Source organism: Alligator mississippiensis, chromosome 5 (assembly GCF_030867095.1).
Source record: "Alligator mississippiensis isolate rAllMis1 chromosome 5, rAllMis1, whole genome shotgun sequence".
Lineage (NCBI taxonomy): Eukaryota > Metazoa > Chordata > Crocodylia > Alligatoridae > Alligator > Alligator mississippiensis.
Window position 1 is genome coordinate 193349299 of NC_081828.1, and position 144179 is coordinate 193493477.

At 43.9% G+C, this 144179-nt stretch overlaps 1 protein-coding gene across 1 annotated transcript; it reads right to left on the reverse strand.

Moving 5' to 3' along the window:
- Window positions 1–3904: 3904 nt before the first annotated feature.
- ITGB1 (integrin subunit beta 1) lies at window positions 3905–75355 on the reverse strand. Its single transcript, XM_014609030.3, has 16 exons — window positions 75245–75355; window positions 39269–39338; window positions 38885–38970; window positions 35553–35775; window positions 31068–31238; window positions 30495–30733; window positions 26435–26590; window positions 22180–22275; window positions 19879–19968; window positions 19418–19558; window positions 19025–19227; window positions 13708–13946; window positions 12202–12424; window positions 11622–11854; window positions 9414–9580; window positions 3905–5139 (listed from the first exon to the last, which is right to left on the reverse strand). Exons 1-16 carry the CDS (start codon window positions 75251–75253, stop codon window positions 5074–5076), a joined length of 2412 nt encoding a protein of 803 aa, XP_014464516.1. The 5' UTR covers window positions 75254–75355; the 3' UTR covers window positions 3905–5073.
- Between the last annotated feature and the right edge of the window lie 68824 nt (window positions 75356–144179).

Consider the following 144179-nt stretch of genomic DNA (forward strand, 5'->3'; position numbering starts at 1 on the left):
TGGAGGGAGATGTTTGTTTTCCTTAATTGGTTTGACTTGCTGTAGAGTTGCTGCCTTGCAATGAAAGGCTGGAGGAGCAATGTGTGACAGCACGGGCAGCCAAGATGGTGGGGCTGACTAGAGGGTTCCAGTGATGCACATTGCAGAATTCAGTTGGATGTCAACAAGTCAAGTGTGACTGCTTCTGGTCCATACTGGTGCATAGTACTCAGCTATGGAGTATGCAAGGGCCCTGATGCCTGTACTACTGATGCAGATGCTCCCAAGATCATACTTGCTAATTTCTGGACCAAATTGACCCTTACCTTCATTTTATCAGCTACCTTCTTCAGGTGATTATGGAAGTTAATGTGCGGTCCAGCCCCACTCCAAGATAAGACAGGAGTGGAAAGGTCCTCCTTGGAAAGGTCAAATGAAGATGTGCTTCATTACATGGAAATTTTTAAGCCACTATTGGTGATCTCCAACTGATACATTCCCATCACGTTACGTGAGTTCCTGTGTTCTAGAAATGCCAGTGTAGTCGGAGATAGGGCAGCAACTACAGTATTCACTGTTCATTTGTTGTATGTTTTCAAATCCAAATTTGTTTGTTCCAAATCCAAACATCCATGTTGTATGTTTCCAAATCCAAACTTCCTCACTCTGTCTTCTCTGATCTGATGTCTCTAAATCACAAAAGATTTGCTTGTTTCACAAAAGTGAGTGGCATGCTAGGCTGACAAAAAGCCCATGCAGTGGTGGGCTGCAATAACTTCCACTCTTGAAGTGATTAAAGAAAGAAAAGTACTGCTACAGTGCACCACACACCAGACTAGATGGACTCCACTGTGTGGTGTTAAGGAACTTGGATACAACCTCACAGATGCCAATACTGGATGTGAGTTTGGCTTTTGCCACGTAAAAAAAAAAAAAGATTATGAACGGTACACCATCATCCTTGGACGAGAGGATGGAATATTGATGAATTCTGAGGTCAAAGAAAGAGGGGAAACTCCAAGATTGGGAGGAGAAACCACAAAAAAATACCAAATTATATTCTAAAAAGTGAACATCTAAAACATTCATTAATTTGATTTCAAAAAATATTTTTATACTGATTTACATGTGTTTGTGTAGTGTACACAGAGGTGATTGAACATAATAGCTTAAAATTAAGTCTTTTGTATATTGGGGGTAGGTATAGGTTTGTGGGAAGCTGTGGGTGTGTGGATGTGGGGTAGGGTGTGGGTGTGTCTGTGAAGGGTGGGAGGGTGGGGTGAGGGAGCATGTGGGTGTGGATATGTGGGGTGTGGGTGGCTAGGGTTTGTGGGGAAGAGAGCTGGGGTGTGTGAGGTGGTGGGGTGTGGGGGCCTATGTGTCTGGTAGTACAAGGGGGTGTGTGGGTGAATGTGTATGGTGGTGTGTATGTGTGGGACTCACCTTATGAACACTCACACACAGTCCTTCCCTAAACACACACACACACACACACACACAGTCCCTTCCTACATGCACATGCACCCCTCCCCCTCCCTGGGTACTGGTGGGCCCCGTGCTCCCCGGTCCAGCAATGCAGGCAGGAGCCACATAGTGCTGGAACAGTGTGGGGCAGGGAAATGGCTGGGGGTGGGGCGGGGATGTATTGCTGCATCCTACTGAAGGCTCCCCCTGGGTCCTACTGCCCCTGTCTCTTGTCATCTTTGACAGGCAGCCAGGAGCAGATAAATATTTTCTCAATTTTAAGGGGCCCCACAGGCCAGATAGAATGGCTTGGCAGGCCAGATGTGGTCCACGGGTCATATTTTGCCTACCCCTGCTTTAGGGGATACTGACTTGACCTGACAGAATGCTTCCAGGTGGTGTGGAGATTGAGACAAGAAGATGTGTGCAGGTAAGTTTATTTTGTCTGGATCTGTATATTTCTTGTGGTAGCTAATGCAAAGAACTTTCAATTATGACATATCTTTGAACAGCGAACAGAACCCAATGGCTCTACAAAAGGGTTTATGGGACAACCAGCAAGGGCCTGCAGTACTAGGGCAACTGGACCAGGTTGTTCCATTTCTGTGAACAGAGAACATATGCCCTAGAAACACGCTAGAGTCCATGGAACTGATAGTTTTACAACTAGCCTGGAAGTTTACAATGAGCCTAGCATGTTAGGACCCTAAAACTTCAGCCCAATGAGGGTTTTGTGAGGGGTTTGAATGTAGGGCTGTGATGGATGGTGACAGCATTTGGGATCAGCATGATAGGCATTTCAGAAAGGCTTTATTTAAGTGAAAGCCTGATAGCAAGCATGAATTATGAACAGCTCAAGATCAGCTGCTAAACATGTGTGCATGATGTGCTGTGCCTGCCATTCATCAGGAAAAAAAATGGACCTGGTGGCCATCTTGCACTTGTGATTTGAGGCAGGATGGGGCACCTACTCCAAATGGAGCAATCAGAAGGATCCCTTTCTCTTCCTGGAGGTGACCAAGGAGACGGTGCTACAGCGGTTGCTACAAGTTTGGGTATGAAAGTTAAAATTCCAGAAAAGCAGAATTTTGTATGTTGTATGTGTAGCTTTTTGCTATAAATCAGAATTTCTGAACAGCTCCTTCCTCTGCTAATTAACTAGTCAGCCTCTGTGCTGCCAGACATAATGGTGACAGATCAAGATGCAGGCTGTAACCACAATTCTGAGATTGTCAGATGGAGCAGGCAATAGAGCTTCCTTGATAGGTTTATTAGATCCAAATACCAGAGTTGTCTAGCCTGTTCTGTGACTAGACCAGACAACTTCCTTGCAGGCTACTTTGGTTGCCCTAAGTCTTTGGAGGAGGAGTGCAAGATCATGGCACAGGAATTAATTCTGGGATGTCCTGTGTGCCTATATTATAGAGCCAGTTAGAATAAATGACAATAACCATCCCTTCTGGCTTTATAATATACTTACTCTTCTTTTCCCACTTCTGCAATTGCCTGTTGGTCTGAGACTGCAGAAACAGCTCAGGGATGATTGGGTCCACTCTGCCCTGAGATGGAAAAGAGATGCCAGAACTTCCCAAACACACCTAACTCCAATAGGTGCTGCTTATCAAAAGGATCTGATCTCGCGTGCAAGAGGCACATCAGAAGTGGTATTTCTGTCAACAATGCATAAAGAAAAGTAAGTTATACACTACCTTGTGCATGAACAAAATTTATTACTTTTTCAGATGCCACACTTGAATAAACAAACAGGAAAAAATGCATGAAGGTTCCAGGTTCCAAAGGAAGCTTGCAGTACTAGCAGCCAAGAAAAATATGGCTTGTATATAGATCTAGCCTTTACATTATGGGCATTTATACATGTACCTTTTGTTTTCCAAGACATGCTGGAGATCCACCACTTTGGAGCAGACTCGATTAATGAATCTACTTCGCACGTGAGCTGATGTGTACTGTGCTGCGCCACATGCAGTTGTATAAGTGGCGAAATGTGCATAAGTGTGCAGAAACTAGCATTTTGCTGCTTATATAATTGCATGTGTCACAGCATTGTGGCACTTGCACATGTAAAAAAGCCCTATAATACTAAATACAAAGATTTTGAGTTTTTAAATAGATATTAATTAAATATTTTTACGTATAATACTCTTGATATTGGTTTTCTCAGTATATTTTTAGTGTAATTCTTTTTATCCCCCATTATCAACTGTGTGTGTTGTGCCACAGTGCCAGTTCAAAGGGAGCATAATTAAAATAAACAGTCAACATGAACTAGAATAGACTTTTCAGAACTAATTTAATACATTAACAAAATGAATAAACCAAAAGACTTCTCACACTTTTCATTAGAAAATTATACTATCAAAACTGCTGTTAGCCCCTAACATAACCCTTGTGAGTATACTGTATGGTTGCTTGAACACAGTGCATTAGAAGATGACACAAGTTTGAGGTGTTTTTAGGTATTTTATTTAATAAATAACTTCAGTAACAGCACTGTAAAAAGTGAACATCTGTTAAAATAAAAAAGGCACTTAAAACAAGAACATGACTAATCTGGAACAGATGCAATCTGAATGGTCAAAGGCAAATATACATGGCACATGTCAAAACTGAGATGTGACAGACATGTCACACTACAAGCTATGCAATCTCAGCTACAGGGTAAAGGCAAATTTACAGCCAAGACTGAGAAAGAAATAAAGTTTGTGTCAAGAAAAACAATCTTACAAAAGTTGCAACTAAATACATTAAAATATTAGGAAGGGTGACAAAGCACCAGGCTTTAAATCAAAACGTTACAAAAAAAAGACATGATATGAATTAAGGCCCTTATGTATTTTGAGGATGTCTTGGCTGAGTACCTCAAGGTACTGCAAGCCAGGGCTTGAATTTACAAAGAAAAGTCAGTCACTAGGCAGCAACTTTGTGAAAAATGACACGTTTTAAAGCTTTTTTTTATCCTTTCCTAAATTTCGCAACACCTTCAATTCTTCCATAAGCGGTTACTTGGCAATTTAAAAATAGTTATGCACATACTTTCCACAATCCTTTACATCATTCATTTCCAACTTATTCAACTTACTGTAGATCTAATCAGATACATCCACCAAACAGACCACCAGTTATTCACCAACTTGAAAAATACAAAGTGAGATTAAAAGAAGCTATTTATTTTACATTTTAACTGTGTCTGCAAACTCAAGTCCTGATGTCCCTGTAAAGCTAAAACTTTATTTTAATACTCCATGGCTAGGCAGAGACTTCATACTGATTGTTTTAACCATTTCCCTCTCAGTCATGATATAGCAGTATCTATGCATCCTACAGAAGCCTACATTTTAACAGCACAGGAGGGGAAAGGTCAAAAAGGCACCATGTGACCTTAGCTGACTAGGCTATGCAGTCTCAAGTATTTTGTCAGTCCCCTGGCACTGATTATTTTTTTTATTTGCAAAATAAATTTCATATTATACATTTTCAAAACCTGCACAGGAAACAAACCTATATGTAATGAGTTAGTAAAATCACTGCAGTATTGCCCTATATCTACCTAACTGTGACTACAAAAATTGCTATGTTGCATACAGTGTTGTGAAGTTATACAAGCAGTGTTCATTTTCCCTCATATTTAGGATTTACCACAGTTGTCACTGCACTCTTGTAAATAGGATTTTCACCCTAAAAAAGAGAAAGATTAATATTAATTGAAAGGTACACAAAGTACTGCATTTGTGGAAAATGTAAAAATTATTTTAAGAAGCTATCATTTATTTATCTGCATTGTTTCCATACACGACAACTTTAGCTCAAATAAAATGCATGCTCGGCTAATAAAAGCAAAGGGTTAGAGCACAATTTTTTATTATAGGTAAATGTCACATGGTTTCCTCCATATCTGGGAACCACACATGCTTATTTGAAGGCTGAACAGTCACCTGAAATCTTTACAGTTCATAACACTTTTTGTAAAGGGAGGAGGAAAGCATTTTGTGCAACATTTTTTTCCAGAACCATGGCCTACAGTCACAGGAAGTACAGTACTCGAATGCGTATGTAAATAGCCTACTTTGCTTTATAAGAAGTAATTATCAGAGACTGCAGCGCTGGAAGTAATATAAACATTTCTTAAACATTTAAAAAGCTGTAAAAACAAGCAACTCTGGGTCTAAGGTGGCCTAAATATCAGCGAATCAGTGGCGATGGACAAGGTTGCATGATGGATAGCCCTCTCAACCGATCAGTGGTGAGAGATGGGGCCACTGATGGACAGCCCTCTACACCAGCCATTGATGGGGGAAAGAGAGTACTGGAGGGAGGGAGAGTCCCTCAGCCAATCAGAGGTGTGGGGAGCTGGGAGAGGGGGAAGGGGAGGCGCCATGATAAAGCCTGTGAAAACAGCCAGCCCTGTGTTCTGTCCGTGAAATTGGCTGCTGCCTCCTCGAGTTGGGCAGAACCCTATTCGTGAGCAACAACTCACTTCTTCAGCTGCTATAAAGAACTGAGGAAGGGAAGTTTGTCTCTGGAACCTTGACTCGCTTCATTCCCAACTATGCAGCCAGTCCAATAAAAGATATAACCCCCAAAAATCCTTTCTTCACGCATATTCCATAGATCATTCTGGCCACAACAACACTCCTGCCCTACTAAAACGTTAAGAGTTATCCCTTACTAACCATTTAACTGTGGAGTTCCACAGATGAGCTTGTCTTCTGAGACAAATGTTTGTTTTAAAAAATGTATTTAAAAAGACATTTATTAGATGGTAAAAATTCAAACAAACACATGTTTATCATGCAAAATTAGCAGATACACCATCTCTACCACATGCCCTCCTAAATTAAAACACCATGCACAGTTTCACAAAAAGAAATAAAAATATTTTAGCTTTTCATACAGCATGTCTATAGTAGAAATTAATTACGTTGTCCCTTTGAATCAAGAATTATCGTGCTTTGATACTAACTTGTGAAGTGCATCAGCAGGCCTTTGTGAAACCCTCTTGGCTTTCAGTAGGACTGGATGCAGGTTTTGGGGGTTTGATCATGTGGTTTTCAACACTGGATTAAGGCCTAGTTTTACTTTCCTGTTTAATAGCCACTCTACCAAATAAAAAGCTAAAGGTATATCTATTAGCTCAATAATGTATTTTTTCTTAAAAAGATTAACAGAATTCCATATTTTTTGCTTTCTGAGTTATATATATTCTAACAGAAAAATGCAACTAATTTACATTCATATCTGGCCCACTGTTTGTATTTGAAGATCCTATAATTTGCTATTAAGCAATTATTAAAAATCTTCCAGTTTTAAACTTCCCTAGCTTGGCTCCCACAAATGTTCTGGCTGATTGGGTATGATAGAACATGCCACCAGATAATGGAGTTCAGTAATACATTAAATCACGAACTTTTTGCTTCATAGCTACAGAAGTATTTTTTTACATTTATGGCCTTCACATTTCACTGGTTTGTAGTTCATACAATTAAAAGACGCGTACTGCTACTCGGTTATCACAAGTATACTTGTAAAGGACGGCCAGTATACATGGCTAAGGTTCCTGCAGTCTAGAACACAGAACAAGAGGCTACTGAAGCACTGGATCAGTGTTTAGCTTGTGCACAAAGCAGAGGGCAGAGATGTAGCAGAACAAAAGGAAAAGCATCTGCTTTATGTAAAGCCTTATGGTGGAAGAAAAGGAAGCTTATTTCATTCAGAAAATATAAAAACACTTAAGGAGGGTTTGGAAATGGAATTAGATGTGGTCAGAGTGACAAGCAAATCACTTTCACAGCTCGCTTTCAAACAGACTGAAAAAATATGGTGAGGGGAATATCTTTTAAGGTGCGTACTCAGGAAGACATAGGTTGCAATATTAGAGGAGAAATAATCAGGGATTGGGAAAGGTCTCTGTAGTGAAAATGGATAGATTTTGGAGACCTTGCAAAGCAAAAATCTTCCTATGACACTACCTCATCACTATAATCATTCTTCCCAAGAATAACACAAAGTTATGAGCCTGAGAGCCCAGGGATTATGCTGATGATGATAGCGATAAAAATTAGAATGAGAATAAATACTATACTTAATTCATAAGGAATGTAATATATTTTATACAGGGTTTTAATTTTAGTCGTTAACTTTTATTGTTTTTATTGTCAGTTATCCTGTAAAGACTAATCAGGATGCTCCCCCAAAACTATTCAAGTGAAGCCACCAAATATCTGTATCCTGGAAAAACTTATGAAGGGTGCTCAGACCAGCCATTACCAATAAGTTAACCTCTGGTTAACTGGCAATCAGTTGACTCAAGGTAAAAATCTCTAGTGTAGAGAAGACCACAGAGATTCTATTTTATCCACCAATTCAAAGCATATACTTATATATAAAGTAAATAATATCCTTCTTTACATGTAAACTGAGTTTTTCAAAAAAGTTGATATTAGTAAAGAAGCCAATTCTGACATTCCAGAATTGAAGCAGCCATGGATAAACTGAGTAAGACTCAAACTGTGATTAATGGACAGTGACACACAGTGAGTTTGAAGAGAATTAAGTTGCATGCAAAAGAAAAAAGGAAGAAAATGAAAGAAAATACAAACTGAGACTTAGAGACCAGCTTTACGTCCATAGTTTGGATTCTTGAAATTATTAATAGGACTCTTGTATATTGGATTTTCTTGCTGAAGTAAAAGAAATGGTCAATGTCGAATAATTCAACAGGAGAAAGAGAGAAACATTCTCAACTAGCACACAAAAAAGGAAAGGTCATGCTGATGTGTAAAGGAAAGTTATGTTAGTAATTCCCTCTCAGAATTCTTTGACACTGCAAAACAAATACGTAAAAATCTTAAAACCCTTCGTGTTCAAAAATAAAAATAAAGGCCTCCTAAATTATTCTAAGAGAGTGACCAAACCATAAATTTGCTTTTCAAATGCACATGGCTGTCTGTTCCTGTAAGAGTTCATTGTAAATATTTTGAGATTGTACAATTATTGCCTTCTCCCCCAAAATGTTACTATACATGACATTAAAGATCTCCTTGCAAAACAGGATGGCATTTTACTTTTCCACATGCAACTCCCTACAACTTTTAATGAAAGTTATCTGGATATTTGGTTCTTAGATGATGCGATATTCTGACATGCTGTATTTTTTACACCAAAGCTAGCTGTGGAAAATTGGGGTGAGCAGGCTGGGACAGCATAGGGGGCTGGACCCAACATGTGGCTCCAGAGCCAGTGCATGGCCCTGGACTTGATGAGTGGCTTTGGTGCCAGTGAGCAGGGCAGGACCCAGCATGCAGCCCCAGCGCCAGCATGCTGAATTGGGCCTTGCCACATGAAAATCACATCACTGACATGCTAAATCAGACTCCACTGTGCAGCATGACCCCAACAGCTGGTGTGCTGGATTGGGCCCCAGCACACAGTCTCCAGCTCTTGCACATGGGCCTCAACCCCCGGTCCTGGCATGTGGCCTTCACCCCTGGAAAAACCCCAGACCTATGTATTCCATGGTACGACTTTTTCCCCTTCTTGAGGTCTTCTACAAATAGGTGTGTTTATATTCAGTGGTGTGTTATATGCAAGAAAATATGGCAATTGCAACCATATTGCACTGTTCTAGCATTATTACTGCAGTTTGTTTCCTTTTCTATAACACTACAACAAAATAATTAATTATTTAGAACTCTGACCTGAATTTTTGAGCAAATGCTGCTTTATATAGCTAGGTAACATTTTTGCAAGTAGAGATACTCCTTTGTAATTAATTGTCATAGATAACACATATAGGACATGTTCAAGACAAACTATAAATAAGGGTTTTTTTGTATTCCTATTTTTTCCTTTCTAGGAGCATCTTGAGATATCTGGGACACACAAGAAAAAATGTTGTACTTCCCATAACCACCACAGTAGTTTTCTAGAATTTAAAAGTTCCATTGACTCACCGTGTCCCATTTTGCATTCATCTTCTCCTTTTCAAACTTAGCAAATTCTCTTCTGTCATGAATGATCATAAGTAGTTTCCAAATCAGTAATAAAGCAAGACCAATTAGAACAATTCCTGCAACCACACCAGCTACAATGGGAATGATGTCAGGACCAGTGGGGCATTCTGAAAAATAGAATAATTGCTGTACAGTCTGCACAATGTAAGTCAACACGAGTGGAACTATTTAATTGCACAGTGTACTGAAAAGAATATTCTGAGCCTCAAATTTGTGAAAAGAAATGCTAATAATTTCTCCCATCCTAGTAGTTATCCAAAACAGAGGTTCTATAACATTATCTCCCATCTTATTTTTAAGTTTTGAGACCCCAAAATCAATGAAAAGCATGTTTGAATTTAAGGTTCTACTGACCAATTTCACACATAACTAAGAATTTTATACTGATTGAAGCAATTAGATTATCTTTTCAGGCTATACCTGATTGTTTAAAACTGTATTTTAAATAATCAAGAGACATAAGAATAAAGTGGGAGTATGAGAATCTGTATGTAAGATTCCAAATAGGTATTTTTTATAAAACAGTTTCAGTTTCAGATCCTACCTGGTTCAGTTTCCACTCCAGATTGGCAAAATGCAAAAATATTGCTAATTGTAACATCATGATACCCTGACATAAAAGGCTCAGCATATTTATGAGACTTCTTCAATCTGATCATCAGCCTTGTTAAACTAGATGATGTTTTCATGTAAAACTATAAATAACTGCATACAAAAATTGCAAAAGAAACTTTATGAAGTATACAGTGCTTAGAACTACAGGACAGTGACACATTAGGAAACATACTATCCCAAGTCAGAATAGCAAAGGAAAAATTGAATGTGAAGGCGTTACCCAAATATGCAATAATTTCTCATAGTAGAGGAACATTTAGAAAGCCAGGTTAAGAAAACAATGTGCATAATTTAGGGAATAAACAGGTGAGGTAAGGAAGGGTTTTTTTTTTAAACTGCAGCATTGTATGCATTTTATGGGGATTAACATATTTATGATGGTGGTAGCCACTGGATTAGCTAGAATACTGATCTTGTCTAATTGATCAACTTGAGTTCTGTTGGATGAGACATGGCTCTATGCTTCTTACATAAAATTAATAAAAATTATACTTGATTATAGGCTACTACCTCAAGTCAGGAGATTACTACTACATATGAAAGTTGGCCTTTTTTGCAGACATTAGCTTTATTAAACACTGAGCCATCTATTCAGTAATCTAAACTAGACAATTTCCTGGTAACAGGTAAAAAGTTAATCAAACCATAGTTAATGCAGTTTGTCTTCTGCTAGTTAATCTTTCCAGGAAGAACCTCAAGGAGATTTGAATATTTTGGATTCATTCAATAAATGGCCACCCTTGAATATAACTGGGCTGAGTACAGCATGAGCTGGTATGAAATAAATAAGACTATTTGAGTAGAAGCAGACGTCACCAAACCACAGCTGATCCACTATACTGGGCAACACATATGTCTCCCCTTGTCCAGTGTGCAACAAGGGGTAACATGTTCCCCTTGCTCAGGGACTCCCCGGGTCCTCTGCTGCCCCATGTCAGGTCCTGTGCTGATCTTTGCATCACGTAGAGGTGCAGGTCCCACTGAGTGGCAGTGCAGGAGCTAGGGAATCCCTAGGACTCCATGCTCCCATATGGGGACCTGCTGCTCCGTGCTGGATTTTGCACTGACTCATGCCTCTGCCTGAAGCATGCATCAACATGGATCGTGGCAAGGAGAGACAAGGCAGTGCAACTTCACAGCTCACAAGTCCAGGGAGGATCACTTAGTCTAACCTGCGTGCTTTTTGAGGTAACCTGTAACAGAGCATTTTTTAACATGAACCACACTAGAAGGATCTGTACTAAAATATACAAGACTTGATTTAAGGGTATTATGTCAATAAGGGGGGGAAAAACCTAACATGTAGGCAAATGTTGTGTGTGATTTTGGAGCAAATCTGTTTCAGCCAGACTAAGAGCCTGCAGACAAACTCAAGTACTTCTCAGGCATCCCCAGTTTCCGGTCAGAGAGCCAAAACCCATGCCTGGATATAGTCTGAATCTTCAAACAAGCTGAATCAATGCAACTTTGAGCACCAAAGAGACTCAGTTGACAACAAAGGTGAAAGAAGCATCTACAATAAGGGGTTTGTACCTGGTGTCTCCACTACGTGGACAATGGGTTCGTTGTTTGAGTTGACAGAATATGTGAAGTAGAACCAACAGTCATCAACATCTTTCTCTTTACAGTGAGATAGTGGATCGGGCTGGTTAGGCTGTGGCAATTTGTCTCGACTTTCAACCAATGTCATGTTGAAATATCCACACTCCTGAGAACATGTTTCTTTCTTTTCCCCCTTTTGGAAAGCTCTGCATTGAACACAGTCCCTGTTGAAACACAGATTAGAAACACTACTTGTAAACATGTTCATAAGGGAAATGTTTAGTATTTCCATGGTGACATGGAGTGGGGACGAGTCTGAAAGATCTCTGGGTCCCCCATCCCCCTGCTTGTGTAACAAGAACTGAAATACTTAAAGAGAGTGCCACATTTCAAGAGGTACTATTTTGGAGCACTTCAACTGCTTTTGGAATACGACAGCGGGCGTATACATCTATACAGCCAGATCTCTGAAATGTTTCAAAGGCTTTTAAAATGTTTCAATTATTACTTCTGTCCAAACCCACATACCACATCTCTAAAATATTAATATTTTTGTTGTATAAACACTTACTTATGCTCTGCACAGACACCAAGACAGGTCTGACACATCTCACATGTGGGACCTTGAAATTTGGGATCTGTGCAATTACAGGTTCCGCATTCACAAGTTCCTCTTCCATTGCAGATTTGCCCATTGGAAGCCATACACGTGGTTGTATCCAAAGAACAGTCGCAAGCACTGCCAGTGTAGTTGGGGTAACACTCGCACACTCTACATTTGCAGATGCCATTTCCTACATGTTAAAAAGGTATTTTAGTAATGTGAAGTTCAGTAAAAAGTGCATGCTTTGTTGGATACTGAGAAACATTAACTAATGCTTGTCAACAGTATATAAGAAATACAAGCCAGGAAAAAATAAAGATGAAGAAAGGAAATATAGAATATAATTTTAATACTTTTGAGGGAGTTCTGTTTAAATAATGTCTTTTTGCCCAAGTCCTTCCATCTGAATTTCTTTTCAAAATGTAAAAGGCTGGTGAAAGTTCCCTGATAGAAATATAAACAAAGGGCTCTCCACAACAGATAACAGCATACAACTAGCCCAACAGATAACAGCATACAACTAGCCCATCAATGTCAGTGCAAACTTTGCTATTATCATAATTTAACACTTACATTTTGGAAGTCCTTAGAATGCTCTAACAGATTTGGGCCCCTTTGTGTTAGATGCTATTACAAACACACAGGCCACGTCTGCATGAGATGCTGACTGGGCAGTCGTTACTGCACAGTCATTTAAGCATTTGTATAAACAAGTACTAAATGACTGTGATAACTCGAGTTCCTGTGCAGTAGCGTTGCGTCAGTTTCTGCCATGCAACACCACTGCTCGGTAGTCTCAGACTACTGCAGATTCAGTGTCTCATGTAGAAGTGGCCACAGTAAATAACATAGCTCCCTCTTCAAACTTGCCATTTGTGCTCAACCTCAGGACAGGAGTCGGTTGGTCTTTGTGTCTGAATTCAAACACAAAGTCTGAGTCCATGGCAGGATACCAAGAAGTTACCAACTGTAATTGTAATTTGTGTGGCATGAACAGTGATCTCTAGTAAGTAGGCTAAAATTCCTAATTCCTTTTATGTACAGAAGGTTATCCTGCTATTGTCGTTGTTCAGTTTTAAGACATACAATGTCTGGTGACTTACTGTAGGTATTGTCAGACATGTAGGATGTACAATAATTTTTTTATTCTTTTTTAAAAGGCAAAAGTACTCTATATGAAATTCTCATAATGCTTGTCAAATTCATTTTGTTATAGACTAGAACTGTGGTGGCAGGAAAGGTATTTATCTGAAATGTTATTAAATGTTATCAATGGATAACATACACCCTTGGGTTAGAAGAAAAGGACCATTAGGTTGCACCTGCATTCACTATCCCACTATCAACCTGGACAGATTCTATAGTTCTGTATCTCTTTATCATATCCTTTAAGCCACTGTTTTATTAAACCAGTCAGTTTCACTCTGCAGTGTGGTAGCCAGTTTTTTGTAGAACTATCAACTAATCTCTCACCTCCACAAATCAAGCCATTTGATCTATCACAGTTGAAGTTATCACATTCGCAATATTTTCCAGAATAGACTTCATTGGTATTTTCCCTTTTCTTGCACACACACTGTCCACAAATGCATTCTCCATTATTGCTGCATATTTCTGTACTGTTCTCTCTTCTACAGTAAGCATCCATATCTTCACTATTTACTTCATCTGTGCTGCATTCACAAAGTCTTCCAATACGTCCTTCGTTACATCTGTAAGATTAAAAAATATGCTAAAGATTTTAGATTGAATAAAACACAGGTAACTGAAAATGTTTACATATAATAATACATAAGATAAAGAGATTCATTAAGCTAAGAGGCAGCATTCACAGCTTTGATTCCTAGAAGAAATGCTGTAGATCAAGTTTTGAACTAGATACTAGCTGATACTTGCATAAGAATTATTGGGACTTACTGGATTTAATCATACCACAAAGCAATTTGTACACTCTTTGCTTTCTCCAGGTGAAAAGCTGGGGGTTGTGATCTCTAACAACATGACTCCATAGCCACTGTCACTCGAACAACCTGATTATTTTTAGAATTCCAGCAGCTATTTGCTGTGGCAACCGTTGTCTGTCTGTCTTACTGAATCTTTCTGCCAAGTAAAAATTCTCTCAAAGCCACCAGCTGAGCATGGGGGAGCATGAATTTTCAGAATTGTGGAACCTCTGCATTTCTGCAAATCAGAGCAAAAAGCTTAATGAAAAAGGGGCTTCTTGGGATTATCAGAACTGACAGACTTAAATTAGAGAAGAAAAATTAAAACTGTTAATAGAAATCATTGAAGTGTGGTAAAAAAGCAGGAAAATATTCTTAACTGATTGAAGAAGCCATAGAAATGGCAGATATGATGCATAAGAACAGGCTTAGCTTTCTTTACTCAAAAAGAATGGAGAAATGCTTGGAAAATGACATGATTTATCCAATAATTGGACTAACAACTAACTTCTTCCTTTCTGAATGGTTAGCAGTTGAAGAGGCATACCCCAGTTCTGCAATCACTCAGTGCAATCATCCACCATAAATAGAATTCATATGCTAGCAAAATTAAGTCCTACATTTAATATGATCATTAAATCTTTCTACAGATCAGTATGTCCTACTGCTTTTAACTGTAACTAATAATGATATGTTAAGAAGCTAGGTAGGAAGAAAAAACAACTTTGCAATTTGTTTCAACTTGTACAGATTGCTCCTAGCCCCTTCCGTTTACCCTTTCACACCCTAGGAGTGAAGGAAATAACAGCTTCTCAATTTCTTTACAACCTCAAATTTTAAAGCCTCCAATGATGAAAAGAAACTGCTGGGGGAGGTTGAATGTGGACAACCTCTTGAAGAACTCCATTACTGGTACGTAACTTCCTTTTTTCCTTCAAATTGTTGTTCTCACACATATTTCCACATATTGGTGACTCCAAAACAACCCACAATATCTGGAGGTGGGACTCTGAATCTCTTCCAAGAATGACTGGAGTATTGCTCTCTTCATATTCAAAGTGTGAAGCATGGCTTCAAATCCTGAATTGTGCAGCTTTGGGAAAAAATCTGGTGATGAAATATGGCTCCTGAGATGGAACTCATAAACAAACTTGGACAGGAATTTGGAACGTGGAGGTAAAGGACTGCTTTGTCTGGACAGAGGGCCATAAATAGAGGATATGCCAATTATGGCTTTTATCTTACTAACTTACCTGGCTGAGATGATCACTGCCAGCAGGCAGCCTTCAAATACAGATGTGGGAGACAGCAGAATGACATTGGCTCAAATGGTGGGTGCATTAGTACCGTGTAATGACCAGATTCAAGTCCTACTGAAGGACTGGGTCATTGACACAAGGGAAGACCTTTGCCAACCCTTTCAGTAACTTCAATGAGATAGTGGGAGAAAAGCGGTCACCCTTCAACTGGTGATGTATGTGGTGGGAGATGGGAGGAGGCAAAAACTGCTGCAAAATGGATCTTAACTAAACTGAGGATAGATCTGGGCTCCTCAGTTCCAATTAGTAGCCTAAAATATTTGGGATTGAGAACAGTATTGGAGAAATTCCATTTTTGGGACCGCATGGTAAATCTGAGCTATTACACAAGGTAAGTGTACCTCTTGGAAACTTCCCAGATGTTTATAAAGGGAGGTAAAACAGATTCTTCTAGCTTGAAAAACCATCTGGTACCTGGGCAGTAAGGCAGAACAAATGCAGGTCTGGGTAGTGTACTCTGCCACTGCCCTGGGAAGCAGAGGCAGGGAAACACTCCGACACCAATAAATGCAACTGATAAGTGTGGGAGGTCCTGAAATCAGGGCTGCCTTGGGCTAATCTGATGCTAACCCCATGTCTTGGTTTTGGTTTTGCTGTAGCTTCATGATGAGTGGCAAAATTTGGCATCTGTCATTACAAAGGTACAGGAGGACAGTATGTGTCTAAGGACTGAGAAGCACCATCCTTAGTTACTTGGCTGCTCTTCTAGCTCAAGGATCTTTTTCTTAATGGCACAGAAATGCTATTGTGGGAGGAATGCCATGTCCTAATATTGTGTCCTAATACCCCCTGACCTATTGACAGAACAGAGATTAGGATCAATTTTCTGCTGAATAAGAAGAGATCCATAGTTGTTCGTAGTTTGGTTGATAAGCATTCTGCTGTCGGGCCTTTTATCACCCAATTGGTTGTGCAGGTAAGGAGACTGCTGTCCCTACTTTTGTGAGGCGCATGACCACTACTGCAGAACTTTCATAAAGAACTGGGGCAACAGGAGTATAAGGCCCAGGACCTTATTGTTCTGAGCCATAACAGGGCATAGGTATTGCCCACATGAAATGTAGACACTAATATAAAAATAAACATCCTGTAGGTTGCCAGTTTCCCTTATCACAGAGACAGAATTATGGTTGCTACTGTGACCATCTTGAGCTTGCAGAGTATTCTCATTTAGGTTTCTTAAGTCCACGTTCAGTCTCCATTCTCCTATCCTTTCCAAAAATAGAAAAGTATAGGCTATATAGTCTGTTTTCCTCTCAGGTGGGCTAGAGCATATTCTACACCCCCCGAGAGGTGACAGGTGGGATCTGGAGACAAAAGAATAGCTAATTCAATGGTGCATCCATTTATGACTATGTCTGTGATCCATCTATCTGTAATACTGGTCCATACTTACAGGAAAGCAGTCAAGCCATTGTGAAAGAGGACATAGCAGGGCCAGGGAACGAACATCTCTTATGACCAGTGTCAGAGCCCTTGCTTTCTTAAGTGCTCACAGCAGGAGACAGGATGGAGAGGATTGGTGCTACCCATGGAGTCTCCACCTATTTTTGGAAGGCCTATAGTAGTGAGAGGAGGCAGATGCTAGGGTGAGTGATAGGTCCATTGGAGGGCACTTGTGGGTCTGGAACTGGTGGAAATGGGGCTTGGGTCTTGAAGAGGTTGGGTTATACACTCAAGAGAGTGTAACATAGCCCTAAGATCCTTCAATCTTCATCTGTATAGCTCAGTGCTGCCTTCCACTGAGGTGTGAGCCTCCTTAAAAAGCCCAGAGCCCACGAGTTGTGATGGCCTGCTTGTGCTGACCACTGCTCACCACAGAACACAATACCACTGCATCCAAGGGAATTTGCAGAGCCATTTTTCCTTCTGATATGACTGAAAGGAAGGAGTCTCTGAAAGCAGAGGACAGCATGTCTGCAAAAGTAGCTATACAGTTATGTAATTTAAAGATACATCTGGCCAGTAAGACTTGATAGTTTATGATGTGAAACTGTAAGGTTGCTTAGTAGACCCTTTTGCTAGAGAGGTCTAGGTGCCTAGGTTTCTTCTCTCTTGGTGGCATCCAGAAAAATCTCAATTTTTCACTGACTCCTACCACTACCCCAATGATGAAAGAGCTGAATTTAAGTAGAAAAACTTTGTGTCTTTTGGTGGAACTCTATATTTCTTGTCTGTAAAAAAGCATAATGACAAGACTGATGTTGGAGAGTTCCAAAGTTTGTGGACTGACTGTAGTATAGCCTCACTGATTGGAAGAATTACTTTCTAAGGGCCAGATTATTGTTAAATGTCCCTTACTGAATGCCGTGGTGTTTTGACAAAACTCTTCTGTGAAGAGTTTGAGATCCTACTGAGGAGACCTGGGAAATTCCAAATTCCTCTGCTGAAGGAATGGATAGAGGCAGGGGACCAGGGGAATTAGACAATTCACTTGCTTCATTTTGCAGAGACGAATGACCCCCAGGGTCAGAGCACCCCATGGAAGTGGAAGCAGAAAGGATCAGTAAATCTCTGGAACATGTCTTTAAGCAATTAGAACACTGGATTGGTTCTGTGGACAGTTGTGGGCCTCAAGCCACAAAGGCAAGAGTGGATATTGAGCCAATTCTAGAATGTACTGGATAGATACTGGCACAATGGTACATGTTGGGTACAGTTGTTTCCATGAAGACTTTAATGACAGGACTCTTGGCAACAGGAACAGCAAGATCTCTGGTGCTACAGAGAGCTGCAGTGGACGCTGTGTCAATGAGCAGTGCCAAAAGGCCTGGTGGTAGAGTCTGATGCCAACAAGGATAGAGAAAGCAGTACTGGTACTTAGTGCCAGAAAACTGTGATGCATGGCAAGACCAACTAGGGTACAAGCAGCGGCTGCACTGTGGATTGCTGTGTGTGAATGATAGGCTTGGTGACATGGTCCTGGCCTGTGCCAGACACCAAAAATGTGGACTTTTCTTCCTCTAGTTATGGAAGCTCTCTTCTGGTGCCAAGGGACTTGGATCAGCAGACCTTAATGGGCCCAGGTATTTGATATGCTCTGGTCTGTGAGATCCTATTGCTAACTTTTCCATATGGAACTTTTTGGAGCTACAAGGGGACAGCAGGGCATTTGGCCCTGGTGTTCTACAAACCTTCTCCAGGTCTTAGGCAACCAGGAGATCTCAGAGCTTGCTTTTTTGGTGCCTCTTCATCCTTGCTGTATTTTCATATTAAAAGGATCTTTAAATTTAAAAAAAACAAAACAGGAAAAACAGTAAAATGTCCAAATCCTATGAAAGACTGGTGTGCTAAAAACCAGATTCTAATACTTGAACTCATGCTTAGCAGTACGTTACTAATAGTTCTACTATTTCCATGTGACTTTCTGAAGGCAAGATAGGGTATCATAACACTACAACAGAGAATGACTGCAGTGTTAATTCCTGGTAAGTTGTCCACCATAAAAAAAAAAAGCCTGGCTGAAAAAAGAAACACCTCACTTACATTTCTCCTTTGCCAAAAAAGACCATTCATTTACCCATTTACCTGCAAGCACCACACTCAAATGTCCCGTTTCCTTCATGGCAGTCAGGACTATTAGCTTCTCCCTCATTTTGACACTGACATTCACAGATGAATTGAAGATTTATTTCCACTTCTTCAGTAAAACCCAGTGGTTTAATTTTAATAGTTTCATTTTGCCCTTTCTTTGGACACTCATTAGCTGTTACACTTATCTCAAATTTAACCTGTAAGCAAAATAAACCAATTCCCACATTAGTTCTAAAAGGAGCTCTGTCTTAAATTACTAAAAAAAATAAAATATCTGACACATTTTCAAAGCAGAAGTTCTCATATCTTTCATCAGATATTAACAATGTACATTAAGTCAGATGGATAGTTAAATGTCTTCCATACTCCAAATGTATATATATTTACCTCATCTCCAATTGAAATATTAGAACACTTCCTTCCATTTTCTCCTGTGCCATTTACTCCATTCTTGCAATAAGATTTATAATTGATTGTTACTCCTTTTGGTAGTTTGCTGTTTTCCAAGATAACCTCAGAAGACAAGGACTAAACCAAGAGTTAATTATTAGTTCAGTAATAATTACAATCTTTCTTGATAAGATTCTAACAAATACAGTAGAACTGTCTATTTTTCTCATTTTACATTTGTTTTATACATTTTAACAGAGACAGCACTTGTATTTATCACTGGAAACCAGTATTGTAACTGTGCATGTTTCATTACAACGTGAGAGACTTGCATATTATTCTAAGCATAACTGCAAGTTAAAAGATGGAGTATATGTCTAAAACATCATGCCATGAGTTTGAGAGGAATATGCAGATGTAATGAAAGGAATATGTATATGTAAATAAAACAAACTTACATTGTATGCATCAATAATCAGTTGAATGACATTGCTGGAGTTGGCAGACAGGGTTCCTACAGCTGACTTTGGGATCAGATTTTTCAGTTCCTTTTAATATTAAAAGTGGATAGAGTAAGTTCCAATTGCACAAACAAAACAGAACTTGAGCTACAAAAGGCACTGTTTTTATTTAAAACTACATTTAATGGAATGTAAAGTAAGTTTTCAGGACTAAGATTAAATTGTTGGCAGTTTTCTGTAACTTGTGAGAAGATAAACTACTCACTAAATTATGGGAAATGCAGTAAAAGCTTTGTTATCCTGCACGAATGGGGTAAGGAGGAGTGCCGGTTATATAAAAATTCTGGTTACCTGAGGGCAGGGGGTTTTCAGCCAGATGTAGAGCGGGAGGAAATGTGGCAGCGGCCATACACGGAGCAGGGGGGAATGCACAGTGGTGGTGAGCTCCCCCCCACGTCCCTTAATAGAGTGCTCTGGTTACTTAAAGGCCAGTTCACACAGCTTTTACTGTAACAAAGTTCTGCACTCTTTCTACATTTTTTCAGGTATTTTTTATTCCTATAGCAATTATTAAAAATTTATACTTTTCACATTAATTATGTAGTGTTTAAATTTTCCCCTATAACTGTGAATGATTCTTAAACAATGATCCGGTAATATTGAATTGATGTTGCTGTGATGGTCCAGGAACGTGAGGGGCAAGAATTCTTGTGGGTGATAGCTTTTACTGGACCATTTCCAAGCATTTTTCTACCTGCTACTTAGCTCTGCTGTCTGCTTTTCTCCCAGAGGCCTAAGGAAAGGCAGTGTGATGCCCAAAAGTTTGCCTATGTCTATGCCAACTACACAGTTGGTCCAATAAAAGCTATCACCCACAAGAATTCTTAAGTCTTTCTGAAACAATGAGGGATCCTTGCTTCTATGACATCAGAAACAGAGAAAGAAAGATCAACCATCACTAACTAAAGGTACAAACAAAGGGGAAAAAACTTAACAGCCTGAACAGAACCAAAAGGAAGATAAACAATCTAGTTATTTTAATATGAAAATACCTTATGGATATGACAATATTTTATATAGGTGTTAAGCCAAGAAACTCAAGTCCTCTGGGCAATTATTAATCACAATCATTTCTAATTCTATTGCATCATGGCAAGACCTAGAGACATCAGTGCAATTTACCTACTTTCAAAATATTTGAGAGCTGGTACACAGCGCACTATATACCACCTATTAACATTTTTTTGCCTATATCACACTAATGATTAAATCCACCCCTCTAATGAAAATGCTTAAAAATGATCAAAGTTCTGCTGGTAGAACTATAAAATATGAGTAACAGCAAAATCTTACTTCCAGGAGGTATTTATAGGAGTGGTATTAACATCCATTTCAGAGTTGCATGATTTTCAAACACACTCTACCCTTAATCTTAGTTCTTTCCCTCTTCACAGTTTCCTTTGACTTTGTTTCCTGTCCCCCTCAAGTATTTTGAAGTGAACTTTCAGAAAAGGCAATACTAAAGCTCAGCTATCCACACCCTCACCCAACCCCAGCCTTATAAAAATAGGATCTTCACTAGTATTTCTAACTATTCAAGCTCCCTTTTTGGGGCAGTCATCCATGCCAACCCCAGTGCTTCATACTCAAACAAGGGAGCTTGAATGGCAAAAACCACTTTCCTGCTCACCTATATTTATCCACAATTTAATTTCAAATCAGTTTTGATGGTTGCAGACTGGATCATTAAAATCAACCTCTTATGTTTGGAAAATGTGGGCACATCTACATGAGACATTTACTGCAGTTGCCTAATTAGCTCTGCAGTAAACATCTTGATGTCTACTTGTGTTGCCCTATTAGGTTGCAAAGAACTAATAAATGCCACACCAGGGTAGTACTTGTAAATACAAGTATTACCCTGCTGCAGAGTTGTTTCATGTGCAGCAAAGCATGTGTAGAAGCTAACAGGTCTGGCTGGGGCACAAGGGTGTTTCAGTGTGGGGGCTGCCTGCCAGCTAGCCCCACACTGGAGCATACTCATGCCCCAAACAGAGCCTCCGCGGCACACTGAGCTGGATCAGAGCAGCCCCAGCCTGGCAGGCTGATCCTTGGGGGCCCCCTGCCAGCTAGGGCTGCTCCAGCCTGGCTCAATGTGCTGCAGTCGCAGGCACATGTTCAAGTGTCACACCCAGGAACAATAAACGCTGGTGTGGTAAGCAGTTTATTGCTCCGGATTAACTGCACATATAGATGTGCCCTGTAAGAAACAGAAGCTTAATCTCACTTTATTCTTACCTTGTAAACTGCCTGAAACTCCTCAGTCACGGCAAAAATTGTCTGAATATTATTTTCACTAAGTTTCTGTACCAGGTGAGCAATTGAGGGGTAATCCTGCAAAATTAAACATAGTGCTTAATTCAAACTTGGAATCTAAACATTATCCTTTATATCTTTTGGCGGATCTAGTTACCAAAGATGCACAAAAAATACCTGCTAACCACATTGTTATCTTAAACACATTCCATGTCATCTATCAGCAGGCACCAAAGTCATAAAAGATCTGTCTGAGAAGTACTCTGGCCACTGATGCTCTTTTAAAATAAATCATGGAATACTGAAAATATTCATGAGTGCTAATGCTATGTCAGAAAGGGAAAGTAGGATGATCCAAGTATTAATAAGCTAGTTGTCCTGACATGAATTCTAGGCAAAAAATGGAAAAAAAAAAATCACATGAGATTAGAATAATAAAAAATAACCTCAATTATCTGCACACAATGCTGGGTTCTGAAATAGCTGTTTTGACTCAAGAAAGAGACCCTGCAGTCATTATGGATTGTTTCATAGATGTTAGGGGTTGCAAGGGACCTTACAGGTCATTGGGTCCAGCTCTAAAAACATCAGCTCAACCAAAGAAATCAGTTAAATGTTGGATGTCATTAAGAAAGCAAAAAAGTGTGTCTACACATGCAATTAATCTGAAGCAATAAACTCCAGAGCAGTTTAAGCTGGAGTAAACTACTCCTGGGCACCGTAGTCTACATGTGCTCCTGAGACATCAATCTTAGCAAGAGCAGAACAGTGACAGGCTGGCAAGGGCGACAGGGAGTCAGCCCTGGGCTCTGGCATCAGGCAGCAGAAGGATTGCCTGGAGCATGAAGGTGCTGAAAGTGCAGAGCTGTGTGGCTAGGTGGCAGGCAGGTGTCTGGCCCCATGCTAACCAGGCACAATTTATGCCCATGGTCAGTATCTACACATGCATTTAATTGCAGTAAATTATGCCACCATAACATAGTATATCTTACTCCAGCATAAATTAGTTTACTGCAGCCTAATACTGTTGCACGTGTAGACAGTGATGCTTTACTCTGAAGTTAATAATCTACTCTACAGTAAAGCGCATGCATAGATGTAGCCACTGAAAATATCATCCTGCCATTACACTAATCCATGCTGTGCCCACAACTTGAATTCTGTGTACAATTCTGGTCTGAATCTCAACAGGGCTGTAGTGAAAATGGAAAAGGAACAGAGAAGGGCAAACAAGATGATCAGCTGCCATACCCGGCAAGACTAAAAAGGCACAAACTCATTCAGTTTGTAAACGAGAAGGCTGAAGGGGGATATGACAGAAATCTATAAAATCATAAAGGGTGCGAACAAAGAGAAGGAACTGTTATTCACTAAATTCTAAAATATCAGAACTAGAGGAAACCCACTGAGATTAGCAAGAGACCGGTTTAAAAGAAACAAGAGAAAGTACTTTTTTATGCAGCACGTACCATATTTCATGGTGTATAAATCTAGGTTTGAAGCCCAAATACTGACCCTTAAATTTCCACCCTGACTTGTATACCATATCCAGGGCCTGGCCTGGCCAGCATGCAGCTTCTGGGCAGGCCTGCGGCTGTCACTGCTGTAGTTGCCAGGGTACTCAGCTTCCCAAGTGTCCAGCAGCTCCTTGTCTCTCTGCTGCAGCGCTTGGGGCATCAGGTAGGGAAGTGGTGGGGATGGAGGAGCTGCAGTGCAGAGCGGGGGTGCTGAGGCTGGCAGAAGTGTGAAGCCTGTGTTCAGGGGGCGGCGGGAGCATGGAGCTCAGGTGAGCAGGGTGTGGGTGTGGAGGAGGGTGTGGGTGTGTGGGGTATGAGGGAAGGTGAGGGATGTGGGGACACCCTACACACTCCCCCCCCCCCCCCGCTCCCTCAATGGTGTACAGCACGCCCGTGCGGGTGTTGCCGCCTTGCAATGCAATTCTGCCAGCACTTGTGCATCACAAGGAGAAGCTGCACGCACTGGAACTGGCTGCCTTCCCTGCCTCCTGCCTGTATACGGTGGCAAAGAGTGCAGCTGGCCCAGCTCACCTCTACTGCACCACTCGGAGGGGCTGGGCTCAGAACTTGGCTGGTGTGACCCAGGCACCGCTGGCCCTGGCCCTGGCCCCTGCAAGCAGCACTGCCTGTGCTGCGCCAGCCAAGTGCCAAGCCTGGCCGCTGTGAGCGGCACAATAGAATCAGGCTGCGCTCCTCACCATCATGCGGGGAGGGCAGCCAGCTCCAGCACTGGCTTACAGGGAATGAGGTTGGGCTTGATGCTCGGCAGCGCCACTCGCTGGGGACGGGGACGGATAGGGCTGGGCTCAGCACTCAGCTGGTGTGGCCCAGGCAGCGGTGCTTGCAGGGGATGGGGCCACACCAGCTGAGTGCAGAGCCCAGCCCTGATTTATTGATTTATACAGCATGCCTATCCTAATCCTAATTTTCTGTACTGAAAAACTAGGGTCAACCTATATACTGTGAAATATGGTGGTTAAGTTCTGGACCTCATTGCCACAGGAAACGGTAAAGGCAGATAGTATAGCCAGGTTCAAAAGGGAACTAGACAAAGTAACTGCACAGATGTTATATATTTAGCCATAATTGAGTATTCAATTAGTTCAGCTCATCAAGAAGAGGACTGAGAGGTGACTTGATTACAGTGAAGAAGTACCTTCAGCATGAGGCAATACCAAGTGTACTGAAGGACTCATCTATCTAGCCTACAAAGGCCTAACCAAAACTGTCCCCAAGCTGAAGACATAGAAAGTTAAATGAGAAATTAGGCACAAATACTTTAACAGTGAGCTTGACTATTAGAACAAACTACAAAAGAAAGCAGCAAACTCTTCATATCTTAAGGGTTTCAACTCAAGACCTGATGCCTCTTTGGAAGATTTGTTTTAGTTAAGCATAAGTTAGTGGGTGAAATTTAGCAGTGTTTGGTATTCAGAGGCCCGATTAGATGGTCTAAAGCAGGGGTATCCAACCTTTATGAATGTGGGGCCAGATCATGAACTTTTTATCACCCAGTGGGCCGGCGAGCCATATTCAAAGACATCACAGGAAGTGATATAACAAGAAGTGATGTCACGTGACCTTTGACACCAATGAAGTTGCAGGGGTTGACATGGTGCTGGCTGATATGGCATGCATGCCCGGGTTGACATGGTGCTGCAGAAGCTACTTGGCTACAACCGGGTTGACCTGGTGCTGAGAAGCCATGGGGCCAGGCTGAGGTTAACCTGGGTCCTGCCCGGCCTGCCAGTGCCATGCCTGGGTTGACATGGTGCTGCAGGACCCGCCTGGGCAGAACCAGGCCGGCACCGGCCAGGAAAAGCAGCATGCAGCTGAAGCCGGCTTCCCATGTGCTGCTGGGGATGGGACGAGGCCGGCCAGGTCTGCACTGGCCAGCAGAAGCGGAGGCGGAGCTGTGTGCCGCTCGGGACTGACTGGTGTAGGCTTGTCCTGTCCCGAGTGGCACACGGCTCCGCTGCTGCTTCTGCTGGCCGGTGCAGACCTAGCCGGGCTCCTCCTCCCGTCCCCAGCAGCACACGAGAAGCGACCCCCTTGGGGCCTCATGCGTGGGCAACTGGACCCGGAGAGCTGCAGTGCCCGGGGGGAGACTGGCCAGGGAAGCAGGCGCTGCTTTGCTGTGGGGCCGGGCAGGGCAGGACAGCAGGGCTGGCTTGAAGCAGGCAGGTGACAAGGCAGGTGCAGGCCAGAAGTGCCAGCGGCCGCTGCTTGGCCTCCTGCATGGGGCCGCTCCCACGGGTGTAAGCAGCTCCCCTCCCCTCCCTGCCGGCTGGGGCCCGCGGGCCAGCCCTGCCTGCCTCACTGCGGCCCTGCCCTGCCTGCCTTGCCGTGGCCCCACCGCCGCTACCGCAGCTCTGCGCACCACTGCTGCAGCCCTGCCACTGCCACCACTGCGGCTCCACACTCTGCACCACTGTGGCTCCGCACTTGGCACCACCGCCGCCTCTGCGGCTCTGCACCCCTGCGCTCCGCGATGGCGGCTCCACACTCCGCGCCGCAGCAGCTCTGCACTCCGTGCCACTGCGGCCTCTGCGGCCCTGCCGCCGAGGCTCTGCGCCACCGCAGCCTCCGATAAAATGGCCTGGCAGGCACATGGCCCGCGGGCCGTATGTTGGACAAGCCTGGTCTAAAGATTTTTTTCAACCTTAGCCTCTTTGAATTTATTAATCCAGTCTGGTTTACGTTGACGTACTAAGACTTACATAGTAATGGCTCATTGCGTACAAATTATTTTCCAGATGACACCTCCCATCATTCGGCAAAACAATTCCACCAAGTTTTCCATCTCCAGCAAAGTGGAATCCAGCATCCGTGGAAAAAACCAACAGTCGTGTAACATTTCTCCATCCAATTTGTTTCTTAAGGGAAAGATAAAATATTAAATTATGCTGATGTTTTTAATGCAATGCAATAGATGCTTAAAAGTTAAGTTTAAGAAATGTAATGATAAGAGCCAGTACATCTCAGAATCATAACCTTTACAATTCGTGTTTTTTTGTTGTTCAATGTCCTGTAATGTTGATGTTTACATAGTGGTTTTCCTCATAGAATACTATCACACTTTCTGGGTTAGGTTGGTCTGCTCAGCTATTTTTTTGTCACTTATTCAGCACAAAATATGCAGAAGTTTCCCATCTTACTCATGCCCACACAAGCAGTGTCTATGTTAGTACACTGCACATCCAATTTAGGGGCATAGACAATGTACTTTGGCAATCTCGAACTAGCACATGGTCTTTTGGAGATCATGCCTCGCTGAAGGACTGCAGTCAAACCTAGACTGTGGGCTGGGTCCACAGCAATCATAGGACTTGACACAAAATCAGAAGATCCATAACTAGCTCCCTAACAGCTCTCCTCCTGGCTCCATCAAGTGAAACGAAAGCACTGAGTAAGTTCTCAGACTACAAATGCAGGGTCCAAATCTATAAACATTGCATAACATCTAAAGTTCTTGTAGAAAAGGAGCACTAATTTAAGGGGGGGATGGAAGTCAGAGGATTTATAGATAAGACTGCGCTTCTTTTTAAAATATTCTGATTCTCCCTCATACAAATGTAACAATTTTATCTTTCAGTCAGTCATCAAACAGTATGGCTGCTTGTTGAGGTTTAAAAAACAATGCTTTACTTTAAACTACACAGGTGCGTCCAGACGAGTGTGCGCGTGCCTCTTGCCTCATCTCAAGCCTCTTTGAGATGGGGTGAGAGGCACGTGTGGGAATGCAAAAATGTTCCCCGTGCTGCAAGAAAATTAGATCCCTGGATATCCAGGTGTCTAAAAAAACCGAAGTTAAAAAAAGCGGGGCATGGCACGGTCCTGGACCGTGCCCTGAGGCAACCAGAGGCTGAGTGCTCCACAGAGACGCTCTGGCTGCCAGAGCGTCTCTGTGGTTGGCCCCTCGCCCTGGTGCTGAAGCAGCTGCTTCAGCACCAGGGCTCCAGTGCTGTATGTGCGGGGGGCGGGGGCTGGAGGAGGGAGAGGGGACTATGGAGGAGATCCCTGCCCCCCCCAAGGCCCCCGATCCTGGCGGTGCCCGGCACCACCCCCTGCCTGCCCCCCCACCCCTGCCCTGCCTGGCTCCATCCCCCCCATGGCCCCCGATCCCTGCCCCCCCATCCTAGCATCCCAAACAGAACCCTCCCCCAACCCCCCCAGCACTTACCGGCACTTCAGCTGCTGTCTCTATCACTGGGGCCCCGCCCACACAGCATGGGGCAGAGGGACAGCCCCAGCCCGGGCCCTCCTGCCCTGTGCTGCCAGGAGGCCCCAGAGCCCCCCCTGCTTCTAAGTTAAGTAGAGGCTTTTTTTTTTGTTTTGTTTTTTTCTTTTTAAAGTGATGGTGCCTGGGGTTGGGGGGGCAACCATAGGGGCCTGGGAGTGCAAGTGGGGGATGGGCCTGGATGGGGCAGCCATTGGGGGGTCTGGGAGAGCAGGGGGTGGGGCTGGGTGGGGCAGCACCAGCTGGCAGGGGACGGGGCCAGATGGGGCAGCAATCAGGGGGCTGGGGTGGAGCATGTGGGCCTTGCGGGGGGGTGGTAGACTGTGAGGGGGCCATTTGGCCCTTGTTGGGGAGCCGCAGCCCCTGTGAGGGGGCAGCAAAATATATATTCATGTATTCATGAAACATGTATTTAGAGTTCACTTTATTATTATGATAGAGACACTGGTAGGCTTCCACATTGCTTTAACACTGTAGATATATCAATAAAACATTGTCCAACTGATAGCTGTCTCTGTCTCTCTCTCTTTATAGTGGTCTTTTGTTTTAATTGTGGAGGAACATGGATTTTGGGGTATTTTACAGAGTGACTTTGGGATTTTTTTATCAGCGATTTTTCAGTTTTCAAATAGGGAACACCAGAATTCCTGCTAGGAAGGCAAGTGGCAGGACCCTGCCTACTCAGAGCTGGCACCTTGGAGCCAGCTGGCTGTGGCTGACCTGGCCAAATGGGGCCAGGAGGACATGCTTTGACGATTCAGAACAGGCCACCACACTGGGAACATCTGGGCGATAGCTGCTCAGATGGCAGGGCAGGGACACACGTGGCAGTTGTGCCACACAGGTCAACTCTGCAGCAACAGCCCACTGGCAGCTGGCCCAAAGGGGCAGATGCATCTACTGGCTGTGCAGTCCCCATCCGGGTCTGGCATGTGCGCAGCAGGTCACAGCCAGGCAGCAGCCCCCACTGCCAGACTGCTGCAGTGGGTAGAGGGTGCAGGGAACTCTCAGGACTGCTGCAGCAGTCCAGCTGGCACAAGGGACAGTGACCCCAGGTACCAATTGGCTGGGCCCCAGAAGCTCCTGAGAGCAAGTAGCTCTGAGTTACGGGCCAGAGCAGCTTTTTGTACTGATGGGGCCAGGATGGGGCAGCTTTTTACACTGCTGGAGCCAACACAGGTGCTGGCCCTGGGCTCTAGCTCCACCTGGCTGCAGATCTGGGAGGAACCAGGCAGGGTTATTTTGCCCCAAGAGGCACAATTTGCTCCACACCAACATGCATGTCCGAACATATGCACTGAAGCAAAAAGCCCTGGCTCAAATTTGCGCCACTTTTATTTGAGCTGATGCAAGCACACGTGCTTGCATGTGCGGACATACCCCATGTGTCCTCCTCCTGCATCAAGACCAGCGCATGCCCAGAAGAGGCATCGCGTTAGTTGGACCTGGCTTGCCCAATGTCTGTATAGATTGGACACTTTAGTGGGGACTTTTTGGCATTTTTAATAGTTGATTGAATCATCTCTAGATAAAAGTGCCAAAAAGCCCTGCTGAAGTGCCCGATCTATAAAGATGCGCTGGAGCTGGGTCAAATTAACAGCTGCTTCTTTCCATAAAGCACTTTTGTTGGGTTTTTTTAAACATCTGTAAGCAGCCTATGATACTATAACAAAGGATTAACTCACGTTTCTGGAAGGTGCATATATTTTTTAAAAGACACCAGCCAAACTGTTTTGGAATGAGAAGAACAAATGCTTCAAGCTTCAGACAAACTTAACTTTTAACCATTTCAAAAGGGAACCTGTTGTTCACAAGTGTGTAGCAGCAACAATGTAACCAATGTCTACATGTTCCTAGCAACATAGGTTAGCTAAACTGCTGAAACATTAGCCCTGAATGAAAAAGGTTTAATGTCCAGCCAAATGCGGCATTTGAAGCCTTGGAATCCAGCCCACGGGGCTCCCTGTGGGTCAGGAAATTTGGCAGTAGGGGTGCAGTGGCATTTAATACTGACACCCATCCCCACTGTCCAACTTCCCTGCCACTGGGGGCATCATCCTTGGCCTCATGAGCAGTTCCAGCAGTGCATGCCTCCTTCCTTCCACCAGCAGTCCCCTACCACATGGCTGGGAGAGTGGTGGCTGAACGGGCCTACAGGCCACAAGTAGCTGGTGGGTTGCCAGTTGGACATCCCTGCCTTAAATAGTAAAGATTTAATCATTTTGATTCTCATTCTACAGAAACTACTAGGAAAGAATATCCTGGGATCATGTTCATCTTCTGAGAACAAAATTTATAATCAGCACTTCAAGTTATCTATTAGGGACCTTCAAAAAGCAGAATGTCTATATTGTGGAACAAATTCACGGTTCCAAATATGTTTATCCCATCTCTACTTTCTACCATGGAGATGTCTCAAAGTGTTTGGTGTTGAAATGAAATATTGAAAACTTTCTTTTAAACTCCAGACCTATTATGCAAATGACTCCATTAAAACATTTTGATGTAATACAACAGTAAAGAAAATGGTATCTACTCACTCCACAAACTGCAACCTGCATTATTGCATCAAATCCGCCTTCAGGAGAATCCAAATTTCCAGAGATTTGCTGTGCACCTACAAGTTCATTGAACCGATTTCCTTCGCTGGTAAGGTTAAGCACATTTCTGTAGCTAAAAGGTGTTGTACAGTTTTGGTCACCTGTACAAGGGTTCCTGAGTTTGGCTGGTGTAGTACTTATATAGGGCATCACAGTTTTCTCCACAAAAGAACCAAAGCCTAAGATAGAACAATAAACCCCTATAAATTGCAGTGTGGGACTGTACTAGATAAAATGATACAGTGGTATGTACAACTCACTATAATTTGTACTGATTTTAAAAATATTTTTCACACTTTTATTTCAATTTTACTCACGTACATATTAAGCATTTTTGTGCTCATCTAAACACTTTCTAAAAAAAATAAGAATAAGCAATCTTTGTATTGTTGCTAATTTCCTTTAAAATATTTGTCAGATTTAACATATCAGTAATTTAACCTAGCTTTTATAAAAATCTACAAGTAGGAATTTCCTTTTCTGCACTGCTACATACAAGGCACTCTTTCTTACCAATTCGGAAGTCTGAAGTTATTTTCTCCATTTCTGTCATTAGAGCAGTACCAAGACTTTTCACATTCTCCAAATCATCTTTCATGGAATAGGAAAGATCCATAAGATAATAAAGATCAATGGGGTAATCTTCAGCTCTCTTAAATTTTAATGAAAATGTCTGTGGCTCCCCTATTTCAAAGATTAAACAACAAAACAGAAACCTATTAAAATTTTCAGAGTACTTCAGCTGAAGAAAAATATATGCTTTACGGAAAGTTTTTTTATCAGTGTGCCCAAAAATATTTGAAAATAATCATGAATCAGGTTATCTTTCTTAATATGTCACCAAAGTTCCAACAAAAATCCCCTTAAAATGAAAAAAAAACTTCTGGCATAACTCAGACTTCCCCATTCCAGTATTTTCTTTTCCTGAATCACCAAAGAGTACTGTTGATTTTGAGTCTCACAATCCATTGCCAACACTGGCCATAGAGAAACTGGTTTTCAGACTGCTATAGGTAGCAATTCATACCCCAGCCAGCTTCTCTGGATAAGCGTCATTAAGTTCCTGTATCCCAAGACTATGACATCCTGTTAGGCGTCTCCCTGGAAGTTGAGCAACTGACAACTACAATTTACGGCTACTCTCAGAACCGTAATAACGTGCTTAATTCCTTAAAAGGATTCCACCCTACGAAGTTATAGAAAGTTTTGGAAAACCTGTATATAATGTAGAATATAATTTAGTTCCTCTTCATGCTTCATTCAAGCCTGCTTTAGAGTTTCTTTTTAACTACTTTAAGATATTACCACAGGCCTTTGGGGCTGTGACTTTCACAGAAAAACAGGAACCTGTGACCCTGAACCTGATCTTGTACTTCCTGAAAGGTATCTCCATTGTGGAGCCTCAATACCACAGAAGAGGGTAAGAAATTTTAGATTTATCAGGATCTGTAAAACTACCTTTCAGATTTCTCTACAGAGCTTCTTTTTTTCCTCTACCTGATGCTTAGAGCCAGATCCAAATCACTCAGTTGGCACTAAAATGGGATGTAGACAGAATTCAGGTTAGGGATATGAAAGGTTAAATGAGTAATCATTTAAATGATTACATTAGCTTACTGGCTATCATTTAGCTCAAGGCAAGCACACTCTGGCAGGGAAGAGGGGGAAGAGAAGCTGTGTGGTGCCCCAGCAGGAACCAGAAGGTGGCAGTGCAGGTAGGAGGAAGGGAGAGGAGCAGAAGGAGGGGGGAGAGGAGGGAGGAGGACTAGTATTTATAGCCTAAGACAGGTTGTCAACCAGGGGTACACATACCCCTAGGGGTACTTAGGAAGGCCAAGGGGGTACGTGCGGGCAGGAATGGTGGGCAGGGAAGGAAATGTGCCCCCGAGGCACGGCGGTGGTGCCTCCCCAGGCATGTTCCCATACTTTGCTTCTTATCTGGGGGAGAGGCGTGCTGGGCACCACCAGCCCCATGCAGTACACTGCAGTGCCTCCCTGCCCCCCACTCAGCTCGCTGTTTGTGCTTGGTCCCAGGAGCAGGGCAGTGGGGGAGGAGAGGGCAGTGGTGCCCCTCTGTGGGCCGCACATGCGCTGGATGGATGGATGGTGGGGAGGGGTTCACACACAGCGGCTGCCACCGCCACCATCACTGCCCCATGCTACCGCTGGTGACAGGCGGTGCACAACTGGCTGCCCCAGTCCAGCCATCTGGGCGGCATGTGTGGAGCCCGCAGGGGGCATTGCTGCCCTCATCCCCCCCCAGCCCTGCTCCTGGGAGCAGGCACAGAAATACCCCCCTTCCCCCCACTATTCTCAATCTCCCCCCCCGCCCCTCCCCCCCCACTTATCTGCTGGGAGGGAGTGTCTGCGTGTATTTCTGCATCTCCATGTGTGCACGTGTCTGTCTGCATGTGTGTGTGTGTCTGCATCTGCTTGTGTGTCAGTCTGCATTTGCATGTGTACGTTTGTCTGTGTCTGCATCTGTATGTGTGTGGCTGCATGTATCTCTCTGCATCTGCGTGTCTGTGTTTGCGTGTGACTGTGTGTGTGTCTGTGTTTGCGTGTGTCTGTGCAGGTCTGCATCTGCGTGTCTGTCTGCATCTGCATGGGTGCCTTTGTGTGTGTGTGTGTGTCCCCTGCCCACCTGGTGGCAGCAGGCAAATGGCGTTGTGTGGCTCTTGGGGCAGTGGCAGTGGGGTGCAGAGTCCAGCCTGCAGCAACAGCTGCCTCCACCCCTCACACAGATCTGGGGGGCACATTCCCTCTGGCCAGGGGTGTGCGCAGTGGCAGGAGCTGCACCCCCCTCCCCATGCCCCCTGGACGAACCGCTGTTGTGGCTCCATCTTGCACTCCACCCCTGCTGTGCTGTGCATACCCCTGCCCCTGCCTCATTCCCTCTCTCAACACAGGGGCCTTCATCTGCCCCCCCACTGCCCTTTAAAAACAAGAGTAAAATATAAAGGGGTATATGAGCTGAAACTCTGAGGCAGAAGGGATACACTTGTTAAAAAAGGTTGAAAGCCTCTGGCCTAAGAGCAAAACAGCAAGGGGCTTGGCACTGCTTCCCCTCACCCCTCAAGGGCCCCAGGAGTGGCCCCCACAGCAGCTGTGTTAGAGCTGCTGTGTTATTGGTTAACCGTTTAACCAATATAAATTACAGGTTAAACAAATAATTTTTAAAACAATATTTACATCCCTAATTTAGATATGTAGGTCACCTGATCCAGAGTCACCTTGCCGCAATGGCTGAAAAATGCCTTAGGTACCTAAAATCATTAGGCACTTCTGAAAAGATCTATAGGCACACAGATTAAGATACTTCACATGCCCAGAATACAATTTGACCCACAAGGTACTAATGCCTGACTAAGTTCTGCCAGATTGCAGCCCTGAGGCAGTGACCCAAGTCCTGGAAAGGGTTGCCTACTGGCAAGCTGTTGCCACCTCCCTACTAATGCCTAAACATTCTCCATCACATTACAGAGACACATAGCCCTGTTGATCTGGATTCCCTTTTGGCACAAAATGCCTGCTTTTCAGATGTTCTGTGCCTAAGTGGAGGTGACTACAAGATCGATTTGGATCTGGCCCGTAGTCTCATTTTGGTTGTTGTTACCTTGTCTTGAAGAGTCTCACAGTTTGCAGCTCTTTCAGATCAGAACCTTAACTTCTTTTCTATCCAGACAAGTACTAATTAAAGGAGCCCTAAAACAATTTGACATTGTATCTTAAACTTAGTAATACTGTGTTTTCATTGGCTGCGTCTACACAAGACGCTGACTAAAAACTCATTGAGAGCCTTAGATTTGGGGGACGTGGTCGTGTCTACACGAGATGCTGACTGCAGTAGCAGTCGCAGTGATGCTGGCTGCGCAGTAGCTCATTACTACTGTGCAGTAGCATCACATGGCACAGGGTGTGACACAACACTACTGCACAGTAGTAATCAGCTACTGCGCAGCCAGCATCACTGCGACTGCTACTGCAGTCAGCATCTCGTGTAGACATGACCACGTCCCCCAAATCTAAGGCTCTCAATGAGTTTTTATAGCTCTCTCTGGATCTCTGGACAACTATTAACATTTTCTGTCATAAGAACTCCTTTTTACTGATCAATTTTCTCCTACGTAAAAGGAGCTAAATTCAGGAGTTTATAAAAGCAAAAGAATATGCAAGCTACCTTGTTTTTTATATTCAGTGATCTATTTCTGTATCTTCTTTTTTGGCCTTCTAAAACCAAACATTTTACACATAAGCTTGCAATTTTGGATCCTTTGGGCTTCTGCTCCCGTAGTCATCAGACCGAATAAGGTTTACCTTCCAGTTCTTGGCCAGAACAGCCTTTGAACACAGCAGACAATAATGCTCAGAACTTTTTCATTATCTTTTCCCTCTGCATAGGCCATGGGACAGGGTTGGCCATCCAGGGCATGGCGCGACCAACTTTTAGCTAGCTATGCAGTTAAAAAAATACCTATACAGTTTTAACCAGAATGACAATTGCGCATTTGTAGGTTATATAAATTAACGTGCTAAAAGTTGGTTGGGCCATGGCCTGGGTGGCCCACCCAGTTTCGTAGCCTATGCTCTGCACTTCCTTATTCTAACTACATTTCTATTTAATATGCCAGAGGCCACAATCCAGAACTGCCAAATGCAAATCACTTGTAAATAAGACTATCTTTCATGTAAACCTACTGTCTCAGAACAATCCAAATCCATTACATATCCTTCATGATATTTTTTAAATCATAAAAGTTATAATTCTTTGTAATTTGCTCCCTATTTAAACTTTTGCATCTCAGACATCAGGGTACGTGAACCCTGGGAATTACTTAGATAGGCTTGTTCTTCCTTAGAACTCAATGTGCTCCTAAGTAAGATTAATTGTTTCTGAAGCAAATTATATATGTTGCATTACAGTCAAGAAATAACACAGATAACAACACAGGTAAAAGCTTGGAAAATATATGAAGTCCAAATTTAATACTTCCATACCTGTTCGCAGTTTCAGTACTAATTGCTGTGGCTGTATCTGGGTAATGTCTTCTGGGTCGAGCTTCTCAGCAGTGCCTTTCCTACGATTTGTTACTTCTTTATTTTTATTCACTGCTTGGCTACCTCTGGGATTTTCTATATCATCTGGAGGGCAACCTTTACTCTTTAGTGCGGCCAAGTCGTCACATCGAGCAGAAGTTGGTTCTCCTTCTTGTAAAAAGTCCTAGGAAGTATGGGGGTGGGGTGGGGATATATAGTATAGATATAGATTCTGCATCTTTTTGAGGTCATGGTGAGCCACTATACTGAATACATTTCAACTTCCTTTCTACTCCCACAGATGACCTGTACCTTTCATAGAATCATAGAAAATTAGGATTGGAAGGGACCTCAGGAGGTCATCTAGTCCAACCCTCCTGCTCAAAGCAAGACCGTCCCCAACTAGATCATCCAAGCCAAGGCTTTGTCTAGACAGGTCTTAAAAACCTCCAAGGATGGAGATTCCACAACCCTTCTGGGGAGCCTGTTTCAGTGCTTTACTACCCTCCTAGTGAGAAGGTTTTTCCTCGCATCTAACCTAAACTTCCCTTGCTGCAACTTGAGGCCTTTGTTCCTTGTTTTGTCATCTGCTACCACTAAGAACAGTCTAGCTCCATCCTCTTTGAAATCACCCTTCAGGTAGCTATTACAAAGGAAAGCTGCTATTAAATCTCCCCTCAGTCTTCTCTTCTCTAGACTAAATAAGATCAGCTCCTTCAGCCCCTCCTCAGAAGCTGTGCCCCAGCTCCCTAACCAATTTTCATTGCCCTCCACTGGACTCTCCAATTTGTCCACATTCCTTCTGTAGTGGGGGGCTCAAAACTGCACACAGTACTAACCAGTCTTAAATGTCTGGCAAACATCGCTGAATGAAGCCCCAAACAGCTTACCCAGAATCCCTCTATTGCTCCCTCTCTCAGCCTGTCACATATGATGAGTGTGGCCCCACCTCCATGAGGTGGTGTCAGACCAGGCTGCCCTGCACCTCATTTGCTTATACATTTTTTGGAGTATTCCAGGACTGATTACAAGAACACCTGGTTCTACTCATGAGTGGTGGTCTAATTAGCACATGGAGCCTTTGTGGGGGGTATCTGGAGTACACACACATACTGCTTAAAAGTGTGTTAATGAAATACCTTTGCTAAAACCTGCGGCAGTTTCAAAAGCGAGAAACTGCATCCATCTGGAATGAATTAAATCTATGGGTACCTGCACTAACTTCCCTGTATGCACATTGTTATAGGTATGTTTGTTTCTAGGTTAGTGTTTTCAAATTTGCTTCTCACTTCCATGTGCTCAAGGAGAGCAGGGTCTAACAGTCAGGAAGGGGTTATAGGAGGAAGAAGGGTGGGGGGGGAACGGGATGGGACAGAGGGCAAGGGGGCCAGTTTTATTTTTTATGGACCCCCCCCCGGGATTTATTTTCCCTGATGGAGCAGTGGGAGGAGACAAATTCTAGGCAAACTGCCAATAATTAGAGCCTATACCTGGAAATTATAACAAATTTTTTGAGTTTCTATATTATAGAATTTAATTATTGGGTGGGGGTCATCTTATAATCAGGGTTGCCTTATACTGAAGTAAATACAGTATTTGAATAATCTCTGCTGCAACTAACCTTCCATTTTACCTTTTTTTGGAAACCTTTTTACTTTTTTTTGGAAAGGTAATAAAAGGCTGGATCACAATATTTATATAGACCATACCAACAGAATTGCAGGGTAGTAACAAGACAGTGAAAAGGCAGACAAGTTCTGCCATATTTTGAGAAAGCTGAATCAGGGAAAGAAGGGAGAATATGCTTCTGAACTGAAAAATATCTGGAAAGCTTTGTCCTCAACAAAAAACATCATTTTCTCAAATCCACAGAAAATTATTTTGACCTCTGAAAACAATATAAATGCATACACTCATATGGCATTTTCAACTGTAACTGGAGGAAACAGGATTTTTTTTCAATATATGGGAAAAAATAAAGATTTGTTCATTTGTATGCTTGGATCTTAAAGTGTTTCAGAAGCTGGTGTTCCCTCAGTTCTTAGGGTGAAACTAGAACAAAGCAAATCTGACAACTAAAGGACAAATTTGATTTTACTACGTTTACTGACTTTATGCAAATGTTCATTAGCTTGTTTTGTTTTGTTGTGGTTTTTTTTTAGGAGGGAACAAGCAGACAAGGCATATTTACTTTATTAAAAAAACAGACACAAGAAACTTACATTATAACCTTCATTTGGCAACAGTCACTCTTTTTAAGGCTGTAAAACATTTTCACTTGTTTGTAGGTTGCTGAAATAGTTATACTGCCCTCAACATTTGGCAGGTGAAGAGAAAATGCTAAGGGGCAGACCTTAGGTTTTCTCCAGTCATCCAGAACACAGACATACAAGATTTTCTATATCTGATCTCTGTTCAAAGTTATTATTTTCTTGTTGATCAAACATAGTTCAGTGTGGGTGCATCTACAGATGTGCTTTACTGCAGAGTAGATTAGCTCTGCAGTAAAGCATCACCATCCACACGTGCACTGGTTATTAGGGCGCAGTAAATTAACCTCGCCATAAGATAGTACTTCTGGGGACAGTATTATTTTACAGCATAGTAATTGACTATGCTCACATGCATGTGTGGACGCTGACCACAGGCGTAAATTGCACTGTCAGCCCAGCCAGCTGGTGACTGGTTCTGTCCCAGCTCAAATTGCTGCTGTCCTGAGCATACATGCAGATGCCCATGCCCAGGAGCAGGTTCCTCCAGCTCAAATGGCTCTGGAATTTCTTACATTGCATTAATTGCACATACACCATGTGTGTAGCTAAAATGGCAGAATGAATTGTATAATATTGTACTAAATTATTTGAAAAAGAAAAATGTAGCCCATATAGTCAGTCCTTAAAATTTCATATTTTAAGCTAGTTTTAAAACCATTTCTAAAACCTTTAACCTAACGCCTATCTAAAATTACCACTCTTTAAATGTCACTGGGAGAATATAATTAACATGTCCAAAGAGACTCCACACTGGAATGATTTTAAATAACTATGACATGTATACCCTTAACATTTAGCAGGAGAGGAATAAACATTCTGATAGGCAGATCTATCAGTTCTATACGTCATCTAGTTATTCAGAGCTTCAGGTACCTGAATCGTTATTTCACTGTTATTTACACAGTGTAGACACTAAGCCAATGGGTGCTATCGAAAACCCTGAAACAGTAATGAATAGGTATCTTAACCATAAACATAAGGCAATACACATCATAAAAAGCATTTTGCAATACTACATACTGTTTTCTTGCACCAACCACAGTTTGGTCCTGCTTGTATACATTCCCCACATGATTTTGCATTTTTCTTTATACAGTCACTTCCACCTATCAGGAAATACAGACAGACTTTTTAAAAAGAAATAATGTGAGTAATGGCAGAATATTAGATTTTTTAGTGTTAGCCCTGGAAATCAACCTTAATTAAGTACAAACACGCCCCCAAGCACTATGGGAGCTACTTTACTATCATTATTACACTTTCATTTTTAACAAGGTTTTACAATATTTGATTTTTAATAATAATAAAATATTTATTTGCATACTATTTAAATAAAGTGGTAATGTTTCAAAATTATTTAAATTAATATGAAATGTTTCAGATTTTCACAACCCTTGGACATACCTTGCTGGGCAAATCCACACAAGAGCAAGCAACTCAACAGTCCAGCCCAGATGAGCAATTTTAAATCTGTCTGAAAAATAAAATATAAGTAGATGAGCTAATTGTACAGTTTATTAGCACTACATAACAAAAATATTAGGCAGCATGTCAAGTACTGACATGCAAAGGTAAGATGCAATGGTCAAATAAACATATACACTAATATAATTTATGCAGGTTTTATATACCAGTGTAAATTGTACCAGAATCAGAAAGGGAGAAACCTGAAGCTGAAGGAGTTCATACAGAAGGCAGATATTACTTTACTTTGCTGCCCTATGGCAGGGAAGGAGATAATACTCTTTTTGCATTTAGTAAATGGTTACCCAAAGATAAATGTGCACAGATGAAACTTAAACCATGGTAACTTACACTGGTAAAATGTTACTCCTGATTCTTTCAGGGGTAATTCTCCACTAGACTGGGAAGTTATCCCAGTTTAAGGGTTTGCATCATCATCTTTTTTTCTTTTACACTTTTGCAATGCTGATTACACCGATGTAAACTGGTCCAGGGCCCCAAACATGATTGAGACGGTTGTGGTGACATGCCCCAGCTGGTCTTTTCATAAGTAAGGTAGATGAATGTTTTGCATGTTTAGTGGAAAAATGTTACTTTAAATTAGAAAGGATCCACAAAGTCAGTTTCTTTTCAAGCTGTTTTTCAAAGCACCTTCAGATAAAATAAATTTGAAGAACCGAGACACCTAAACCCTCTGCTGCCTGCCTCCACCCCTTTATTTATGCTATAAATACTGCTGATGAAGTACTTTAAAAAAATCACATAAATCACTGAATTGTAGGACTGGACAAGCTCTCAAAAGATCATGCAGTCCAGTCCCCTGCTTTGAGGTAGGATTTAGTACATCTATCTAACACAATCCAGGGGTATCAAGTGCATCAGGTTCCCCGTAAAGCCATGGATGGCAGCACCAGGCATGGGGCTTTTCCAGCCTGCTGCAGCCAGTGGCATATGCTGGGAGGGAAAGAGCCTACAACATGGGTTGGGGGCGGGTTTAAACTGTAAGTAGCCTGTTATTTCCCTCCAGCCAGCTTCCTGGCACCTGTGAATCAGGAGCTAAATGCTTAATTGACAAGTCATTAGGCCATCGACCGTTTTCCACTTTAACCTCATAGGTTATGGGTATTAGCTGTCCCCGCCCCCCCCGCCCCTCTCCCCTTCCCTCCTCCTCCTCCTGCTTGCCCTGCCGCCTTCCTGTTCCTGAGGTACTATGCCGCTTCCCTTTTCTACCGGACCGTGCCCAGTACTAAACATTAACCAGTAATAAATATACTTATCATTTAAATGTTTAAACATTGAACCTTTCACATCCCTTCTTTCAATGAGACTTTTTTTTTCTGGAAGCAAGACCACTTCATATTTAAGCACTCCCAGAACTCGTGGGGTGTGGCCAGTTGAGCATGCATGTTTCCCTGGGGACAAAGAGCAGCGGCACATAGCTGTGCTGCTGCTACGTGTCCCTGGGGAACATCCATGCACATGTGCTATGGTGCGCGGCAAGTTGCTCCAGATGGGGCAGGGGAGGCTGGGGCCAGCACTTGGGCTGGCCCCACCAGCCTCACCTGGAGTCCCAGGGACCTCCTGGGACTCCAGCAGCAGCGATCTGGCAGCCAGTGTGTGGCTCCCGCCAGCCAGGCTCCTATTTCAGGCAGTGCATGCTACTGCCACATGCGACACCCCACTTTTATAGCGCAGGTTTTTTGACACCAGGATCTCCCACTGTCAACCCCCACACCCCCAACGCTACAAATAAGCTTGTCCGGATGTGCCCTTATTCCTGCACCACTTCTTCCAAAACTATTAAACTTTGATACTACCACATTTTTCTTGCCAGAAGACAGCATGCTTGCTAATACATCCAATGGTATGAATGGAGCAAAGAAGTAATTTAGCTCTTCAGAAAGACACTCATTTTCTTTAATTTTCCCCATACTCCTAACAATCCAGCAGATTTATCAATCCAGTCTAAGTATCAGGAATATGACATAATTTTGTGATCTGTTAAACTAGTCTCCCTAGGGAATTTGGGGAAGCATGGTCTTTCAGTTTTTTTAAATGAGATTGGACAAAGAAACTATATAAATACATTAGAGAGGACAAGCCTGTTTTTTGTCTCAGTCCTTAACTTGTAGTCAGCAGCTATTTTAAGAAGCCAGCACACAGTGGCTAAGACACATTTTTTTATGTTATTTCATTTCTCCCAGTGGCCATAAAACAATTAAACAGATATCCCATTTTCAAATTAAGTTAGTCTATCTGATCTCTAAATAAAGCCTGTAATAATCAAGCAGAGATAGAAGCTGTGTACACACATTCAAATCCTCCAGGACTGCTCTCCCAGGTTTGTTTTTCTAAGAAAAAATGTATCTGTACACAAGTTCAGACAGAAGCAAAGAACCTCCAGCGCGGATGGATGCTGGGCTGCCGGGGGTCCCTACAGCACACAGCCCCGGACAGCTTTGCAGGTTATTTTTTTAAGTGAATGTAGGCAGGGAACATCAGCGAAGGTGGGGGCAGGGTCTGTGCCACGCACAAAAGAGTCTTCCCTCTCCCCAGTGCTGTGTGGGAGCCCAGGTAAGGCTGAGCAGGGCTTATGCTTTATAGGCTCATGGACCCAAAGGAACAGACTTCCATCTTCAGCTTCCTCTGGGCAATGATGAAGTTTATTTCCTACCTATGGGGACTTTTTACCATACAGGCAGTCCTCGGACTTGCACAACACAATTTGTTCCTGAAAACCATGTCTTAAGTCGAAACACTGTAACTTGGAACCAATTTTCTCATAAGAAACAATGTTATAAATGGGGGATTGGTTCCTGAACCAAGGCCTGATACTTTATTTTCACCAAAAATATCCCAGAATTTTGTACTCAATCAATTATAGATGAGTAATATAGCTACATGAATGTATTTATATTGTAAATACCAATCATATTGTTTTGAAAGGACTTCTTTGAGGTGACTTTGCTGGACTTTTTCAAAGGCTCTTGGTTGGACTTTTTGAAGGGCTCTTGGCTGGACTCTTCTCAGGAGTCTTGGCTGCAGGTTCTTCTGGAGTCTTCTCTGCTTTCTTAAAGAAACTGTCCAAGGAAGTTTGGACAGATGTTCTCCAGAGAGATAAGCGATGCAGTGAACTTGTTCGCTGGCATGGCATGGCATTGGATCAAGCGTTGTAAAGTCGAAACTGATGTCATATAGTTGAAACAGGGTGTCAATTTATAAACACTGTAAGTACGAAATGTTGTAACTCGAAATGTAAGTCGAGGACTGCCTGTATTTAATTTTCCCTGAGCCTGAGGAAGGGCGTGTGCACCTGAAAGCTTGCAGAAAAAGATAACTTTTTTGTGCTTTCTTACTTGCTCTAATAAAAGGTATCATCTCCGAACCACGAGTTCTAGAGTTTTGCATTTCTTACATGCTTCCCTGCATCTAAGTGCTGCAGTGCGATTCCAGCATGGAATAAGCCAGGAGCAGAATGTACCCCCAAGTTCTGGGCTTTCCCAGCCCACAGCACAGAGGGCATGTTCTGCTGCCTGCTTGGCTGGGACTGACACAGCTCTCCCTCCCCCTGCAGGAGGGAGAGGAAGAAGCAGCAAAGCACAGTGGCTGCCTGTACTGAAGTTCCTTCTCCTGAGAGAGACTCTCTGCTTAGCCACTTCACTCAGGTTGTTCAGTTATTTTTCACTGAGGTTTCACTCAGTCATTTTTCTCCCAGAGTGGCCACTTTTACTCTGGGAGAAAAATTATGAATTTCTGCATGTTCGTAGTTTCTCCTGAGAGAGCAGGGATATCCCTGAAGAAAATGAAAGTCTGCCCAATCCTATAGTCTCAAACTAGAGGATAGATTATAGTTGGAAATATACATAACCACTTCTAAGTCTGTTGGAATATAAATAGGTACTCAGTGTTTTGAGTTCAGTGGTTTCATACCACAGACCACTACTGAAAGCTATTTTAGATATCATGAAATGACAAAATTAGAATTCAATAAATTCAGGAAGAAAAATATTGAATTTAGGAGGATATTTTAATACTAGCCAATTGCCTGTCAAGAATGAGGCGGGGGGCGAGGAGGACGGAGGGGCCTGGGATAGAGTGCTGCCACCTAATGTCCCATGCTGCTGCTGTTTTGCCTCCTGCAGGGAGTGAGGTGGGGGAGCTGCGGCCAGCGCCAGCCTCGACTCCCCCATCTTCGGCATGGCTTTGGAATAATGGTGATGTTCCCCCATGCTTGGAGCACTCTGACTGGCTGTTTCCATCAGCCAATCAGAGCGTGTTACAGACAGACAGACTTAGGCTTTCATAATATTAGAATATATGTGTCAGTTCAGATTCACTGCTGGAATTTTCTCAAGAAACAAAAAGTATTTTAAATGTTTGTGTGACATTAATGTCTCAAAAAATGTCTGTAAAATGACCATAAAATACATTTGAAGATGTCAAGTCCCAAAAAGCAAAACATGGATAAAATATTCTGTTCACAATACAAATGCTAAGGTTTGCCAAAAATACAAATAAACTACATAATGCACTGATCATACTACATGAGAACAGAGTTTGAACTCTTATAAGCCACCACTGTACAAAAGACATAAATGGACTATTAGTACAGACACTTTCATTAGCAACTCTGTAATCAGGACTGCATTCTAAAATGAATTTTAAATGGACCAAAAATTCCTACTTTTCTCTGAAGACTGGTATCTAATCAGTTGGGATCCTAGTTTTCTCTGATAAAAAAATCCCCAATTTTAGGATTAAAAAAAGTAACTCATAATCCACATTTTTCCAAGATAGAAAAATGTGGCTTTTGGGTTACTTTTTTAAATCCAAAAATTGGGGATGTTTTTTATCAGAAAAAAACAGGATCCCTGCTAATCAGTGTAAAGTTGCACAGTTTATGCAGTTTAAAATTATATGTACACTTTTTGTTTCTCATCGTGCTTTTTAATTGGAACTCCTGAAATTGGACTCTGGCTGAAAATTCTTTAGTAGTCCTAAATTTCAGTACTATTTAGGGTCACTCTAGACACCCTGACAGATCCAAAATCCACTTATGCATTTTTATATACATCCTCTCTGAGGTGAAGCTTTTCAGGTAGTAGCAGCAGCCACCTATGTTTTTCTCTTAAGTGCTCCACGATAATTTCCTAAGAAGCTATTGGGCTCCAAATGTTTTTGGCCTCTGGTCATCAACTCTTGCATCCCAGAATCTAGAATTTACTGACTCAGGTGACAGACAAATACACATCATCTCATAAGCACTATGTAAAACAAATGTAGTCTCTATACAAGATTTCAGTGACTCACTGTACATCTATACCAGTGGTTTTCAACCTGTTGTCCCTGAATCCTGGAGTCCACAGACTGTGTAAGGGGTCCAAGAAAGATGACTATGATCAATCAAAAGTATGTGAATACCCACACTTATAATGCAAAGGAATCTGAACCTCTATTCAAAATTTCCAAAGGGGTCCATACCTTTATTCGAAATTTTTTAGAGGTTCGCAAATGAAAAAAAGATTGAAAACCACTGATTGATACAGTCCTTTCTCTGCCAGAGCAAGGTATGGTACCTCCAACTGGCTAAATAAATGAGAAGGGAGTAGATTTGTATTTCCATAATTTTTATCTTCTGTAGCAAACACAACTGTCTTCCTCATTTACTACTTAAATGCTAGTGCTATTTTAATAAAAAAATAATAGTTTCTTTAGAAAAAATTCCAAGATGCTTCAGGCTTTTGGGGGAAGAAACTTGGCACCTAAATACTATAACAATAGTCACATTACAAATATGAAGATATTTGATTCTCAGTTTAAAAATATTCACATTACAGAGTAGTCTTCATCATTTTTGTTGCTGATGTAAAGGAACAAGCCTCTTCAGTGATTCCAAACAAATAGCGCAGAACTTTTTTCACTGTGGATTTGATTAATTAGAGTCACAGAGAAGCAGAACATGAAGGGACTTCCAGGGATACCTTCTGAATAAATACAAAAAAGCTAAGACAGTTGGCAAGGGAATTCAGAAAGGAATGATTCCAAAGGCCCAAAACTATATCCATATCTGTTTTTGTAAAATGTGTGACACACTGAAAGAGGTTTCAGTACTTGGTTTATATCAGGAGTGGGCAAAATACAGCCTGCAGGCCAAATACGGCCCACGAGACCATTCTATCTGGCCTGCGGGGCCCCTAAACATTTAGAAAATTAATATTTATCTGTCTTTGATTCCTGTCAAAAATGACAGGACCCAGGGGAAGTCCCGGCGAGCTCCTGCAACAGCAAGGCCCGCCTGGCTCTGCGCCCCTCGTCCAGAAGCCCCAGCAGGGGCTTCTGGCCTGGGACCATGTGGTGGCATCAGCGCTGGAAACTCAGGTAAGGGGGCAGGGAAGGACCCCAGGCATGGAAGGAGCTGGTGCTGAGTACAGGGAAAAGAGGCCCCTCCCCTGTCCTGTGCCCCGTACTGCAGTCACTCGTAGCCCGTGCGGGACTGTCCTGAGCAGGCACAGGCAGCCCCACATGGGCTACGAGCGGCTGCAGAGCAGGGCGCCAGCCACAGGGCGGGCGAAGGGCTGCTTTTCCCACACTCAGCACTAGCTTGTAACCTGCCCGCACTGCCAGCTTGTGCTCCGTGTGAGCCCCAGGTGGGTGGCGGCGGCGGCAGCAGCAGCAGCAAACACTGCCCGGCGCAGCAAGTGGAGGGGCACTTTCCTCCACGATGAGCAGCTGCTCCTGCCACAGCGTAGCCTGACGGGCAAGCCCAGAGCCACCACAGGCCCAGGCTGGCAGCGGGGGCAGGTTACAAGCTGGTGCTGAGCCCAGGGAAAAGTGGCCCCTCTCCTGCCCTGTGGCTGGCGCCCTGCACTGCAGCCACTCGCAGCCCACGTGGGTCTGCCTGTGCCTGCTCTGGACAGCCCCACGCAGGCTGCAAGTGGCTGCAGCAGGGAGTGCGGCCCACAGGGCAGGTGAGGGGCCACTTTTCCCCATGCTCAGCACCAGCTCCTTCCCTGCCCGTGAGCAGGGGGTCAGGGCTGCATGCTGGTCCCCGCCTGTACTGCGGGGCTGAGGGGGGGCACTGGGAGTGAGGGGGTGTGGGAGTCAGTGGGAGCATGGGACCTGCACCAGTGTCCCAGGGCCAGCGCCAGTGGGGCCCAGAGCAGGGTGCAGGAGTACAGGGTCCCGGCCGGCAGTGGCTCTATGAAGCCGGGCCAGCTTCCCCCTCTCCCTGCTGGTGCAGCCCAGCCCGGCTCCACAGACCCCTGCCAGCCTGCACCCTGCTTTGGGTCCTGCCGGCGCTAACCCTAAGACGCTGGTCTCAAGACATTAGGACATTGGTCCCAAGACGGTGACCAGGGGGCGGGGCACCTGTCAAGGGGTAGTGCTACCCATGCAGCCCTCAACAGCTTGCCAAAACTGGGTAAGCGGCCCTCCGCCTGAAATAATTGCCTGACCCTGGTTTATATTCTTTTAAAACTTAAGGCTGTTAGTTAAAGAGAAAATTGTAGTAGCATTAAAAAATTTAGAAAAGGGTGGAGATTAAATTTAAGATTCCTAAAAAACTTAATTTAATTTCCTGGCACAATCATTTATATTCTGATATACTGCTGTGTATAATAATGTGAAATACTTGAAGTCTGATGTTCCTTATTATTTTACTACAAATTGAGAGCCCCAGGATTGGATCCAAAATTGGCAGAGATGCAGATCTTTGGTGAAAAGTTTAATAAAACAGCAACATATGGAAAAACTGTTAAGCAGTAGAGTTAAAGGAAGTAAGCTAGTGTGTTTAAGACCAACAGACTACTTGTTTCAGCAGAGGCATTGGTCTATCCATATATGGAAAGAGATATTTCAGTTGTTAACTTTATGCAGAACCTATGCCCAGAACTACATTCATCATACCACTACATTTCCAAAGGAACGTCTCTGTTCCAAGTTGTCTTAGTCATAGCTTTAACACTGTGTCACATCTTTGCAGACTTATTTATATAATCTGCATGTATCGGCTGTTCATCCACTGTTAGCCTGCCCTAAAAAGGTGAACTGTTTATAATTTCTGATCTCTGGTAACATATAAGGCTATGTTAAACTAACAGTAGTTCTGGTGAAACAGAACTAGTGTATCTGAATCTTTACATATAGACAATAAAATATCCTACTTCTAAATTTGATTTTTTTTCTAAATTCTGTGACTTCTAATTTCGACATTTTCAGTTTGTCTTTTCTGTTTTTATTTAGCCATTACCAAAATCCCAGTCGGATAGGCCAGGTATATGTAAAGCCCCTTTGTTGTGCAGCGAGCTTGACTTAAACTCTGCTACCAGAACTAAGCAATCTGTAGGAATTCTGGGGATTCTGCAGCAGCTTCAAAACTTCAAATAATTAAAAATAATCAGTGTTTCATTGAACCAAACATAAAGCTTAACAATACAATTGCTAAAGTAGTTCTTTTAATTCAATGTTAAGCTCCCTTCATTTTAACAGGCTTCTAAATTATTAACTTCCAATGGCTTTATTCACAGATTAAATGAAGCCAGTGGACTCTTCTGGTTTTAAACTGTGCCTGCATGGCAAGGCTGTTGCTGCTTTAACTACAGCAGTAGTGCAAAGGTAGATGGGCATGGGCAGGAGTTTTCTATCTCCAGAGCTACATGAGTTAAAATGACAGAAGCTCTGCCAACAGATCCTTCTATTCAGGGGTGAGCAAAGTACCACCCATGGGCCAAATCTGGCCCATGGTGGGTCTTTGTCCAAGGTCCCTCAGTCCTGCCTGGCCCAGGCACCATCCAGCTGTGGTGCATCCTGCCACCCCCTGAGCATGTAGCAGGACTGAGGCAGTTTCACGGCTAGACTGCTTTCTAGGCAGCTCAGGTGGCCAGCTCCTTCTGGCTGCCACTGCCACTGGCCTAAGCCCCACGGTACTGGTGGGGACCCGCACTACACAGCCCTGACCCAGCCCACCCTATGCCTGCTTCAGGCTTGCTCACCTAGGCTCAGCAGCAGCGGCGTGAGACAGAAGCGGGAAGAGGAGAGGCTGCTTTTCCTTCGCACTGAACAACAGCTTCTATCCCACATCACTGCTGCTGAGCTTGGATGGGCCAGCCCAGAGCAGGCACAGGGCACGTGGGGTTGGGGCTGTGCAGCGCAGGTCCCCACCAGTACCGTGGGGATGGGGCCAGCAGTGGCGGCAGCCAGAAGGAGACTCTGCCACCTGGGCTACCTAGAAAAGCAGTCAAGCTGTGGAGCTGCCCCAGCCCCACTGCATGTGCAGGGGGCAGCAGGATGCTATGGGAGGCAGTGTGGAGCAGTCATGGGGTGGGCCGCGTCAGAGCTGTGCTCAGGTTCCAGCTGATCCACTCCAGCAGGGGTGAGTCCAGAGTGAGCACGAGGCGGGGCTGGGGCTGCCTGCTGTTGGTGGTGGTATGGAGGCACTGCAGGGCGCATGGGCTCCAGGCTGTGGGGTGAGCGGTGACTGGCTCAGGGGGGTGCACACAAGGGGCTTCCATTCTCATCCCACCATATCTACAAACCCTCCCCTGCAAACCCCACCCTCCCCCACACACAATCACAGACCCCACAAACACTGCACCCACCCACACCTTCCCCCCAGAAACCCCACACATCTTGCCATACACCCACACTACACACACCTGTGTGCCTTTGGGGGAAGCCCCGCTCATTGCTACATGCAAACCCCCCCAACACACACCCACCCACACCGCCTATGTACACCCCACACACCCCCAGCCACCCTCCCCCTCGACACATCCCACAGCCCCTCAACCCCATACTCACCCACACACCCACACATCCCCACAAACACCCCCCCAAGTCCTCCTTACCCACCCACACATATCCACCCCCCCACACCTCATACATACACATCGATGCACACATACCCACAGCCCACCACAAACCCCTCCACACTATACAAGAGTAAAACTTCATGTTGAGTTATTATGCAAATACATCTATATACACTACACAAACACACACAAATCAGGACAAAACATTTTTTTAAATAAAATTAAAATATGCTATTGTCAATTTTTGATTTTTAGTATATAATTTGTTTTTTTCCAGTTCCTAGATGGCAAACTCCCTTCCCAAAAGGAGTATTTCTGGGGACAAGGGGAGGGACTTCCGGTGGCAAAGACCAGAGGTTAGGGGGCGGGACTTCCAGTCCTAAGATAGCAACCAGGGGCAGGGCACCTGTTAAGGGGTGGGACTACCCTTGTGGCCCTTGACAGCTTACCAAAGCTCGTTCAGCAGCCGAAATAAATGCCCACCCCTGGGTTGAGGGAACTGGGCTTATTTAGTCTAAAGAAGAGAAGGCTCTGGGGAGATTTAATAACAGCCTTCAACTACCTGAAGGGCAGCTCCAAAGAAGACAAAGCAAGACTGTTCTCAGTGGTTGTAGATGACAGAACAAGGAGCAATGGTCTCAAGTTGCAGCGAGGTTAGGTGTTAGGAAAACCTTTCTCACTAGAAGGGTAGTAAAACACTGGAACAGGCTATGCAGAGGGGTGGTAGAATCTCCATCCTTGGAGTTTTTTTAAGACCCAAGTTGACAAAGGCTTGGCTGGGATGATCTGGTTGGGGATGGTCCTGCTCTGAGCAGGGGTTAGACTTGATAACCTCCTGAGAGTCCTTCCAACCCTAATTTTCTACGATTCTATGATAATATAGAAAATTTACTACATGAAGTATTGCAGGCTTCTGGAGCACAGACTCAAAACACAAGGGGTTGTTAAGCTACAATACAACTGCTGTATTCTAGAGCTAGAAGATTCAGCAACATTCCTTATCGCTTCTACTTCTCCTATTATTTGCTATAAGTTAACAGAAATGGTATTATGGGTCAGCTTGATAAAGTAATAGTTTAATTAAATGGTTCTTTCCTAGCAGATCTGTGTATATTCATTGTAATCCCACCATACTTCCTTCACATCTCGCCCCAAAAACAGATATAAATTTCAATCTACATGAAAAGTCAAAGAAAGAGTTAAAATGAATAGGAAACTATAATTTCCTGTTCAGCTGAGGGAGAGAGATTCTACTAGTCTTACTATATTTGGCAGCACAATTACAGTTTCCTATTGGTTGGCTTCAAAAACCATCTGTAGAATAAGAGGCAGGGAAAAAATTAGGAATTGTAACTTTTGTCTTCCATGCCTAGAGTTTCTTGCTAGCGAAACATTATGAGAGCAACTGAGCATTCAACAACAGCACAATAAATATAAATAATAATTTGTATTTCTGATGCTTTCTTAGTCCTGTTCTATCATGTATTGTTATATTAAAAATATTCATGTTTGAGCACATCATCATCCAGATCAAATGGGATCTAATAATGTTGACTTGGAGAAAGTCATAACAGTGGTCCCAATCTTGAGTTATAGGCAAGAGACCCTCTCCAGTGCTGCTCACAGCCAAAGGGAATTAAAAACTTTAAAATAAGGTTGACAGGGAGAGCAAAGTACAATGCTGCCTGCAGCTTGTTACTTGCTCAGTATTCTTGTGCATGGGCCAAAGGTTGTGGATCACTACTCCAGAATAACTGTTTTTTTTGTTCAGGACACAGCTGCTTCAAAACAGGCATTCGCAGGTCCTGATCGTATTGCCCTTGTTATAAAGAACTTGCTGGCTTTCTATCATTGATTTAAAAATATTTATAACTATGTTCAAGGCTGTGAATTGACTAGCACCAGTCTTGTCAGTAGAGTACTTTAGTCAGAAAAATAAGCTTGTTCTGCTCAAGTTCGAATCTTGACTTCAGGGCATTTTCCTATTCTGTATATTCTTCCACCTGAGGAATTCACTGATTATTTCAATTGTAAAGACCAAACTTGTGTAACTCAAGGCAAGTCATATTAAGTTATACGACACTCTAAACAGTTGTGAAGGGCATACACATATACTTATTTTGGCATGACTCTTGGTGAAGCTGTCAAACAGAAATCACACATTAAAAGCTAAATCATAATGCATGCTGTGGCATACTTCATGCTAGAAATGTTGGAAGAAAAAGATCTGCTTGCTGATTTCACATGACAAGGAGGGGTACAGATGGAGGAAGAAGCTGGGAAGATGGAGTGCAGAGGGAGTGGAAAGGAAGCGGAAAGGGATCTTGGAGTCCTAGTGGACTCAAGATGAACATGAGTCGGCAGTGTGACGAAGTCATCAAAAAAGCCAATGGCACTTTATCGTGCATCAGCAGATGCATGACGAATAGATCCAAGGAGGTGATACTTCCCCTCTATCGGGGGCTGGTCAGACCGCAGTTGGAGTACTGCGTGCAATTCTGGGCGCCGCACTTCAAGAGGGATGTGGATAACCTGGAGAGGGTCCAGAGAAGGGCCACTTGTATGGTTAAGGGCTTGCAGGCCAAGCCCTACGAGGAGAGACTAGAGAACCTGGACCTTTTTAGCCTCCGCAAGAGAAGGTTAAGAGGCGACCTTGCGGCTGCCTATAAGTTCATCACAGGGGCACAGAAGGGAATTGGTGAGGTTTTATTCACCAAGGCGCCCCCGGGGGTTACAAGAAATAATGGCCACAAGCTAGCAGAGAGCAGATTTAGGTTGGACATTAGGAAGAACTTCTTCACAGTTAGAATGGCCAAGGTCTGGAACGGGCTCCCAAGGGAGGTGGTGCTCTCCCCTACCCTGGGGGTCTTCAAGAGGAGGTTGGATAGGCATCTAGCTGGGGTCATATAGACCCAGCACTCTTTCCTGCCTATGCAGGGGGTCGGACTCGATCTATTGAGGTCCCTTCCGACCCTAACATCTATGAATCTATGAATCTAGGGGGACACAAAAGTTTGCAAATATAACCAGCATAATATGGAAAGACCAGAGAAAAACTTGTGGAACAAGAATAGAGGAGGACAGAAATGGAAGGAACAGATGAAAGAAAAACATCAAATGGGGCCCAGAAACAAGCTGAGAGGGCCAGACCTCTAAAGAAAAGTTTGAGGACAGGACCACAGGAGACAAGTTGGTGATGCTGCAACAGACATTTGCCATGATCCTGGTAAATCCTAGGTATAGCTCTGAAGTTACCCCATCATTCAGTGATCAGCAAAAGGCATTAACAACCTTTTGGAAGAAATACTGCAAATTAGACTGCACAGTCTTTGAGGCAGAGCCTGCTTGCTTGCTTGTAAAGTGCAAAATACAATGGGATTTTGGTCCTGAATGCTGGTCCATGCATATTAATTATAATATTCTAAATGAATATGCTTACACAGTTTAGTTTTATTTACTATATTAAACTATTTTGTACATTTAACTAGGAATTTGCCAAGTAGCTTCATCCTAATCCAGATAGGACCTTATTTATACTATACTTTCTTTATGCATTGTTAAAACATATTTACAAGCCAAGATTTCCAGGCAAGAAATTATATAAAGGTCTTTCTTGCTTATCTAAATGAATAATACATGAACACCACATGAAGGAAATACTTTGTTAGGAGTGAATTGAGACTTATGACATAATTCTTTTCATCTTATTCTTATTGAGACACCGTAATAAGGGGGTTAGCAATGTGCTACAGTTATAAGTTCTATTCCATTTCTCCTTTGTCAAGCTAGATCAAACACAGACTATTGAAATTTGAACCTGCCAATTCTTAAAGTGGAATTTTATGTTCTTTATATATAAAGTATCAAGAGAAATAAAGATACCCTCTGCATTTTGAAGCAGAGCATCTATATCTAATTATGATCAATACTGATTATTTTTCCTATGGGTTATGCATGCCTAGTTTAAATCACACTGTATATGTCTTTGCTGAGAAGCTGCTTTGTAACGCCATCAGTGGAAAGTGCTTGCTATTTTCCATATCTCAAATGTTTTTTCTAGCCAATGAATGAGAAAACAAGAAAAAGCTCACTGCTACCACCTTCATTTAGTGTGTCCTGTTCTGTCTATTACAATGCAACTTCCTGAAGCTGCAATTGTTAGATGCACATTGTCAGAGTTTAAAAATTAATGCATTAAAAAACCCCCCCAAATATGTTTATGCTTCTTACACTAACACGTAGACCATTGTTCCTTGTGTCATAAAACAGTTACCATCAAGGGTATAACAATTTTCTGCACTGATGCTCCTGCTATTAAATGCACTTCATAAAGTTGCCACTTAAATTACATGTATATAAATATATATAAAATTATGCTTATGAGGTAAGACCTTCCTGAAGATATGATCCTTTTTGTAGTTCTAATGCTGATTCTTTTTCCTTAAAACCTCATCTGCCAAAATACCTATTAAATCATCTAGTCCAGCTCCTTGCCAATGGAAAATTGTTTCAAACAGTTCAAGTGCTTTCTCCACTACAGTTTTAATGGCTCAAAGCATGGAGTTTCCATCACTTTACAACAGTTCCCAAAGCTGCTGAATGTTTTTGGTAGAAATTGTTTAAGCCTGAACTGAGTGCAATTAAAATTTTCTTTCTGTTAATACAAGTTAAACCTGTTCACACAACTCTGAAATTAATGTCTTTCCATGTCTGCCAGATGTGTGCAGACCCCTCTGCTTCTCTGCCATAATATTTTAATCTTTCTGTTAGCTCCTTAGCCATACATGCTAGTGATTCAAGCCAATGTCTAGACAGGGCTTTTCAACCTTGTTAGACTCAAGGTACCCCTCAGCTAGCTCTTAACTTCCATTATCTTTTTCATTACAGAAAAATATAGAACAATTCTTCTACTGCAATGAACTCAAAGACCACACACCAGGCATGCTTTTGACACTATGGATTCCTATTTGAAATTTCTGAGTTTATTTTGTGAATCATGTGTACACCGTACACCTAAAACTGTTAATATTGTGCATTCTCCTGAAAAGGATCTCATCAGAGCACCTGCTTGAGCATCACTGGTCTACCAGGAAATTTGCTGTGTGAAACTTAAATCCAGCTTCTCCAATAGAATGAAACCATTCTCTCTATTTAAGTGGCTGCAGAATAGAGAATTGAATTCTTTCTTACAACTTGACACTTATACTTTTGGGGAATTCATTAATATGGTATATAAAGTCCAAACATCTGTACCAGTTTAACATTCCACTCCACAGAAGCTAGGAATCACACATAATAATCTGTCTCTCAGAAGAATGTGCATCTCTTGTGCCAATATCAAATAAGCTCCATCTCCTATTAAAAGGCTATTTTGTTTTGTGTAATTTAAAGCCCATATTTGTCTACACACTTGAAAAAAGTTTAATTCAAAATATACAGTTCTTAACCAGTAGATCGCAAATGGTGCTCATGGCTGAGTACTGCCTTTGTAGCACACTGGGTGCATCTACACGAGACGTTTACTGGAGAGCTGACTAATCAGCTTCGCAGTAAAGTCTCCATGTCTACAGGTGTGGCCCTATTAGGTTGTAGTAAACAAATAAATGCTGCCATAGGTTAGTACTTGTAAATATAAGTATTATCCTGTGGCAATGTTATTTACTGTGCAGCAACGCCTCCCCCCCTCCCATGGCACTTTAAATTCTGTGCATTCCTGTGTTGAGCCCAGCTCATGTCCAGAAGAAGCAGTGTGTTAGTTAGATCTGGCTCGCCCAACATTTGTATGGATCGGGTAATTTAGTGGGCCTTTTTTCATGCTTTTATTTAATAACTGATGGAATCAGCTTTAGCAAAAAATGCCAAAAAGCCCTGCTGAAGTGCCTGATGTATACAGACGCTGAGAAGTTGGGTCAAAGTAATGCACTGCTTCTTCCAGTAAAGTGCATTTTGCGTGGAGGGAGGGGGGACGTTTAACATCTGCAAGCAGCTACTGTGATCTTTACAAGGCTGGCTGTGCGCTTTAATTCAAAGCAGGGCTCAACAACCAGTGGCCCGTGGGTCACATGCGCCCCTTAACTAATTAACCTGTGGCCCACAGGCACCCAGTCCAGGTGCTGCTCCCCCCATTGCTCCACTTGCTACTACTACCAGTTTCCAGATTCTCCTTCCCTCCTCCAGCTTCTGCTGCCTTCCCTCATCCTTGGAGACAGAGCAGTGCAGTCTACGAGACTGAGGGAGCCTGTGACAGCAGAGATGTGGGGCAGAAAATTTTCTAGTGCTTTATTTTTCTGTAGGAAATTTTCCATTTCTAAAAATTGTTTCATAAAATTCATTAGTAACAATGAATGGATGCCAATACAATATTAGGCAAGCTTGGCAGTTTCAAAGTTGTAATTAATGTTTTTCAGGTGATTAATCCTAGGAAGTGTGAGAGAGAATACATATATGTTTTATTGATTTGTAAACAGGAAGGTAAATACACTTGCATAATAATCCAAACCAAAAATCAAGTTATGAATTCACCTAATTGGCGGTGCAGGTCAAATCAAAACCAGAGCATGGCATATCATGCACAGTTCTTTGGGTGTGCTAAAATTAGTGTCTCAACAGTTTTCAGTGCCTTTTTTCCCTTAAATTTAAACAAACAATGTAAGGGAAGTACTTGCTATTGTGTACTGTCTTTACATTTTTACAAGTATTTCAATAAAAATCATTTCTTTCCACATAAAGCTTTGAATTTGTTTGAATATAACATTTAAACCACATTAAATGTGCTTAATTATAAATATAAATTAAGTGTACTTAATTGTTTTTTCTTATCAAATATTTCAATTCAAATAATTGTGGCTTTTGGGACATAAAATTAACATGGGGGTACTTTTTTAGTTTGTTTTACTAAATATAAGTCAAATAAACATGCTAAATCAGATCATGCTCTATTTAGGGTATTGTAACATTTTCCGGAAAATTTTCCAATTCAAAATTTTTTGGAAAACTCACATCTCTGACCTCAAGTCACATTTGTCTCTGAGTGGGATAATAGGCCTGCACAAAGCAGCTAGTATTTGCTTTGGATTTGGCCGATTTGGGGGACAGTGATTCGACTCAGTGATTTGAATCACCGTCCCTAATCGATTCAGCAGAATCTGATTCGTAGATTTGGTTGCTGCTGAATCACACAGGCCACACCCCCTGCCAACTCCCCCAGCCCTCCCCCACTTGGCTGCCCTGCCCGCCCCAGTTCCCGGCTCTTTGGAAAAAAAAGCCCCCACTTGCTGATTGCTGCCCAGTGGGGGGGTGATCCCTGCTGCCTGCCACTGCCCCATGCTGCATGGGGGACTCTGCCATGAGCCCCACAACCCCTGGCTGCTCTCCCAGCCCCTCCCCCCCTCCCCCCCAGGCTGCCGCACCTGCCCTTTAGAAAAACAAAACACAATAAAAAATACCCTTGGCTCACTGGCTGCTGTCCAGTGGGGGGGCGATTCCCGCTGCCCCCCACTGCCCCATGGGGGTGCCCTGAATGAGCCTCCCAGAAGCCCCCAAGGGTGCTGCAGCTGCCGGTGAGGCCACTGCAGCAGCTGGTGAGCCGGGGGGGGTGTTTTTTTCTCTTAAAGGGCCAGAGCTAGGGCAGGTGGGGCAGCCATGGGAGGGGCTGGGACAGTGGGCGGGGGCTGGGGGGTCTCATAGTAGAGCCCCTCATGTAGCATGGGGCAGTGGGGATTGCCCCCCTGCCAGGCAGCAGCCAGTGAGTGGGGTTTTTTTTTTTAAGCAACTGGGAGCTGGGGTGGGCGGGGCAGCCAAGGGGTAGGGGCTGCGGGAGCGGGTCGGGAGGGGCAGGCAGGGGATGGGGCTTGACAGGGGTCCCCCCATGGCTCCCTCCCCACTCCTCCAGCCCCCCTTCTCCCGCCACCTACTTACCAGCATGAAGTCCAGGTCCAGCTCCTTGCTGCAGCGAGCAGGGACTGCCTGAATTGCCGAAGCTCTCCGAATCTTTTTTGAATCAATTTGGAGAGCTTTGAATTGATTCAGACCTTTTAACTAGTCCCCTGATTCGATTCGGATTCGGAGATTTGGCCACTGAATCGAGCCGAATCTCCTCTGAATTAGCACCTGAAGCCCGGCACAGCCCTGTAGGATAAATAACCCCATTCCTGCATGCCACCTGTTGACCCACTGGGTCTTGACTCTTCCCTCTGCCTGCAGGGAGGCATTTGGTGATGTCTGTGTATTTTGATGTCCTCAACAAGTGCATCAAGTCATGTGTGCACATTTCTAATCACATAACAAAGCATCCACGCCAGAAGACAGGCGGGTGATCCAGGCTGACCTGGACAGGCTCAGCAAGTGGGCGGATGAGAATCTGATGGTGTTCAACGCCGATAAATGCAAGGTTCTCCACCTTGGGAAGAAAAACCCGCAGCATCCTTATAGGCTCGGCAGTGCTATGTTGGTTAGCACTATGGAAGAAAGAGACTTGGGGGTCATCATTGACCACAAGATGAACATGAGCCTGCAATGCGATGCTGCGGCTAGTAAAGCGACCAAAACGCTGGCTTGCATCCATAGATGCTTCTCAAGCAAATCCCGGGACGTCATTCTCCCCCTGTACTCGGCCTTAGTGAGGCCGCAGCTAGAGTACTGCGTCCAGTTTTGGGCTCCACAATTCAAAAAGTATGTGGAGAAGCTTGAGAGAGTTCAGAGAAGAGCCACGTGCATGATCAGGGGTCAGGGAAGCAGACCCTACGATGACAGGCTGAGAGCCCTGGGGCTCTTTAGCCTGGAAAAGCGCAGGCTCAGGGGTGATCTGATGGCCACCTACAAGTTTATCAGGGGTGATCACCAGTATCTAGGGGAACGTTTGTTCACCAGAGCGCCCCAAGGGATGACGAGGACGAATGGTCACAAACTACTACAAGATCGTTTCAGGCTGGACATAAGGAAGAATTTCTTTACTGTCCGAGCCCCCAAGGTCTGGAACAGCCTGCCGCCGGAGGTTGTTCAAGCGCCTTCATTGAACACCTTCAAGATGAAACTGGATGCTTATCTTGCTGGGATCCTATGACCCCAGCTGACGTCCTGCCCTTTGGGCGGGGGGCTGGACTCGATGATCTTCCGAGGTCCCTTCCAGCCCTAATGTCTATGAAATCTATGAAACTACTGGCTTTCCTTTGCAGCTAGGAGAACCCACATCATAGTACACCATTGCTAGTGCTAATGCAGCTGCTCTATTGTTGTATGTATTTTTATACAGCATCTAACATAGGGACTGGCAACGTTTTTGGGCAGAGTGCCAAAAACACCCACAAGCTTGACTTGTAAGATGTTGGCATGCCAGGGGCGGGGGGTGGGGGAGCCGTGAGGGGCCTGATCCTTACTGTAGTAGCAGAGCCCTGTCTCCTTCCCTGCTGTCTGCCCCAAGAAGTCCATGCCTACCCCTGATCTAATGCAATGGGCCCTGAACCTATTTGGGGCTTGAGGTCCTATTGTAATACACAAAATTTCCTCTTGATGTCTTTCCACTAAATTTAACTACAAGTTAATCTTTGACACCTGACTGACAGCCAGACTAGGTTGCCAAAAGCTCCAGTGAAATGTTCTAGTTCAGAGATTACAAAACAATGCTGGTTATTTATTCCCAGTTCTTTATTCAGGATTTCAATTATCCATTCATAGCATAAAGTTAGGTACTCATTTCCTGGACTGTAACTGCAAATTTTAAATAATTTACTATTGATAAAGGATTTAGACCTGTATTCTCAGGACTGTGTTCAGACTAGTCCTTCCCTCTTCTAACAAGTATACAACCAGTGAGTAAATAATCAGCAATCTGAGCATGAGCAAAAGAAAAAATTGACTCTCAGGTCACTACATCCCACTGCATAAATACATAATTTTAGAAGATTCTGGCCAGTCAACGACAGTTTGCTTCATGAATATAAGATGTTATATGGGTTGTAATACTCCAAGAGTGAATGTCTCACATGTGCACATTCTAATCTCACTTTGTTATTCATAAAGAACATTAATTAAATGATGGAGATAGCTGCAAGGATATCACAATGGATTCCTACAAATACATACTCCTAACAACTACTGTGTAAGTGCTTTCAAATGTAATCCAGGGGTGTAGGTTGTATTGTGTTGGTCTAAGGCAGGGGTGTCCAACCTTTTTGAATGTGGGGCCGGATCATGAACTTCTTATCACTCAGTGGGCCGGCGAGCCATATTCATATTTTATCACCCCACGGGCTGTATGTTTCATAGTTGGGAGGGTCGGAAGGAACCTGAGATCATCTAGTCCGACCCCTGCCATGGCAGGAAAGAGTACTGGGTTCAAACGACCCCAGCCAGATGTTCGTCCAGCCTTTTTTTAAAGACCGCCAGGGTAGGAGCCAGCACCACTTCTTTTGGAAGTTGGTTCCAGGTCCTAGCCACCCTGACAGTGAAATAGCGCCTCCTAATGTCTAGCCTGAAACTACCCTCCACTAGCTTGTGTCCGTTGTTTCTTGTAACTCCCGGGAGTGCTCGGGGGAACAGGGACTCTCCCAATGCCTGCTGGTCCCCCTTGACTAATTTGTAGACTGCCACTAGATCCCCTCTCAGCCTTCTCTTTCAGAGGCTGAACAGGTTCAGGTCCCTCAGCCTCTCCTCATAGGGCCTGCCCTGCTGACCACTGATCATACGGGTGGCCCTCCTTTGGACCCTCTCCATATTGGCCACATCCCTCCTGAAGTGCAGTGCCCAGAACTGGACGCGGTACTCCAGCTGCGGCCTGACCAGTGTCGCATAGAGGGGGAGGATCACCTCCTTGGACCTGCTTGAGATGCATCTGTGGATGCACGACAAGGTATGGTTGGCCTTCCTGACCACATCCCCACTCTGTCGGCCCATGTTCATTGTGGCATCAATGATGACTCCAAGATCCTTTTCTGTCTCAACACTGGCAAGAAGGGAGTTCCCCAGCCTGTTGGTGTGCTGCTGGTTCTTCCTTCCCAGGTGCATTACCCTGCACTTGTCAGTGTTGAAACCCATCCTGTTCTCATCTACCCACCCCTGTAACCTGTCTAGATCCGCTTGCAGCCTGTTCCTTCCTACTAGCGTACCCACTTCACCCCACATCTTAGTGTCATCTGCTTTCTACCCCCCTCGCCCAAGTCACTGATGAAGATGTTGAATAGTGCGTGCCCAAGGACCGAACCCTGGGGAACCCCGCTGCCCACATCTCTCCAGGTCGAATAAGACCCATCCACCACCACCCTCTGGGTACGGCCCACCAGCCAGTTAGCGACCCATCTGACCGTGTAGGCATCAACACCACTGTCTCCTAGTTTCTTACTGAGAATGGGGTGAGAGACCGTGTCAAAGGCCTTCCTGAAGTCCAGAAAGACTGTATCCACTGCGACACCTGCATCCAAGGACTTGGTGATCTGGTCATAGAAGGCCACCAGGTTGGTTTGACAAGACCTGCCCCTAATGAACCCATGCTGGTTGCCCCTGAGCATAACCTCCCCTGCTGGCCCTTCCTGGACATGTGCCAGGATAATTCTTTCAAAAAGCTTCCCCAGGACCGAGGTAAGACTCATGGGCCTATAGTTTCCTGGGTCCTCCATCCTCCCTTTTTTGAAGATGGGGACCACATTGGCCCTTTTCCAGTCCTCCGGCACATCGCCCGAGTGCCATGAGTGCTCGTAGAGCTGTGCCAGAGGTCCCGCAATGATCCCTGCTAGTTCCTTCAGCACTCTGGGGTGGAGATGATCAGGATCTGCAGATTTAAATACATCTAGTCCCTCCAGAAGTTCCCTGACAAGGTCCTCATTAACCCTAGGCCTGGGTGTGCCACCCACAGGGCCCTCGGGGGTGCCAGTGGGGGAGATATCCGGGTCCCTCCTCAGAAATACGGACGCAAAGAAATTGTTGAATATGTCAGTTTTACCGTCAGATGAGATGACCAGATTTCCTAGTGTGTCCTGCAGAGGCCCCACGTTACCTGGCACATTCTTTTGCCCTCCTATGTATTTGAAAAAGGACTTCTTGTTGTCCTTGATCTGGGTCGCTAGTCCCAGCTCCATTTCCACCTTGGCCTTCCTGACCGCCCCCCTACATTCCCGAGCTACCGAGGTATAGCCCTCTCTTGTGATGGCCCCTCCCTTCCCACGGGTGTACGCCTCCTTTTTGTTGGACAAGCCTGAAATAAGGCAAAACTGGCATAAACCCCCACCTGTACTCAGCTAGTGACAAACTACAGCAAATGATGTCCTGGACTAGCCATCCCAAAAGCTGGGGCCCCCCTTCTGCCTACTATGACCACCATTTGAAGGTAGCCCCAGAAGATATTTGACAGCCATGTTAAAATATGTGACCAAACCGATGTAGCCAGTGCTCTCACGCAGGCCAAGGGGCCGTCTATGCCACTGCTTCCCCAGGCCTTGCCCACACCAGCAATACCACTGCCCAAAGTCTTGGCAGTGCTTGGGCAGGCATGGCTGGGGCCCAGCCAACATGTGAGATAGGGACGGTGGAACTGCAGGAGCAAAGCCAGTTCCCAGCCTGGCAGGGTCTCAGGCCTGGTCTGCCCAGGGCGGCTTCTGGCAGGGGAAGGTTTCGGGGGAACAAGGGCCGCTCCGCTCCTCCACGCTTCCCTGCAGTGAAGGCAAATGGCCCCCAGGAGGGCGCAGGCAGCCGCCGCGGCAGGAGAGCATCGCCCAGCCCAGCCACAGGGAGTAACAATCCTCCCTCCCCCCTGGGCTACCCCCAAGCAGCGCAGCCCCACGAGCTGGTGCTGCCCGAAGGGGGCCAGAGCGAGATGGCCGCTGCACCGCAGCCCCTCACTCGCCTGTCCACATGGCCTTGCTCACCATGGTGCCTGGCCGCCCGTGCATGCAGCCCCGGTGGCCTCAGCACTGCGAGCCTGGAGCGCGGGGCCTGGCAGACACCAGCTCCCGCCGCCTCGCCCCGCAGAGGTCACGCCAGGACCCTGCTTGCCAAGGCCCTCCTGGGGCTGCCCTGCCAACTGCTTGTGCTGGGCGCTGTTCCCCATTCCCGCCCCACGGTTGCCAAGCCCAGCGGGTCCTGGGAGGTGGGCAGGATGCTGGAAGCAAGGGGCCGAGCCAGAGACAACTAAAAGCGGGTGCTGTCTTCAGCTCATCCCACCAGGCGCAGCCCCTCGCTGCGCAGCCCTTGAGGCGGTGGCGGGACCCGGCTCACGTGACATGGGAGGTCACGTGAGCCCGGCCCAGTGGGGGTGAGCAGCTCCCCTCCCCTCCTCCACCCGCCTGTCCCGAGCAAGGGACCTCAAGCCACAGAAGATGGCCTGGTGGGCCACATGGCGGCCCGTGGGCTGTATGTTGGACAAGCCTCGTCTAAGGACATAGGCAGATAAGGTTCTTTGGGTGATATCTTTTATTAAACCAACTTAAATAGTTGGAAAAAATTTTCGTAGCAAGCAAGGATTCAAAAGGAAAATACTGAATATACAGGAAAATAAACATCACCTGTTGAATACGTTATCTATTATTTGTAGATATATCCTTTATAACATACTCCTATCCTTTATAGCATTTTAAATTACAGTTCCTGCCCGTCAAAATTTGAGACTTCAGCTTGTGGCTTAAGCATAGAGTTTAAGGCCTTTAATGAATACTATTTCAAAAAAACTCTGATTGATTTAATCCAGTGATTCTCAAGCTGGGTGCTGGGGAACCCTAAGGTGCACCATCAAAATGAGGTCTGAGGAGATGAGTAGGCTCAAGCTCCAGATGTAAGGAGATAAGCAGATAAGGGCAGACTCTCCCTATCTGGCTGCTCCTCTGAAAAGAGGTAAATACTGTAATAAATAACGTTTTTGAAATGGTGTGCCACTCAATTCACAAACGTTATGGAGGGTGCCTTGAGTTTAAGAAGGGTTACCTTCAGTCTAAAAAGGTTGAGAACCACTGGTTTAATTTACATTAGCCAGCCAAACTGTTACAACTGTACTCAACCATAACCAAGTGTTAACCATGTTTATAATCGCGTTACTCATTTGAAGCCCCTATGCAGTGAAGACCTCAAAAGATGCATTAGCAATTAACTGAACCTAAGCAGTCTTTGAAATTAAAAAGTGCTGCAAGGAACCATTCACCTAAATAGGGTTTTATTTAAGTGCCTAAGGCAAATGCCAGAACATGTGCTTCTCAAACAAGTAAAGCCTTGGCATTATTGGAAATTAATTTAATTTTCATTAAGGAAACTGCAATGTTATTGCTAGCAATGAGTGCCAATGTGGTCCATGTTATCACTACCTAAACCAGCTCTAAGTAGTATGAGAACAGTGGTAAAACTGACAACAGGTGTACCAAATGCTTTCTAATATTAATGTGATGGAGTTTTTCACACAAATTACTCTAGTTAACAAAATGACTGGTGCTGTCACTTCTGAAAGACTACTCAAGTAACTGACCACAACTTCTGCAGCAGAGAAAAAATTGTAACTGAACTGTCATTGCTCTGTTTACAAAGTATACCACTCAAAAATGAAGTTTAAACACTCTGCCTCAAATATATGTTTTCACCAGAATGAAGAAGCGTGGCATTTCCTTTTTTTACAGTTTTGCCTCCACCCAAGAACAATTAACATTGAAATTGCTCAATACTTGGGTGCAGACAGAAGTGGTAATTTTTGCCCCATCTGGCTGGCCATAGAAAGTGGTCTATAGCTGTGATCAAACACCAAGTGTACAGCTGCAGACCACTTAAAAATGGCTGACTGGAAAATCTGAACCATCATTGTAAGAGGGTTCTGATTCAGCCATGTCAGAACACAGCGTCTTCTGTAACTTGTGTCTGTGCTGTCTCCTAGTCTGTCATTGTTTTCAGAATGAGAGGGGAAAAGGGAGTGGAGGATATTCAGGCTGGGGTTTTTTCAGCTCCCACTGGAGGGTGGGGCGGCTGTATTGGAGGCCCCCTGCCCCCCAAGGTAGGGCGGGGGCTACAATATACGCACCCCACTCTCCAGTGGCAGCTGGGGAACCTGTAGAACCCTCTGCTCCCTTTCCCCACTCCCATTCTGAAAACAGCACTGGCTGGGACAGAGCAGGGGCTGTTGCTAGGGGAAATCGACTGCAGGCTCCCAGACAGCAGCTAGATTCCCGTCCCCTGGAACTGAAAGTGAACTTCTGTTTGGTCCGGGGGATCATTGTAACTCAGAACACTTCCTGCAAAGTGCTCTGAGTTACAACAGGAAGCTGCACATCTGTCTGCACCCTTATTATTTTTCACGTGGTAGCAGATTTGCCTTTATGCAATTAACTAGTATGTTTTATCAATCCAGTGAGGATTACTTTTTAAAAGTGACTAGCTGTCCATGGCTAAACTGTGAAGTCAAACACCAATTATCCCCAAAACTGCTGTGCTTAAGATATCCTGCATTTGCTGACACACTGCAACTACATTTAAGTCATATCTACATACAGTTGGGATATGGATTTTTAATACAGTTTTAATGAACCAAAAATGTAGATTTCCTTTTTGAGAACAGAACTTGCCTTTACTAATGACTGTTATAACTTAATTAGCACATCAACTACTTTGAAAAACCATGAAACAACCCTGGGACTTAGGCACCTCAATTTGCACCAAACCAAATAAATTTTGTGTGAATAAACAGACTCCATTCAATTTCTCTCTTGTGTCCTAAAGCAGTTATGACTTATGCCCACATAAAAAGTAATTACGAGATTATTTTGATTATATCCTTTGGCTATGTCAATCAGCAGTAATTTACTGCAGTCCTGAAAAACAGCAAAATATTACTCCAAGGATGGAAAAAGGGCTTCTCTATTCTATGAGCAGCAGATAATATGCTTTTCTGGGGAACAGATGAAGTATCAGACTAGGAGACTTTCTTGCAGCCTCACCAACAGAAGAACATTTGAGTTCATTCTCAGTGGGTGTGTCTACTCAAGCATTTTAATGTACATTAGCCTATTTTAATCTGCATTTAAGAGTCACAAAAACCCCATGCATTTAGCTAATACGCATTAAAATAGGCTAATGAGCCTTTTTCTAGTACCTCACTATGGAGGTACTAAATTTAATGAGCATTAGCAAAAGTGCATTAATGAACGTGTAGATGACTATGCTAGTATCTACTGGGCAGCTATCACATTTTCAGTCATCTGAACATCATGCAATTCTGCAAAGGCCTGGTTAATATACCACTGAAGAGAACCTGTCCTGATGTGGAAGGTTAATTTAAAACTTACTGAGTTAACAGATGTATCACCTATCAGTACTACAGGACACTCAGCTTATTTTTGGGAGGTTGCTCCTATTTGCTACCCATACATAAAATACTTCAGACTGAATTTAGTAGTGTTTTAAGGCCGACTTGGCTAGCTGACAGTGCTAGGGGGGTACTGGCTAGAGCAGGAGTGGGCAAAATGGCCGATTCGGCCAGCAGCTGTACTCCATTTCCCAGCAGCCCCTGCTTCCATGGCTGGGGCCAGCCATAGCTGCGTGTGAAGACTCAATGGCTGGGGTTGCCATGGAAAACAGTCCCAGATGCAAGATGCACTGGCAGGGTGGGTGGCAGAGCAGGGCAGGGTGCTGTTTCAGAGCCACTGGGATCTTGTGATGGGGGGCAGGGCAGAGCCATGATCTGTAGCCTGAATGCTCTGAGCAGGGGTACACAGGCAGGAGATCACTGTTCCTGCTCTGGACCAGGCTGTCACCGCTGCAAGGACCTGGGGCAGAGTCGCAATCCCTTGCCTGCATGCTCCTGCCCTCCCTCACTGCTGGGGCTTCGATCTGCCCTCCACCCCTTCCTTCACAACAAGACTTACCAGCCAGATGTGGCTGCTCTCCATGCTGCCAGGCTGCTTTCCTGGCCACCTGCATACTGCACTGCAGCTGCATGCATACATGGGGCATTTATCGGCCATATTACTGGCCACATCAGCCAAAAAAAGCTGGTTGCCAATGCTGTCAATTGTCCTTATATTGGTGCTGATCCAATATGGGACCGATGTATCAGTGCACCTCTAGTTCAGACTGGTGAGAACACAGTAACAGCTTTGCAGTAGGGCTGTCTATACCTAAACTAGGCTATCCTAGGTACAAATCACTCAGATTAAAGGTGTCTTCACCTGAGTTAATCACAGCTACACAGAAGTAACCCAGTGAACTGCAGACTAGGATTCTCCTTTCATCGTTCATTTCCTAACAAAAAGTTGTCCCGTATCCTCCTCTAAAAATGTTATCTAAAGTAATGTACTTTTATTAAAACAAGACACATTCATTTCCCCAATTTTCTTTAAAAAAACCCAAAACAACCCCCCAAAAAACAGCTTCTTATCAAGGGACAAAACAGGGTCTAATTCAATTCCATAATATTAAGAGAGCCCCTGAAAATTCAGGTATATACTGGGTAAGGTGCAAGTCCAGGACTGAAGAGACTAGCTTCTATGCCCAGCTCAGCTGTAAGCACACTTTGGGCGCATCTACATGTTACCCTATGGCATACTATGGTGACATAGCAATCACATATGTCTACATGCGATCGCCAGCTACGTCGCTGTAGCAGCGTGCTCCCCAGGTACAGCGTGCCACTACAGTGATGTAGCAATGAAATCTACCTATGCGACGTGTGTCCAGCATAGTAACCACCCATATAGTGCGCTCTGCTTTAAGCATGGCACTGTAGCAACAGTGCCATATGGAGATGTGTAGACGCACCCTTTGTGACCTTAGGCAAAACACTTTCCCTCACTGTGCCTCTGTTTCCCCTTTTATAAAATGGGGATATTGATATTGACCTATTTTGGGAAGTTCTTCACTATCTACCAAAAAAGCACTATAAAAGAGTTATCAATTTGTACTGACATAGCATGCAGGGTTTGGAGCCAAAATTTATTGTGATACAACAGCTATGAAAGATTTAAAGATCTTGTTTCTACTTAGGGTCTAAAACAGATTCAATTACAGACTGAAATACATTATCCTTAACTGGAGTGTCAGTACCTGACCATCATAAGGCACTGTCCACTACAGGTGATGTAGAATTGATAGCTCGTCTTTCTCAGGTCTCCAAACTGAAAAATATGTGGGGCTGTTGCTATCATTCTTTCACACAAATCTAGCACTACTTTCTCTTAATTTAACATACCTTCTGCTTCCTTTGGAAGGACATCCATTTTCCAGCTAGACTTTCTCAATCCATGTTTGTAGCAGTTATACTGCCAGGTAAAACCCTACAAGCTCAGTTGTGCTCTAAGCCTCCTATTTTAAATAAAAATAAGACAAAGCACTACTGGAAGAGCCATAGTTGCTAGTAAGTGGTCATTACTGGTGATGAATAATTTTTCCAGGTTGGAGAGATCAAAACTACAACTTTTACAAACTGTTTTAACACTTTTGAAAAAAAACATTTTGACTTAGTTTCCAAGTTACATTTTTACTTTAAAATAGACATACATTTTTCTAAAAAGGTTAAATACTGTAATCCAAAACCAAAAAGAAACATTTTGTTTCAGGTCGCATACAAGTTTCATTTTAACTCAAAATGAATTACTGATACTGGTACTTGCGTTATATGACACTTAAAAAGTCAACATAGGGTGAACACATGCCTGCACTTCCTGTTTTTCTCAAGACTGGGCACATCTACATGAGACACTATGGTGACATAGCTCATTGCTACAGCAATGTAGCATCAGCGGGCACAAACCGTGATGCCGACATTACTGTGCAGTAGCACAGTAGAGTCAGAAGTGACCCATGTGTTACTGGGACTGCACAGTAACAGCAGTTGCTGTGCAGTAACAGCTGTGCAGTTGGGCACACGTAGATGGCACACCAGGACTGTGCCTACTGGGTAAGTAAAATCAGTTAAGTCTGTCAAGAACAGAAGTTTAAACTACTAATTTAAAGTCAAACTATGTTAGCCACAGGGCATCATGAGCAGAGCATGGATCATAAATAAACTGAAACTGAACTGAAAACAGTCTCCTGGTTTTTCCTTCCTATTTACTTTATGGAAAGTACTGACACCACAGCAAGAACATGATTTAGTTTATGAAAGACAGAGCACTTCAAAAGGAAAGAGCAGAACTAGCCTAGCAGTTAAATACTATGGCAAGACTCAGAACATTTTAAGGGAGGGATGTCAAATTCACCTTGTGCCCCTGGCCAAATCAAGACCATGGGTTTTCTTGAGGGCTGGATCCAGCCCTGGGCACAAGGCTGCAGCACAAGGAGGCCACGTGCACATGACAGCAGCTTCAGTCTCCACTGTGTGCCCCGCACCAGTGCTGCTGCGGCTGCCTGCCCCATGCTGTTGCAGTAGCAGTTCCCGGTCCAGTTCAAGCAAGGGGAACACAGATACTGGCGGCAGCACAGACAGGCAGAGTTACCAGATTCTGTGGCAAGCCACTCCCTCCCTGCCACACTGGTAGTTTAGGTGGCCAGACAGCAGCTCCAGAGGCTGGATCCGGCCTGCAGGTTATGTGCTTGACACTGCTGTATTAAGGGAACCAAAGTTACCAGGACAACTTTGTTGCTGACAGGGATTAAAAACTGTATATGCTTAACTGGAACAAACAGATCACTTGCCTTTGTAAGAGGGAAAGGGGTGGCTAAGATACCTATTTCTACAAATTTAAACAGAATACAAACTGATGGGTTCATATTTTCTTTAGCTTGTAGTTCCAGTGATTCCATTGCTATTTCCATTGCTTTTTAAAGCAACACCAGAGCAAAATGCTGGCCAGTTTCATATTTCCTTTTCAAACCTATCAGCCTAAGTCACAAGAATACTATCAGTACCCTGCTGCTGCCCCGCCCGGATGCTGAGGCACAACAAAACACAAAACACCAAATGCAGCTCTTTTTGAGAGACACTATGTGAAACAGTACTTGAAGTAACAAATTTTCCATCTTTTTCCACCTGACAGGAGGCTGTGGAGGAGAGCCATGAGTATCTGACCACCCTTAAATACTCAGGAGGTTAAAGCTCAGGAAAGAATTTACTCCTTTCTCCAGAAAATGAGTCCACTGTAGTTGCAGAGGTATTGAACACCTGGTAGGAATCCCATCACCTTTCCTAGCTGGTGGTGATAGGGCTGGACTCTCACCAAGGCTTTGCTTAACACAGGCTGGTGTTTTGTGTTACTTTTGCAGCTAATATCTATCTGCTGTTTTCAAACATCTTTATTCTACAGTGGGAAAACAGTATAAGACATTCAAACAGCAACTCTAATTAATGTACGGATAGCAGTTAAAGAAACTGCTATTACAAATACAGCATGTTAAATGTAATGGTCTCCCAACTGGGGAATGTAACATACAGCATGGAAAGTAGGAAAAATATAAAAAGAACTGCATTATCAAGTAATGCATGGAAAGACTATTGAAGCTTCCTTTCTCCGTCGCAGAATTCACTATTTTCATATTCCCTGCATGACACTAGCTCTACAAAAGGAAAACTGGAAATGTTGTGCCCAGTCAGGTAATCATGGAATCTTTTGACAAAGATTTAGCTACAGCATGCAACATTTCACAGAGCAGACATATGTATTACTTATCTCTTTATTGGTCCATCCTTGCCTTTCTATCTGCTTGGTGCCCTGATTATAGAATATGACCCCTTTCTCCATCATTTAAATTTAACATAATCTGTAGTTTCACTGCCTCAAGTCAGCTCAGGAATAGACCAATGGGGAGAATCAGAAAAGAAAAGTGGAATTAGGAGGCATTCTTCCTGCCCCATGCCTTTGAATACACAAGAAAAGTGCCTTTTAAGCCTTATCATTATCTGCACAACCCTGGCATTTAAGGCCCATACTCATGGATCAAGACTGATTTGTGTTCAGCACCAGACATAGGAAAACACAGCTCTTTTCCCAAAGAGCTTACATTCTAAATAGTAAAATAACAGAAGGATACAGAGACAGACAGAGGAGTGCAGTGAAACACGACAACATTAGTCCATGTGATAAGCAATAGAATTAGGACACAGATTATAAATTACTGTCAAGTAATTTGCCTTGAAGGGCTTTCTACATTGGCCCTGGTAGCAGCAAGGACCAGGAGCCCAGAAGACTGCTCTACAAACTTTTCTGCAAAAGTCTAAGGAATCTTTAAATAAAAACAACCCCAAAAACCTCTCTCCAGCATTGGTAGCATAACAAATAAACCTATTTTACATTCTAAGTTTAATCTTCTTATGAATGTATATACCCATCACAGACATAGCCATGTGACAGCAGCCTGGAAATGGTCAATGAAAGGTCTAATTACCTCTACAGCTGTGATCAATCAGAAAGCAGCTCCTATAAAAGACAGCAGCCCAGGTACATTAGGGACAGTTAGTAAAAAGATATTGTAGCTATAGACTGGAAGAAACTGGAGAGGAAAAATACCAACCAGAGATAAAGTCTACTATGCAAGCAAGCAATAAAGGTAAGAAAAAACTGTCCTACACAGCTTAACTCAGGTTCCTTGGAACCAAAGGAGAGAGAGTGTCTGGATCCCTTTACTCCCTCTCTTACAGGAAGGAAAGTGATAGTCCTGGGGTAGAAAGAGAATTAGTAGTCCTAAACCTGAGGAGAGGCCCAAGGTTGGGCATGTAAGTGTCTGCACTTTGGAGGGTATCTTTGAAGTTTTTATTAACCTCAAGGGGAACTGGCCCTAAAGATTAAAAAAAGGAAATGGAGATGATAAAACTATGCCAGATCTACTATAGGGTGCTATACACATTAAAGCTAGGGACAGAAGTTGCACATAAATTGGCTTAAGTGATCAGAAACCAATTTCTACATAACAGAGTAGAAGTTCAGTACAAACTAACTAGTTTCAGCCATTTTGAAAGCTGTTTAACTACTCCTGGTTAAATGTTAAACTACTCCAGGGGTCCGGGTGAGGGTGATCCCCTGCCCTCCATTAATGCTGACTTTGTGAAGGAACATCTTGAGAAGCTGGATACCTTCAAGTCAGCCGGCCCTGACAATCTTCACCCCAGGGTACTCAAGGAGCTGGCGAGCATCATAGCCCAGCCTCTAGCGCGGATCTTTGAAAACTCTTGGCGCTCTGGTGTAGTGCCCGAAGACTGGAAGAAGGCCAATGTGGTGCCTATCTTCAAGAAAGGGAGGAAAGTGGATCCGGCTAACTATAGGTCCATCAGCCTGACTTCTATCCCGGGGAAGATCTTAGAAAAGTTTATTAAGGAGGCCATCCTTAATGGACTGGCCGACGCCAACATCTTAAGGGATAGCCAGCACGGGTTTGTTGCGGGTAGGTCTTGCTTGACCAATCTCATTTCCTTCTACGACCAGGTGACCTATCACCTGGACAAGGGAGATGAGATTGATGTCATATATCTTGACTTCAAAAAAGCCTTCGATCTGGTGTCCCATGATCGTCTCTTGGAGAAACTGGCCAATTGTCGCCTTGGGTCCCCCACGATCCACTGGCTGGAAAATTGGCTCCGGGGTCAGACCCAGAAGGTAGTAATTGATGGAAGTCACTCATCGTGGTGTCCTGTGACCAGTGGGGTCCCCCAGGGCTCTGTCCTTGGACCCATACTGTTCAACATCTTCATTAATGATGTGGACACTGGAGTCAGAAGCGGACTGGCCAAGTTCGCCGATGACACCAAACTTTGGGGCAAAGCATCCACGCCAGAAGACAGGTGGGTGATCCAGGCTGACCTGGACAGGCTCAGCAAGTGGGCAGACGAGAATCTGATGGTGTTCAACGCCGATAAATGCAAGGTTCTCCACCTTGGGGGAAAAAAAACCCGCAGCATCCTTATAGGCTCGGCAGTGCTATGTTGGCTAGCACTGTGGAAGAAAGAGACTTGGGGGTCATCATTGACCACAAGATGAACATGAGCCTGCAATGCGATGCTGCGGCTAGTAAAGCGACCAAAACGCTGGCTTGCATCCATAGATGCTTCTCAAGCAAATCCCGGGATGTCATTCTCCCCCTGTACTCGGCCTTAGTGAGGCCGCAGCTGGAGTACTGCGTACAGTTTTGGGCTCCACAATTCAAAAAGGATGTGGAGAAGCTTGAGAGAGTTCAGAGAAGAGCCACGTGCATGATCAGAGGTCAGGGAAGCAGACCCTACGATGACAGGCTGAGAGCCCTGGGGCTCTTTAGCCTGGAAAAGCGCAGGCTCAGGGGTGATCTGATGGCCACCTACAAGTTTATCAGGGGTGAACACCAGTATCTGGGGGAACGTGTGTTCACCAGAGCGCCCCAAGGGATGACAAGGTCGAATGGTCACAAACTACTACAAGATCGTTTCAGGCTGGACATAAGGAAGAATTTCTTTACTGTCCGAGCCCCCAAGGTCTGGAACAGCCTGCCGCCGGAGGTTGTTCAAGCGCCTTCATTGAACACCTTCAAGATGAAACTGGATGCTTATCTTGCTGGGATCCTATGACCCCAGCTGACGTCCTGCCCTTTGGGCGGGGGGCTGGACTCGATGATCTTCCGAGGTCCCTTCCAGCCGTAATGTCTATGAAATCTATGAAATGTACTATCAGACTTGAGTCAAAATAGTTTATCGAACTTCTGTCTCGAACCAAATGGAGTCTTCTGATGCTGTCTCCTAAGGAAAAGCTGAAATTAAACTCTGACTAATGCTTAAAACAAAGTCTGTGAAAGCACATCCTAAAGTAGTAATGTTCCTAGAAACTGGGTGTATTTGATTGAAAAATTCTCCACCTGAGCTCCATCACCAGATCCAGCCAAACCACAGTGCAGTCTGCTACCTGGATCTTGGGGGTGCTAAAAATGACAGGGCTTCTTCAGTCTAGGCCTGTTGGGTTGGTCAGCTAGACTGTGTTGGCTATTGCCTTATTTGCTCCAAAGCATAAGGAGTCCATATAACTTCATTCAATCCAGGGAATGAGAGAAATTGAAACCATCTGTGTCAAGCCCAGGCTCTATGGCTCTGCTGGACTGTTCCAAACTTAATTTACTGAACCTATTGTCCCTTCTGGTACCATGTGCCTGGAACTGCATATGAGTTAATCGACTTGATGACTAATATTAAATAATGATAGCTTGATGACTAGTGTGGTTTGTTTTGGGGTTTTTTTCTCTTCTTCCCCCCCCCCCCCCCCCCCGCGCCAACAGTCTAATGGGCGAGACTGCCTCCTTGTACTGATTCTTCTTTTTGTTGCAAATTCTGAATTTATCATTCAAAGGAACTTCTCCTCTGAGTGGACCTCAGTCCTGCCTGCTAAAGTTCCTGGTACAACTACACCTGGCACTTCCCTCACTTATTTATAGTAACCTGGCATCTTAAAAATTAAATAAAATTGACAACTAGAGACTTCAGAAAATAGTAACAAGACCAACTTCTCATGAAGATGTTAAAGCTAAATAAGTACCACAACTCTACTAAACCATGACAGGGAGTGAAGGGAAAGGTGATGCCTATTTTACAAATAACAGGTTATTCATACCAAAAGTAACAAAGGCATTTAGTGTGGTGCAGAGAAGCATAGTCATCTACACTTCAGTATAGTGTAGCAGACCTATCCTAGGACTACAGAGGAGAATTCTGAGGCATTATGGGATGAAATCATGAACAAAGAAACTTGTACTAAACATCCAGGAAAGCTCTGGGTGGGGGATGGTACTCAGTCCTCCAGCTGACTACATATACAAGGGAAATATCAGATGACCAATCACTTGGGATACTTCAAACTGGATTGGATAAAAGATTAACAATCATGAAAAAGCATGAATACTTCAAGCTATTGTCTGAATTTTTCTAATTGGATTACAAAGTGCTTATCAATGATGGATCCAATTGACATTTCTTTTTCTTCATGTTAGTTTAATGCTCATGTGGAGAGAGAGAGTGACTTTGGTCAGGGTCACATAGTAAATTGGGCGGGCAGGCAGGCAAATGACTTCAGCTCTCACACGTATTAACCCCATGATCAAACCACTAAGCCACAGACAGTGTACTGAAGTATTTTCTAGCAGTAATTTCTTTCCCTGTGAAGATGGGTTCCTGCTTGACAGCCCTGCAGGCTAGAACCCTGTCACTGTTTAAATACTTCAAAAAAGACAGAAACTAAGACTAAAACGCCCTTTAAACTTGCCATGTCTTGACTGCGTGTTGCTTATTGCTCACTGCTTCAACAAGCCTTACAAGTTAGCTTCAGGCAGTCTTGCAAAATGCCAATTACCCATTTGCCCTGGGGTAAGTAATATTTTTGTGACCAGAAAATGAATCATTGGTTTCATCATCATGAGTGTAGAAGTTTAGACTGTGCCTCTGCTGATTGCTATTATGACTGCTAAAGTCCTACTGCAGGGGATATTTCCTAACTTACTTACTAGTGGTATTTAGTCAGAATATTAAAAAATCCTACCTCTAATTGAGTATCTCCTCTCTGCATAAAGAAATAACTGTGGTGTCTGTGCGCATGCTGTGTGATAGCCTCCTTCTCTGGGACTTCTACTTTCCCAGAAACAGGGATAGTCTGAATTAGATCTTGCTGGGGTAACAAAACAGATATAGCCCAGGACACAGGCCAGCAACTAAACGGGTCGGCTGTGTCTGCTTTGACACGCTGAAGGCAGGCCCAGCAAAAGTGCAAACAAGCCCTGCTGGACGGCTTGAGTCGGCAGCCAGACGTGCCCCACCAAACCAGAACCGGGGCAGCCTGCTCAGGATCCAGCCTGACTGGGCCCACACCTTGGTCTGGCACCCAGCTCCCTGCGGGGGGCCCAGGGATCCTCCCCGGCCGCCCTGCGCCGAAGCAGGCGGGAGTCGCGCACCCCCCCCCCCTCAGTGGGCGCGGAGAGCGGGGAAGAGCCCCCCTTACCCGCTCGGCAGCAGGGGGAGCGGGCCCGAGGCAACCTCTTCCCAGCCCACACAAAGGGCCGGGCCGGGCCGGGGAGCGCCCGCTCGCGCTCCTTTCCCCGCTGTCCCGGCCATGACGGCGCCGCGGAGGCCGCGCTGTCCCCGCCCGGGGCCTCCCCGCACAAGGGGCCGCCTGCCCCGGACACCGCAACAAGCGGCCCCGGCCCTTTCCGCAAGTGCCCGGGGCCGCCGCCGCAGAGGCCCGGCCCGGCCCAGCCCAGCCCAGCCCGGCCCAGCCCCTACCTTGGCCATGGCCGTGGCGGCCCCTCGCGGCGCAGGCTCGTGTCGTGGCGCTGTCCCGCCGCCTCGTGCCGGTGCTGCCGCGCCGCGCCGGGGGAGGGCCGGGCCGGGACGGGGCTGGGGCCGGGGACGGGCCGGGCCGGGCGCCCCGCGCGCTGTTTCCGGGGCGGGGGCGGGCGCGGGCGCATTCCTGCCCGCTGGCGTCAGGCGGAGCCGCTTCTCCGGCCTCGGGCTCGGGCTGTGGGGGGCGCTGGGGCCGGGGCAGCGCCTGAGGCGGCGGGCCCGGGCCGGGGCCGGGGCCGGGGCCGGGGGCGGGTGGAGGAGCTGGGGTCGGGGCGCGGAGGCTGAGAACAGCACGGACCGCGTTTCCCCTCGGTGATACGGGAAGGAGATGCGGGGGAAGAGGCCCGGGCCTAGGGCTGGACTGTTCCCTTGAAGACGGCAGCAAAACCAAATCCAGCTTCTGGCAAGGAGGGGAAAACCACCCGCCGGGTGGAGAAATGGGCACTTGTTCCCAGGAGCAGCAGTGTGGCAGAGCAGAGGCCAGCTTCAGGGACTGCGTAAAAAGAAGAGAAGGAAGAGTTGAGAAGGGATCCAGTAGATTGTAATGAGCCATGAAGTCAAACGGCCTCCTCCGCCCTGCCTGGTTAGAAAGGCTGCTGTCGCTGCCAGGCGGCTGGTTGTAACCTTTGGGGGGGAGTGCAAGTGCACCCCTCTGCCCCTGCCTGTATCCCTGCAGTAAACCCCATCCTGGTGTGCCTGCTCCTTCCTCAGCACAGCTGTGGGTTGGAGACAAAGTTTAGAGCTGCTTCCCATGAGGGAGATGAGCTGTACCAAGAAAAGTTGGGTTTTTTCCTGGTATAACTATGTCTACACTACTGATTTCTGCTTGTATCCCTGACTAGCGCTGGTGCTGAGAGAAGTCTCATAGTGCAGTGGTTCTGGGTCGTATCCAAGTCAGGGCAGCCCCCTGCAGCTTGCCGGCATCCCTGGTTCAGAGCCACTGTTTGCTGCCTCTCCTTATTCTCGTTTGCCACCAGTGTGTCGCCACGTGCTCCAGTCTGTGTTGGGGTTTTCTGATAAACCTAAAACAAGCAGGAGTAGAGGCATTAACTAATGAGTTTTTTGCACCCTGGACAAAACTCCCCTGTGCCTCTGGGGCAGGGGGTGGAGCAGGGAGAAAGAAGGGTGGTCTTGCCCTGCTTGTCCCTGCACCCAGCTCCTCTGGGTGGTCTGGAGCATATGCTACATGCAGTGCTTAGGTCCAGTCAGAGAACCACGGGCAGCACCTCAGGCTGAATGATAGGGCTCCATGGGCAGTATCTTTGACATCCCTCTTCTACATGCTAGTTATCTTGCACTGAAATCTGAACTGATCTTACCGTGACATACACAATAAAGGCCTTTTCTGGTAGATGCTACTGTTGGTTTCTAGTGGTTAAAACTTGAGGAATAAAGTACTAACTTGTCTGCTTTCTGTATTCTGCTTGGCAGATACAAATTACTGTGACTCCCCTGCCCTTGGCACTTTTTTACCAGGGCAGCATTAGAGCTACTAGCAGTGTGATGTACTTCTGCCCCCTACTTCGTCCCCAAACTAGGGACTACCAGCAGGGTAGTGATGTTGGGGCCGGAAACAGGGCTTAGGAACCTCTTCCTAGCTCTTTTTCTGCCCCTGCTGGGTTACCCTTGCTGCCTGCGCTACCCAGTGGGGGCTGGGAAAGGTCTCCCTGGGGTAGTGGGCAATGCTCCTTGTGCTTCGCCAGGCCAGTGACTTCCTGGCTGCCTGACCAGTCTACAGGAGGGAAGTGGAACAGTAGGGAAGGACTCCACCTGTTCCCCAGACCTGCGTGTCTGGTCTGTGGAAGTAAAGGAGCCTTTCTGCACTGCTCCACCCCCTCCCCCCCCGAATGGGATGGGAGAAGTGGAGCAGTCACCGCACCCTAGGCCAGGATCACCCTAATCTTGAGAAGGGGAGAGGGTGGTGGCAGGCTGAGTGCCTGTATGATCACTCAGAAACTTCCACTGGTAGAAGCAGAAGTGAATGCCTGTTCATGGCCACTCACTATTATCAGCTATAGTTGACACTGATAAGAGCTTTGGACACAACTTACTGATTCTTTGTCTTTCACTAAGCACTCTGATACTAATTCACTGTACAAACAAATTGGCATAGGGAAAAACAGTGAATTAACTGAAGTGCAATCTCTCACTGCTGGTAGAATTGGATGAGGAAAGATGCACTACCTACATTGAGCAGGTAATCAGATTTAGGTCTCTTTTCTTGGTTGCATGTGGGCGGGATGACTACAGCACATAATCTGCTCATTCCATTTCCTGGCATTGTTCATAGCCCATGCAACCCCAAAGTCTACCGTTGGTTGTAGTATACTGTGGCATGGAGATAAGTCATGACTGTGCTGCTCAACAGTGTGCCAACTAAACACAGTAAACAAAGAGAAAAACCACTGTGTAAAGTCAGGACTGATTTCACTGGGTTACTAAATTTTAAATTAAATGTGTTTGTAAGAATTTTGTAGTATTGTTGGAAATTATTATTTTTTACAATAAATCTGTATTCAGTTATAAAGGTAGTAATCTGATCAGAGTTTGCTTACAAGGTGATATATGCTAAATTTGAATGTTAATGGGTGGATTTAAATTATTGAATTAAATTAATAATATAGTTCTATGCTATTTCACACATTTACTTGGATTACTCTTGCACAGCAGCAAAGACATATAATTAGTAATTTGTGCTCAAAGTAAAAGGCATTGTGTATATTCTTTTGCTGTGAATATTGTAAGGAATACATGCTCATGCTGTAAAATGTACATTCCTACTAGCAATACCAGCAAAGTGGTACATTTTCTAGGATGCAATAGAAATGCATCCGTTAGATACTGGATAAGAACATGCATAAAAATGAAAAAGTAACTGTATTTGTGTAAAAATTTAGAATTCCTGTGCATAGATGATGAAGTTGGCAGGAACAGCTTTATGAATTCTAGTATCTTAGATACAGTTTTCCAAATATTTACAGTATGTTTTGTGTATAGAGTTGCTTAGTGGGCACATCTGGTTTAGTTAGGTGGTGTCATCTTGCTCCAATATTCATGATTACCCTGCCACTGATTCTGACCCAACTTGGGGGTTCTCAATGACTTTCATGTGTGGACTGTATTTTACTACAGGGACTGTTTCATGGACCACCAGTGTGCACACATGACTCTCCCATGTGTGACTGTAATAGCTCTGTGGTAAGTACAGTAATTGACTGCATGTAGGAGTCATTTTAGAAAAATGTCTAATTTTTTTTTTTTTTCATTTTTCTAATGTATTTGATATCAGGCAATAAACTTGATAAGCTCACCAGTAATAAATACTCTCCAAAGCACCGATGGTCCATGAACCACAGTCTGAGAACCTCTTCCCTAAGCGTTGTTGTCTCATTTTCCTTATCTGTAAAATGGGATAATTAATATAATCTGAGGCAGACAAATATGAGTAATAACTAGCCAGTATTTGCAAACTTTTTCAAAGATAGAGTGCTATAAAAGAATACTTAGTTTTACAGAAGTGCCTAGAGGTTCCAGCTGAAATCTAAACACCGCATGTTGGGTACTGCGTGTGGCAGGTGATGGCTCCTTCCCTAGAGAAACTGCAGTTCATATAAGCAAGACAGAGAAAGGGAAGAACAGGTCAGTGTCAGAAATAGAACCCAAGTCCCTTGAAACCAAGTCCAGCGCTCTGTCCACTGAAGCACATTAGCACTTTTATACTAGTTTTTTTTTCCAGTTCCGTCCCTGAAAACAGGTCTGTACAGTCCTCCTGTGTTTGCCCCAGTTAATGTATGCCTGCCTACATGTTCTATATGCTTTTGGAAGGAATACATTGAGAATCTTTAGACGGCCTTGCTGATAGTTTTTCAGAATATGGGTATGTGCCTGCAATGGTACAAGAATGAAGAAGTTGCTAAACGTAAAGACTAGCTTAACACTGAATTTATTATTAGAAAATAGGGTCACTTAATACAAGAGCTGATGGTGCTGAAAGGTGGTGGTCATTACTTTTGATAACAACAGCCGTTATTTGTCCGTCTTTTCACTAATGATAAGTAGCACTTCTCTAGGAGTAGTAAGTGGATTTCAACTGGCAGCTTGTCAGCAGCACACAATGCGGCCATTATAGAGTCCCACATTTACATCGGAATTAGGGTATGTAACCACAGAGAAGAGACTGCATGGACTGAGTCATCATGTACTTGCTGCCTAGTAGGAGAACTGGAGTTGACAATCTGTTTACTGTGCTTTACTTGCTAGAATTCTCATCTTGCAAGGTGCAAAGCAAATTCCTTTTAATGTGCTAGGTATTTTCAGCTCCCATTGGCTTTATGTTTACAGCTGTGGCATTCAGCATATAGCATGTTAAATCAGGATTTAGCCTGGAAATTGCAACTCTGTTAAGCCCACACACTTGCACAAGAGCTTCGAAAGATGTATAAAGTACCGGGAAATTAGGATCTTGCACTTTATAACCTTGATTTTTTCCATACCATGAATAAGTTTGACTTTCTAACGAGATGATTTAGTAAGCAGAATCATGTCAGGGTTTGATCCTATGTTGTATTCAACTGTTGAGGATGGAGTAAAGGGCAGATTAAAAAAAATTCAGTTTTTAAAAAAAACTGCCTCACTTTACCTGCATGCAACCTCTAGCTTGTAGCATTCAGGTTAGACCAACAATTGTCTTACAACTTGAGCCAGCAACAGAGCTTGGAGCTAACTCAGCCTGGATATTTTGTATTTCATTTCCATTAATCTAATTAAAAAAATTTGGAGACTCAAAAAAAAAGAATTTTTAAGATTCTTACTGGGCATTAGCCTGAATCCCTGATTTTTTCCAGTTGGGCTCTTTGTATTGTTGGTTATGGAGCAGAGGACAATATTTATGCAAATAATTCCTTCCGAGTGTTGCAAAAGGAGGAAGCGTATACTGGAAAAGTGATCATAAGCAAGAAGGTAGGGCAGGGAGAGTGTGAAGGAAAGATATTGCATCCGCTTACTCATTACAGACAAAAAGTACTGCCTCCAGTAATATAGGTTAGGGTGTGTGGAATTAACAAAAGTGTTTGGGAAAGACCAAGATCAGAAAATAGCAAGAGAAAGGTAGAAGGGAGCAGGGCATAACCATTAGTTTTAGAATGTTCACTCTGGGTTTTTCATTTAAGTTTGTCCCACTATGGCATAGTTCTGGAATATTCTCCCCAGTTTGTTGTTGGCTTGCTACCTTCTTTCTTGTATACCCATACTAGGTCTCTAGACTCTGTTTCTAAAAGTCTCTTCTCTCTGTTCAGGAGCAGAGAGAGAGATGGTCACAAAGAAACCTTTTGGCCGAAGTGCTTATACTGAGAGCTGATTGGACTAGGATTCCAGTGATTCACAGCCAACCTCTTTCTCCCACGTTCAAAGGTCTCAGAGGTTTTTTCCACCCACAAACAAAAGTCTCATAAGCCTTTCTTGTTTTCAGAAGGCTAAAGCCTGAAGTTATCAGCAGTTTTAGTTGAGCATTAATTTATTCCATTATCTTTTCATCACAAGAACCCTGTACAATTGCTCTGAATACATTCCCTGCTTTTCAGTTAGTGTTTCTTTTTCTCTTCACAACTCTGCCAGCAGTTAGTTGTTTAATAGCTGGTTTCTCTTTTAGTTTTGCAGCAGTACATGCATAGCAGACGAGACCACCCAAAAACACTCTGCTTCTTGGTCTGTGAGAGCAATCTTTTTCTGAAAAAACAAAATTTGTTTTACACTTTGGACATAAAGCCTCAATTTGTATTGGTATATTTTATCTTCATAAAAATCCAATCCAAAATTCTATTTCTTTTCTATCTAAAGTGGAATGAACAGAGCAGGGGACAATATGTTTAAAGTTAACAGAACAGAAATCATTGGCAGTAAAGTAATAATAGTTAAACATTCACTAATAGTTCTTATAATAGCTCTGAATTTGATCGAGGTTGATTTTTTTTTTTCTTTTTCATTACAAAGGTTCAAAGTATGAAGTTATCCAATTAGTCATTTGTTAGAAAATGTAACAAAATACTTGTATTCCAAGCCACCTGAGAAATACAGCTATCTAGTTAGTATTGCTGTTCTTAAAATGTATTTTTACTCAAAGTGCTTGGCTTTCAGCCTTCTGCCTTGGAGTATACTTAACCTATGCATATTTTGTGTAACCACACACTTCTTGAAAGCAGTGCCACAAGTTCTAGCTGAGGTTTAGCTAAAATTAGCTCCATATTCTGTTCTCAGATAAGTACACATTGAAGTAAATGAAAGCTTTGTCTCCTCATTCTTTCCCATTTTTGTCTGCCATGGTAGCTGCTTAACCAATTGGTCTGAAGCTGCCCTTCCCTCTACCTTATATCGTTTTCTGCCCTAATCCCAGTTCAAGTATGCCCCACCTTCACTTCCAGTTCTCGTCTCCCTCCGTGGCTTCCCTGACCTAGTTTACTTTCTTTGCCCTTCTCAACCCTAGGCCTTAGCAATTTGTTTCTTTTGGTCCATTTTTTTTCTCCATCATGCTGTTTGAACCTCAGCAGTGGGAGCACAGAGGATCACTGCAGCCCCTATAAGAGGGGAACACTAATTAAGTGGGATTTTCCCTATAATTCCTATTCTTCAGCTCTAGAGCATATTGAGTGCAGAAGGAATCATTAAAAAATTGTGACGGGCTGAATGACAGTGACTTAGCTCAGGGGTTTTGAAAGGGCAAAAGATGATTGGAGGACTTGGGATTCCCTTTCCTCACCAATCTGGTAATGATTTGGCCCAGGGGTTTTGAAGAGGTAAAAGATGATTGGAAGATTTGGGATTCCCTTTCCTTACCAATTAGGCCTCAGAGACTCACCCTCAGTGTCTCTTGATTGGCCCCTTGGGTCACCTGGAGGGGGATAAAAGGGGCAGCATGGCTGACTCAAAAGAGACCATCGAGGGACCACAAGGAAGGAGCTTCAAAGAGCTGGCAAGAGCTGGGCCAGTGGGGTGGGAGCAGTTGCCTCAGAAGCACCTGAAGGAGTGGGACCTGTAGGTAGCAGTTGGACCCTCAGCAGTGTAGCATGCGGCCGGCAGGAGAGGCTCCCCAGCTCCAGCAAGGATCTGAGCAGTGACTTGAGAGATTCCCAGCTCTGCTTCCAGCTCCTCCAATAAGAGGCCAGGCAGCTTGATGTGAGGCTGGGGCTCCTGGAAGGTCAGGACCCCTAGCAGCTTGGCACAACATCAGCACTACTGGCTGTGTGGTAGAGTTTCTGCCTACCATGCGGGAGATCCAAGTTCAAGTTTCCCCTTTTCTCCCCCTCCAGGTACCTCTTGGAGTACCGCCTGTGTTACAGAATTTTCTAGTCGGATACTGGATGTGTGTGACTAAATGTGTTGGGTTTTTTTTTTCCTTCCAAAGACTTTTGTTGATGAAATGTGGAGGGTTTTCACAAAAATGGCAAAAAGTAATCCCTGACTCAAAGGCCACCCCTTTGCCTAACTTGAAGTCCCTGTCCCAGAGCTTGTAGTTGAAACATTTGTAAGGGTTTTTTGTTTTTTTTTTTTTGGGGGGGGGGGGGTGTTTGTGTGGGGGTTTGCTAATGTTACAGAACAGAATTTATCTAATGTTCTTGAAGATGGGAGAACCACTTCTGGCTACGCTTTCCAAAAAACCAGGGGATCTTCAGGTGGATACCTAAGGGTGCATCCACACATGCAGGCACGTGCACTTGCAGAAGCTCAAATATGGGGCAAGTTTGAGCCAGGGCTTCTTACCACAGTGTATGTGCCCGGACAGGCACTTTGTTGTGGGGCAAATTGTGCTATCTGGGGCAAAATAACCCTGCCTGCCGCCTCCTGGATCTGCAGCCAGGCAGAGCTAGAGCCCAGAGTGAGCACCTGTGCTGTCCCCAGCAGTATAAAAAGCTGCCCCGTCCTGGCCCCATCAGTACAAAAAGCTGCCCTGGTGAGTAGCTCAGGGCTACTCACTCTCAGGAGCTTCTGGGGCTCAGCCAATTGGTACATGGGGACACTACCCCTTGTGCCAGCTGGACTGCTGCAGCAGTCCTGAGAGTTCCCTGCACCTTTTACCCACTGCAGCAGTCTGGCAGTGGGGGCTGCTGCCTGGCTGTGACCTGTTGCCACCTGCCAGACCCGGATAGGGACTGCACAGCCAGTAGATGCATCTGCCCCTTTGGGCCAGCTGCCAGTAGGCTGTTGCTGCAGAATTGGCCTGTGGCACTACTGCCATGTGTCTGGCAGGTAGCAGCAGGTCACAGCCAGTAGAGGCATCCCCTGCCGGCTCCTGCAAGCCCCTCAATGGCTGCCCCACCATTGAGTGGGTGGGGGGGTGGGGCAGCAGGACTCAGGCTGGGGCTGCTATGGTTATCACCAGGTTCCACGCTGTGCGGGGGGGGGGCAGTGACCTTGACGGCAGCTGCTACTGCTGGTGGGTGCTGGGTGGAGGGGGAGGTTTATTTTCTTTTTTAATTGCCGGGATGCTGGGGCCTGGAGGGGCACTGATGGGAGACTGGGGGGGGCAGGCAGGTGATGGGGCTGGGCAGGGCAGCAATCTGGGGGGCTGGGGGAGTGGGCGGGGCCAGTGGGGGTCCCCACATGGTCCCCTCCTCCCACCTCCTACTTACCGGCACTGGAGCCCAGGTCCAGCTCCCTGCAGCTGGCACGCTGCCTGCCCAGCATGGGCAGGTAGTGTGCTGCAGCACCATGGCAAGGGCCAGCCATAGAGATGCTCTGGCTGCTACCAGAGTGTCTCTGTGGAGGACCCAGCCTCCTGTTGCTTGCCCTGCCCCGCTTTTTTCCACTTTTTTTTTTTATGGATGGGGTCTAATTTTGCCCCTGCACTGCAAATTTGCAGCTCCAGGAATGTTTTCTCGTTCCCACACGTGCCTCTTGCAGCTTCTCAAAGCTCTTTGAGATGCTGCAAGACACACATGCATGCTCATCTGGACGCACCCTAGAAGCCTTTTGAACAGCTTTACCCAGACCAGTCATTGGTTTGATAGAGAGAAACCACAAAAACCAGATGATTACACCTAGAAATGTTTACTATGTTAACTATAAGCAGCAACAGCTTTGTTGCCTACTCTGTAGTTTGGTGGGTTTAAGGTGATAAACTTTTCTGTAGTTGATACTCCAAAGTTTTGATTTTTTTTCTACTTGTTGACTTCCCCCCAAGAATATTTAAAAAGAGAGGATGTGGACAGATTGGAAAGCATTCAGCACAAAGCGACAAAAATTATAGGAACCCGGGAAGTAAGACTAATGAGGAAAGGCTGAAAGAACTAGGGTTATTTAGAGAAGAGAAGACTGAAGAGGAATTTGATAACAATCTTCAAATATCTGAATGGTAATTATAGATAAGACAGATATGGGCTTTTCTCTGTGGCCACATAGGCCATTGCTCCTAGCACTATCCCCAAGCTGCAGTTGAGGAAATTAAGTTGGAGATTAGGAGGATCTTTCTGGCTATGAGGATGGTCAAGCACTGGAAAAGACTACCCAGAGAAATTGTGGAATCTCCATCCTTGCAAATGGGTGGGACAGACACTTAGGGATGATCCTGCCTTAAGCAGGGGCTGGGCTTGATGACCTTGCAAGGTTCCTTCCAGCCCTATTTTCCTATGATCTTTTAAAAAAATAAGTTTTTATTTCATGTAAATATTTCTTTGCTTTATGAGATTCCCATGGGCTAATGCCTGGGAACAAAATGTTGAAATTCACAGAAGGTGTTTTTAATTTAAGGAAGTTAAGTGCTCTGTGAATGGTAGGAAAGAATTCTAGCTTTAAAATGTTTTTCAGATTTTTTCAATCTAAGCTGCTATTGGTAGCCATTTTTAAAAGAGATGTTAGTGGTGGTCTTCATTTAATGATGTCCCTTCCAATTAAAAATTTTTTTTTTTATATAAATCACAATGGCTATTACTTTAAAATGGTATCTTACTATTTTGTTATTTCCTTTACTTAACACAGAATATTGCTGAAGTGGTTATACAACTGCTACATTTTGTCAGTGGTCATGGTTTTTGTGCTTTAAAAAATAATAACTACTTGCCTGCGTGGGTTCCTCATCAGAAGATCCCTGTGTAGGCTTGGGGACCATAGAATGTAAACTCCTTGATTTTTGGGAATGGGGAGATGGTTAGGTAGTGTTAATTGCTAACTGGAGCTATGACAGTTTATGTTAGCCGAGGATCTGCCCCCATTAATATCTCTTGTATGCAGATAGTGCATTGTTTGTACTCCATAACCATTAACAATAAACAAGTTTCAATAGGCATTAATTATTACTAAGCAGTCTGCTGTTCAGTGGAAGAAATGAGAATAGTTCTAATTAAAGCTGCCTCAGGAAGTGCTATGTGATATCACTTGTAAAATCAATCAGGACTTGGCCAGTGGTGCCTTGACTAAATTCTTACTCAGATCTTATACAGCCAACCTTCTCAGTGAGGTATTTGCACACAGTGTTCTAGCTGTTCATAAAGGATGACAAATCAGAAACATTCCTGGAATGTGAATCAGTCTTATCATGCTTTAATACAAATAAAACCTATATTAACCAGACGTTAGGCATACTGTGGGAGACAGGGAAGTTAAAAACATTCTATATTCTTCTTCATGGTTTTATTACTATATAATTTCCACTGTGCTTATTGACATAATTTTGAGAACAGTTTAGTTTGCTAACAGTTCTGGAATCCTTTTATTCTAACAGAGGGTAATTTGCACACAATCTTATTTCTGGACTTCACTTGTGCTAAAAATAGGTTAAACAAAATGACAAAGATACTGATATTTTACTAGCTATATTAATTTAATTGCAAACTGTGGTAAGAGTGCTACCAAAATGTTCAGTCTATTTTTTTTTTTTTTTTTTGGACTTCCTTTCCAATGCATGGCTGTAATCGTACCATGAAAGTAAACTGGAATGACTCAAGCTGAGTCATATTTAGGTCCTTACAGTTCAGCTGGATCTAGATATAATCAGGATGTTTATACAAGAAAATGAAAGCTTTGTAACTGCTAGTTCATATGCCTTTACTGAAAAGTTTTCATTTTCATGAGGCACTCCTAAACATGTCTGTAATTATTTAATCTCTTTAACTTTTTTTTCTTTTTTTAAATGGAAGTAATCCAATTGAAATTGCTATAGAGAGGCAGGATTATGATTTCCCAAAGGAAATTATGAGTTAGGGATGTGCATTTTGTATACCATTAGCTGAGAAGAACTAGCTGCAGGATGCCTAGGTCAGATCAACTGCAGATCAATAATAATGCTGACAGTTTTAGCATTAGGTATAACTTTGACATCAAAGTACAGAACAGGACATTGATTCACCTGAGGAAAGAATTCAGGGCTCATTTATGAGATCTCTTTTATACAGTTAGAGGTGAATAATAGTGTGTCCTTTGTTCTTTTCTACCTGTTTATGAAGTGTCACTGAATCTTTTGCTTCACCTCCCCCTCTCCTTCTGTAAGGAAAAAAAACAAAACTAAACTAAAAAATATATATTAAAGTAACCAACTCTTTTGGCTGCTTTATTTTGGTTTTTTTTTTCCATGTTATAATTCTTTAATAATATATATTTTTAGGAAAAGGCTTCACACTGACATAATTGTATGTGTTTTAGTTTGGCGCACAGAAAACTGATTGTCATTCACTGTAAGCAGACTCCACTGTACTGTCCTTGGGAATTTGGTTTAATCTTCTGAATACTGAAAGAAGCTGTTGCCATGCATATAATACTCCCCTTAGTGAACGCTGTGAAAGCTGTATAAGTTCAGTTCTCAAACGTACATTGCTTCATTTGAAGCTGTTGCAGTTTTGCTCTGAATTAATATAAATTATTTTTTGTGATAATTTATTAATGAGAGCTGTTGGTGTCTTCACAGGCGACACTATAACTTGTTTTCAACTATATAGCTAAATTTGATTCTCTCTCTGTGCTAAAGATGAATAAATTCATTTAAAAACATGGATATGTCAAGACTTTGGGGGGGCCCTATTTTGGGCTAATCAGATATAGCAAATCAAATTTAAAGGGGATAAGTAAATTGGTGGAAGTGTGACTTTTTCCTTTCTTCCCACCCTTGTTCAGAAGTTCCAAGAAACTTTGATGTTTTCTTATGTTACAAGGAGTCTTAATTTACCAGATCACAGATTATACAACTATTGAGCTCCTTGCAAAATTCTTTTGACTAGATTTCTTCGTCTATGGTATTTAAGGCTCCCTAACTTTCTGTGTTGCTGATAGAGGGAGTGTCATGAATGTCAGGCATCTTTCTCCCTGTTGGAGAATGAAATAACCACCCCACCTATATTCCAGTGCCTACTTATCCTCTAGCATCAGTCCCCCGTACATTTCCTGTGTCGTACCTGGACAGTCTCATGGTTCTTTCCAAGAGCACTGATACATATATTATTCTGTTTTTATATTTTTTTAAATGAAATTTTGCAGTGACAAAAGTGATTTTCATATCAGCAGAATGCTGCATTTCAGACCTTTGCTGTGTGTTAATATATCTAAAATGATATATATATTTAAATCACAGAAGGTATTATATACCTTTATTCCCTCCTCCTCTCCTGCCCCCTTAGGCATTTGCAAGTAATCCCTTTTTCATTTACCTGTATATATTCAAAACTTGTAATCATGTTAAATCACAGTGGTAACAATCTGCTATTTCTAACTTTACTGTGGGCTCAGGACATGAAATGCCTCTTTCAACTGAGGATATTCCCTGTTATCTTCTGGAGTCTTCACCCAGGTTACCTATTCTGGTGACTCCTGTAGCAGTGCCTTCTGGATCAGAACTAGTCATATGTGCTATACATTTTAAAAAATAATAGAAATGTTAGAGACATGAAACAGGAAGGGAAAACATATGACTATATGCCAGGTAAACATCTTAATATATAAGGCATAAAATAAATGTCACCCTTAAATGCAGGGGTTTTAAAGCTTGCTTTTTACCTATACATGGTTATTACCTCAGCCACCATAGCTCAGGGTTCTTTAATCTGTTGTACATGTAGAGAGGTCCACTTGCCTATGTCTTGTCAATATTATGTTTTGTTTTCCTTCTGTACGCAGGATTCCTGCTAATGCTTAGGGACATTTTTATCAGAAGGACAATTTTGTTTGCAGTTTAGGTAGAGATTAGAGAAGGAAATGTAACATTTCTGTGTTCAACTGTTCACCTTCCTTGTTTTCAAATGTTCCCATCTGAGACCACTATAAAAGGAAAACATAAAATCTAAACCACTGAAACAACAAATAATCATTGCTACATAGAGTTGTATTAAACATAAGGCCTAGTGTTGTGGGGTTCTGGAGGATTCAGTTTCCCTCTTCCATCAATCCCTGATCCATTCTTATGTTTTCTTGTTAACCCACGGTGCATTATTTCTAGCTCCAAAGAGTGCCATTGCGTTTAACAGCTGTCTGTAACAGTGGGGTGTACCAGGGTAGGCAGGATTTCTGCAGCAAGAATGGTTTAAAGCTGACATGAATATGATGATTCCACTGTTTTCTGTTATGCTTTTAAGTTCATGGTCCTTTTAGTCTATCTGCTACTTACTATATAGCTATCACTTTAGTTATACCTAAGTTTTCTTCATTTGCATTGAGAGAATATATTTGCGCTCAAAATCTTAGGAGCATGTTAATACAAAATTATTTCAGTAACAGGGACCTATCAACAAATGATGCATTTTGAATTGTCTACTTAAGAAATCCACATTCCTTTTACCAAAATGTGGGTAAGACAGCAGACTAAATGTAAAAAAAAAAAATATTTCATAATGACTTTGTGGAATTGAAATACATTTTGATTTCTTAACATGATATTCAGTGTAAGAGCTGTATGTGTAATCCTCGGATGCTTATCTTGCTGGGGTGATCTGACCCCAGCTGACTTCTTGCCCCTTGGGCAGGGGGCTGGACCCGATGGTCTCGCAAGGTCCCTTCCAGTCGTAATGTCTATGAAATCTATACATTGAGATATACAACTTGTTTATTGCTGAATGCCACTAGCTGCAATTCTTGACTTCTAGGGGAAAGTGTTCAGGGCAACTGGCATAGAAAGGATAATTTTGGATCACAGAAGAAAATGTCATGTTCTGTTTCAGTGTGATACTACCCAGTCTCAAATTATTATTAAGACATCTTGTTTGAATGATAGAATAAAAAACTAGCTCCCTTTTCTCTAAAGATTGTTCCCAAATTACTTTTGTGTGGCATCTCTTTTTATGATAATGTTTCAAGTTACACTAACTTGCTTTGAAATGCAGAGAATTTTACTGATAATATGAACTCTCCTCTGACTTACTGCATGGACCTTCTCTCCCAAGGTATCAGAGTTTCTTTAACAGTTACTCAACAAGCCCCAAACCACTTCTTTTAAAGCATTCTGAAATAATTGCTTTTAAAGTGCATATATTTGTCTCTTGTATTTTTTTAGTCTTGTTGGAACTATTAAAGTGTTTTACAAGCTATTTTCATCTCTTAGGTTTTAAAAAGAGGTGTAAGTAGAGGCCGAAAATCACCATACTTCCTCCGTACCTGAATACAAAGATTTGTGTGGGGAATCTTACAAGAGGGAACTGATGGTTCCAGTTCCAAATCAAACAATGGCTATTGCCCCTCAGCAGAGAAATTTTGAGCCATTGGTGTCATTAAAATATAAATCTAGTGAATTCCTTCCCAATGTATCTTCAAATCTTTCCTCTGTACTTCTGCCATGCAGAGGGGCTTGCTCAGGCCTACTAGAGACAACTTTTCAGCAGTTGTAACTGATGTAGGAATAATGGGTGAAATATTATGGTCTGTGTTACAGAGGTCAGAGAAGGTGATCTGTTGTGGCCTCATAAGCTGTGAATTCATGGCAATTTGTATGACTTGCTAATTTCTGGTTTAGAATTGGTCAAAATTAAGGGTGTCTTTGTTCTTTTTAAAATGTCACTAAAGCTATTTTTCAAAAGCAGTCTGGTTTAATTCTGTTCTGGAAACCATTTAATCTAGAGACTTTTGGTTCTTCTCCCAGCTCCCAAAGATGACTTGTATGGTAACTGTTTCAGTTTGGACTTGTTTTTAATTAAACAGAAAAAAAAAATTTGAAAAACTGAAAACAAAAATGCTTAAAACATATGGCAAGGGTATTGCAGAGAACAACAGTGATATTAATTTAATAGTTTGTGTATTAAGTATTCTTTTTCTTTTCTTTTAATGTTAAGCTTTTATTTGCATTGACTGTAAAAGAAAACTGCCCTGAAGGCAGTGGCTCAAGCTTCCTTAAAATATAGGTTGTATACTAGGTGTGGTATGACTACTCTCTCTAATACTTTTACAAGGCAGGGGAGAGTTTCTGAATGTGGGGTTGTCTCCCTACAGCCAAATGAGTAGCTAGGCCCTGAATTTTTGTTTCCTATTAAGTGTTGCCAGAAGGATTTTAAAACTGTACAAAGACTTGTTCCCCAGCACATGCATTAACAAGAACAAGAGAACCAGAAGCTGGTAGGAGAGAGACCCAGGGTACTGGGTTCACTGAGGGAGAAGCAGACTGCTTGTGGTGGCAGGATTCTTTCCTCCACAGTCTGTGGTGATTTTGACCAAGAAGAAAAAGAAGAGATTCCTGTTATGGCATCCCAGATTAAGGCTCAACAATAAACAAACTTTCATAGAAATAAAAAATTAGGACCTGATCCTGTGAAATAACAAGTGCCCTGAAACACGGATGTACTCGCTCATCAAACTGGGTTGCTTTGCTTAAGAGTAGCCCAGTGTAGCAGGATTTCTTAGGTATGTTCAAGGGATTTTTTTTAATATAGCACATTAGCATTTTATTTTTATTTTCACTGTAATGGGGCGGCACATTCAGCCAATTATTCATTCTTGTGTGTCAGCATCCTGCTTCTAACCGTAGTAGCAGGGTGAGGTTGTCCTAGAAAACAGACTAATGACTTGGCCTTGCCCTTCACCTTAGACACTGGGATCTCAGGTCCATTTGACTTTCACAGAATTCTCTAAATGGGGTTTGCAATAGTCTGGCTTGTTTTAAATGAAACATTTTAAATCTGAGTTTTAACTGCAGGATTTGCTGGGCTTTAGTAGAATATTCCAAACTTGTAAGTTTCGTAATGGAAAAGATCCAAAATTCAAAGTGCCCTCCAGCAGTTGTTTGACTTGCAGCTTATACACTTAAATATGATAAGACATATATACTTATTTGTTTCTTTTTTCTTTTCAGATTAAAGGCTGAAATATAATAGTAGCCCTGCAATCAACCTGAGGGAGTGCTTGTTAAACTAGTGACTTTTCAAAAACAAATAATCAGGCCAAGCTACCAGATGTTTCCAAAAGTCCATGTTTTCTGATCATATCTTTTCTCCCGAAGAGAAAAGGTAGTTTATCACTTGTACAAGCTAATTGCACACTCCAGAGATAAAGTTAGTCAGGCCAACAAGTCTGTTCTAGTAAGAAGTAAGAATGTCTGAACATTTAGTAATCTTTGTACAGAACGCTTTCCTGATTAGGATTCTTAGGGACTGTAAACCATGGACCCTTCCTCCCAATACTGGGAGTTGTAGGAGATGAGAGAGAAGATCTGACACCTCTTTACATAAAGGAGGTAGACACCCGAAGCAAAATTCTGGGGCCTTAGAGGCGTTTTGCCATTAAATTTAGTTGGGTCAGGATGTCTTGAATAACATTGTCTCAGTAAACTAAAAAATTCTGTGTGATCTACTGCTTAGCACGTCATAACTTTCTGGCTAAATACTTGTTGAATTATTTAAATTGCCTATCGTTAAAATGATCTTAATTTAGACCTTAATCGCACCACTGGATCTATGTAGGCTTTGTCTTGCTCCATTCATCTCAATGTACTTCTCTAATTTCATAGGATTCCATCAATGTGGATATGATTTCAGGATCAAGCCTTGGAATAGGATCTCTTCTATGCAAAGAGAGTGCTTTTCTTTTCTTTTCTGGCCTGTAAAGTACCACACACACTTTATTAGGCTGTATAAATAGCAGATTGCAATCATAATTTAGCACTTTTGAGTCATGACTATTAGGTCATCTTTCCCATTCCTCTGCCTATACTGACTTGTTTCATATGGAATACTCCGGAGAACCCTTTGAATAACTCAAATAATTCATTTTAATTACTTGAGTCTCTCTTCTAGTGTAGTAAATCTAAGGCATTTCCCTTGATTCTAGTCAATATGTCCCTTAGCTCCATTTTATCCTAAAGAATTCTTTTTGCCTCCTTAATGTGGGAAGTCTCCAAGTACTTGATTTAACCAAACTAAACATACTTGGTTCTTTTAATCTTGCCTCATAGCTCTTTAATCTCTTTAGTGACTGCTGTTCTGAAAACCAGCTAGAACTGTACACAGTACTTTAGTTGTGGCCTCCTTAGAGAGGTATAGAGAGGGATTATAATCTCCTTCCTTTAAGGTATCTCTGCAATCTCAAAACAATTTTGGTTTTTTCCACACTATATAACAGTGCTAGATCATAGTAGATTTTCAGTAGATGCTTTGTAAGCATCTCCACCAATATCTGTTTCAAATTATTTTTTCTCAGAAGGGCCTTTCAGTTGAACCTCATTTTGTTGTTCCTGTTTCTAATTTTTCTTGTTTTCTATTTTAATAATAGAATTTAAAAAAATAGACATATCATAGAAAAGTAGGGCTAGAAGGGACCTTGGAAGGTTATCTAGTTCAGACCTCTGCTCAAGTCAGGATCATGCCTGACTAAACCATCCCACCCAAGTGTCTGTCTAACCTGCTTTTGAAAGTTTCCAAGCATGGAAGTCCCACAACTTCTCTAGGTAGCCTATTCCAATGCCTCTGATCACTCTCATAGTCAGGGAGTTTCTCTTAACTTCCTGCCAAAATTTCCCTTGTTGCAACTTGAGGGCATTTCTCCTAGTCCCATCCCCTACAGACACAGAGAAAAGCCATCTCCATCTTCTCTATAATTGCCCTTCAGGCATTTGAAGACTGTTTTCAAATCCCCTCTGTTGTCTCTTCTCCAGACTTCTTTCAGCCTTTCCTCTTAAGTCTTGCCTCTGAGGCCCTTAATCACTTTGTTGTCCTGTGCTGGATTCTTTCCAAACTGTCCACATCCTTCTTGAAGTGTGAGGCCCAAAACTGGACATAGAATGCTAGGTGAGGCCTCACCAGTGTTTAATAGAGAAGAAGAATCACTTCCCTTGACTTACAAGTGATACTCCTGTTAAAACAACACAGGATGCTGTTGGCTGTTTTGGGGGTTTTTTTTGCAACAAGAGCACACTGTTGGTTTATATTCAGCTTATGATCTACTATAATCTCCAGGTCCTTTTCTGCAGTGCTGCAACCTAGCCAGTCACTCCTCAGTCTATATTTGTGCATGCAGTTATCCTGTCCCCAGGACTTGTCCTTGTTGCACTTGTCCTTGTTGAATTTCATCTCATGGAGGATTGTGGACAACTCCTCCGGTTTGTCTACATCATTCCGGATCCTAGCCCTGCCTTGCAGAGTGTCTGCAATTCCACCCAAGTTGGTGTCATCTGCAGATCTACTAAGCATGCACTCAAACCCATCACCCAAATCATTAATGAAGATATTACTGGACCCAGGACGAACCACTGGGGAACCCTACTTGATACTTCAATTGAACCGTCGAGGACCACTTGCCGAGTACAATGATCCAATCAGTTTTGTATCCACCCTGTAGTACTTTTTGTCTAGTCTTTCTTTCCTTAGCTTGTTCTGAAGGATGGAGTGGGAGATGGTGTCACAAGCCATGGTAAATTCAAGACATGCCATATTGACTGATCTCCACAGTCTGTCACTATTTCAAGTTGGAGGAAAGCCGGTTCATCAGGCATGATTTGCTCTTGGTGAATCCATGCTGCTTGTTCCTGATTACCTTGTTCTCTCACAAAGCACTTTGGGGGGGAAAAATGATATATTGATTTTGGATCATCTCTTTTGCAGAAGGAAAAAATGTAATTCATTGTGGTTGTGACTCGCCCTAAATAGAGACAGGGTGAGTGGTAGGATTGAGAGTAGAACACAAGGTGTCTGATATCCGATTCAGGTTTCTAACTGCTCAACATACTATCGAAAGAACTTAGACATTGCTAGCACTACCTGCTTAACTATACCGAGTTTAAACCTGTGCAAATTATTATTTGTTTACATTGTACTTCAAAGGGCATATTAATGAGAGCAGAAAAAGTCACTTTTTACATTTCGCCTTCAGCCAAAATGTTTGTAAATATTATGTGATGTTTTTTCTGGAAGCTTTATTTGTGCTTGGTGTAGATGAAAGTGTTTTATTCTTTGCCTGTAGTGTTTTACCTATTAACTCCTCCACAGTATATGAAATAATAGAAAAACATAAGGGGTGCAAGAAGAATAGGCAATAGATTAATTTTCAGCCTACTCACACTTAGCTTCCTCATGTTGTGCAATCTCTTCTCCCTCCTTCCTCCCCTGCTGCTTCCCCAGCAGTTGGTCCTGTGTGTAATACTTTTGAAGGCTTTTAAATTGCTCCCTGAAGGCAGATATACCCATATCAAACCTAACACTTGCAAGCAGAAATAATAATGGAGAGATTTGTATACCTTCAAAAGGCAATCTGAAGTGCCCGTGTGTACACGGGGAACATTCTTGGAGCAAGCCAACAGGAAATGCTTTACCTTCTTGGCTTCCTGAGTCAAAATAACAAGGGAGGCACCTTTCCTCTGGACCTGTCTCTGCCTACATTCACATAGACAATACCATTCAGTTCAGCTTCACTATAACTTTAATTTTTTTGATACAGTTAGCGGCATCCATCTTCTCCCTCCCCCCTAGATGAGCTATCCATGGCTCTGTCTCACTCCCCGGGGCCTGGGCCCCAGGGCTGCATATGGCCCTGGGACTGGGTAGCAGTCCCAGCCCTGCCCAACTCCTTCCCTTTCCTCCCTCCCTCCATATGGGGGCCACAGTTTCCTCCCCCACTCCAGACTTATCTGCGGGAGCTGCTCTCCAGGCTGCCTGGCAGCCATGTACATGCACATGGTGCTCCCTGTCTGACCGTTCTCCCCCAGCCCCTTGCAAGTTAGAGCTCTGCCAGCCTACATAGAGCTATTTGTAAAAGTGGAAAATCCACATTTTTTCTTAGTTTAAATGAAATTCTGCAGTTTTTTCTGTGGGCAATAGAAAACCTGGATCCCTGGAGATGAACAAGACAAACAAGCTTATATCAGATTGAGCTGGCCCAAGAATCATGTCTGACATTCCTATTCTTGAAGGAAGTAACCTTGGCCCTTAAGTCCTATAGCTCTGTTTATTTACTTGGATGTTGCTTGAGTTTGTTTTTATAAAAATAAAACTAGCCAATTACCCATAAAGAATGAGTAGGTAGGAATGGAGCCCCAGTCCCCACGCCTCCGGGCCTGCTGCCGCTTCCCTCCTGTTGCTTGGGGTCCAGGCCCGCTCCCTGCCACAGTGGTGGGGGGAATGGAAGAGTGGGCCTGGGCCCAACGTGGGGGAGGACAAGGTCCGAGGGCGAGTTGAAACTGGGCTACTGTGGAAGGGGGTGGGGGGGAGCAGCGGGCCCAAGCCAACCTGGTGGCGGTAGGGGAATGGGAGGAGTGGGCTTGGGGCTGACGTGGGGGTGGGGGAGGAGGCTCGCTCCTACCCATCCCCCGTAACTGCTGTGTTGGGCTGGGCTGGGCCCACTGTCCCCCTCCCCATTGCTGTGCAAGGCCGGCTTTTCCCTTGGTTTGGGTTCTCTCCTTCCCCTGCATCAGTCCTGGGCCCAGTCCTCCCTTGGCCCCACCATCACTGCCGACGCCACGGCATGCCTGCTCCCCCCCACCACGTTGGGTCCACTCGGGGCCGATGCAGGGAAAGGTGAGGAGTGGGCCTGGGTCTGAGGGGGGGAGGAGGCCCGCTCCTTCCCTCTCCCAGCTGTGGCCACGTTGGGCCGGGCCTGCCCTGCGTTACCCTGCTCCATCCCCTGTTTCCCCACCATCATGGCGGTGAGCTGCTTTCTGTCAGAATGCTTCTTCACTCTCTGATTGACTGTTTGTCAGCCAATCAGAGTGCGAATAAGACATTATGGGCAGATAGACAGACTTAGGCTTTTATAATATTAGAACTGGGAAGGCAACTATATCTGCCTGAGATGTCTGTAATATCAGAGAAAAATAACTGTTGTGTGACAGAGTTGTTGTGTCATCAATGATGTATTTATTAGATAATGTGCACTAGACCTCTACAGTACTTTCCAAAGGTAAGGTTCACTGATGTGCCATTTATCTTTATTCAGATCATTACATACATACGCACCCACGCACGCCTATGTCTAATACTGACCCCTTCAGTTCCCCATTGGACAATTCCTCGCCCTTTCTCCCAACTTAATATGTAACTATTTATAATTGCTGGCTAACTGTTCATCTATCACTGCTGTAACTTGAAGTTCACGTAGATAGAGGTAAGCCAGCTTTTAGAGTGCAGGCAGAAGTGCAGCTTCCTGCTCTAAGTGAGTGCTCTGCAGGAAATGTTCTGAGTTGCAAGGATCCCTCGCACCAAACAGAAGTTCACTGTTGGTTGCAGGGGAAATGGGGAATCTAGCTGCCAGCTGTGCCTGCAGCTGATTTTCTCTGTAGCAATGGCCCCTCTTCTCTCCCAGCCTATTCCTGTTTCAGAATGGTGGTGGCGGGGAAGGGAGCAGGTGACTCATTCTAGGGGTTTCCCAACTAGCTCTGCATGGTGGAGTGGGTGAATTGAAACCCCCCACCTCAGGACAGGGGGCTCCAATACACCTGCCCCACCCTCCAGCAGGGACTGGAAACCCCCAGACCAAACTCCCTCCGCTCCCTTTCCTCCCTCCCATTCTGAAAGCAGCGACAGGTGGCAGGCAGCACAGACAAGTTACAGAAACCGCTCTGTTTTGAAACATCTTCATCTGACCTCGATGAACGAGGGGCAACGAGGGGTCAGATTTTCACCTGATTGGCCTTTTTTATAGCTGTCTGCAGCCGTGCACTTTTTGATCATGGCTATAAATTGCTTTATGTGGCTAGATTGGGTAAAAATTGTCACTTCTCTGTGTTCCACTTGTAAGCTTGGATATAGATAAGTGTGAAGATGACAGCAAAGATCTGTGGGCTGCAGAAACTTTCATAACATACACTCGGGCTCTTAACTAGCCCTGAGTACTGTGCTGTCTTAGCTACGCTGCTCTGGTATCTGAGTGCTATCATTTCAAGTAAGATGGAGTAAACCACAAGCTGCAGTGACTGCAGCATAGACATATACTCTCTGTGACACCACTTATTCAAGCCTATTTGGATTGTTTTTTCAACATGTAACATTACCTGCCGTCACAATGCTTTTCTATAATCACATTGTTGTACGTCTACTTCTCTCCTTTTGCTTTGTAAGCTAATAAATAAAATAGCTTTAGCTTGTCAGATGTGATTTATTCTTTATACGCCTATATACTTCTTGATCATGGCTGTAGTTCTCTAGATGTTAGCATGTTTGCTTTTTCCCAGCAGGTGCATTGTTTTGATAGAGATTTAAGTTGGATTTCACAGGTGGTTATTTGGCCAGAGTCCTCTTATCTTTTTTAAAAGATCAAGTTCATGTTGGCTTTTTGAGATGCAAAGAATCTTTTATGCTAAAATGGAAAGTCAAATTTGATTTTACTTGATCTGTATAGTAAATGATAATGATTACATTAAATGACTAAGAGCAAAAACCTGTTCCATATACACGTCTTTTTCTTTGAAGAACGTTATATGCTTGCAGTAGCATAGTATCACATTTAAAGGAGTACATACAATGTCAGGAAAAGTGATTTGTACATGGTATTGGAACAAATTAATTGTAACTCTTTATTTGACACTGTTGTGTCCAAACTGACTTTAGATAGAGTAGTGAAGTCCTTTCATGTACTTATTATCCTTTGCATTCTGAAAGAGCATTTAAGGGAGCAGAAGTCTCTTACACAACTCATTAATTGTAGCAGTCCCACTGGCATCATGCTGGGTACAAAGTAGCAGCAATACTGAAACAGCTGGGTGAAATAAAGAGTCTTTCATTAGATAGTAAGTTTAGAAGAGAGCCTTGTGATCATCTAGTTTGACCTCTTGCATAACACAGTCCCTAAATTGGTTCCTGTTTGAACCAGAGCTTATCTTTTAGAAAAAACATCCAATCTTGGTTTAAACATTCCTAGGGGTGGTAATCTCGCCACAACCCTTCATATGTTGTTCTAATGGTTAATAACCCTTACTGGCAAAAGTATGAGCCACGTTTAGAGTCTCTAAATCTAGCTAGTTTCAGTTTCCAGCTACTGGATTTTGTTTTACTTTCTGATTAGACTGAGGAGTCTGCTTTTCAAATTTCTGTTCTCTGTGTAGGTACTAGGATTATCATTAAATTGCCCTTAACCTCCTCCTTTAGAGGAGCTTTACTTTTTATCACATAGAGGATGTTCAGTTGAACAATGATATTTCAGTTCTGTATAGATGTGTATATTGCTGGCTTATTAATTCAAAATCATTTCCGTGATTTGGTCATTTTAAGTAATTCTCTTAACAGATTTTTTTCTCACTGTAATTTGTTACATTCAAAAAACAAAAGGTAACAGTGCAATAAAAAGATACTTTAAAATATATTGTTCACTTAGTGCAGAAGATTACAATCTGTCTTCTCATTTATACAGCACAGCACTTATCATTTTGGTGATGTACTACGTCATGAGTTTCTTGTTTATAACTTTGATCAAAATTGAGATCATGAACTGAGAACATGTGTGCCTGTGTATATATACATGTATTTATGTATATGCATGCATATACATAAACACATGCACACCTTTCAATATTTCCTTTTTCTGTTCTTTGGAAGATCCAGAAAAATATTTTCCTAAAGAAAAGGTTTTCAAAGGTGCCTATATGTTTTAGGGTCCTAAGTTCCATTTTCAAAAGTGACTTCAAAACTAGTTTGTTTTTGAAGCATTTAGGTGCCTAAAGATTGCACATACTTCCTTAGTGAGACTTTCAAATGTGTTTAGATTTTTAGACGACCAGTGACAAAGTCCTTTAAAAATTGGACTCTAGCTCTTAGTTTGAAGAAAATATCTAGAAAGACACCTTTTGATGCCCAAAATAAGACTTTAGTCGCCTTAGGACAGGGGCAGGCAAAATATGGGCTGGATCCGGCCCACCAGGCAGTTCCACGGGGCCCCCCTGTAAGCAGTAGTCTTCACTGACCCTGCGTGCTGCCAGGGACTTGGGTGGGAGCGCTATGGGGCCAGGCTAGGCTGGACCTGCACGCTGCTGTTATTTTCAGCCAGGAACTCAAGCAGGAGTGCAGGAGCTGCATGCTATGTAGCAAGGGGGTGCTGACCCTGCCACCATGTATGGCTGGTGACTTTTGCAGGAGCACTATCGGGCTAGGCAGGGCTGGCCCTGCATGCTGCCACCACGTGCAGCCAGTGACTTGGGCGGGAGCTGCGTGTTACAGGGCTGGGTGGGGCTGGCCCTGCCTGCTGCAGCCACCTGTGGCTGGGGACGGGTGGGAGTGGAGGGTGCTGCATGCTATGGGGCTAGGTAGGGCTGGTCCCACTTGCTGCCACCATATGCAGCTCCAGGGACTTGCACACTTCGGGGACTCTGAGAACCCCTCCCCCTACACAACCTGCAAAGAGGAAAGGTGGCAGAAGGGCTGGCAAGCATTCCTGGCTTAATAGGGACATTGTAGTCCTCTTAAAACAGAAAAAAGAGGTGTACACACAGTGGAAGCTAGGGATGGTCCTCAAGGAGGACTATACAACAGTGGCCAGCACTTGTAGGGAAATGATCAGGAAAGCCAAGGCGGTGACTGAGTTTAGGTTAGCCACGGGAGTGGAGGACAATAAGAAGTCCTTTAGGTATATAGGCAGTAGAAGGAAAACAAATGGAAGTGTGCGGCACCTGCTTAACACCTCAGAACAGCTGGTAACCGACGTTCAGGAAAAAACTGAACTCCGGAATGCCCACTTTCCCCTTGGTCCGGTGAAATACCAAGGCAAAGTCAAGTGAGATGAGGCTCATAGGGGACATTCCGGGAATGACAGCCTCCCCACTGTGAATGTTGAGTGGGTGTAATATCAACTAGAAAAGCTAGACATTTATAAGTCAGGAGGACTGGATGGACTTCATCTGAGAGGGCTGATGGAGCTGGCTGAGGTCATCGCGGAACCCCTGGCAAAGCTCTTTCAGAATTCATGGCATGCAGGGGAAATCCCTGAGGATTGGAAGAGGGCCAACGTTGTGCCCATCTTCAAGAAAGGGCAGGAGGACCCGGGCAACTGTAGGCCAAACAGCCTAACCTCCATCCCAGGGAAAATCCTGGAAAAGCTCATTAAGGAATCTGTGTGATACACGCTCGGAAGGTCAGGTTCTGAATGACAGCAAGCATGGCTTTGTCGCAGACAGGTCTTCTCTTACCAACCTCAACTCCTATGACCAGGTCTTTCACCACCTGGACATGGGAGATGAGGTAGACGTTGTATATCTAGACTTCTAAAAAGCTTTTGATCTAGTATCCCATTATATCCTTGCGGGAAAACTGTAAGATTGTGGGCTCAGCTGCTTGACGATTTGGTGAGTGGGAAACTGGCTACAGGGTGAGACCCAGAGAGTTCTCCTGAACGGATGTATGTTGTCCTGGTGCAAAGTCAGTGGTGTCCCTCAGGGGTCTGTGCTTGGACTGGTGCTTTTCAACATCTTTATCAATGATTTAGATGGGGGAGTGAAAAGTTTGCGGATGACACCAAGTTATGGGGCAGTGTGGTCACGTCAGAAGATAGGTTGCAGATACAGGTAGACGAGGGCAAGCTCAAGAGTTGAGCAGACTGGAACCGGATGAAGTTTAACATTTCCAAGTGTATGGTGCTCCATCTGTGAGCAAACAACCCTCAACATACATACAGGCTCAGTGGTGACAGCTTGACTTGCACCACAGTCAAAAGGGACCTAGGGATAATGATTGACCATTGCATGAATATAAGCTGTCAGCACAAGGCAGTGGTCACCAGGGCAAACACACTGGCATGCATCAATGATGCATCATGTCAATCTTAGGAAGTGAGACCACATTTGGAGTACTGCATCCAGTTCTAGTCGCCATACTTCAGTAAGGACATGGAAAAACTTGAGAGGGTCCAGAAAAGGCCCACCCGTATGATCGGGGACTTGCAAGGCAAGCCATACGAGGAAAGGCTGAGGGAACTGGGCCTCTTTAGCCTAAAGAAGAGAAGGTTGAGAGGAGACTTGATGTCTGCTTACTGCTATATCAGAGGAGTGCATCAGGAGCTCAGTGAACAACTGTTCACTAGGGCACCCCTGGGGAAGACCAGGAGCAATGGATACAAACTCCTGGAAGGCTGCTTCAGGCTTAATACCAGGAAAAACTCCATTACAGTCAGGGCGTCCAGACTGTGGAATAAACTTCCTCCAGATGTGGTGCAGTCACCTACCCTGGAAGTTTTCAAGAGGAGACTGGACAGTCACTTCGCTGGGGTCACCTAACCCCAGTTGTCTTCCTGCCTCGAGTGTGGGGGGCTGGACCCGATGATCTGCAAGGTCCCTTCCAGCCCCTAACAATCTATGAAGCCCACACCACCCTGCATCCAGAGACAATCTAAGCAGGGTGCGGCCCCCCCGCCCCATCCCATGGTACCCTTATGTTAGGGAGTGAAAGTTCTGGCACATCGGACATGGCAGGACGGGTGGTGGCTGGAACTTGCGGCCAGAACATGCAAAGAGCCATCCAATCTGCTGACTGGGTGGGCGGGCTAAACTGCAGCTGCGGCCTCTCTGCCCGGCTCTGTGGACCCCCACCAAAGCATAGGGTCTGGGGTGATTGCCCCGATTTGCACCCCCCTAGGGACAGCTCTGCCTGCACCCACCCAAATTCCTGCACCCTCCTATCCTCAGAACTCCACCGGACCCTCCCACATCCTCCCACTCCCCAATCATACACTGCACCTACCCTGTACCCTCTCCCACATACCCCCCACAACCCTCACACACAACATACAAGAGTAAGACTGTATTTTGAGCTATAATAGAATCGGCTCTAGATGCACTATGCAAACACACAAAACAAGGCAAAAATATTTTTTTAAATAAAATTGAGTTATAGTAGATTGTTTGTTTGTTTGTTGTTTATTTTAAGTATCTGATTTTGTGTTTTTTCTGTTTTCAAGATGGCAACCCCGCTACCCCCTAAAGAGTACTTCCAGGGCAGGGGAAGGGACTGCTGGTGGCAAAGGCCAGGGATTAGGAGTGGAACTTCCAGTCCCAAGATGGCAACTAGAAGATGGGGCAGCTGTCGAGGGGTAGAGCTACTTTTGTGGCCCTTGACAGCTCACCAAAACTCATTAAGTGGCCCTCCTGACAAAATAATTACCCGCCTCTACGTTAGGAGGTACTAAATTCCCCAAAAGTGATCCTGAAAATTGTCTTTGGCCATAGCCTACTCGGTGTTTACGTTTTTGGTCCTGAATGTTCCCTTGGTGCCTCAACTTTAGACTTTTATGCATGTACAGAAATGCCCTGTTCTCAAACGTTGTGTTTCTAGGTTCCAGCTAAGGTCTGTTGCAATCCAAAAAAACAAGACAAAGCAGCATCTAGGCTCCTATGTCCCTGGACAAACTTAATCTGGTACTTATATCTAATGCATACCAACATAACTAAGTCTACTGGAAAGCAGAACACCAATGGACACTTTTATTTAAAAATGAAGCTGGAAAATAAAGTGATGATGGTACCAGTCTTTTGCTTAATAGTTTAGTGGTTAGAACATTCTCTGAGAGAGAGAGAGATCTGAGTTCAGCCTGACTGTGCTTGAATTCCCATCTCCCATCTACAAAGCAAGTGTCCTAGCTACAAGGTTATGGAAGGTCATCTTTTCTGTAGCATTTACATGAGACACTGCTGAAGGCACTCTCCATTACTTCAATTTGTTGCAGTCACTCGTGGCTTCCCAACCTCTGGCACACCTGGTCAAGGCATGGGTGGAGGTTTGGAAGATGGCTACTGTGGTGTGTGTGTTGTATTTTGTGGGGGTTCCCCCCCCTTCCTTTTCTCTCTTTCCTTTTCCTGTCCAATAGATGTGATCACAGGGTAGGGATGTAAGGATGTTGTAATGGATGGTCCATAAAGTATATTGAGTTATTTCAGCCTAATGAAGGAAGGAGGCATTATAGAACAAGTGAGGTGTGAGAGCAGTGGGGCAGGAATGCTGGGAGAGGCAGGCAAGCTGGAAGAGCGAGAGAGGATGGGAGACGGTGTGGGCAGAGCTAAGAGTGGGCAAATATCCAGGCAGAAGAAGCTTTGCAGAGCCAAAGAAAAATGGAAAACTTAATGCTAACTATGAGGACCTGCTCTGTGGCTGGCTTCCTGTCAGTCAGTAGCAGCAGTGTTGAAGCGGGGGGGAGGGGGAAGAGCAGGAGTGGGGTACCAACTATAATTCAGAATAGCAAGGAACTAAAAGGGCTGATCTGTTTTCAGTAGGGATTATGAATAGAATAGAGCAATACTTAGCAATTTCACTTATCAGGGTCCTTGTATAAACATTTGCTGACTTGCGGTTCCAGTTCAGGCCTCCTGAATTTTGGATGCAGCTCATGGGCCTCACCCTTGCCAACCTGTTGCAATCCAAAATTATAAATCCAATAAAAATAACATTTATTTTAAATGCTAAATGTGTAAGAAACTAATAACCAGAATTAAAAGGAACCTAAAAGCTGCTCATTTGAGAAATAGCAACCCCTAGCGCACATGCCAGAGCATGGCATACGAGGCCATTCTTTGGCATACCACAGCTGGCCCAGGCTCTGGGTAGCTGCTGCTGGCCACAGAGCATGGGCTGCTTCCCTCAAGTCACCAGGAGGCTGCAAGCCCTGCTACAAGTGGCCCGGGCTCTGTGGCTGGCAGCAGCTGCCCAGAGCCTGGGCCGGTTGCAGTGGGGAGGCTGCAAACAGCTGCACCAGACTCCGCAGCTCCAGCACTGGCTCCTGCATGCACGCCTCAGGGCAGATGGTGCAGGAGGGGCCAGGGTCACATTGTCACAGCCCCCTTCTGAGCTTTATGCCTGGAGGTGTGTGCTCAGGCTCTGGGCAGCTGCAGCAGGTGATGAGCATGTGTACTTCATGGCACATAGAGGGGCAGGTGCCAAGGCAGGACAACCCTGGCCCCTACCCCATAGTTCACTTGGAGGTGCCTGTGCAGCCATCACTAGCAATGAGGATTGGGCCCCACGTGGCTTCCCAACCTTTACCACACCTAGTCGAGGCATGGATGGAGGTCTGGTGTCTTTGACACCTCAGCCAAAAATGTTTCTGACTCCTGTGCTAACTCTTTACTAAGGCCATTTAGGAAAGCCATGTACGTATACTTGAGTTATGTAAATAATTAATTAACTTACAGATTTTGTGAGTAGACTGTTGCCATATGTTCCCCTTTGGAGTAAGTAATTTTTAAAATGCAGTGGCTGTGCTTGGGAGAGAGAGTGAGCAACCTAAAATGTGGCAGTGTTTGTCTTTCAGCAGTTTTCCAACCACAACTCCCTTGAGTCCGATATTCCCTACCTCTACTCACTGGAGGGTCTGATGGGAAAGAAATTACTTGAATATTTTTTTTATTGGTTACTGGAAGTAGTGCAGTACATGGGTCACTCATTAGGTGCCTTTCTAAGGAAGCTGAGAGTTTGAAGTTGTTAATGGAGGCCAGGTACAGAAGTTACACTTATTGCATGGTAAGCATGCAGAAAGCACTCTACAGCCATAACCAAACAGATGGTCAGTGCACATAGAGTGCTGTAACAATTGCAGATCCTGCTTTAAGATACCCCTGGATGGATGTGGTATCAGACTTTAGTGCTGTAAGATGGAACACTGTCATGAACATCTTGGAGTCCTAGTGGACTCCAAGATGAACATGAGCCGGCAGTGTGACGAAGCCATCAAAAAAGCCGATGGCACTTTATCATGCATCAGCAGATGCATGACGAATAGGTCCAAGGAGGTGATACTTCCCCTCTATTGGGCGCTGGTCAGACCGCAGTTGGAGTACTGCGTGCAATTCTGGGCGCCGCACTTCAAGAGGGATGTGGATAACCTGGAGAGAGTCCAGAGAAGGGCCACTCCTATGGTTAAGGGCCTGCAGACCAAGCCCTACGAGGCGAGACTAGAGAAACTGGATCTTTTCAGCCTCCGCAAGAGAAGGTTGAGAGGCGACCTTGTGGCTGCCTATAAGTTCATCACGGGGGCACAGAAGGGAATTGGTGAGTATTTATTCACCAAGGCACCCCTGGGGGTTACAAGAAATAATGGCCACAAGCTAGCAGAGAGCAGATTTAGATTGGACATTAGGAAGAACTTCTTCACAGTTCGAGTGGCCAGGGTCTGGAATGGGCTCCCAGGGGAGGTGGTGCTCTCCCCTACCCTGGGGGTCTTCAAGAGGAGGTTAGATGAGCATCTAGCTGGGGTCACCTAGACCCAGCACTCTTTCCTGCTCGTGCAGGGGGTCGGACTCGATGATCTATTGAGGTCCCTTCCGACCCTAGCATCTTTGAATCTATGAATCTGTACCAGATCCCATTGCGATTCACATTAGGTCACATTCCCATGCAACCCATGGTGTTTTGCAGCACCCTACTAACCCATCTCTCCTAGGATGGCGCTTTTGCCTCAGCCAGTGCTCATGTGATCTGCTTGAGTGTTGGGCAGGCCCTGCTCCAAGGCTGTCAGTGACCTGAGGCAGTGAAGCCCCTATTTCCAACCTCCCTCCCTCCTGGCTGGTTTCCTCTGGCCATCTGAGATACTGTCTAGTATTATCACTTAGTATGCAGATTCCATCTACCCCATGTGAGCATTTGGAAAGATTGTAGCTTTTGATCAAGTGTTGTGCTGTATGATGGACACAATTTTCACACAGAGGGGAGGGGGGGCTGTCCAAGATGTTCACCTTGTACAGTGTTGTTTTGAAGTATCTGTATCCAGATCTCAGCCTGTTCAGTTTGACCCATGTCTCTGTCAAGCTTGTGCCCAATGCTCATTTGGTGTTGGTATAAAACACAGTAGGAATAGATTTTATATTGGATTACTCTGAATGATCATTTCATTTCCACTCATCCCACCCTTTATCTAAATTATCTCTCAGCTGTATGAAGCTGAGAGAGTTGCAATGCCAGGATAAGGAGTTTTATGCACAGAGTCAAAAACCAATTTGCCTCCAGCTATGCCACCCCTAAGTGGCATCAGTGCCACCTCCCATGGTGAGACTGGTGCCCTCCTGGGCAAGAGTCATGGGATGGTTGCCCTTCCTCCAGCATGGAGAGCTCCAGGGACTCCTTCCTGGGGCAACATGCCTGAGAATCCCGCAGGGGGAGTCCTGGATGGCAGCTGTGCAGGAACACTCCACACCATGCATAGATTAAGAGATGCTGGGATAGTGGGAGAGCCCTGAAAGAGGAGATTTAGCATCAGGCAGGGCTCACACTGGGGAGTAGCAATGGGGGAGGGGGTCCAAGCTGCCTGAGACCAGATGCCAGGGCTGGCATTGGTTTTGCCCTCCTTCCAACTCACTATCCATAGCTGCTGGCAGTCACGAGGCACATCTCTTCTTTGCCCTGCATTCCCCCCATAGCCCCAGTGTGCGTGCCTGGGAGAGGTTGGGGAGGGGGGACAGTGCTTGCGGTGCCTGTGATGCAAGACTAGAGGAGCCCCTCCTGCCCCCTCTCCCCCGCAAAAGGGTAACATATGTTCTGCTTGATCCCAACCTAATCTTGGGTGCTTAGGGTAAGGCTCAAAAGTTGGAGCACTTCCACCTCAGCCTTCTAGAGCTCCTGTATGTAGCCAGAGTGCTTGACACTTTTCAGAATCAGCTGCTTCACTGGGGACCCACCGTTTTGTTGGGCGTGCCACGAATGACTGTTACGTTGATCCCTTTCCCTTTCCTGATCTGCTGCTCTGCCTGATCTACTGCTGTACTTTCTGTTCCCTGTTCTGTGCTCTCTGACTGATCTGCTACTCTGTTTTCTGCTTCCTGCCCTATCTGCTGCTGTGCTACATGTCCCCTTCCCAATCTACTGAATGCCCCACACAGGCATCACATGCCACTTATGGCATATGTACCAATTGTTGGCCAACCCTGAACTACTTGAAGCTCATCTGCATGTAAAAGCTGTGCCCCTTCATGCCACTATAATCATTCCTGTTGTTTCACTGACTGCAGGAGCGAAATTTGCTCAATTTGGGGGAAAAATAGAACTCATCTGGTTACCTTTTGGCCTTTTTGATTTCGTCTTTTTAGACCAAGCTTATTGGGAGGAATAGAACGAATGCAAGTATTCTATTTTAACCAACACATGGACAGCTTCTGTAAAGAAATCTCTGTCAGGCCCATTCAATCCTAGTGATGTCTCAGTGAATTGTGGTGGTAGGGTATAGACTTAGACCTTCAATCACCTTCTCCATTATTTTATTGAAATTTTTGTCTTTTCAACAAAGATCATGTGCATTTGCTTTCTAATGCCATACAAGTGAACAACACTTTAAATAAGTAAAACATATCAATTATGACACTGGAAGGTGAGCAAGGTCCACTGAGGTGAAACGAGCAGTTTTTGCACCTTGGGTAGTGGCAGTGGCCAGGCTGGTAGCAGCACCTGCCAATCTTGCATCCTTCTAAATTGGCAACCATGTCACCCCTCATTACACTACTGGTGATTCATAGAAAAGATTGTTTGTGCAGCATTTCTATAGTATTTCTTGTACATGTGTGGCACACTGCTCTGTGCATAAAATTCCAGGGTGATTCTTTGATTCTGAGTTACTGAACCAGTAAAAAATTCCCTGGTCTTCTTATGCCATCTAGTGTTCTGCCTAGGAGATAGTTTCTAATTAGAAGTGCCTGAAGCCTACTCATCTGGGTTAATGGCTGGATTTGAGGCATCTGTGAAGACTGTTTTGCTTCTCTTCCATAGTCTCCTCTGGTGTAACAGATCCAGAGCTAAGACGCCCTGGACTGGATATAGGGCTCAAGTGCAAGGCATTAGTATATAGGGCTCAAGTGCCTATATACTAATGCTAGGGGCATGGGAAACAAGTGGGATGAACTAGAGCTCCTGCTTGCACAAAACACCTATGACTTAGTAGGGCTAATGGAAACCTGGTGGGATTCATCCCACGACTGGGCGGTGCATATTGAGGGCTATAGATTGTACAGAAAGGACAGGGTAGGGAAGAAAGGGGTAGGGGTTGCGCTCTATGTCAGTGAGCAATATACATCAACCCTCATCAAGACGGAATCCAAGGATGAGGAAGTAGAAGGATTGTGGGTTAGGCTACATGGGGGGCAAGGAGAAAGGGATTTGGTGGTAGGGGTCTGCTACAGACCCCCACATCAAGGGGAAGAAATAGATTCGGGGCTCCTGAGGCAGCTTTTGGAGACCATAAAAGCTAAAGAGGCGGTAGTCATGGGGGACCTAAACTACCCGGACATCTGCTGGGAGTGACAGACAGCAAAGTCCCACCGCTCACGCAGGTTTCTAACCTGTGTACAGGACCTCCACCTGACACAGGAGGTACACGGTCCCACTAGGGGGAATGCCATACTGGATCTGGTATTGGCAATGGGGGATGACATGGTAGGGAACCTCCAGATTGGTAGCCATCTGGGGGACAGTGATCACCTAATAATAGAATTCACCATAAGACATCGAGTGGGTAAGGTAACTAGCAGGGTGAAAGTGCTAGACTTTAGGAAAGCTGATCTCAATGAACTCAGGCGATTAGTCAAGGACACACTGCAGAGTAGGAGTTTTGAAGTGATGGGAGCCCAAGAAGGGTGGCTGTGCCTTCAGGAAATGATCCTTCGGACACAAAGCAAGACGATCCCCAAGCGAGGCAAAAGAGGGAAAGGGGCCAGGAGGCTTCCCTGGCTGACCAGAGAAATCCAGGGCAGCCTAAGGGCCAAAAGGGGAGCACATAAAAAGTGGAAACAGGGAGAGATCACCAAAGACGAATATACCTCCTCTGCTTGTGCTTGTAGGGAGGCAGTTAGACGGGCCAAAGCTACCATGGAGCTGAGGATGGCAACCCAAGTAAAAGACAACAAGAAATTGTTTTTTAGATATATAGGGAGTAAAAGGAAGGCCCAGGGAGGAATAGGACCCCTGCTAAATGGGCAGAAACAATTGGTGACGGACAGGGGGGACAAGGCTGAACTTCTCAACGAGTTCTTTGCCTCAGTGTTCCTAAGCGAGGGACACGACAAGTCTCTCACTGAGGTTGTAGAGAGGCAGCAGCAAGACACCAGACTGCCATGCGTAGACCCTGAGATGGTGCAGAGTCACTTGGAGGAACTGGATGCCTTTAAGTTGGCAGGCCCAGATGAGCTCCATCCGAGGGTGCTGAAGGCACTGGCCGACATCATTGCAGAGCCACTGGTGGGAATATTTGAAAGCTCGTGGCACACGGGCCAAGTCCTGGAGGACTGGAAAAAGGGCCAACGTGGTCCTCATTTTCAAAAAGGGGAGGAAGGAGGACCCGGGCAACTATAGGCCAGTCAGTCTCACCTCCATACTTGGCAAAGTCTTTGAAAAAATTATCAAGGCTCACATTTGTGAGAGCCCAGCAGGACAAATTATGCTGAGGGGAAACCAGCACGGGTTCGTGGCCAGCAGATCGTGCCTGACCAATCTAGTCTCTTTTTATGACAAGGTTACGAAACGCCTGGACACAGGAAGAGGGGTGGATGTCGTATACTTAGACTTCAGGAAGGCCTTCGATACGGTATCCCACCCCATACTGGTGAACAAGTTAAGAGGCTGTGACTTGGATGACTGCACAGTCTGGTGGGTGGCGAATTGGCTGGGGGGTCGCACCCAGAGAGTCGTGGTGGATGGGTCGGTTTCTACCTGGAAGGGTGTGGGCAGTGGGGTCCCGCAGGGTTCGGTCCTTGGACCGATACTCTTTAATGTCTTCATCAGTGACTTGGACGAGGGAGTGAAATGTACTCTGTCCAAGTTTGCAGATGACACAAAGCTATGGGGAGAAGTGGACACGCCGGAGGGCAGGGAACAGCTGCAAGCAGACCTGGACAGGTTGGACAAGTGGGCAGAAAACAACAGAATGCAGTTCAACAAGGAGAAATGCAAAGTGCTGCACCTAGGAAGGAAAAATGTTCAGCACACCTACAGCCTAGGAAATGACCTGCTGGGTGGCACAGAGGTGGAAAGAGATCTTGGAGTCCTAGTGGACTCCAAGATGAACATGAGTCAGCAGTGTGACGAAGCCATCAAAAAAGCCAATGGCACTTTATCGTGCATCAGCAGATGCATGACGAATAGGTCCAAGGAGGTGATACTTCCCCTCTATCGGGCGCTGGTCAGACCGCAGTTGGAGTACTGCATGCAATTCTGGGCGCCGCACTTCAAGAAGGATGCGGATAACCTGGAGAGGGTCCAGAGAAGGGCCACTCTTATGGTTAAGGGCCTACAGACCAAGCCCTACGAGGAGAGACTAGAGAAACTGGACCTTTTCAGCCTCCGCAAGAGAAGGTTGAGAGGCGACCTTGTGGCTGCCTATAAGTTCATCACGGGGGCACAGAAGGGAATTGGTGAGTATTTATTCACCAAGGTGCCCCCGGGGAAATAATAATGTCCACAAGCTAGCAGAGAGCAGATTTAGATTGGACATTAGGAAGAACTTCTTCACAGTTCGAGTGGCCAAGGTCTGGAACGGGCTCCCAAGGGAGGTGGTGCTCTCCCCTACCCTGGGGGTCTCCAAGAGGAGGTTAGATGAGTATCCAGCTGGGATCATCTAGACCCAGCACTCTTTCCTGCTTATGCAGGGGGTCGGACTCGATGATCTATTGAGGTCCCTTCCGACCCTAACATCTATGAATCTATGGGAGAACATAAAGGTGATATGAGGCAAATTACCAAATACTTGCCTATCACAGTCACAGTTTGAATCTGAATGTAAACCATAAAATCATAGAAAATTAGGGTTGGAAGGGACCTGAGGAAGTCATCTAGTACAACCCAATGCTCAAAGCAGGAGCCAAGCTATATCATCTCAGTCAAGGCTTTGTCTAGTTGGGTCTTAAAAACTAAGAGTGGAGATTCCACAGGCTTTCTGGACAGCCTGTTCCAGTGCTTTACTACCAACCTAGTGAGAGAGCCTTCCCAGTTCTCTAACCATAACTTCTCTTGCTACAGCTTGAGACCACTGCTCCTTTTTCTGTTAAGTCATCACTGAGAACAGTTTAGCTCCATCTTCTTTGTAACCAGCCTTCAGGTAATTGAAGGCTGTTATTAAATCACCCCTCAGTCTTCTGTTTTCCAGACTAGATAAGCCCAGTTCCCTCAGTCTCTCGTCATGTCATATGCTCCAGTCCCATTTTGTTGGCTTCTACTGGACTCTCTCCAACTTGTCCACATCCTTTCTGTAGTGGGGGTAGAGATCGCGGGGCAGGGGTAGACTGGACCGGGGGGGGGGGGGGGGGGAGGGACTGGACACAGTACTCCAGATGTGCCCTCACCAGTGTTGAATAAAGGGCAATAATCAGTTCCCTCAATCTGTTGGTAACACTGCTATCAATGCAGCTCAGTATGCTTTGAAGTCATCTTTGCAACAAGGGTACACTTGGCCACTGTAACCCCAGGTCCTTTCTACAGAGCTGCTGCTTGGCTAGCTGGTTCTCAGCCTGTACTGGTACATGGGATTGTTTCGTCTTAAGTGTGGGACTTTGCATTTGTCCTTATTAAACCTCATGAGATTTCTTTGGTCCAATCCTCCAATGTATCTAGGACTCTCTGAATACTAACCTTACCCTTCAGCATATCTACTCGTCCACTCATCTTGGTGTCATCTGCAGACTTGCTGAGTGTGTACTCCATCCTATCTTCCAGGTTGTTGATGAAGATATTGAACAAAACTGGCCCCAGGACTGACTACTGGGGTCTTCTACTTGATACTGGCTGTGAACTAGACACCGATTACTATCCTTTGAGCCTGATAATCCAGCCTGTTTTCTGTGCATTTTACAGTCCATTCATCCAACACATACTTCCTTAGCTTGCTTGCGAGAATGTCGTGGGAGACCATATCAAAAGATTTGCTGAAGTCAAGGTATATCATATCCACTGGTCTCCCTTAATCCACAGAGCCAGACATCTCATCAGGCAGTCAGGTTGGTCAGGCATGACTTGCCCTTGGTGAATCCATGCTGACTGTTCCTAATCAGCTTTTCCTGCACATGCTTAGACATGGATTCCTTGAGGACCTTCGCCCAACGCATCAGTGCTTGGGGACCCTGCAGGAGTCATTGCCAACACAGTGAGAAGAGATGGACTCTAGGAGTGTGTACCTAACCCTGGTTAGGTAAATTAGACGCTCAATCCTACAGATGTGCAGAGGGCTTAACCCAAAACATAGTTTTCCCAATCTAAGTTAGTTCACCTGAGTAGGTGTGCTGACTTAGATTGAGATTGGATTAACTTGATCTAAGAAAGGGTTAACCTGATCTTGTGAACACCTCTCTCTGTTCTCAGCCCTGGGGTGTGAAAGCCCAGCTAGGCCTGCATTATTCCAACCTCCCTGACCCTGACTGAACTATTTTTAGCCCCCTTGCTTCCCCCACCTCATTCCCTGTGGAAACACCAGCCCTTCCTTGATACTACCAACCCACCCAGACCCAGCAGACCACACAGACCCATGAGCTCCCCCAAATCCCACTTGTCCCTCTCCCACCCTGAGTTACAGGGGAACTCACCAGCCCCCCAGGAACAACTGCATGTGCTGCTCCTAGTCTACATTTAGATGCCTTAAAGTAAGCCACAGGAACATAGACCAGGTGTAGGAAAAGATGTATTTCCTACAAACTGTAATTTGTTTGCTACAGCCGTGTTGTTTTAATCTTCTAAGACATAAGCTGCTTTATTCACAGCTCTTGTAGGAAAATGACTTGCTTTCAATATTTAACTATAGAAAATTAACTGAAAACAATACCCTTGAGGTGTGTGGCTGTTCCTCTGATTGACTGATTAATTAAATGCCCAGGAAAAAAAATCTATTACCTGGAGATTTGGGAAATGAGAGGTATATGGATACAATATGTTAATGCAAACTGAACTCACCTAAGGTCAAGTAGAAAGTTTTGGATGGAGCAGGAAATTGAAACTCAGTGTCTCAAGTCCTGGCTAATACCCTGATCAATTAACCAAACTCAACCCCTGATATTGCATACATGATTTTAATACGATGACCAGAGGGATCCTGCTAGATTTCAGAGCCATTTGCTATAGAACGTTATTCTATGTAGTTGTGCAGAACTAACAGGCAGGGGAAAATGAATAAGGGTGGGCTGTTTTAGGCAGCCTTTGCATCAGAGAAGAGGAGAGGAAAGATCTGGCTGTACTTTAAAGAAGCTTTACTGAAAGAGCAAACAAACCATCCTGATGCACAGGAAGACTAGCAAGTATGGCAGAAGACCAGCTTGGCTTAGCAGGGAACTCTTCAGTAAACTAATTCATAAGAAGGAAGCTTATAACAAGTGGAAACTTGGACAAATAACTAGGCAGGAATATAAGCATTGCTTGTGCATGAGGGGATGAAGTCAGGAAGGCAAAAGTGCAACTGGAGTTGCAGCTAGCAATGGATGTGAAGGTAGCAAGAGGAGGATCAGGGAAAGTGTGGGTCCCTTACTGAATGGGGGAGGCAACCTTGTGACAGAGGATGTAGAAAAAGCTGAAGTGTGTAATGTCTTCACAGGCAGGGTCATTTCCCTGCACTGGGCAGCGCAGTTTGGGGAGGAGGTTATCAGCCAATGGTGGCAAAAGAACAGGTTACGGATTATTTAGAAAACCTGGACATATATAAATCCATAGGGCTGAACAGGATGCACCCAAGCGTTCTGAGAGAGCTGGCTGATGAGACTGTAAAGCTGCTGGCCATCATATTTGAAAACTCATGGCGATCAGGAGAGGTCCCAGATGATTGGAAAAGGGCAAACATAGTGCCCATATTTAAGAAAGGGAAGAAGGAGGATCCAGGGAACTATAGACCAGTCAGCCTCACCTCAGTCCTTGGAAAAAAGTCATGGAGCAGATCCTCAAGGAATCCGTTTCTAAGCACTTGGAGGAGAAGGTGATTAGGAACAGTCAGCATAGATTCATCAAGGGCAAGTTGTGCCTGATCAACCTGATTGCCTTTTATGATGAGATGCCTGGCTCTGTGAACATGGGGAGATGAGTGGATGTGGTATACCTTGATTTTAGCAAGGCATTTCATACAGTCTCCTACAACATTCTTGCAGGCAAGCAAAGGAAATATGGACTGGATGTACCGTAAATTGGATAGAAAACTGGCTGAAGCATCTAGCTCGGACAGTAATAATCAATGGCTTGAAGTCTGGTTGGCAGTCAGTATCAAGTGGAGTAGAGGTTGGTCCTGGGGCCAGTTTTGTTCAATGTCTTTATCAACCACCTGGAAGATGACAGCATACTGAGCTGCACTGGTAGAAGCAATGCCAGCAGGTCAAGGAAAGTGATTATTCCCTTCTATTCAGCACTGGTGAGGCCACAGCTGCAGTACTGTGTTCAGTTTTGGGCCCTCCACCTCAGAAAGGATGTGAGCAAATTGGAGAGAGTCCAGCGGAGGGTGACAAAAATGGTGAGGGGGCTGGGGTGCATGACTTCTGAGGAGAGGCTGAGGGAACTGGGCTTATTTAGTCTAGAGAAGAAAATACTGAGGGGGGATTTAATAGCAGCCTTCAAATACCTGAAGCAGAGTTCAAAAGAGGATGGAGCTAGACCGTTCTCAGCAGTGGCAGATGACAGAACAAGGAGCAATGGTCTCAAGTTGTAGCAAAGAAAGTGTAAGTTAGATATTAGGAAAAATTTTCTCCCTAGGAAGGTCGTAAAATACTGGAACCAGGTTACCCAGAGAGGTTATGGAATCTCCATCCTTGGAGGTTTCTAAGACCCGGCTAGACAAAGCTTTGCCTGGGATGATCTAGTTGAGGATGGTCCTGCTTTGAGCAGGGGGCTGGACAAGATGACCTCCTGAGGTCTCTTCCAACCCTAATTTTCTATTTTTCTATGAAAGCAGTATTAATGTGCAGGTACATATGACATTTACATCAGTATTATCAACAGTTCTGTAAATGTGGCGCACAAAGTATGTACAGCATATATATATATATATATATATATATATATATATGTACATGTATGTTTGTTTGTGTATAATATATAGCTTTGACTTACAGAGAACTATGAGTGATCAACTGAAGAGCCATTTTTGGCCCAGCACTTGTCTGAGTATTGTTGGAAAAGAGAAAAAGGAACCAAATAGATATATTCAAGGGCAAGATGATGTGATCACATAGATCAGCTGGAGAAATCTTTGCAGCAGCATTCTGAGTAGAGCAAGATGGATTGCTAAGGCCAGAGAAAAGTACCTTGCAGTAACTGAGAACTGAGATGTTGAGAATCTGAATGAGAATGTTAGTGAAGTGAATGACTAGGAAAGGCAACATCAATATGCAGGAAGAAGCTGTAAGACTGATGTAACTTAAATGTGAGAGCCTAGGGTGAGGTCTGAGTTGAAGAACATGCCCAGATTATGGACCCAAATGACAAGCAGTGTTGGCCATAGTGATTGAGGAAGGAGGGTAGATTTAGGTAAAAGATAAAAGGCTCTCCTTCAGCCAGACTGAACTTTAACTGGCAGAGACCTCCCACAACGAACTCTCAGGGACAGACTCCAGTTTTAGTTTGGAGAGAAGACAAATCTTTAGCTGTTTGCATGAAGACTGTGCTTGTGGATGAGGCTGCCCAGCCTTTACTTACCCCAACTTTCTGACAACTGTTCTTCCCTTGAATCACAGCTCCTGACTGTGATGCAGCAGATAAACAATATGCAAATAAAGATACTACGTGCTAATTATTGTGGGAAAGGTACCTCCTGTAAACTCCTTATTTACAAAAGCATCCTTCAAAATGTTTCTGTGTTCCACTGACTCTGGGTAAATATGCCTACTCTTAGCACTGGAAGATGTCTGGACACTCTCACTTCCTGCGGAGAGGATTGGCAACCTCATTACCATTCTGGGAACTGGATCAGCCGTGACTCGCTGCTCTGTGGTTGTTGTAACACACAGAAAAGATGTCTTGATCCTTGCTGTGTTGTTTCCTTACAGTATTGGTCACTTCTGAGTATGAATTGAGCTGGAAAAGTCAAAATAGTGTCAACAGTCAAACACTCATCTACCTCCCCCCCAGCCAGGTTTAAATGACCTTTTAGACTTAATACTTTTGAGCATGTTCCAACTCAGTAGTATCCATATGACAATCTGAACTTGGCAGATAAAAATGTTGTTGCTTTTAATTAACCCTATTGTACAGACAGGAAACAGAGACAGGGGGTGAGATACTGGCCTCAGGAAGTCAACCAGAGTCTATCTATTGACTTAAACATACAAACAAGCACACATATGAATCTTTTTCAAAAGAGGTTAGAGGGACTCTTGCTTGGAACCACTCTGCAGCTATTACGTTTTAGCAGTTTTGAGTTTACAAGCTGGGGACAACATACCTCTAGCAAAACAGCCAAACTTTAAAACTGCATTATCCAGGGTTAGTCAGAACCGTTTTGCTACATTGTATGGCTCCCAGCTTGTGGGCATGTAACTGTTAGAGCAGAACAGTTGCTGTGTCCTGATTAGCAATTTCCCTTTTGAAGTGTTCCTTTTTTGAAATGGCTCCAAGTATATGTTTGTCTATGCCCAAAAATGCAGCCAGGATTTCACCCAGAGTGAAATTAAGTGATTTGCTAATGGGCACTGATCTCTACAGCTTTCACTAAAATAGTCTGAAGAGGAAGTGGAGCTCAGCTAAGCTGTATTTCTTCAGGAGTTTCAGGGATGCCTGTGCATTTGTTTTATTTAGTAGTTATTTTGAGTGAGTACATTTGGAAAGGAAATTGTGGGCTTAGTCCTCTGCTAATATAAATTTAGGTGGCTCTTTGACTTTGTCCATGTCCAGTTTGTAGGGTCTGGCCTACAAAAAAGCTTTGGGGGGAAAAAAACAAACCCCCCCCAAACAGGACTGTAGGAAACAAAAGAGAGAGAGACTGTGAAAGTCTTGCTTTAAACACAGATTCCTGCAAGGCTGCCTGTTGCCTCTGGGGGAGCATAATCTTTTAATGTAGAAAAAAGCAAAGCTTTCCAGAAGTCATGGGACCAAATATTGCTGACATTCAAAATATGCTCACTTGTCTGGACTGCCAAATGAAAGCAAACAGCTAGGATGACTGCACGTATGCCTTGAAGTGAAGGAAATTGATGGGGTAGAAGCCGGACATTTTAGTAAGTGTGTTTCAAGGAAAAGTTTGGTTTTGGAGAGCAAAAAGTGGTATTCTCTGAAACTGAGGCAGTGACACAATCTTGGGGATGAAATTGGTAGGCAAGCTCCAGATTTCAGTGAGTTTGCAAATGGGCAAATACTAGCCTGAGGATCTGGATAACAATCTACTGTATGCAGAGCAATGTTTCTCTGATCCCTTGAAAGCAGGAGGAAATTTGTCCTGCCAACACACACATTCCCCGTATCAATATTACAGAATGCTTCTACAGAGACGAAACAAAAGCCAAGAAAGAATTAAGATATTGAGTTCTATTTTATCTTGCCTTTAGCAACAGTTAGCAAAATGAAATACTTCATATCTATTCAGAATTTTGTATCTAAATATTTTAATAGCTATTTTTCCATCTTGTGAATGGAATTTGTATTTTGGAATAAAGACTCAGTCATGGTGAGGGGGAGGAGCAGGGGGAAAACATAGAACTGGACTCTAACTGGAAGCTTCTGATTGTTCTACCAGGTGGTAGGTCTTTTTGCTATGCCATGAGAGTCTCTCAGCAACACAAATATAGAAGTAGCGGGATATGGTTTACAAGTGAAGTGCTACATAAATCTGTCAACTGAAAAAACTACTTAAAAGGTTTAATAAATATATGATCATCGTCCAAAGGAATGACATATGACCTGATCTAGATTATAATGTGTGTTGTATGTGTAATTTGGAACAGATGCCTTTAAAGATGTAAGTACTTTTTCCATATGTGAAATAAAAATATTCCAGAGCTGCTGCTGCTTTGTTTTACAAGATTAGTCCTTCATCCAAGCACCCCCCACCTCTAGTTCTGGTGTTTAAATTTTATACCTGTTTGAATATTCCATCATATTTACTTATTTTATAATGTAAAAAAAAAAAAAAAGAAAGAAAGAAGGGAAAAAACGTTCACCCCAAGCATGTGCAAAAAAATATTAGGGTTAAGGCATGCATGGGAGAGTCGACTCTAGAAATACATGTAGCTGTCTTGACTTCTAGTGCATGAATGACTATATGGCCATTTACAGTCCACGGCAGCATTCTGCCCAAGCCCAAAGTGAGGTTCAAACTTATGTCTCTGAATCCATATTTCAGGTGCTCTGCTACTGAGCTCCCCTGTAAGTGTGTACTGGGAAAGAGAATCTAAAATATATGTAGCAAATAGTATTCTAATGGAGTTTGTGGTTGAGTTTGGGAAGCCAATATTTATTTGTGCTATTTTTATTTATTTGTGTAACTTGATAAGACAACAAAGAATGTTTGCACATCTATGCAAAGGAAAAAAACGAGAATAAAAAACAAAAAACCAATTGAGATAATATAATAGAAATGAAACAAGAAAACAACATTGCTTATCTTGCATGCTACAACTTGCAGAAAAATCTACCTTCAAAAGATTCAAAATGACCAGGCATAGACTATTAAAGATATAAGCAACCCAAAGGAAAATAAATAAGTCTGGGCATATTTTTGGGGAGCTGAATCCATGCAGTTTCTAACATCTCTGATTAATTGTTGTGTTGCTACACAAGGAATTCTTTGTATTCACTACCTCAAGGCCTGAGACTGGCATATGTATTCATGCGGAGCCATACTTGCATCTAAGCAATGTTACTCTGCATGAATTAGTGGCAGAATTGGGTCCTGGGTAGATTACAATCCATTGAAGATACAAGTGTGTTGTGCAAGAGAGAAAATTTGGCAATGCCAGCTCAGCTGCTACAGAGAAAAAGTTTTAGGTCCTGATTCAACATCCGCTGAAGTTAATGGAAGAATTGCCAGGCACCTGTTTAATACTGCCAGACATAACCACAAATGCATGCATCACCTGCCACAGATTTCATGGAAATGAATGAGCTGAAAGAATGGTTAAATTTTCTTAATGAAACATGTTTGATAAAACATTCTTCAGATCAGATTTTTCTGTGGCTTTTAAAATATGTTTCTGTTTATCTAGCCTTTTGCTTCCATAATATCTAAGTGCCTAATGTGGTTTCATAGTAAGGATTATATATTTATGAGTTTAATTGTTTAGATCCATGGGTCCAAATCCCGAAGTATTTGCTCTGGCTAGACATTCAGCTGAATTAGGTTTAAGAACTGCAGGATTTGGCTCTGGGTGCTGACAGCAAAAGATTGAGAGAGAGGGGAATTTAGTGTCAAGAAAGAGAAAAATAGCAATAAAATAAAGCTAGTTTCTGATAGGTTTAATTCGTGTTGCCCATTTAAGGAATTTGCATCACAAGACATTGGTGGGGGAGGGGGAGAGGGAGGTAGTGAGAGTGCTTGTTCACTGTGGCAGACTACTCCTGGCTCTCCAGGATCTCTGCTCCTCTATGTCTGCCTGTGGATATTTAATTGTGCGTGAATATTTTAACAGGAAAATGCAGCATATGGCTAAACTAGGTCAAAGAAGATTTATGGAGCTCTTGCATAAAACTTACAAGAACCTATGAAAAATAATTCTTTCTTGTTTTTCCTGGTACTAAATGGCTGATATGAATATCTTTCTTGCTTCTGTTTTATTCAGTGCATTTATAGATGCATTTATTTATTAATGAAAATCTTAAAACTGGGCATAAGACACTTGCATCCATTCTCCAAACTTTCTGGATCCAGCTCTTACATGGAGACTAAATTCCAGTTGGAGGAAAAGGAAGTAGTCATTAAATTGCATAAAACATAGCTGTTCTAGAGATGTATGTCTGAAAGCTAGATTGCAGTGCATTTGTATCACGGGTACTTGCATGCCTGAGGAGCATGTTATGAGCTCTGGTTTATAAATTGCTGTACAAAAAGGATATAGATCGAATGAATTAAGGCTGAGATTTTTCAAATGATCCCAAAAGATTTGAATGCCCATTGCCAAGACATACCAATATGATCTCTGTAATAATGATGTGGCTGTATAGCAGGCATTGCCTGACATTCTGTTCAGATATATTTTCTATATGGTTTTCTAACATACCTTGAGCTCTAGTTATACAGAGTTAATACATTCTAATGAATTAATGCATGTAAAAATGTGTCTGGGGTGAGTGCAATGGTGTGTATTCACTGTATGTAATTCACTTCTAGATTTTTGGTGCTAGTCATAAATTAGAAAGGTTATGACCTAATTTCTTTCCTCTCCTTCCTAGTTGCAAATACCCCTAAAGATGTACATGCGCCCAGGGGTATAAGCCGCACCCACGTATAACCCGCGGAAAATTGTATTTATGTAAATAAGTCTGTGTATACGCCGCACCCGTGTATTCCCCGCGGCAGCGTATACACAGCGAGGCGACAGCCTGGCCTGCCTGGGCCCAGCGGGGAGGTGGTGCAGCCCAGCTCGCCCTGGCCCTGGCCCCTGCGGCAGCGGCGGCGCAGCCCGGCCCACCCGGGCCCAGTGGGGAGGCAGTGCAGCCCGCCCCAGCCCTGGTCCCCATAGCAGCGGTGGCAGCATAGCCTGGCCTGTCCCTGGCCCCCGCGGCAGTGGCGGTGCAACCCAGCCTGCCCGGGCCCAGCGGGGAGGTGGCGCAACCTGCCCCAGCCCCGGCCCCCCGCGGGGGAAAAAAAGTCTGCCAATAGCCCGCACCCCTGTATAGCCTGCACCCATCCATTTTTTTTGTAAAATCATGTATACCCTGCAGGATATATGCGCGAAAATACGGTGTGTGTGTGTGTGTGTGTGTGTGTGTGTGTGTATATATATATACATATATATATATATATATATATATATATATATATATATATATATATAACCAAATAACATAAGCAATACCCTCTAGGTAAATGCCATAAAACCTTATACCAGTGCTCCAGATACAGGTAAGTCATAGGTAAGTATCTGACCTGAAACAGATAAACCACAAAATAACATAGCTAACAAATAAACTATAGATAAGCATGGGTGAACAATAAATAAGCTACAAGTAAATACAGATAAACAGCAGGTGAAATAATTGCAACAGGGGGTCCCAGCAGAGCCCTAGGACTCTACTCATCTACTAATTTACAAACATAAGAGTTCACAAAATATAAGGTATGATATCACACCGCTTACAGCGCAAGAACCCCAAAGATAAACTTGATCCCAAAGGGGAACCCACATGCCCTTGGGCTTTTTCCAAGCCCTACGAGGAAGCTGGTAACTTTAGGGGGGCCCTCCCAGTGGGACCTCCACTTTCAGGAGCCCTTAACTAACTGGGGGGGGGGGGGTCCACTGTGGGAATCCTCTTTTCCCTGCAACTCATGGCTCCCAGGCCTGGCAGGTGGTCCTCGTCCTCTGCAGCAAGCTGCTCTCTTGCCTGCAGTGGGCTTCGTGGGGGTCGCTGTCCCCTGGTACAGGGCTCCTCGATGCAGGGCTTCTGAGGCCTCTGGCTCAGCCCTGTCTGCTGGCTCAGTAGCCTGAGCACTGTCTGGCTCCCTGGACTCAGCCTTTTGCTATGGGTCGGAGGCCTGGGCTGCCTTGTGCAGTACCATGCTTGGTCCACTCCTGGACCCTCAGTGCAGCACATCCTGCACCGAGCTCCCAGCCTTGTTCCAGGGGATGAAGACTTAAGCCACCCAGGTGCTCCAAAGGTCCTACTCCATGTACCGGCCTGTACACCGTGTCTCTGGCCGCATGCCAGAGGTTGCAGACCCAAGCTGCCTCACGCAGCTCCCAGAGTCTGGATGCCATGTACCATGCTGCACATCAAGACCCTAGCTGCTGGAACCGTCCACTGTTCCCCACTGATGGAAGTCTTCAGGGGCACTTCTGGGCTACTGTTTTGCCCTGCTGAGCATCTCTCCTCAGCTCTTCTAAGCCCCGCTCTTCCATCTTCTTTGTCCCAGATGTGTTCTTCTCATGGTGGGCATGCAGCTCCTTTTATACTCTCCAGGGCTCCGCCCCTTAAGTCTTCTAGACCTGAGTGTTGCAGTCTTCAATCAGGTCTGGGAGAGGGCCTCCTCTCCCCCTCCCCTCAGGAAAGTGGCATTACTTCACTCCTCTTGCTGCCTCCTGATTGGTGGATGGGCTCCACCAATCAAAACGGCAAGATTTCAAGCCTGGGACTCAACCCAAGCTCCAAAAGGCAAGCCTGCTACAGTAGATTTCCTACACACATTAGAAAAAAGTTGTATATAAATATGCTCTCAACGTCAGATTCTTTGGGATTCAGCTTTGTTTACATGCTGCATCTTGTCTACAGAAGAACAGCAGCAGCAACAACTGTTAAGCAGACTCTGGTCACTTCTGCTATGAGAGCAAAAAAATGCTGTAGTTTCTGCCACAACCTTCCTTCTGTTTTTGAGACCTTAATGCCTTGGCTGTTTGGTTAGCCTGCTCCTTGAACTTGCAGTCAGTTGTCTAAATCTGTGGGGTGTGGCTTCCCTATGATGATCTGTGTGGTGACCTTTTTTTTTATAACTTCTTCAAGCTCTGCTCCAGATTTTGCAAGATTTATGTTTTTAGATGTGCCATAGCCTTTCTACTCCTATAAGAGTAGAAATACACACAATGTATCATATATTTGTACACTTGATCAATTACTTTTAGTTTCATTTTTAGCCCTGGCCTGGATTTCTTTAATCTTCACCTGGAACACTTCTGTATTATTACCCATTTTTAGCTAGATATTCCTTAAACCCTCCTCCCCAAAACTCCACGATAGGAAAGAACTTGCATTAACAAGGCAGGTAGGACAAATTAAGGCTAGAAGTTTAAGAATATTCTCTACTATCAGATTGCTTTTGTATAATGAAATTAGCAGCTAGAATATAGACAGAGAAATGTAGGCAATAAAGCAGAATTACGGACCCTGAACTAATTATTTTTGTAAAGGTCAAGATTGCTGACTGTGGAGGCATGCATTTTTAACAATGAGGGTATTTAATCACTTGTACAACTTGGCAAAGGGCTGTGGCAAATATTCAGCAAGGTAGCCACTTAAAGTGGTGCTATAAGTATGGCTCAGTACTTCTGTTAGAACCATACTGAGAGCCATGCTTACTGGTATGTGCTGAGCACCACTGCAAAGCAGCTATGCTACGTTACCTCATGCCTATGATGTGGTGCATGGGGAGAGGGAGTGAGTGGATAGGGTATCTTTTATTGCAGTGCTCCTGGATGCAGCACAGAGGCTGTGTAGACTTGACTCTGGTGGTCTTGAGTAGCTGTTGAAGAAAAGGAGTGACAGTACAGATTGTTGTAGGTCACTAGAAGTCAAAGCCTTCAGAGAGGAAGAGTGGTTACCCATTTTTCCTTTGAGCATTGCTGGAAAGAAACAACTGGAGCCATTGAAATGGTAGACCATGTACTCCTGTTATGCCATGTGTAGGCCCTGTCCCCTAGACCAGGTTGCCCCTTACTAGAAGGAGGAATGCTTTGAAGACCAATCACAAATGTTACCCATAACAATTCACTCTTGGTTCATTGTTTTTTTGACCCTGGGATCTCTTGGGGTCAAAAAACCCCCCCACCCCTGCACTGCTACCTTCATAGATTTCATAAATATTAGGGCTGGAAGGGACCTCGTAAGACCATTGGGTCCAGTCCCCTGCCCAAGGGGCAGGAAGTCAGCTAGGGTCAAAGGATCCCAACAAGATAAACATCCAAATGTTTCTTGAAAGTGTGCAGAGTAGGTGCTTGCACTACCACTGTGGGGGAGTTTGTTCCAGGCCTTGGGAGCTCAGACAGTAAAGAAGTTTTTGCTTATGTCCTGCCTAAAATGGTCTTACAGGAGTTTGTGACGTTGGACCTTGTCATCCCCTGGTGTGCTCTGGTGAACAGGTGATCCCCCAGATCCTGATGCACACCCATTATGTACTTACAGGTTGCCACCAAGTCACCTCTGAGCCTGTGCTTCTCCAGGCTGAAGAGTCCCATAGCTCACAGCCTTTCTTTATAAGGCCTGTTCTCTTGCCCTCTGATCATGCATGTGGCTGTCCTCTGGACTTTCAAGCTTCTTCACATCCTTCCTAAACTGTGGAGCCCAGAATTGGATGCAGTACTCCAGCTGCAGCCTGACCAAGGCCGAGTACAGTGGGAGAATAACAACCTGGGTCTTGCTCAAGATGCATTGGTAGATGCAAGCCAGAGTTTTGTTCGCTTTGCCAACTGCAGTATCGCATTGGTGGCTCATATGCATCTTGTGGTCAATCATGACTCCCAAATCTCTTTCGGTTATGGTGCTAGCAAGTACAGTGCTAAGCCTCTAAGTGTGATGTGGGTTTTTATTCCTGAGGTGGAGCATCTTGCATTTCTCCATATTGAATGCTGTCAGGTTTTCATCTACTCACCTTGCAAGTCTATCGAAGTTGGCCTGGATCATCAGCCTATCATCACATGTGGCGACTCTTCCCCAAAGTTTGGTGTTGTCAGCGAACTTGGCCATCCTGCTTTTGACACCAGCATCCAGATCATTTATGAAGACATTAAAGAGTATAGGTCTGAGAACGGAGCATTGGGGGACACCACTAGTCACCGAGTGCCATGTTGATTCAGTTCTGTCAACTACCACTCTCTGGGTCTGACCTCGAAGCCAGTTCCCCAGCCATCGGACTGTGGAGTAGTCAAGGCCACAGTTGCCCAATTTTTCCATGAGAACATCATGAGACACCAGGTCAGGCTTTTTAAAGTCCAAATATATGACATCACCTCTTCCCTTTTGTCCAGGTGATACATCACCTGGTCATAGAAGGAAATGAGATTGGTAAAGCAAGACCTATCACAACAAACCTGTGCTGGCTATCCCTCAGAATGTTGCCTTCCATTAGCCTGTCAAGAATGCTTTCTTTGATATTTTTTTTTTCCCAAAATCTTCCCAGGGATTGAGGTCAAACTGATTGACCTGTAGTTTCCTGCGTCGTCTTTTCTCCCTTTCTTAAAGATGGGCACCATATTGGCCCTCTTCCAATCTTCGGGTACTTCACCTGAGCACGAGTTCTTGAATATCCTCACTAATGGTTGCACTATGATGTCTGCCAGTTCCTTGAGCACTCTTGGGTGCAACCTATCCGGACCAGCTGATTTGTGGGGGTCCAGCCTCTCAAGATGCTCCCTTGCAAGATCCACACCAGTCATGGGTATATATTCATCTTCACCCCAGTCATCCTACATCATGTTAGGCATAGTGGTCCCTTTGGGCTGGTGAAAAACTGATGCAAAGTAATCATTAAGCAGATTGGCTCTTTCTCAGGTGTTGGTAGTCAGCTGCCCCAGCTGGTTTAGCAGGGGTCCAATGTTGCCCTTATTTTTCTTTTGACTCCCCACATTATTGTCCTTGATTCATGTAACCAGATGGAGTTCAGTTGCAGCCTTGGCTTTTCTAGTTCCCTCTCTGCAGGTGTGGACCAGTGCAGTATACTCCTCCTTAGTGGTGTTTCCTGTTCTCCATCCATTATACGCCTCTCTTTTTAGATGTAGGAGGTCCATGAGGTCCCTGCTGAACCAAGGGGGTTGTTTGAGCCCTTTTACCACATTTCCTATGGCTGGGATGGACTCCCCTTGTGCTTCTAGGATTACTTCCTTAAGGAGCAACCACGCATCATGACCTCCCATCCCTGTGAAATCATGGCCTCTCAGGGTCTCAAGAACAAGCCTCCCGAGCTTGTGAAAATCAGCTTTCCTAAAGTCAAGGACTACTGCATTGCTGGTTGACTTGCCAGCTTTGCGATGGATAGTGAAGTGATCAACTCGTGGTCACTGTCACCCAGCTTCCCTTTGATTCTTAGGTCGCTGATTAGATCATCCCCTTTGGCCAGTACCAGGTCCAGCAGCACCTTGCCTTACCTTAGAGCACAGAGAACACCTGAATGTGCAGTGCATGGTGCCGCAGGCATGTCTGTGGTGCCACATACCACATGGCCGCATTCATTTCGACTCAGACGGTTTGACTTTGCTGTGTCCTTCCCACAAGCTTTGCATCAGTGCCTCTAGTCACTGTGTATCTGTCAGCCAACTGTTAGGCAGGAAGCAGGTCATTGAATTAAGTCTTACTAAATGCATTTGTGTTATTACCTTACCTTGGCCTGTCCTGTGTGTTCTCTGCTGACAAAACACAAGTGGGAGAAGGCGGAAGCTGTGGTCAAAATGCATTAGCCAGAGAAGCATGGACTAACTTGGGTGGGAGGAAAAAGTCAAAACAAAACATAACAGCAGAGATAAGAGGGTATTTCCACAGCTTCCCATGTTGTGCTAACATAATGTAACAGGACAGCTCAACTTACACAGGGAAGATCCCTAAATATAATCTAAATAGCTATTACAGAATATCTAAAGAAAACTATTCATCAACATGAAAGGCAAATATTCTGGGAGGAGATGGAATTAAAATGTGAAAACCTGAGAAATTCATTTGAGGATACAATATTACAGTAATTGAATTTAATTACAACAAACACCCTTCTTGAATGAAGGTCATATTGCACAGGTGAATCTACTGATCGAGGTCTATCACAGTTTGTATTTTGATTCTCCATTTCATTAGTGACTTGAAACTCTTTTCACTTAACTATAATGTATATCTGGTTGATGATGACAAAATATTGGGACAACAGAACACACTTGATTGTCTGCATTTGTAGGCCTTTCTCTGGCATTCATCATGCTAGTATGTGTTCTTGTACTAACAACACCTTAGGGAGTTGGGCTCAGTAGATTCTGTCTATTAGATGATTAACTGTTGTGTTTTATGAGGTTTATTGTACATTTTTTTCTATCTAATGCAGGGATTGAATTTGGACATAAGGACTGTTCCTAACCTTAGAAAAATGGTGTGGTGCTTCAAATTTATCTTATAATAAATGACATTCACTATTATTGTGAAAAGATCTCTGATTTGCTTTGTAATGGTTCTCTTTTGGGTTGCACAGGGCAAGACTAGACATTTAGGTCTTTATTAGTTTTTAATAGTGGTGTGAAATTTGGGTAGATGAAAGTTTGTGCTTGTATTTTTAATATATGAATCTATGCTATTTGGATGCATGAAGAAATGGGTTAACCATATTTGTCCTACTGAACATACCATTTAGGCTGTTTACAAATGTAAAAAAAATGGCACTTTAAACTCCATGTGCCCCTGTGCCGAGCTCAGCACATGCCTAAGAGAGGCATCACATTCATTGGAACTGGCTCACCCAACATCTGTATAGATCAGGTGCTTTAGCAGGGCTTTTGTGGCATTTTTATTGAATAGCTGCTTGAATTTATTCATCTATTAGATAAAAGCACTAGAGTTGCCTGATCTATACAGACTTTGCAAAGCAAGGTCAAGTTAATGTGTTGCTGCTTCTGGTAACACACGTTTGGGTTTTTTTGGGGGGGTTTTCTCTCATGTCTGTCTGCAGCCATATAACTAATCGGTAACAGTGCTGTCATGTTCAGGGCCAAGACAGAGAGAAAGTACTTTTGAGTAAAAGTAGGTGTGAAAGCAGTGCTTTAAAAATGGGGGAAGGTAGTAAATGGCAATGAATATAAGTTTTGAGTTAAAAAAAATAATGGACTGCAATTGAAATGGGTGGCTTTGATCTTTCAAACTTTTGACAATATTACAATGCCTTCTTAGTAAGTCAGGTTATGTACTAAATGACTGATGTAGCTGATAACTCTCATGTATGGGTGGAAGTTGAACAGGCACATATGTTTCCTCTTTTATTATCAACCATCAGAAGCTATGCTTATCACCAGGAATCCTGGTTTTTTATCTGTTTAAAAATTACAAAGTCTCTGCTTAAAAAAATCACAAATTCTCTGATTTAAAACCCCCTAAAACTACATTTTTCCATCATTAAAATGAAACAACACGATATATATAAGTATCTGTTGAACACAGCCCAGTCCAGCGTCTGGCTTCTTTACTATTTATTCCATCCAGGAAGAACACACAACAGCTGCAGATGCTTCCTCAGCGTGACAAAGCGTATTTAAACCTGAAAGCTTGCTAAGAAGAATTTTTCTAAGTACTTGAGTTGGTCTAATAAAAGATATCAGATTTACCCAAAGAACCTTGTCTGCCTATTTCCCTAGACCAAGATGGCTACAACCTACATCTCAGTTGAACACAATGTTTTATTGATATATTTACAATTTTGAACTAATTTGGAAGTCTGCCAGTGCCTCAATCATTATAACAAAATAAATTCTAAATACCTATACATTTTGTTGTTTGGTTTTGGGTTTTCTATCATGGAAAATAAGAGCTCCCCCTGCCTCCTTTTCTCACCAGGATAGGTCCAGCTGCGGCTGCCTCCCCTTCTCCTCACACACTGCTTTGCGGTGCTGATATGCTGGTGCCCTGCCCATGCCATTGCCCCTCACTTCCCACACATAGCCCCCCCAGCCCTGCTGGAGGGGGACCCCAGCTGCCAGAGCTACGGGGCCAGGGGCCTGGGCCCACAGTCCCCTGCCCCCCTCCCAGCAGTGCCTGAGCCCCAGCAGCGGCTGCTGCAGCCAGAATGGAGCACGGATCCCAGCTCCCCCTCCCCCATGGGCAGCACGGCTAGAGCCTGTGGCAAGGGGGTGGCTGCGGGCTGGCTGCTGCAGGCTCAGGGCTCCCTGCTCTGCTGCCCTCCCCATGGGCCAGCAGGCAGGACCTGGCACAGCAGCATGGGCAGGGTGGGGAGGCTTGGTGCCGCCTCCGGGAACCTGCACTGACATGGTGAGGTGCCTCCTGCCCATGTAGCAGCAGCAGGGGGCACAACAATCTGTTATGATCAAACATTTTCAAATCTAATTTGGGTTACTTATACTTCCAAATCTTAAAAGAATGAGCCAAATTACTTTCTGAACCAATAATGTTAATTTTTAACGAAACTTGGAAAACTGGGCAAATGTGAAAGGTTTGGAGGACTGCCAGTATAGCTCCAATATGTAAAAAGGGTCAAAGGTATACCAGTTAATTTGAGTTTGACCCTGGGTAAAATAACAGATCATTAATTTGGGAACATAGCAACGTGGAACTATATACTAAAAGATAATTAATGTCAGTCATCATGCTTCAGGGACGTTAGGCCTTGCCAAACAAATTTGTGATTTTTTTTTTTCTTTGAGTAGAGTAATGGTCTGATTGATAAGGACAACTGTGTTGATTATAGTATACTTGGATTACTCCTATGCATCTGACTATACATGCTGGTTAAAAAAAGGTTGCATTCTGTTGAATTAACAGGGACATTAGATAGATTAAAAACTTTCTTGCTGGCAGATCTCAAAATAGAGTTGTTAATGGTGATGTATCAGTGAACAGGTTTTTTTTTTTTGCTTTCTTTTTTTTGGAGTCTGTGTGTGCTGTTCTTGGTCTAAGGCAATTTAATGTTCTTACCAGCATACTAGAAGGTTCTATCAGCAATGGTCTTATAAAGTTTGCACCTGGCAAAAAAATACTGGTGCAGTATTAAATGAGAAGGACGAGTTGCTGTTACAATGGTCTGAGTCATCTGGTTAAAGGGTCACAATGCAACAAAATGTGATTTAGTGGAGTCAAATGCAACCAAAGGCATCTCGGAACCAAGATCACAGGTTCTCCTTACAAGACAGGATGGTCTGCCTTAGGAAAGCAGCAACTGAGGAAGGTTTAGGGGTCATGGTAGATAACTGCCACAGCATGAACTTGTTCGTGCATTGCTGCAGCACAAAGGGCTAATGCCATTCTTTGATGTATTAAAAAGGTGACTCTGTCAAGCAGACGTACAGCCATGTTTTTGCCTCTGTACATAGCACAAGTGAGGCCCCAACTATAAAGCAGCATCCATTTCTGGTGTCTGTCATTTAAGAAGGTTATAGAAATGCTAGTGAGAGTTTAAAGGTGTGCCACCAAATCTGGGATCTAGGAAACAAATGTTACAATATGAAGAGTCAGCTTATTGAAGAGAAGGTTGAGAGGTAACTCAATCACTTTTTCTAGGTACTTATAGATGGAAAAGATATTTGATGGTAGGTAGCTTTTCAATCTTGCTGACAAAAGCATAATGAGAGCCAATGGCTGAAAGCTGAACTAAAACAAAATCAAGCTTGAAACAAGATGTAATTTCTGAGCTGTAAGGGTAATTAAACATTAAGCAATTGACTGGGGCTGATGGACTCTTCATGTGGAGTTTTTGCGATGAGATTAGATATCTTTCCAAAAGAGATGATCTTGGGGAAATTGTCAACCTGTGTATGGGGGGAGTTGGGCTGGAATGTTGTGGTAGCCATCTTCCAAGCAAACACTATGAGCATCGAGGTGTTGATCATCCAACATCAATTTCACTGTGCGAGCTGCATCATCCAGATGCCCAGGTTCAGATTCCTGAAACAAGTTTTATTCTTTCAGCTTAGTCAACGTGTACACTCAAGAGGAGGGCACAGAAAGAACTTCAAGTATGTCCTCAAGGCCAGCTTGAAAAAATGTGACATTAACATCAACTCATTTGATATTTTCACCCAGGAACACTCCAAATCGGGGAAGTCTCTCCTGCAAGGATCTCAGTACTTTAAAACCTTATGACGACAACAGGAGATGGAAAAGTGGGAACAGTAGAAACAGCATGTTACAGATCAAATCAAGAATCCAGAGCCACCCACCCGGCACAGAAACACATGCCTGAGTTGCAACAGAGTCTGTTGATCCTGGATTGGCCTTGTCAGCTATCTTTGGACCCACAGATAAAGCAATCACAGAAGACGATCATCCTTGGCTGTGAGGGATTGCTGATATATGTTCAAATATCAAGCTTTAGATGTACAGCTGGTGACCTGAAGGAGTCAGGGAGGAATTGTTTCTGCCAATACACAACTAGGTAGGTATGCTATGTCCTGGTGTGTGTATAGCCTTCTTTCTTCCCCCTCCCCCCCTCAATCTGTAGCATCAGACTGAATGTAGGGAACAGTGTTTTGAGATGGTACAGCGAATCATCTTAGACACTTGGTTAGCTTGTCTTGCTTGCACACTTTGGGTCATTAATTTTCAGATTTGAGGTTTAGAAATAACTTTCTTTGTATCTCAGAGTGGCAGGAACCTTGACTTTTCATCTGCTTCTGCAACATGAGGTATGGTTAGCCTGATGGGAGCTGAGGCAGACCAGTAGGGGGCGCTTCTGCGCTGAGCCACCCGCCTCACTGCACCCGTCCACCTACCAAGCTCTGAGTGCTTCCCCAGGGGTGCCTCCCATCTGGTTGACCCCCTTCCTGGAGCATACCCACAAGCCTGGGGTCACCGCTGCCACCACCCAGGGCTTCTGGTCTGTCTTCAGGTCCTGTACCCCCTGGGGTACACTGGCCTTGTAGACCTTGAGGGTGCTTGACCCACTGCTAGAACCTGGGGTGCTTCCTTTAGCCCGAAGCACAAAAGTAGCCTCCCTTAGTCAGCCGAGCATAGGAAGCTTGAAGGCATGCCCCCAATCCCTCTTCCAACAAGTTAACCGTGCATGTACAGTGGAGAGCTTTATTGGTTACCTAGGGTAGGCTTGGGGGAAGGGTATAGGTTAGAGAAATATCAAAGAATAACCTTAGAGCAAGCAGTATCAGCTAAGTAGTTGTTTGATATACTTCTACATTACAGCAAGCTACGTATCTGGGTGTCAGACTCGATGAGGGGGTCAGACTCGATGATCTATTGAGGTCCCTTCCGACCCTAACATCTATGAATCTATATATCTAGATAAGTTCCAAGTAGTTTACTCACTTCAGCATCCTGAGAGAGAAACAAGGTTGCAGATCTTCCAGTTGCTGAAAGTTGCAGCTATGTCTCTGCATAGCTACTGCCCCTCCTCCTGGGCAGTCTTGGCTTATATAGGCCTTTTGACATCACCTACCTGACCCAATGCCAGCCAGGAGTAGTTGGACACCAACCAACCAATTTAAAAAGCATCATTGGTCAGCTCCTAAAGTGACAGAGGTTGAGCTCCTGCTCCCGTGCCATGGGGTCAATGCTAACATAGTAGAGAGCTTGGTCCACCACCCCTCTCACCTGGCCCATGTCATGTAGGCAGAGCTGGTTGCTTAGCAACCAGTTGACAGACAGGTGAGAAGACAATGGCAAAAAAGAAAAAAACAAAAACAAAAAGAAGAGACTAATATGGAATTTTTCCACAGGAGCATCAGAATCTCTCTTACCTAACCAGTTCTCAAGTGCCTGACATATAGTATTGGCATTGCGGTCTTTCGTATTCTCTGCCATAGCACATGCTTTGATTTAGCTAAAGTCTTTGGAGAAAATATAGTGTACCTGGCTGAAATGCAGTGCCTGCACTAGTTGGGATGTCTAGCAAGTTGTTTTAATGGCCTTTTCTGGCCTTAAGCTCTATAAAACTAGGAAAAGGAGTGGGTCAAATATCATTTTACCAATTGTTATACTAGTAAAATAAGTTACTGTACACCTTTCAGGTTATATCCAAATATTTTTGGTTTTGAATTGTAGAATGGATTTTTTTTAACAGAGCAACAGAAGTGAATCTGCCTACTGAACTACATGCTGTCAAACAACACAGGTTCGCAAGAGAATTCAGCATAACTGTGGTCTAGCATGGTGACTTCCCCAAAATGAGTGCTGGGATACATCAGTGCTCAGACTAGTATATGATCCATTGCTCTCATTTCTTTGTAATCCATCAGTGTTCTATTACATGATTTCTACTCCTGTACTGAAAACCAGTTACACTCTTGTTCTGACCTTTATATCTTATGCTCTCATACCTGTATGTCCAAATGCAATATATTTGGACTATCATTTATACAGTATTTTACACAACAAAAAAAAGAACCATCTCCAACTAAAGATGGGCTTTTTGATTTTTACAGGCTATTAGTAATTCCCCTGGATTTTTCTTAATATCTCTATAGCACATTACATTTCTTATAGCCTAGGGAAGAAAATAAATACCAAAACTGCTAGCTTTTGGCATTGATAAAGAAGTCTAACAGTCAGAGTCCTGCTCTATAATTACAGTGCCCAGGAAAGATGAGCTTAAATAGTTTTGTATAGATTTCTGAAAGATCAATATTGTCACCATGTCGCATGACATAGATAAGTTGCTAAAAAAGTTCAGTATTTGACTGCTGCAGATATGGAGGAGTTACTGACATACGTCCTTAAAAGGCTGACAGAAACTTAGAATTTTCATTACATTGCTTAGCATGTAGAAGCGTTACCAGCAAAGGATTTTTGTGCCTTCTAAGTTCTGTTGTCAATTAAGTAATTCTCTGAATCTGGATTTTGTCAAAAAACTTAACTGTAGCAGGACTTGAATCCCTCTGTCCTTGTTGCCTCATAAAGGAAGTATACAAGACGAGAAAAGGAGGAAACAATGTCAGGAAAAGCTTGTGTTGATTCCCACCCTTAGTTAAAGTCCTTCAGACAACTCCCATACAAGTCAATTGCTGAGTAAGGATGTGAGATTGTGCCATTTTTTACAGTGATTTTTTTTTTGTTCGTTTAAACCAATGAGCAGGAGAAATCCATTAGTTCACTTTTACAAATGGGGATTAAAAAAGAAAGACTAATTCCCAATGTAATGTTATAGTTACAATACGTTCTCATCAGGGTTGCATAAAAAGAGAATGGGGATAATTGGAAAGGCTTCAAATCCACATGTCTTCCTGTCAGTGTGCAGTCTTCATGTATGGGCAGCATGCTTTCTAATGTATGGGCAGGGAGATACTTTTAGAAGATGATGATAATGATTGGTGGTTGATAATATAAAAAAATGGACCTGCACAGGAATCTGAAGATAGAATACAATTAAAGCATCAAAGAGCAAGGAGAACAGTGCTAAAATTAGGTGGTGGTGATGTTTGCAGCTGGGAGAATGATTAGAGTAGTGAGGTGTTAATAATATTCAGTCAGAAGAGAACTTTAGAAAATTGAACCAATAGGGGTGAGAGAAAAAGTAATTAAAATTAGATTTAATGAGAGAAGTGGGAAAATGATAGGAAGGGAGCTTAGCATTGTTTGCTTCCTGAGGAAATGGGTAAGAGGATGAATGAGCTTGGATAGAGAAGATTTAAAAAAGCAAAAGATAGCCAATGAGGAAAGAAAAAAGTGAAAATTGCTATTTTGTTAACTTTGTCTCCTGGTATAATGGAACAAAAAGCAAAAGGTAATTGTTGCATTAAGGAAGTGACACATTCCTGGTGGGTCCATCACTCCTCCTGTCCCTAGTTGTTAATTTGGTCATCTTAATGTCTTAATTTGCTAACAAAATTAAGTTGCTTTAAGAAAGTAAAATTGAAAAAACAACATTGTAGGAGGCTTGTCTGTATTTGAGATGAACTTTTCAGTCCTTGGATGCATAATGCTCAGTTTTTGCCAACATGCTGTGGAAAAGCATCTGGCTTATACTTACATATGGAAAAGGGCACAGCAGTATACTGTGTGCTGTGGTTAAACTGCCGACTTTAGCATCTGCTGCAGTTGAAATAATTTTTATTTTTTAGGCCAAACAATATCAATGCCATACAATATGCCCATGTTTCTTCATATATTTTTGTAGCAAATGATGCTATAGGCACTGAGCAAGTGTTGGGATTCTCTCTCATATCTGGGAGGATGGAGGGTGCAAATGAATGACTCGTTTACACTAGCATCATCTCCCTTTACATTGGTGTAAATGTGGAGCCAGACACACAACCTACAACCCTTCAGTGTAAGTCACTCCACTGCAGACTAAGTTACCTCTTGAAAAGCTTCAAGCAACAATGCAGTGGTGTAAATTGAATATTCAGGTATGAGCATAGTGTTCTGAGCTGTTTACATAGAGAAAAGCCAACTGGATAAAATACATTCTTTGTAGAGGAACCAAAGCACCTCCTTTGGGTGCAGATTTTACTCCATGTCTCATTCCTAGAATCAAAGCATCTCTGCAAATCCTAGTTGAATCTGTGCCTCTACCACCTGAAGACAGATTGATATTCATTAGGAGATGATGAAGTCAGTAGTGCGTTGCAGTGTGGCTGCCCACAGATAATGTAATACCCACTATGATGCATGCTTTTCATTGAGCAGTATAAATCTCTGTGAACAGAGGAATGTATGCTGTATCATTGATTGACTTGCTGTCCTTATTTCTCGGGTATTATAAGGCTTTCTAATATATCATTCCAGGAACATGGGCTACTAATGTCTGGCAATTGGTCAGTAAAGCAACAGACAGGGTTGCCTTTTTATAAAGGCTTGCTGTACATCAGCTGCTTCTCAAATGGTCACTTGCTTCTTTACCAGCTAACTTAATACCTGGCTCTGGAGAAGTAATGTTTGACCTCTCACTTGCTTCTTGAATTATTCTGCCCCACGGCAGAAACCTGGCCATGAAGCACAAGTCCCATCTTCTTCTCTTACCTCAACTTCTAGATAAGCATTTGTAATAGGAATATAGGTCCTTTATATATTGGTCTTTTATTGGTCCGTTAAGAATGAGCAGAGGATGTGATAAGCCTGTTATGAAATTCATCGCCTCTGCTAGAGGCCTATTTATCCAAGTATTCACATGGTGGCAGAATAGTACTGTCTTTTTTCTATCTAAACATCATTTTGGTGTGGAAAGATGATTGGGGGCAACAATATATTATAAGTTCCCTCAAGGAAAGAAGATTCAGATACCATTATGTATATATTAATATTTCACTGAAGTTAAAAATATTGCTTTTACTTTTAAAGTTCCAACAAGAATGACTTCATTTTTGCCTGCCACTGAAAAGCTTTATTTATTAAAATATAACTGTTATCAAAATGTGATACCAATGCAAACAAGGTTGAACTTTAAGAAACAAAGTCTGCAAAGAGATGTGTGTACTGGTCTTTTCTGCTAAAGGGGCCTGCCAACTGTGAATGTATCTTTTTGACACAGAATTTCAGTGTGTGAAAGCCTGTGGTTTCACAGCTCCCAGGTATATGTACATGTGAGTCTTATCTAGGAGTTCAGAAAAAGCACCTACAGCACGACTTCCTGTTTAGAAGTAAAAGAATTAAAAAGGTGTGTGTGTGTGTGTGTGTGGGGGGGGGGGGTTAAAATATGTACATGCGCATATATGGATACATGCACACAGATGTTTTTGTTTACCAAAAGCTTTCAAATAATATCAAAACTGATTGGAATTTTTTCTATGTTGCTAATTGCAAACTAAATTCCTAGAAAATATCACCACTATTAATACCAAATGGTGTCTGGAGAGACTGTTATTACTACATTACCACATTTATTACTGGCTCTCATATTTTCCTGGCTCTTCACAAGAGGAAATGAGATCCCAATTTCAGAGCAAGTGCCAACCTCATATATCATTTTGAGTGACTTGTAATTATTCCTACTCCTTATAACTTAAAACTAAATGGGACCCACCATCTTCTAGAAAAAGAGGCCATATAACTTAACCTTGCTTCCACCTGATGCATAAAAAGCTAAACAGAGGGATTTGTAAAGAAGCTTCGGCCAGCTTGGTTTTTACATTTGCCGCTGTCTTTATTCTCCTGTTCTTCCTTCCTCTACTTAGGTTCTTGAACTCATCATTTTGTGGTCATTGTCACCCAAGTTACCTTCCGGCTTCACATTCTTACCTGGTTCCTCCCTGTTTTTGAGCAAGACAACAAGAGCTTCTCTCCTAGTTTGCCTTTCTACCATCTGTATCAAAAGTTATTCCCAGCACACTCCAACAATTTACTGGACTGCTTCTGCACTGCTGGGTTTCTCTCCCAGCAGATGTTCCAGTAATTGAAGTCCCCCATGAGAACCAGATCTTCTGGTTTGGAAGCTTTTATCAGTTCTTTCTGGGCCAAGACACCCAGTATGTTTGGATCCTGAGACACTCCTCCGTTGGTTAGGACTTGTGAATCCTATAAGTGACGGCCAAATCTCAAAGGACATACTCTACAGTGAGCTGGCCACTGGCAAATGTCAACTTGGATGGCCCAAACTCAGTTTTGTTGATGTCTGCAAGAAAACCCTTTTTTTGCTGTGCATCAATGGCAACACTGGGAATCGATTGCTTTGGACTGCTGTAAGTGAAAAGCTGCCATGAAGCAGAGCCTTCAGAGTCAGATGGATTGCAAATTGGCTGAAGGGTCATACTCAGAGGGTAGTGGTGGACGGGTGTTTTTCGACCTGGAGGGAAGTGGGCAGTGGGGTTCCCCAGGGCTTGGTCCTTGGGGCCCACACTATTCAATTTCTTTATTAGTGATTTAGACGATGGGGTAAAAAGCAGCCTGTTTAAATTTGCTGATGGTACCAAGATTTGGGGTGAGGCGAGCACGCTACAGGACAGACTACAGCAGGACCTGGACAGGTTACAAGGGTGGGCTAATAAAAATAGGATGGGTTTCACTACTGACAAGTGCAGGGTGCTGCACTTGGGCAGTAGGAACCAGCAACACACTTATAAGCTGGGAAACTCCCTTCTCAAGAGCACGGTGGCAGAAAGAGATCTTGGAGTCATTATCAATTCCGAGATGAACATGGGCCGACAGTGCGAGGTCACGGTCTGTAGGGCTAACCGTACCTTGTCATGCATCCACAGATGCATCTCAAGCAGGGCCAAGGAGGTGATCCTCCCTCTTTATGCAACACTGGTCAGGCCACAGCTGGAGTACTGTGTTCAGTTCTGGGCGCCACACTGCAGGAGGGATGTGGACAGCATTGAGAGGGTCCAGAGGAGGGCCACCAGCATGATCTGGGGACAGCAGGGCAGACCCTACGAAGAGAGGCTACGGGACCTTAACCTGTTCAGCCTTCATAACAGAAGGCTGAGGGGGGACCTGGTGGCTGTCTATAAACTCACTGGGGGGACCAGCAGGGTTTGGGAGAGACCCTATTCCTGTTCCTCCTAGCACCCCCCGGGGTAACAAGGAATAACGGCCACAGATTGTTAGAGTGTAGGTTTAGACTAGACATCTGAAGGCACTACTTCACAGTAAGGGCGGCTAGGATCTGGAACCAACTTCCAAGGGAAGTGGTGCTGGCTCCTACCCTGGGGGTCTTTAAGAGGAGGCTTGATGTCTACCTGGCTGGGGTCATTTGAACCCAGTTTTCTCTCCTGCCCAGAGCAGGAGGTCAGACTTGATGATCTACAAGGTCCCTTCTGACCCTACAACTATGAATCTTTGGTGGGTCTTTAAGGAAGGCCTCATCCACCTCTTCATCCTGATTTGGTGGCCTATAGCAGATATCCATCATGGCTCTCCCATCTGTCTTTTACGCAGAGGCCTTCAGCTGGCCTATCTTCCACTTCATATGGCACCTCAGACTACACATACTTCTTCCCTTTTATATATAGGGCAATACCACTTTTCCCCTGCCTATCCTTCCTGAACAAGGTGCCTTCCTGAACAAGGAATATTCCAGCTGTGACTTATTGCACCACATTTCCATAATCCTGTAGTCAGAGGGCCAAATTAGCCTCAGCAACTTTTCTGTGATGTCTTTGGATGAGGGCTCCTGGCAGGCAGCAGACTCCTTGAGCCAACAGGTGAGGCTTGCAAATGGATACCTCTGTGCCCCACAGGAGGGTGTTGGCAACCACTACTACCCATCATTTCTTCTTGGCAACAGTGGTTTTGCTTATCCTAGCCCTAGGAGTGCATGGATTGGCCTCTTCTGCCACTGGAGAGGCTTCTTCTTATCCATTGCTATGGCTTCATACCTATTTTTCACCTAAACATCTATAGTTTCAGAAGAGGAGTTCTGTCTGTTACTAGAGATGACAAGCTGTCAGCTTCCACCTTCTTATAAGCAATATGAGTTCATTAGTTGAAGACTCCTATAGACCTTGTTGGTAGTCCCCTAACCTATTGAGTCCTTTACATGCCCAGTATGATTAGACTCAATCAGAGATCCCTTTTTGTGTTCTGGACTCTTAGATCATCTTCATAGTTTATGGTGTTTAAATTTAATGTTGCCCTCTTGCTGAATGATAGCAGAGTTACAAGATGCATAAAGGTTTGAATAGAGGTGAAAACAAGCTATGCATAGGCAACTCTTTTCTGCAAAAACCTAAGATCAAGTGTCTGACTTATTCCAGAAATAGGTGCTATAAGGTCTACACACTCACTTCTGCCAGGACCTGCATTAGTTGAATGACTTCAAGTGCTTAGTACTCTTTATGCTCCTTTTCTTTCCTGCTGTCCTGAAGTTTCTGCCCTTTCACAGTCTAAGTTTGTATCCTGGTCCCAGTATTCAGACTCCTGAACCTAGAGAGTTTGTCTAGCCATTAACCTTTCTTTTTATGCAGCAGCTCTGTAACACAAAGAAAAGGACTAAACTGAAGCACATAAGGACCAAGAATCCACACACTAACCTTAACAACTGTAGATATTGAAAAGTTTCACATTATCTTTGTCTTGGCTGACACTAGCTGTGCAGGCCTACCTCTCTCAGCCAGGAGTGTATTTGGGAGGAGGGTGGAGGCCAGAGGCAAATACATTCCCTAGCTGTCATGGAATTATGAGAACAGAGGAGAGCTTTTGTTGGATAAGCTAATGTCACTTGGGGATGCAATATAGCAATGTTGGCTGAAACACTGTTTCTGACGAAATATACTACCTTTCTATTGAGGGCTCTGCTAATATAGTCTCTAGTTATTCTTTTCAGAGAAGGTTTCATGCTGAGAGCTTACACATACATGACCTCTGATGTGAACATTATTGATGACAAAAGTCGTTACTACATTTTGTATGTGTGTGTACACTTGCACACACACACAAACAAATGCACACTAGGTTATGGGGTTTTATGGGGTTTGTTCAGCATCTCACTGTTGCTTCAAATGCCTGGTGACATGTTTCATTATGATATGCAATGGCAGTTGGCACTTCCACTCAGTAGTGGAATGAGATTCAAGTCTTCACAAGGCATGTAATGTATGCAGTATCCGTGCCAAAGTAGAGACTATCTGTTGTAAAATGGCTTTGATACATTGATAAATGGAGCTAGCTGACAAAAATTCTGTAACAATGAAGTATCATTTCAAAGCCAATATTTTTTTTTAAGCACTGTAAGGTACAAGGAGCCCTTAATGACTAACTGAGGAGCATTATGTATGCAGGTGCAGAAGGAAGCTGACAAGGGTTTTACATCAATCTCTCACATTATGCACTCACCTGCCAGCAGTGAGTTTTTTCACCCTTTTCATTTTCCACTGCCAAATACCACAAAACCAGACCTGTAAGCAGAACATTTTGAGAAAGCATTTACATTAAAAATGAACCTTTTACATAAATTATGACCCTTTTGTTTCCCTGCTGACTGATGCACTTTAGCTGTCACATGCTCATTGTAAAGGGACTGTTGTTTCATTGATGTGTGCATGCAATTCTCATTAATATCAAGGGGAGTTACAGACACTCATTCATGGGAAGACAGAACCCAAAACGCCTCTAAGTGCCTGTGACATTGTTCCACGGTAGGGGGAGTCTAGAGTTGCATCACCCTAGCAGCAAGAGGAGAGTTGTGGAAGAGTGTGGACCAGATAACCATTTCTGTGCACCATACATATCTATAACTGAGTTTTTTGGTAGTGAAATAGGATCCAGGGCCTTACACCTACTCCTCCCTGTAACTGTTGTGAAGGCTAGTGTTGCTGTTGGGCTGTGCAAAGATGGGCTGAACATGACTTTCACAACAATTTTGGAGTGCCAGAGGATGGAAAGGGAAGGTTCCTAATACCTTCTCTTCACTTTATCTTATGGTGGTACAGACCCAGGCTAGCACTCGAGACTAAATTCAGACATTCCTGATTAACAGCCGAATAAGGCTGTTACTTTGGACGGGCCCGAGGCAGCAGGAGTATCTCAAACAAAGAATGAATCCTCAGATGCTGTGGGATTGGAGGCAGATACAATTATGTATAGGAGGATGCTGGACAAGATCATGTCAATATATTTGGAGTAAGGTGTTATCATTGTGCTACTGATATCCATCCTTCTGATCTCACCTAGGCTATACAGTCTTGTTTTTTCCCAGTGCTTGGGTGTAGTTAGAGATTGAATGTGTGCAAACCAATTGCAGCTGAATTGAAACAAGACAGGGGTGATGGTGGTGGGCAGATTGCATGACCTGGGGCAGGACTGGGATACCTACTGGTGATGGAATTCAGCCTTTCCTTGTCACTCAGATTTGCAGCCTTGGTGTGCTCCTGGATCCTCTGCTGCACCTGGGTCCCCAGATGGCAGGGATAGCTAGGAGTGCCTTTCTGCAACTCCATCTGGTGAGAAGGTTGTGATTCTTGATTTCAGATTTGAATGTGGCCACCATCATCCATGCCTTTTATAACCTCATGGCTAAACTACTGCAATTTGCTCTGTGAGCAGTTGTCCTTGATGACCATTCAAAACTGCAGCTAGTGCAAATGTAACAGCCCATCATCTGAGAGGAGTGGGTCACCAGGAGCACATAACTGCCAGTTCTCCAGAGTCTGCACTGATATTCAATAGTTTTCTGGGCACAATTCAAAGTGCTAGTTTTGACCTGTAATGCCTTAAATGATCTGGACCCTTATGCCCTCTCTCAATCACTAAGGTCATTTGAGACACTAGTGCACTGTGTTTGCTTGGCAAAGACATGTGGGAGCTAGTTCTTGGCAATCATTTCTCAGTTTTGGAGCTCCCTTTCCCTTCAGGCTTGCAAAAATGCAAGCCTGGACATCTTTTAGAAGCCTTTTTATTTGGGCAGATGTTTAGCAAGTAGGGCTAAATTGGGATATTATTTAGGGAGTTTTTGTTTTATATCTTATTTTAATAATCTGCCTACTTTTATTTTGTCTCATTGGAGCCACCCTGAGCATCAGTTGGGAAAGGTGGTATATAAATAAATACCTAAATAAATAAATGGACCCAGCACAGTCTCACTCCTCAGAACTCTCCCAGATGATGGATTATAATGTAAAGCTAGGCTGTCTTCACATAACCTCAGAACCCAGAGTCTTTCACTGATGAGGGACTATCATTGCAGGAAAGATCAACTGCATTCAAATGACCTTTTGAAGCACCAGGACCAAGAGACCAAAACCAGGGTTGGCAATGCAGCAGTTTATTTCAAGAATTTAATCCATTTATACAAGAGAAAGTGACTGATGGAAGAACTGACAGAATTCAGGCTTACTGTCTGTAACTCTGCTCCTTTTGTCGTCTTGGGTGGTGAAAGAAAACAAGGAGTCTTTATGACTTCTATTAATCGAGACTGCCAATTCCTCTACATCTTGCCCAAAACATACAATAGCCCAGCCAGCACTAACAGAATTTACGCTTGACTCTAGCATACATTAAACTTAGCAGAGCAGGGAATTGAAAGATAAAAATACTCTTAAAGCATTTATCTCCCAAGGGCGACGGCATCTACTCTTGGCTTACAAAAGATTCAGGACCAATCATAACAATGAAATCTTTCACAGATGTCCACAGTTTACTAAGGAAAAGGAAATTAAAGTGGCCTTCATTGCTGGCCAGCTAAAGCTGAATATCAGCTATATTACTCTTCTTAACAATAAAAAATATGAAAGCAATAACTGGCAAAAGTTAGGAAAATAAGCAACAGTGTTGTGATGAGTTTGGAAATCTCTATGTGTACAACTTCAGGAACTTCAGTTTATGTTAAGAAATTACTCTTTCATGGTAGGTCTCAGTGTATGTAGAATCCAATGTCAATCCTGCGTTTGCCAGATCAAGAACAATGTTAGGCTTTAACTTCAGTAATTGCCTGTTCAGGTGGAAATGCCTTGAGACAGTAGAACTAATTCCTTCAACTTCTCTGCAGGGAGATAGAAATGATGAGTGGAAAATCCCCAGCAGTAGAACTAAATACTGAATTGTTGATGCATGCTAATCTTTTAAAAGCACAGAGATAGGTAGGTCAGGAAGACTTACAAAAACACAGTGAAAAAAGAAAATGTTTTCAGCAGGGGAATCTTGGCTAAGTGCAGGACCAGACAAGGTCAGAACTAGCTGACTTTAGGGAGAGACTAACAGACACCTTGATTCAAAATTGAAGCCAGGTGTAGAAGTCCTCTAATGCATAGAACTCCTCAGAGTAGTGAGGAAAATAAGGTAGGGAAATACGTAAAGTGTTTATTATTTTCTCTAGTTGTGTATTTCTATGCTATTCAAATAAAGAGTAATTTGTTTTAGAATCCTTTTGCAGAGTCTTTATGCATTAGCTGCTGCACCTGTCTTCATATGCCACTAGATGATTAAACTGTGAACCCAGGGGCCCAACAAAAATAGAGCTCTGAGAAATATCATGCTTAAGTTACTGGTCAGCACTGCTTCTGGGGGCTAAGGAATAAGGATAGTTGTGCCAGGGGTAATCCTATTCCAAGAAAGGATAGACCTTGTGCCCAATAACAGACCGTGTAACAGTATAGATCTTGTGCCAGGTTCTATGCCAGAGATACCAAGGTGAGAAGGTATAACAGCCCACTTAGGTCAAAGGAATTTAGGAGAATAACAGTTCAGTCATTTGGGATGCTCACAGAAACCTAGAGAGCATCTAGCTATGGCGG

Bases quoted from the DNA above. Each gene is read 5' to 3' on its own strand.
- ITGB1 (XM_014609030.3), bottom strand. The intron at 26,591-30,494 runs GTGAGTAGATAC...CTTTCCCTTAAG, and splicing joins TGCAGGTTGCAGTTTGTGGA to AAACAAATTGGATGGAGAAA. The intron at 19,559-19,878 runs GTAAGTTTGTTT...CTCTTGGTTTAG, and splicing joins TGATTATTGATGCATACAAT to TCCTTGTCTTCTGAGGTTAT.